At 38.1% G+C, this 144,179-nt stretch overlaps 2 protein-coding genes across 3 annotated transcripts; both read left to right on the top strand.

Moving 5' to 3' along the window:
• Positions 1–57,376: 57,376 nt before the first annotated feature.
• Positions 57,377–122,498, top strand: FAM135A (family with sequence similarity 135 member A). 2 transcript variants are annotated; one of them, XM_066547453.1, is made up of 21 exons: positions 57,377–57,479; positions 61,139–61,259; positions 81,091–81,170; positions 85,280–85,422; positions 85,538–85,608; positions 85,921–86,094; positions 88,344–88,470; positions 88,830–88,983; positions 91,780–91,857; positions 94,039–94,088; positions 95,822–95,977; positions 101,647–101,720; positions 102,012–102,166; positions 102,404–104,708; positions 106,711–106,871; positions 108,525–108,616; positions 110,683–110,780; positions 115,976–116,127; positions 117,039–117,149; positions 120,179–120,292; positions 121,044–122,498. In XM_066547453.1, exons 2-21 carry the CDS (start codon positions 61,183–61,185, stop codon positions 121,247–121,249), a joined length of 4,578 nt encoding a protein of 1,525 aa, XP_066403550.1. In that variant the 5' UTR covers positions 57,377–57,479; positions 61,139–61,182; the 3' UTR covers positions 121,250–122,498. The 2 variants fall into 2 exon arrangements, with proteins under 2 accessions (XP_066403550.1, XP_066403551.1); XM_066547454.1 differs by lacking the exon at positions 91,780–91,857 and having other exon boundaries at positions 57,378–57,479.
• Positions 122,499–125,946: 3,448 nt separating this feature from the next.
• SDHAF4 (succinate dehydrogenase complex assembly factor 4) lies at positions 125,947–135,976 on the top strand. Its single transcript, XM_066547452.1, has 3 exons — positions 125,947–126,052; positions 128,373–128,525; positions 132,242–135,976. Exons 1-3 carry the CDS (start codon positions 126,013–126,015, stop codon positions 132,349–132,351), a joined length of 303 nt encoding a protein of 100 aa, XP_066403549.1. The 5' UTR covers positions 125,947–126,012; the 3' UTR covers positions 132,352–135,976.
• The last annotated feature ends 8,203 nt before the right edge of the window (positions 135,977–144,179 follow it).

Raw genomic sequence — 144,179 nt, 5'->3', positions numbered from 1 at the left:
ATACACACCTATGTTAGATCCCTTTCTGACTGTAGTAGAAGTAAGAATATACCTTTTTTATACCTCCTGGTTCAGAGAAGCACCCAAAGAGTATCTCTAATTTCCTCATAATAGTGTCCACAAAACATGAAACCATGTCCTACATTAGGATGCACAACTCATCGTGCAAGATAAGACAAAGATATATAATTACAAACTGTTCTATTTGATAAATATAGGGTCCCCACCGTGCTACCTTTAAATACTCCTCTTTATTGGGACATAAGACAAGATCAGACACAGATCCAACAAGTTAATTATAGTGTTACTCCAATTGTATTATAGGAGGAATATATTTAATACACAGTATTATAGGAGGAATATATTTAAACAAATGTTTACTCTAAAGAAAGACCTAGGGGACATGAATCTATGCTTTCTTGGAGGTCTCTCTATGGAATAAGTCAAACTATAGAATGTCCAGGTTAGGAAAATATATTCAGAAATAAACTGGGATTCTTTTAAGAACAATTCACTTAATGAAAACAAGAAGGTGCCCGAGCCATTTAATTTCCATTAACTCTAATTAATCAGAATGGATTTTTCATCATTTCCTATCACATTTCAAAGTTAGGTTTTCCTTTTAAATGTATTTTAAAATCCTATCTATTTATCTCAGATGCCTAGAGCCTGCCAGCTCTCTGTATTCACTCCAGATCTACCATGGCTCTATGCATTGACATATCCCATACATTGGGTTTAGATTGTAACATCCTCCACTAAATTTCACAAAAATGATTTGCACAGACTTGCATGGCCCAGGGCCCTTATCATCTATGCATGACCATCTAAGCTAATTTTAACTTGCACAGTTTCTTGAGTACTCTGCAAACCCTTAGTTGCCATGGAAACCCCTGCACCTCCATGTGCACATATAAAACTTCCACAAAGAAATCCACATGGGGAAATAGTGCCTGTTTTTAGGTTAAATGCTAGTTAGAGGTTGTGAATATTACAGATCTCTAAATCACCAGTATCTATGCATTTCAGAAAATGATGAGGTTTCACCCATCACGTATTGGGTGAAATGGTGCTGCGTGAGTGTCCTGCAAATGAGAAAGAAAATCATGTTCTGCTATTGTCAGCATGGATAACAGAATAAAAGATTTGTAAAATTTCCCTTAAAAAATGACCACTTCTTGTAAAAGTCATCTTGTCCACCATTATCATGCTAAGGATAAGCATTAAACAGAATAATGTTGTTTTCACTTGGCTGTGTAAGAAGTGACTTTTCTGAGACAAACAGGTAGCTGGAATTTTGAAATGATGTCTTAATAATAAACGCTTCAATAAACATTTTCATACTCATCTGAACAAAAATCATCTGCTGAAATAAAAATGCAAATAGAACCACAAAAAAGCATTAGTAAGTGGCCATAAATATGTGTTGTTTCTGGTGGCTTTTTTAGCAAGGCCAGGCTAGAGATAAGCAGCAGAGACATACCAGTGAAAAAGGGGAGAGAGAAGGAATGTGAGCCAACAAATATAGGTAGTAGTCTTCCAGATGTAGATTATCATAGGGGGACCATTTTAATATGTGTGTATCCTTTCTGTATTGATTGTATCAAATGGTTAGGTCTGTGTTTTTCCTGCCTTCACTTTATATTGAAATATATTAAAACATATATTATGGAATATTATAAGCAGAAAAAATTACTTAACCAATGTAAAGGTCATAAATACTATCCCTTATGTTTCCACTTCACTGGTTATAGATAATGTTGTTTAAAGTGTTTTACCTTTTACCACCCCTCTGGACTTGGCCAATGTTGCAGTGCATTAAATCTAGATTAAAATTGATGCGTGTCTGATTCTGTCCCTGGTATTTTCTGACTGTTTCAGAGAGTTCATTTAACCCTTCTCTCTTTTATTTCTACATTTATGCATGGGAGGCCACATAACCTATTTCCATAGGCTACTTTTGGTATAAAGTAATTGTAAAACATTGCAAGCAGATAAAACAATGTGTACTATGTTTTATTGCAATGAATGGCTATGAATATTAGGCTAAATCAAAAAATGAATAAGTGTTTTTCTTTGTTTGTTTTTTTTTTGGTTTTTATCCCAGCTTACATTACTTTGTAATTACTTTGTATTGTATGAATCAGACTGGTTGTAAATCTTTTTCATGTAAAATAAATAAATATCTGTGGTGCAGAACTCACTGGAGTCCATTAAGAAATAACACAAGAGATAATCCTCTATCAATTTCAGAAGATTATCTCTTCCTGATAAGATACTTCTTTATTGATTTCCTGCTTACTGAACTCCCCAGGGTCTTTGCATAAGAGATGCTTACTTGCTTTTAACTAATGGCATTACAACATCACTTCCACCTTCTCTTTCAACAATAAAATGTAACAGAACAAATCATCTGCAAGGGAACATCTGCTGCAGAATATGGGACTGCTTTGTTCACCTTTATGTTAATGGACAGAGGTCATTAAAAATGGATAACTAAAGCCTTTAACACTTTTAATATACATCCCACCTGATTTGAAAATGAGCTCACTGTTCTGAAAGTATTTGGTATCCTGATATGGGATGTGTTTATACAGCTCTTTTTCAGTCCATAGGCTGACGATGACATCAAATGCAGTAAAAACAGAGCACACCTCAATATCATCATCTCTTTCTTATAATTAAAACCCTAATTCCATTCTTGACCCCAAACAGAGATGTAAGAAGAGCATTATGAGATGCTAAACATATTAAGTGTCCTTTTAGAAATAACACTTGATTAAAAGTCCTTATTCAGGTCAGTTGCTCTCTTAGCCATAATGCTACAAATTCAATCATCTAGCTGAAAATGCACTATGCATAATAAACATATAAGCTTTATAAAGTTCTTTTTAGAAAAGAAAAGTGACTAACATGCAGAAGCCTGAATCCTGACTTGACAAGGGTCACACTTGATTTCTTTGCTATTAACTTTCCAGTGAAGGAAGGTGACTCAGTAAGTCCTTTGATAAAAGCAGCAATGTATAGCACAGTCCCAAAAACTCCATCCAAAACCATGAAGAGATGTTCCAAGTAATAATAAACCATAACAGTATAATTATTTGACATGGAGATGTATTTCATTTTGGTTTTACAGGTGAAAAAACTTAGGGAAAATAGTGTATCAAAGATCAGACAGAAGCCCAGAGTCCTGAAGACTGCAGTTCAGAGAAATGAAATTTTGTATTTGCATCGTGCCCATGTAGGATGTGAAGTTGACTTGCTGAACAATGCTAAGAAGATGCAATTTACTACTTTTTTGAAACAAGGTGTTAGAACATTTGGCCTTTGTGCTGAAGAGACTGACTCCCTGAATAGTTTGAAAGACTTTTAAAGTGAAAAAACACCAAAGGATTTGTCAGATGATATCCTAGTAACTCATGGACATAAAACTCTTTTTAAGGGGTATGAACATTGGTTTTGTCCTTTCTTGTGTGTCTGTGCCTCAACCTGCATCTCGATTCATGATGCAAAAGAAAAATAACAGGTGAGGAAAAGTTCTTCTCCCATAAATTCTTGTTTGATACAAAAGGATTAAGTGTAAAAAGAAAGCACATGTAGTATTTCCTCTATGACAGCTATTTTGTTAACTTCCCTAGTCTTTTTCTTAATGATTTCATCGTTTTTTTCTCTGTGGGTCTTGGAATTTTGGGGGGGGATTCGGGGACTTTATTTGTTTGTTTGTGAGGTGTGCTGTTTTGTTTTGTTTTGTTGGAATCACTTTGTGGAGGAGGTAATGGAGGAAGGAAAATGTCAATGGAAATCATGTTATCATGCTGCATTAACTGTAACTGCTGTATTGGATAGTTTTTGCTGAACTGGGACCAAAGTGAATCCATTTGGAGGACTTAATCTTTATTTCCTTATCTTCTGACAAACAATTATACTGCTGCCAATGTCAATTTGAATGTTAGCCTATGTTTTTGCTCTTAATGTCTTTAGCTATAAGCTCAGCCACTTAGATTCAGGTATTTTTTCACTGTCTAGGGAGAAAATATTGAACCCTCAAACACCTGAGCGATTCTCTGATCCAGAAACAGTTATGTGCCAAATAGTATTTAATAACTGCTACCACAGAATCACAGAGCATCAGAGGGCATCTAAACCTCAGCATTTCAGCCTGCAGCTCTTGTGATGCTCATTCCAAGCAAAGGGGGGAAAGTTGGGCTGACTGCTCCAGGGCAGGCAGGGTGGGAAGAGGGTAAGGCTGCACGATCAGAGCATGTCAGAGGAGGCAAGCAGCTTCTCACACACCCCAAATGCAGCAACTTCCACACGACCCTTCACTCTACACTAGTAAACTTCCTCTTGCCACTTTAGCCCCAAGAGCCCTTGCATGTGCTTTGCACACCAGTAATTACAAGGTGTTTCGAGACTCTGCACCCAGTCTAGATTGTAGATGTTTTTCTCCACAGCCCTCTCTGTTAAGCCATTAATCACTATGACATTCTCACCCTCTCTCATTCCTCCATTGTCCTTTCCTTTTTATCCTTCTTCATGCAAAAATAAAACTGTTTCTTATTTTCACATTAAATCTTCTTTAGTTTGGATGTGTCCAGACACCTCCGTTCATACGTTGCAAATGGTTGTCTCATCTTCTCCCCATCATGCCTGTTTAAGACTTCAGGTCCCAGAAGCAGAAATTGCTCATGGGTGTCCAAAACCTAACTGGGAGGATCAGCACTACTCTAAAACTGCTGCTAGAAGGATATTTGTAGCAGTAACACTCAGAGAGTGTGATTGAGTAAATTTGTGGTGATTTGCAAACATAGTACTGAAAAAAACCCAAGGCAAGAGTGGCAAAGCTTAAAACTTATAACAAGTTGCTGAATGATACACTGAAACATCACAACATGCAAGGAAAAAATTATTGAGATGTTGAACAAACTTACAAGTAGAAATATGACAGATTTCAGTGCTGAGCTATTCAGTTAAAACACATACTGATCTTTCTCCTTAAAAGTTTTCATAATCTTGTAATAAAACCTACCTCAAGCAAAACAGCCTACAAAATGTTTGTGTCTGAGAAGTAAAAGCACTCCTGTTAAGTAGAGTAAGGCTGATAAAGGTCAGTTGTGGCTTCTCACAGTGAATAGATGCTGTGGACTGAGACGTGAGACAGCAGATTAGATGGATGAGGAAAACACTTTAGATGTTATTATATGTACAAGGTTTGCCAAAAGACCAGGCAGCTCCTTTGTAGCAACTCACAGTTCCTGTAGCCTGTGTACCTGTTAATGAGAAACAGTGAGGTGGAAAGAGTAATCTGTTGCTCTTACAGAAGTGATTTCAAACATTAACTGATGTTTCACTTACATCAAAAGCAAGTAAATGGCATACAGAAGAAAAGTGAATTATGTCCTCAGAAACTCCTGGGTTTAGGGTATCTTTAAACACAGGCATTTGTTCATGTGCTATTGTCTTGTACTACAAACTACATTTTCAGCAGCTGTGATGTGTCAATCCACATTTTAACTCTACATTTTTTTCTCTATCTCTTCTACCCAATCTTACTGCACAGCCTCACTGCCTTGTCCTCATGACTGCCAACTTCCTTCTGTCATGGATCTTGGCCTTCCTGCAGCCTCAATATTGGACTGACCTGAAAGTGTGGGAAGATCTGGATGTAGGCAGGAGCAGGCAGTCCTACCCAGCAGGCACACCAGCTCTGGGAGAGGAGGAATGTGCTACATGGCCATGGGCTTCTATTGCAAAAAAGGAAGTGCCCACAGACCAGAGAAATTCAACCACGTGTAAGTAAATACAGAGAGAAGCCTCCTTCACAACAGACACCAGGAATGACATTCAGTATCTTTGATTTTTACTGGTTCCATTTTAATTTATGCTGGCTGTTAACTATAAAGCTTTCCAGATACTTTATTCACATTTTCCTTAAACCACATCAGTTTAACTATCCTCAGCATTACTTCTTTGCTACCTTCCTCTCCTCTGGCCTATTTACTCTTTTTTTTTTCCTATATTTATCTCTCTGTCCATTAATTTTCTTTTTAAAAAGTCATCCTCAGGAACCGAAACACCCTTCCATTTACTTCATGGAAAAGGAATTGAAATTTTTGGAATAGCAGGGTATTTTCATAGAGTTCCTCTGCTTGTAGGATTTATCCTTTCCTCAAATGGTTTGTCTCTCTCTTGACTATTTTGTTTGTAAAAACTTAAGAAAATAGGAGTTTTTCCTAAGGCGTTTTGCATGATGATGGCATTTGGTGATAGAAGGCCATCCAGAGTGGCCCATAATGCACTGCAATATGCTCTTCCTGTTGTTGTTCTTCAACAATGCAACCCTTAGAATACAAAGATTATATTAGAGATAAATAAAGGCCCATCATGGGCACCACTCCAGTTAAAAGGTGATGAAGGTGAATAAGCTCATTGCTTACCAGAGTGGGATAGAAACTTTTAGGCACCTGATGATCATGGGATGTATTACTCATAAATACATGGTATGGGATAAGGTAATTGTTTAATGTGTGTTGATGGTGGATGCCTTTCATAATGTGTGCTCAAGAAATTTAGAGGATGCAAGTAGATGTTGAAAAGGGCAAAGAAAATGTGGATACTGACACTGAACACCTGTACACTTTGTGTTAATTGCTGAAGGTAGTATTTCCAACAGCTTTCATTAGCAGTGTTCCTCCAAGCTTCAGTGTTGCTTTCCTTCTAATTTCAGTTTCCATTCAGCTCAGAAAGAAAGAATTCTCCCTCAATAGCAACAAATTAAATGAAACAATAAGAGTGGATAAGATCTTTCCTTATTTGAACAGATGACCATCAAATGCTTTAGTGGAAGGGCATCTGATATAAGAATTCTGAATCTGTCCAATTCCTCCAGGGCTGAGCTCAGTGTTGCAAAACAGCCACTTTTTCTCTTCCATCTCCTGCACACTGCCTCACAGATAACACAGCAGCCACACTCCTGGTGGGTTTCAAATTGCTTATTGGGTACAGATTTATAAGACAAAAAGCCAGAAAAAAAGCACAGTTACCACAGGCTGCAGAATATACAGTACAGCTGTAGGTGGGCATTTTAAGGGAAACCATGGAGTAAAAGCCAGCTGCTGCAGGGTGCAGATGGCAAAGCCTAAGCCAGAGTCCAGGTTGCCTTTGTGGCAGCTGTCACACAATACTCTGCAGCTGCTTCCTACTCCAGCTTCTCAGATTACCACAGAATGCATAGCCCAGCTGATAAATATCTTTAGTATTATGGAGGAAAACTAAGTATTTGTTTAGAAGATAAGACATGCTTGCCAAGTTTGTATTCAGTAAATTATGAAGTCTGTTTTGTCATACTCTGGTTTTGTGGTTACAAAGTAAGTTTTAGTAGCTAAAGAAGAAGTGTTGCAAAACAGTGTCATTAAGCAATCCTGAATTCAGAGTGTACAAATACAGACCAATTCCTGTTTAGTTTTAGGTAAGTATATACAGTGAAAGAATACCATTAGCTGAAGTTTTCATGCTGTTGCAGATGTCATAAGTTCATGGGAAAAATGGGTCACTATTTCTAGTGTGTCAAGAAAACATGGCAAATAGGGGTTCAGACAGTGCTCACTTGTTTTATGGAATTATTTCATGCTCAGATCTGCTATGGAGCCAGAAATACTGGCCTGTACTAATTGCCTGTACTAATTGCTGGTAGAGCACACAGCCCCTGCACTCTGAGCTGGGATACTCTAACATATTGATGTTCCCTTTCAGTACAGGAGCAGCATGTTTTGCCTTTATCTCTTCTTTTGTGCCTGCAGCTTTTGGCAAGGTCATTTTAGGGGTAAGGGAGGTAGGAGGTGCACCTCAAGGTGCTAGTTTTTAGGTTGTTCACAACAGGGACTTTTATCCCAATGGAATTGGGAATTCCATTGCTCTCTTCTAGATCTCAGGAAAAATGAGGTTTTCCATGAGTATATAAAGAATGGGTGAGAGGAGGGAAGATGTGGTGAATAATGAGATGTCATTCTCACATGCAGGTGACCCATGAGGATCAGATGTGGGTGGAGTTCACGAGGCTGAAAATATCCCCAGGTTCCCCAGGACAGACAGAACCCTGACTTGTTCTTAGAGTTTCAGTTTGTCCCAGGCCTGGGACCATTCTATTTTCAGTGCTGTAACAGTCTGTAACAGTTGGATAAACAGTGCTGTAACAATTTGGATAAAATCCTGGTTTTACTGAAACCTGCTAACTCCTCCAATCCTCAGCAGGACTAGAGTTTTAGCCTTTATTGTTTTTTCTCCTAAATACATATACGTGTGCATACAAAAGAAAGAAATGAGAGATATTGTTGTTCTATGTCCATAAAGTCAGTGAACATATATAATGTTTTCTTCCCTTTATTCAAACCAAGAACTGAGGCCAAGTACTCTTTTTATATAAACTAAATACTGTGACTTTCAAAAAAAAAAAGGTGATATTTTTTCATCATAAATTGGTATTACATTTTTTAAAAATATATTGTACAATCAAAGTTCTTTATTCAGAGTTACTTACAGTTACTTCTTTCTGAATGTCAATATTTGTGTCCCAGCTGAGGAAGAGAACCATCACAGAAGCAAATAGAAAATATAATATGAACAGTACATTTGCTGTGCTAGCAATCTTTCAGAGTGAGTAGATGCATAAATGTCTTTGGAGAAGGACATCACCACTGTGTGTTGTACATATTCACTAATTATAAATGTCTATTTCAAGATTCCTAAGAATCCATCTGAGTTTCCCCCCCCCACACACTTTTTTCCTACCTCTCCCAGTGTTCTTTGTATTTTACCTGAATGGGAAGGTGAATACATTACCATTTTCACAGATGACAACAGTGAAATATATTTGCTATTCCTCATCTTTTTTCCATAGTCTGCTCCCTTAATTAACCAGATGAATTACACTTAGTTCAGAAATTCTAAAAAGCCCTGATGGTTAGCTTTATTTTTTAAAGTATAAAGCCAAGTCTGTTGTGAAAAATAAATTATGGATCTCTGAAAGTAATTTCTTCCCATTTTTAAATACATATTGAATCAATTTTAAACCCTTAAATATTAAATTATTCTTTAAAATTAAGAAATATGTTGTATTTTAATAGTCCTGATTCTAACTTCTGATTTTCTTCCATTTATTTTAAATCTTACAAAATACATAAATTTTTCAAAGTTCATTTACATAGTAAGGAAATAGTGTATCAATATTATAAAATCCATATACTGTATCCTTCTGAAGGCAATATGTCTTTGCAGTGCTCATTTCACTATGCACACACTTTAATGCCAGAAAATATTAATATGATAATAGCTGCAAGTATGCAATAAAATTTAGGCTGTAAAATATGACTATGTATTACTAAAAATTAACAAAAAGTCTTATACACGTATCCCTTGTAAGAAATTAAACAATATGATGTAATCCTGCAAGTTATTGGGAGATTGCATTTAATGCCTTTGCTGTCCCAAATAGAGCTGGATACCTGTTCAACCCAGTCTGCCTTTCAGGCATTTCTAGGGATACTTAAAATCTCTGCACATATAAAATGCTTTCTGGCTGGAAATGAAACCATTGCCACACTGAGTTTTCAAAACTACTGAAGTTTTAGGCATTCATGTGGCCTGCAGTACTTTGAGGAAAAGTCATACTAGTTGTGAACAGCTCAAGAGGTTTTTTGTGAACACTGAGATACACAAAATGTACATATCTGTAGTAATCAAAGCATGGAAGTACCAGGAAAATAGACTAGAGTCCATATGCTAATTCCTCTTTGTTTATATTGCATATAATTGTATTTAGGATTTTTTGTTAGTAGCACTGCACTCAACCTATAAAATCTTAAAATCAATGTGATGAGACACCACAGCTTTATCCTCTGTGGTAACCACACACACACAGACCAGACACACTCTGGGCCTCCTAATCTCTTCGTTTATTGGAGGCATAAAGGAGCTGACCTTTTAAATTCACAGTGAAAAAAGATCTTCAGAGTATGACAGAAATTCTGATTTTTATGTTTCTCTGAAAACCACCCGTCAAACCTTAGAATGTGACATATATTGCTGTTATAATATATTCTTTCTATATTCCCATAGTCATAGTTCTGCTATTTATTTTTTTTCCTTTAAGTACAATATTATTTTTTAAAAAAACATAACTGAGGGAGTTTTAGGTTCAAATCTCCTTTTTACTACTGTTTTTGCACAGTGTAATATTCATACATACAGGATCTGTCCTGAAGATTGCCAACCAGTTGACTCTTGCTGGATCCTCTTTTAACCTTCCAATTCAGTCACACTCTAAAGCTTTCTTTATTATACCAATATTTTACAAGCACAGCTCATGGCACTGATATTTTCCTCCTTTCCTTTAAGGTGGGATATCACATGATACTGTTGTTATACCATAGTGGTGATCCATTGGAGCTGTGCTCCCCTTACCTTTGGTAGAACATTTCTCCCTGTTTCTAGAACTGAGATTTGGCTGGCATTCCAGATCCTACATAATATCTTCCAGGAATGTTTAGGACATTATGTGACTGGTCAGGGAAAATTCATGCCAAGCACTGCCATGCATGCTAATTTCTGACAAACACAACCTTTTATCTGTCAGCTCATTGCAAGCCCTGGGAAGTCACTACAAAGAAGGAGCCCCTGTTGACTGGAGACTTGAACTTTGGAGCCTGTGAAAAGAGTGAAGGAACATATTGGTGTTCATACTGAGATGGATGTTCATGTAAATCACGAGACAAACAGGGAAAGACTGAAAAATGGCTGGTTTATTGGAAGAGACTTGGAGTCATTTCCTGCTATTACCAAACTTGTTCTCTGTGAAGCTGGTATTTATAATCTTGATGCTGGCACTCGTAGCAGGCTGTTAAGAGGTTTGAAAGATCTGTTGTCATGTTTGCTCATATTCCATAATATGTTTTGGTTTAATCCACAGGTTTAATCCATTTCTTCTCACTCAAAGAAAGGGTGGGATTACCTGCTTGAGCCAAAAAGGATGCTCAGCACAGAGATGTTAGAAAACAAATTATTATTATTGTGCCGATGATCCTGTTACTGCTGTAATGAAGCTGGAATTACAGTTTTTACCTAAGCCAAGAAGTTGAGATCATTTTCCATAAACTGAGATGAGAAAGTTCACAGCACACTTATGTTCCAAAAAAGAGATTTTTTTCCCCCAAGTTTGCTTGTTAAGTGTCTAATTTCTAAGTTTATCCATAAAAAGGAGAGATTGATTAATCTCAGTAATAAATTGTGAGACAGTGGGTCTGGGAGCTAGATTTCTTGAAATTGCTGACCAAATTATTACAGAAGTTGTAGTTGAAATTTTAAGCATGCCTTATGCAGAGGACAATTACCATTTTATTTGGCAGTGTATTGAAATAAAACTGCTACATAGAGAAACCTGTCTCTTCTCATTTAAACAATTATACACCTACCTTTTTATTTTTTTAGTAAACCTGATGGCAACAACTGCACACTGACAGTAAAACAAGGCTATCTTTCTGCATAAAGTGACTGGCTGCATTTTAATTAAGAAATTTAAAAAGTTCAGAGGAAAGTGGCAAAAGTAATTAGACTCAAGAAAAGACTTCCATGTGAATAAGAATTGAAAAGTTTGAGTTCTAATGGACACGAATAAGAAGAAACATGAAGTAGACTTTTAAGGATAGGATATTTGCCAACTGCAAGCTGTGGGGATTCTCCCACCTTCCCTACTCTTGAGGATCTTTGTTAGACCCCAGAAATTGGAAAAAATGTTCAGTCACTTGCCTAACTGCTGTGCCACTCCAAAATTTGCCTAAGTCTCTTTAACTAAAAATGCATAGACAGTCTGCACTTTGTACCTCACATATCTGGAAGCACCTTTTTATCCCTTCATAAACATTTTCCATGCTTTAAAAGTTCACCATTATAGTTAGGGAGAACCACTGAGACCCCTCAGAAGTGTTTGGCAGAGCCTGCAGTTTACATCTAACCTGCCTGAGAAGCGACCACAGCCTTGTATAACCTGCTCTCCCCTCCTTCTCCTTCGACTGCACTTGAAGGCGATGCCATTGAGAAAACAGGAGCAGAGAAAGGGAGAAGAGAGCCTCAGCTTACCCAATGTGGAAGGAGCCCAAGGACCCTTCTTCCTGACACATTGGCATGGGCACTCCTCCCTCTGCCAGGGAAAACCCCCCATTTTAGTCTCCAGTTGCTGCAGAGTTAGTGGCACACAGCCTGTAGATATATGGGTAAGCACATTGACCTTTCTTATAGGATTTCATGGCGGATATGGCAAGGGATGACTGATGATGGATGCGCCTGAGCTAAGGATTTCTGCACCACATGTTTCAAGTCTATTGCTCTCCTTAAGAGACAATATGGATATAACTATTTTATATTTTTTACTGTTAATATAATACTTGCATGTAGTCAGTTGTTATTTTCTGAACTTGTACAAGTCTTCTTTCACTTGGAATATATGAATGAGGTTTGAGGATATATATGCTGTATGAAAAACTGCAGCACTAACACTAGAACACTCTTTTAATGTACTATAAAAGTCAAAAACTAAGCTTTTTTACCCCAAGAGAAAAGACCTTTCTCCCCTGATCTTTTACTGTAGAAACACCTCAATGTGAATGTTCCACTTCAATCATCATATTGGTGCAAACAAAGTACAGAAACCTCTTTATATCAGCATTTTTCTTAGCTCTTTAAAATACTATGTTCTGTGCAAGACAGTGTTTAAGAAAATACAACACAGAAAAGCAGGTGTGGAATGATATGAGTATGAAGGAGGTGAGCACAACTCCTCATCCCTACACCGCCAGCATTTTTAATTCTTCCACGATGTCCACACTTCCTCTGTCTCCATCAGGCTACCAAGGAATACCAGGCCACACCACATCATGCACAAATGCATGCACACAAATAGGTGTGGCTGCATGGGTGTGCAGGAAGCAACCAGTATGAAGTAGGACAGCTGTGCTGATAGCAAGGGCAGGTTTGTGTGGGTAAAAGCAGACACATTTAGAAATCTATGACAACAGGAAACAATGGCTCAAGAAAGCCATAGGTAAGAACAGGCAGCTCATCTATTAAGTCATGATTCATTCATGTGACAAAGCCCCATATCAGAACTCAGAGTAATTACTGTTGAGTCATGCAGACAAGGAGACCAGCTTGGAGCTGGCACAGGCATTGCCAAGTGATACAGCAGCAATCACCTGGGTGGGGACAAGGGAGGTGCCGCTTCAAAATCCTGGGCAAGGCCAAAGGCCACACAGTGAGATCAAACTACCTGTGTTTATTATAAAATAAAACATTTTCAATTCTGTCTGGATATGAAGAAAACTAAAAAATATTACAAGCTACCTGATTTTTGCTGTGCAGCCTGATATATTAACTTCATTAGGAATAAGCTGTCCTGCCATGTCCCTCTCTGATACTTGCTTCCAGCTAAAGAAGGAACAGGTACCGTGGGAATAAGCAGAAGCAGAAGTGAGAGGGTGAGATAGTTTCATGTAAAGCTTGGCCTTTCTCTGGCTTTGGAGAGGCCCTGTCAATTCTGGGCATGATAATATTCATGCAAAAACCTATCTGCTCACATTTTCTTGCTTTCCTTTGCATGGTGACTTTGCAAAACTATGTGAAGATGATTTATGCATGACGTACAAGAGGGCTGGCGATGAGTCACAGTCAAAATGCACAAGTTCATTCAATGGAATGTTTCACACTACACCAGTTATTATTTGAATTCACTGCCCTGGTTGAAAATTGCTCCCCTGCTTTGCATAGCAAACAAATAAAATCCAGAGGTAACTAAGCTACCTAAGCTAGCTGGGAACACAGCCACGTGTCTTTGGGAGGCTTGTCCTGACACAGTGAGGGATGAAGTGAAGTGTGCTTTGGGGAGCTGCTGGCCCTCAGGAGAGTGCAGGATGTCAAAGTGTTCTGTCAGCACTGCCTGATGAATTGAGTATTTCCAGGCGTGCCCTGTGCAGCAGGGGCTCAAAGCTGATGCAGTCACAAGGCAGGGGAGCCTCATTCCCAGGCTGGAGGGGGCTGCCCTTCCTCCTTGGCCTGTTGCTGCTCCTGTGATGCTCCTGTGTGCCAGGATGGAGTCTGTCACTGTAGACCAGATTTTTGTGGATCTTCAGCATGTGTTCCTTTCTCCATCAGGAGTGAGACATTCCTGCTGGCTATTCAAACCAAAACTGACAGGCAGCCAGGTTCCTCCTATGTAGGTTTATTGTGAGGACTCCCCATTTTCCTCTTTAAAATGCATGGAATTCATAGAAATGCATACACCTTGACACAATCGTTTAAGTAAAAAAATGTAATACTCACCAAATATATAACATATTGGCAATAGAAAAGGTTTAGTAAGATTTTTGTCTTGTTAGTATCTAGGTGATTAAATACATTTTTGGGGTAATAGATTTCCATTATTATGTTGAAAGAAAAATTAAATTTTTCAGTCATTAGCTAAAATAATACTGGTATTGTTATTTTGCAAGTAACTCTGACTTGGAAATCTTTGCTTAGGGAGTACTGATTCGAGATTTTGAGAATCTGGAAATGAAAAAAATGCAAAATAAAACAATTCATTAAGAAGTTGTTATGATTAGCTTTCCTTACCCCTCTGCAGAAAGTTTATGCTACTGCTGGTGGCTTTGCAAATGAGTTTGTCTTGGAGGAGCCTAAAAAATCTTGATCCCACTTGGAGACAGGGAGTTAAAAGCTGTAAAGCTGAGGGTAGGACAGAAATCCATTTATTGGCTACTCTAGACTTCTAATCCCTTTTTTCCCTTAATAAATAGAAAAGTCTAATTTGAACATCTCAGAAATAATTGAAAATATGTGTAGAAGGACTGTGGAAAGATAGATCATCTTTGCTGTATTACAGACAATTGATGCAGTTTATTACCTGTATATTGTTTTTCATCTGTGCATATTATCTATGAAAGTGGTAGCTAAGAGAAGTTATGAGGATAAATTTTTCAATAAACCCTCTCCATTTAAACTGTATTCGAAAGAGTAACTTTTTATATTTTCAGTGTTTGAAATGTGTTTCAAATAAATCCAAATAACTCATGCAAATCTTTCATCTCACTAAATTAATGAAGAGTTTCTGACTTTTAAGTAGCTATTCAAGAATGCATTCTCTTGTTTTCATAATCTTTTTTCTGTTGGAAAAGTGGGTGTCATGTGAGTCATTTCTTTTTGAGTTGCATAAGCCAAAGACTTGCGTATGACAGCTGGCCAAATTTACTTCCCAATTAATATAAATAACACAAATAGCTCCTTTCCTTAGTTAAAAAAACCCACCTTGCTATACAGTACATATTATGCACTCAGATAATAAGGACACCAAAAAATTGCTACCTAGAGTGTGTCGAGATATACAGCATTTCACATGTAATCTAAAAAGAGATATACTATCTCAAACATTGAAATAAACAAGGTTTTCATCCAAGAAAGAGAAGACAAATTATACAAACAACCTTGGCAGAAAATTTAGAATGGTCAATGCTTGTTTTGAGATGAAAGCATTCAAAATGTTACCAGCAGGAAGAAAGTTTCCAGTGAGAAGAAACTTCAACAACCTTTTAAAAAATAGAAAATGAAAGAATCGTGGTCCTGAGAGCAGAAATGGGCCTGACTGTCCCTGCCCACCTCCCTGGATGTCCCTGCCCAGCACCCCATGTCACCCTCCGGAGCCCCCATTCCCTGCTCCAGTGATGCTGTGGCAGAGCTGGTCTCCAGCCCCCCAGCCCTGCCATGGGCCCCACATCCTGCCCTGGCCAAGCCCATCCCCACGGAGGTGCCTGGGGCTGGGGCTGCCTCAGCTCCCTGCTGCTCCTGGCTGGGCACTGGGGTGGCCCTGGCTGCCAGACCCTGCCCTGCCAGGCCCCTGGGGACTCCCTGCCACTCCATCCCCCAGGAACTTCCCCGGGTGCTGGGATAGGATGGAAGCATCACAAGGCTGCTTTCAGTCCTGCAAAAACATACACCTGCATTCCTCACCCAGATCTCTTTACAGTGCCTTTTTTTTTTTTAATCAAAAAAATTATGTTTAAAACACAACCACATTAGGAAGCCTGCCTTTCTGAGGTAAAGAGCACATACGTGCCAGTGCTGGAAAGGCAGAGATTTCCCATCCTTTCTCTCAATCAGAGAGCAGCTGTCAGATTTTTGAGCAGCATCTCAACAGCAGCTGTCAGATTTTGTGGACTATTTCCTGACTATTTCCAATATCAGGCACCTTCATAATCTGTGGTTATTAATGTATTTTTAACTTCCAACAGAAAACTTCCAGTAGGTATGCCAAATGAATCACAATGTTCAAAGCTTGCCTAGTGCTTCTAACACAGATTAGAAAGAACTACAAGAAAAAGCTGAAGCAAGTAAAAACTGCAAAACAGAACAACACCTGCTGCCCCAGAAGCAGCTTCAGGAGTGGAAGGAAGCCCTCCCACAGTTGCTCTCCATGCTCTGGGCAGTGCCACACAGCACATCTTCATCCCATAGGTTAACCTCTGACTCCAGCTCAACTTCTTGTCAGTGAGGTTCCCTTCTGCAAACCTCTTTTCCACCCAGTCAGTGTCCCAGTTGCAAGACTGTGCAGTATTTTCACATCCTGGGTGCAAGACACTGCATTTATTTTTGGTGAGCTTCATGAGGTTTCTCTTTATGAGAAACTTTCCTGCTCAAGACAACCCTATCCTCCAGCACACAGACTGTTCATCCCACTTAGGTGCTGTCTGCCAACTTGTTGAGGGTGTGTTCCACCCTATCATCCCAGTCATCAATAGATGTCAAAGAAGAACAATTTTGACCCCAGTATCAGTCCCTGGGAAACACCATTAATAACTAGACACCAACTTGACTACAAACACCATGAGCTCATTTCTGCACCCATGTTTCAGTCTACCTGTCTGGAAGAAAACTCCTCAGTTTGTCTGTTAAGATGCTACCAGAGAACATGGCAAAAATCTTGCTCAAGTCAAGGTCAATTAAATCTATTGCTCTCCAATTGTTCACAAGGCCAGCCATTTCATTACAGAAGATACTCATGCTAGCCAGGCAGGGTTTGCTGTTCATAAATCCATTATGGCCATTCACAGTCCCTTTCTGGGCCTTCATGCACTTGGAAATGGCTTCCAAGTTTATTTGCTCTGAAAACTTTCCCAGGAAATGACTTGAGGCCAAGTGTCCTGTAGCTGTCCTGTAGATAGAGCTTCCCTTGTGCACTTATGAAAGTGCCTTTTTCTTGTCACTGGGAAACTCCCCTAACCATCACTGTTTTCAAAGCTGATGGAACCTGGTTCTGCAACACAGCTGGCCAGTTCCCTCAGCATGAGATCTGCACCTGTGGATATCTTTACATCCAAAGTGCCTAAGTAGGCCATATTTAGATCCTCATGGCACTGTGCCTCTCCCTCATACTCAGTCAGTCAGCAGAGACCCAGAGATGTCTGGAGAAATACCTGCTTAGTAAAGACTGAGGTGAAAAAGGTTCTTATCTGTGATTTTCATGTTCTTTTTCAACCACCGCATTCAATAGTCAGTCTTGCTGACAAGGTACCTACAGAAAATGCTTTTTCACATTTCTCTCCAGGTTTAAATCCAGCTGAGCTTTGGCTTTTCCCTGCATGCCTGGGCAATGTCTCAGCACTCCTCCCATATAACCTGGCCCCACTACCACCTTATGTACACTTTAGCCTCAGTGATGTGCTCTGCTTTCAACCAAGCTGACTCCCAGTTATGCTGGCTAGATTCCTTGCTTAAACATATTCAGGAGTTTTGGACAAAAACAAACTATTAACTTATTATATACAAGCTTTTTGTTTAAAAAACATATGGCTATTAGCAACAGTTATTTGGAATAGCTTTGATGTACACAAGCCAAGAATATATCTTTTTTGTCTTCCAAATTCATCAACAAAAATAATTGTAAAAAAAATGAAAATACCTATCTAAAGTTTTTCTTCTTCCTAGATTTCTCATATTTATTTCTTACTACCAAGTATCTAAGACTATTTTCTACTTCCTTTGTATACAGATGTATAGATAAAGTAACATGCCATCAGCTTGTGTAAGTAAAACACAGTAAATCATCCAACAAGTAATACACCTCCACAATAGTCATCTTAACTATTTTATTGACCATTAGAAATTCAAATTGCTTAACTGTTTTATCTTTATTAGTCATCTACTTAATTTTATTTTTGTAAGTCTTTTATTATAATACATCCTGTATTCTAATACACCTAATGTGTTTTTATATACCTAATATGTTCTAATACACCATAGTACAGACACAAGAGTTGTGCTCATAAAAGCTATTGAGTCACTGATTGGTAGAATCATGCGCATTTTCATGCTTCATTACAACATCATAAGTCAAACACAAATGACATCTTCTCATTTACTGCTTTGATTGCCATGTAAAATTGAAAAATCACGAAGAAACTTACACCAAAAAAAAAAAAAAATTCCAAAACATTTTCCTACAAGGATTGGAAAAATCTGTAGAAACCAAATCAAATGAGTCATGAGATAGCACGTAATTATCTTTCAGCTTTTTTATTGTCTGTGTTTATGGCATGAAGGTTTTTCCTTCTATGAACTGTAAATCTCTTTAACCATGCATTCTGCCTTCCATCACCTCCTCACATCTCACAGACGGAGCAGGAGGAGGACGTGTCAATGTGAAAGCTACACAGGTAGCATTAAAGTAAGGAAAGCAATTGGGAGGATTAATTTTTCATAAGTGATGTGTGGTGACTCAGTGCTTCTGTTTGGAACTACTCCACCTTTGAGATGAGAGCATGACAGGGAAACTGTCTCTCCCATCCAAGTGCCCATGGCCAGACTTGCATTCTGCTTTTGGCCCTGCTGTGTCACACTGACCTTAACCCCAACAGCCCTAGAGATGTAAAGGAAGCATTTCAGCCTGACCACCCCACTCCCAGGACTGACAGCAATTTATGAATGTGTCAGATGTAATTTCTTTAAAAGATACATAGAATAAGTGGGTTGCAAAATGTTACAAAATGCAGATACTTTCACAATGTAAGCTTGTAGCTGAGAGTCAAGTCTGTACCTGAGCTAAAAGACAGACGGATGCAGCAGTCTGGATCCAGTTTCCTCAATCCCCTGTGCTTGCATCAAGGCAGGGTCACTGCCAGTCAGCCCAGAGATGCCTCACTGGGACTCCCATTGCAGGTCTTGAGGCTTTAAACGTAAACTGTTTAGTAAATTGGTAGGTCCAGTCTTTCACCCCTGGAAGTGCTTTGGTAAAGATCAAAGATGGATAAAACACAGAGGTAGAAATGGATTATAATCAGATGTGTTAATGGCTGAGTCTTTGAAATGAAAATCTCAAAAAAGAAAAAAGAAAATTTATACGTTTGTCAGCTGCAGAGGGTATCTGAGACTGACCAACAAGGACAAGATTTTTCCCATGTGCTCTTGAGAAATGTATGAAGCAATTATTTCTGGAGTGTTAGGTACATATTGTATTTATGATTATTGAGGCTACTGAAACTGTAAGGTATGTTCCCCCACATCTTTTTCTAATTTCTCATACTGATGCATCCCAGATCTCATCACTCACTACACACAGAGCTGGGGGACACGAGCCCAAGCTGTGGACTCTCCTGGAGGAGCCAAGGACATGGAGGCTCAGTGCTAGCACTATTTTACAGAAATCATGATCCTAAATAATGCCAAAGTGCACATATGCTTTAGGGATCACAGGGTGGACACATGTTATGAAACTCAGGACAAATATTCATGTATATATGGTCAAGCAGGAATCTGGATTCTCTGAAGATGTGTGAGGTAAAAGTAAGGTGGATTTCTAGTCTCCTTGTCTCCTTGCAGTATTAATACTCCACTTCTTCTTCCAGGTATTGAAGTGGGAACCCCATATCCATAACTTCCCAGGGTCAGATGAGCAGAGCTTATGCTGGTTGCTCTGGAGGTTGACAATGGGACATTAGCACCATGTGCATGTCACCTGGGCAGGAGGTGGTGCAGATGAGAAGCAGGTGCCAGGATGAAGCCCAGGTGCCTGGACCCTCAACCTTCACCAGCACACGTTGTGTATTTGGTTCTCTGCTGCTACTCTGAAGTGAGACAATCCTTGCTTCCTAAAACTCTCCTCTGTTTTTCACTTTGGATCCAGTGTGCTTCACATTGCTCAGAAAGCCAGACATTTCCAGGGAAGGCTGATCCTGCTGTGCCTGTGCAGGACCAAGAACATGCATGAACAGTAAAGCTGCTGATCCCAGGAAGTGCCAGAGTGATGATGTGCTCCATTAGCTCATCCAGCTGAAAGACTGAGGATGGTGTGAAGTATCTTGGCTGGGATGGTGCTGTGCCCTATGGCAGTAGAGCCAAGGGCCAAGTTTACCTTGCAGACTGACTTGCACACTGACTGAATGCCTCCAGAGACATAATCTTGATACTCATCAATTATTTATCAGGAAATAAATTTATATATGATTCCATAAAATTACAGTCTTCACTATACAAATTAATTATTAAACAAAACAAGAAAGGAAGAATAACCCTAAATCTCTGGCTATTGTGGTTAGGGTGCTGCATAGAGCACTTAAAAGTCTGCTGTAGTTTTGGCTCTGACCATTCACTAGCACTGTTGAGGTACAGAGGAGGTAGCAGCCAGTCTGAACCCAATGCTGAGTGTGACTAGCAGCGTTTTCTATGATTCAAACTGTTTAAACAAGTTATGGACCCAAAACCTGCTCAAAGTCAATTGAAAGGTTTTCTTTGCTAGGATTTTAATTCTCTTTGTTTGGAGAATAAAAATCAAGGTGTAGCTAATCCCCACCGATGCTTTTATTTGTCATAAAGTCTTTGGGCATGTCTGTTTTTACCAGAAGAATTCTTGGGACACCTACAGTTGTTAGTTTTTGTGGACTAAAGTAGGTTTCTCATTACCTAAAACTGTTTGGATCCATCTGCTAGTAGTCTTTTCATCCAAGTCTCAGTCCTGTATGCAGGTACAGAAGATGTTTACTAGAATCATGTCTTTATCTTACACCAAATGTTATTAAAAGTGGGACTATGAAGAGTTCTTCTGCAGCTCTGTGCTCTGATTTCTCAGACATCAATAGTTTTCTTGTCCAGACTATGTTTTTTTAATATTAGAAAAAATGTGGTTTTGTCATGTTCTTATCCTTGATTTTCTTGCATAATTTGGCTTCCAGAGAACAACTGGCAACTAGAAAGCAATGATTCTAGTATAAATATTTCTCATAAAATTATATTCTTTCTTCATTGTTTCTTTCCCTTTTACACCCTTCAGATTCATTATTTTCCCCTTTTCTTGAGTTTCCTTTAAATACATTTTCCTGAAAACATGGCAGTACTGCCAAGGGAATCTTTGCTTTTCTTGACATTGCATTGTACCTCTGATTTTAGCTATTCTCATAAAAAAGAGAGAATATTTGTGCTGAAGAGCAGAGACCAACAGAAACATGAATATCAGAACTGAGAATAGAAATATCACCAGAAATCAAATCTTCCTTTAAATGCCCTTGGTATGAGGAAAAACACACTGAATGAGGAGAAAAATTCCTATTGTCTAACCATGTATGCAGGCAGAGAAGGTTAAAATTAGATGGGCTGTTTGCTACTTGTCACATGCTGGTTTAGATTGCATCAGCAGCTCCATGCCTGCTCTACTATAAAAAGATTAGTCAAAGACAATGCAAGGAAAACATTGAAATTGTAACACACTGGAAAGGAAAAAGAAAAATAACTGTGTATCATTAACAGTCCAAATATTTACCCTCAAGCATTTTTTTTAAATCCTTTTATTGGTGTTTTGCCCACTTTAAAACAATTACAAAGTTACAGTATTTAATTATAGGCCAAAAGAAAAAAAGAAAATAAAGTATATTACAGTACAATATATTGTACTGTAATTGTATTGAATAATTACAATACAATGCTTCCATAGAAAGGATAAATAGTTAAACTTAGCATGTGTGGTAATCCATGTGATCATCCAAACCTATGTTTGAATCACTGATTCTAGTAAAACAGCAAGACAAACCACAGTGACACATAGCTACCTTAAACAGACACAGTAAATCTCTCACAGCACCTGTAGTTTATAACTCAGAGAATTGGGAGGAATTGGGGCAGAATCTTAACCTGAATTCTAACTGCTTGATAAGTTTGATTCAGTTAGAAAATAATTCCAAATATTAGGGAAAATATTTCGCATTCCCATTCTATATGTAAAAAATAAAGCAAACAAAAAAGTGTTTTGAGATCATAGCTTTATCTAATATTCTATCTTTACTGAATTAAAAAGTCTAGCATTATATTGTGAATCTTGCAATACGTGGATTTTATTAACGTTTGATTAACACATCAAAAAATGAAGAGTAACTTCTTTGGTTATTGGATGATATTTCAGAAATCAAGTCTTAAATTACCTGTGATAGTTACCTATAAGATTTTTTAAATTATTAATTTTCACTTCTGCAGGAAAAAATGGTGGGTCAAATGTTTTAATGAAAAGTTTTTGCCAAAAGAGAAGAATGGTTTTTTGATGTAAAAAACCCCTAGTAGTTAATTCAGAAATACAGAGTCACTTTGCATGAGCATTTTAAAATTATTTAATATCTTTCTAACTCTTAATTTTCAAAACCCTTCTTTCTTTAAGAATGTTTTCTGTATTTTTCTTTTCACAAGGATAAATCAGTTATTTAAAAACTTATATCTACATTTAATAATCAGTTACAAGTAAACTTTATTTATGCATTTAATTCTGGCTTTTTCTAGTAGGTGGAAATAGCCAAATATTTCCAGGTAAAGTTCACATTTAATCAAAATCTATAGTCAAGAGAAAGGTCCACTATGCTCAGTGTAGTGAAAATACAATTTCAAAATTGAATCAGCTCATATTTCAGTAAGTGAACAGATAAATAAATTAGTTTCATGTAAAAACAAAACAAAACTAATAAAGCAGGCTGGGAATTCATTATTGGCTGCACCAAATCCCCTTGTAAAGAGTTTTTTGTGAATAAAAGTTGTAGGTCTTGTCTGAACAGTTAGAGACTTTAAAGACAAGACAGAAAAGGAGTCACAGTGAGAAGAAGAAATTGTAAAAGGTCAGGTCAGTATTGTTTTGAATAAAAAGAGTTTTATGAATTTGCATAATTTGACAGAAGAGACATGGTTTTTTCCTACAATGTTCAGTGCAGGGAAATGGTAGAGGATATTACAGATTGCTCCCACTACCCTTTTTGTATGCTATGAAGCCAGATCCTTACTCATGGGGACTCTTTGGAGGCTCAGGAGGAAGGTGGGGTCTAAAGATGAGTCATATCTAACATAGACTTCAAAGTGAACTCCTTACATGCTGACTGGTTACTACTACTTTAATGGGCAATGAAAATAGCCTGAAAATATACTCTAAGTCATAAATACATACAGCATTTTTTTAAATTGAAAGTAATAAATTGTTAAAGGGATTAGAATAATAAACAGAGGAATAGTTACTCTGTTTACTGGGGTTCAGTGTACTCTTTCTAAAACATCCTGCCTTGAATAGCAAACAGTTTCAGAAGCTTCAAAAATATCTAAATAAGAAATGGGAAATCTCCAAGATTTAGAAAGGGAAAATGGTAAGAAATTACTTAAATAGTTATTGACCAACAAACTGATAACACAGTCTTCAACTGCCTGTATCGGGTTCCCTATTTACACTTCCATTACATAATCTAATCAACATATCTTAAAATATGTGCATGGTCAAGATTAGCAGATGGCCATCTTTCTCTGCTCAGAAATATCTCCAAAAGCTGGTCTCTGAATAGCAGTTGGCAGGAAAAATATGCAGATGGCTGAAGTAACTTTAATATACATCCATTTCTGATACTGAATTAAATTAAATAGATAATTACACATCATAATCACTGATGATTAATTACAAACAACAGACATAAAATATATATGTTTCATATGTTAGTTCTTCAAGTGGACTGCTGGGCATTGAATAAAAATATTAAAACCCAAAATAGATATGCTGGCCAAAACAAAGCCAAGGAAAAAATCCATAACTAGTCAATACAACAGATCTCTTGCACTGTAGCCTGAAGGTCAGTCGTCTGTGACTCTGATGGCATGTCAAGAAGAGTGATTTGCTTCAGCTGAAAAGAAGTCTGACCATAATTGAAATATAGTCAGTCTGCATTAAATTTAGATCCCTTTTTTTCCACAGAACACCAGGAGACAACCTGTATTGTGTACCCACAGGCATAATAAAGAACACAACAATTGAGCATGAATTAGAGAGCTGAAATAGCTTTAGGCTACCTATGGTTGGACTGCAAAGATATAGCAGTGGTTTCTTAAACCATTCAAAATAGTCATGGACATCATTAAATTACAAGTTCCATTCTGGACTGGTGTATCATCTATAGCACTGCAGAACAAATCGATGTCTATCCTTTACCTTGGCCTACTGGCCTCCACACCAGTGCTACTCAATGGCAACATCACACACGGCTTTTGGGTCCTCTGAATCCTCCTTCAGGCTGCTATTAGTGGTGCCAGAGTTTGTGTGTCCCTTTAATGTAATGGAATTCTTCCCCAAAATTGCTGAATCTACACATAGATCAAACACAGCATCATCATCAAGGTGATGCTTCAGCTAAAATATTTTCCTGTTTTGATGAGAGGCTCATACTGTATTATGTATTATGTATTACTGTATTATATACTACATCCTTACTGAAATACATGTTAAAAGAGAACAAGGGAAAAGATGGGGATAAAAAACAATGTCTTTCACTCAATTTTTATTAGAGGAAGTTTCAAAGAATTTGCCATGTTTCCTTTTTCAGTAAAGATGCCCCCCTTTCCTTTTAACAAGAAAACATAAATTATACTCAACAAAAAGGGATCTCATGTGTCTGCACCACCTTGGTTATTGTATCAGTTTGACTGTGGTGTAGTAATTACTGTAGCATCTGAGCACAGCACAGCACAGCATCAGCAATGACAGCTTTACCCTAGTGTGATGAACAGCACATCGATCACTTGCATGAACCTCAGCCCAAGTCCATTTCAAATGTTTACTCACATCTTCCTGGTCACCAGCCTCAATTATTAATTCTATTTTTGTCACTACAGAACTGATCTCCTGCAGGCACTGAATACTTTCCAACAAATAACCCTATCCTGGTCCCATAGGATTCCTGAGTCTGAGTTTGAGATTCTTTTTTCAGTTAAAACTCGGAAAAGGTAGAGGAGTGGATTAAGATAGTACACACGGGAGCTGCCAGAAGGAAAAGATAGCTATGTACAAAGAGCCATGGTACTTACCTGTCTACTGACAACATTTTTCCTATTGGAAAATCAAGTTTCAGTAATTGTAACACTATCAAACTGTTCTAAAGAGTCATCTAAAGATGAAGACTATGCCCTGGTTCAGGTTTAATCATGTTTTGGTTTTGTTTAATTGTAGTTTCTAGGCATACCTATTTTGAAATGACATTTTAAAAGTATTTGGAAAACAGTGAAATATCTCCACTTTGTCAACTTACCATGTTTCATAGCCTTTTTTTTTTTCTATTATTGCTTTCCATTCCCCATCAGTCCACTCACACTTAGAATAAAATTTCCTTGGGAAACTTCACTTGTGAAACATCAGGAAGATTGAATGTACCCAGCTACTCAAGAGAGTAAGATTAAACCACCTCCACTAAGCTGATGCAACCCCAGTTGAGAAGTTCATAATTTCAAAACCAGGTGTCTTACTGAACAATTTTACTCTAAAATGCTGGATTAATGAGTTTGATATATTATTTCAGTGACTAACTGGACCCATGGCTTATACCATCGGTATATATATTGCATAAGAGTAATTGTACATGAATGGCATATTTTTCTGATGTACTTTTGTAGTGTTCCAATTCAAGTGCCAGATGATAGAAAAATAAAACTAGGGGTATGGAGAGAAGAAACTGAAATGGGTATTTAAATGTCTTGGACTGTATTATCATTCTGACATTTTAAGACAATGTATAATTGTGAAATCTGAATTTCATGAATGTTACAAGAGTTTTGCAATTAATTTAATCTTTATAATAGGTGAAGGCAAGGCATGTTACCAAATATATTTAGTTGTCAGTGATTTATATTATGTGACTTCTCTACATAAAGGAGAGATATAAATTTTGTTTATGGACCTGAAACAAAACTTCCTGTATTTATCTTGAGAATAAAATACACTTGAGGCTATTTAGCATCTATCATTGTTTAAAATGGCTTATTATATTATGTCTTTTGTATTATACCTTTACATAATTTTGCCTCTGAAATTTATAATACACACAAATTTCCATTAAAAATTTTATTTAAAAGATAGGAAAATCTTTGTGATGTATAGCCAGTTTCACCAAAAAGTATTAATGATTTTCTGCAGAAACAAATAGCAGTGATCAAGTGTAATTTTAAAAAAAATTTAATTAATCATTAGGAGTTAACCTTAGTCATGCAGAATTTTAAAGCAAAAACTCTATTCAGGAAGTGCATTGATTTAATTACACTTTTTATACTCTTAGGCAAAATGTCAAAGGTATGCTCTGAATTGTATATTATATGATGTCTTGATTACTTGCTTGTTAATAATTGTATCACTCATCTGGAAATAATCTTCTGACATTTAGCTTTACTCTGTGTGCTTTTTAAAGTGAGATGTGATTTAGCTGAGGCAAGGAAAAGAACATGAAGTAGGAAGCATATGGAATTAATTATTTACTGTGTAAATCTACATTTACATTCGACTGTGCTAGACCACATAAACTGGGGGTTTTAAACTCCTACTAGCTATGGATGTGGATGATGCCCTTTTTGGATTCATCTGCCCTCTGCCTGCCCTCTGCACTTGCTCCCACAGCTGCTGATCCACCCATGAGATCTGCTCATATTTAGAAGTTCCAGCTCAGCACTGATGGTTTGGATAGCCAGGCTAACAGTTTTGTCACTGTCATATTTTCTGGAAAAATCCCCTAGCCCAGGAGTCTTCTCCTGGGAAGCTGAGAAGCCTCAGAGAAAAAGGAAACAATATTATCTCATTTGCTTCTCCTGTGTTTTGCTGCTTTGGAATGTTGGAGATTGTTCATCCAACATGTGAATTGTTTTTATTTATTGACCAAGCTGTGTCGGACTCTGGAGAGAGAGACACGAGTTTTTCTTTAGCATCTTTTAGCCTTCTGTCTGTATCTTTTCTCTACTCTTTAGTATAGTTTAGTATTTAATTATTATTTAATTAATTGTATTGAATCCTTATTTAATTAAATTATAATTTAATATAATATAGATCATAAAATAATAGATTAGCCTTCTAAGAACATGGAGTCAGATTCATCATTTCTTCCCAACGAAGGGGGACCCAGAAAATGCCACACAGTTTAGGTCACTGCATTGTCCGGACCAATAAAAAGATGTAGTGCTAATAATGTATAACTGAAGCTAAGACAAGCCACTGCAGATGAGAAGTCCTCATGGGAGCTACTGCTGCAGAGCAGGGCTCACACAGAGGCTTTGGAAAGGATACATACCCACAGCTAAACTTTCATGTAGTCTTCAGGATGTAGTGTGGGCAGGTCATAATCTGGCTAAATTGCACCTTTCAGTGATGATGTTCCCATCCAGACATAAAATGCTTTGGTCATACAAACCCTGACAATGTTGTGCAAGATCTAGGTGGGAGCTAGCTCTCAAGAGCAGAGCACAAATCCTAACATGCTCTGAGTTCTGCACTGATGGCTAACCATGCTGGATCTAAGTTAGTATCTACTTTGACCTGTCTAGGCTTGTTCAGCAAACAGGGAAACTGGCCTGCAGGCCTGCTGACAGTGCAAAGGAAATTTCAAAGATGGATTTGGTTGCAACACATACTTTGTTTGGGGTAATATCTTCAACATAATAACCAGTCTGGAGAAGACAAGGTTCTAGGAGATCATATAGAAGCCTTCTAGTATCTAAAGAGAGCATAAAAGAGGGCTAGAAAGGGACTTTGCACAAGGACATATAATGATAAGACAAGGTGGAATTACTTTAAATTGAAAGACAGTAGGTTTAAATTAGATATTAGGAGGGAATTCTTTACTGTGAGGGTGGTGAGGCACTGGAACAGGTTGCCCAGAGAAGTTGTAGATGACCCATCCCTGGAAGTGTTCAAAGCCAGGTTGAGTGGGGCTTTGAGCAGCCTGGTCCAGTGGAAGGTATCCCTGCCCATGGTAGGGGGCTTAGAAGTTGCTGATCTTTAAGGTCCTTTTCAACCCAAAAAATTCTATTCTTCTATAATAATGTAGTTTTATTCTGTACTACAGAGTGGACTTTCAGCAGTTATTATTGGGCATGGATAGACCATTTCCCAAAACAATTTCCTATCAGGTTACAAACACACTTCATTCTATTAATTTCACTGTTTAGTGGTTAAGATTAGCAAATAGTTTCTATTTCCAAGGCAATTAGGGGGGGAAAAGTGATTGTAACATCATATTTCCTGTCACTACTACTTGTTCCTGCATGGATGGATATGATAGAGGAGAAACATTACACTCATGTCCTTAAAAATATTATGTCTAATATATTATGTAGCAAATTATAAAAATTAATAAATTACCCCAAGTAAGTGAATTGAGTCTTCCAACTATTTAAGTCATACCTCACTTCCCACAAGATCTCAGTGGATCAGGGATTCAAGTTTCACTGTGGTGCATGCCATCCAAGTCCAAGCAGAGAGCTTGGAATTGCCCCTGCAGAGCTCCTCATTCAAGCATCGTGCCTCAAGATCTGAGAGGTGCAGAACTAATGAGCTGTTTTCCAGTCATATTTAGACACATCATAGTAGATCATTGCAATTTAAATATTTCCTATTGTTATACTGAACAGTATGTAAAGCAGACAACAGATGTGCTGATTCTCCTCCTCCAGCAAGCTGAATTAACATTCATTCCTCTCCTGTTGCAAGAGACTGGTGCTGCATTACCGCAGCCTACTCAGATAATTTAAATGCAGTCAGAGCCAAGATAAGATAAGAAAATGGGCAGAGTCATGTTTCCAGTTGCTCCTTTGCAAATCAGAAAGAAGAATCTCTCATTCAAAAGCGAAAACAATAGAAAAAAACCCCAAAGTAAAAAACAACAAAGCAATTAAAATGAAAAGGGAAAGCTAGAACAGGAACTGGCACATCCCAGAATTAGTGTGTCTGTCTGAGTTCAAATGTCAAGTTTGCTACTTGAATGGTGTCTCAAAGGTGCTGTATATCACCTAGTAATTTCTGTACTGCTTTCTCCTGCCACTTTCTACCAAGAGCACATGTCAGAAAATTAGGCCCAAGGTTTTATTTAGATAAGAACAGGACAATGTATATTAGACTGATGATAGACATAATTTAATATATTGTTCCATCTTTTCATCTATACTCAATGCACCAAAGTTATTGTTAAAGAACTTGAATTAAACTTATCCAACATAAATAAAATTTGTTGCCAGTACTGTGATGCTTGAGGATTTTAAAATATATTTTAGTTGCTGAAAATTTATGTGCTTTTTGAATGCATAAAATAAACTTTTCCTGTTAATGGACACTAACCTCCATAGCAGGAGTAATTAAAAATACGCTGTGATCATGATCCATGAGAAAACAAATACAACTAAAATAACCCATGAAAAGTGATAAATTAAGTGGATATATTAATTTCTGTATGTTTTATATAAGAGTTTAATGTAGGTCCTCCTGTATACCTTTAACATACCCTGTATTTGTAATAATACAAAACTTTCAGAAGATCTTTATCTGTATGAAAAGCAAACTATATTACTAGAAATGGTATCCTATAAAATATAGAGCCATAGATTCACAGAATCACTTTAGGTTGGAAGAACCTTAAATATTGTCTAGTTCCAACCCCTTGCCTTTTATGATCATCATAATCAAGTGGTTTGGGCTGAAAGGGACATTTACATTCATCTAGTTCCAACTGCCTGCTGGGGACAGGGACATCTTCCACTAGATCAGGTTGCTCAAAACTCCATCCTTCATCCTGGCCTTGAAGACTTCCAGGGTTGGAGCATCCACAGATGACTGCTGGTTCTTAAGCATGCTAAGAAAAATGTAATTTATAATGGAAAAACCTGTAATTCCCAACAGTTTGTATTTATTATTAGGAGTTGCCAAATGGGAAGTCCAGCAGAGGCAAGGCTGTCTCAGTCCCACATCCACAGGGGACTGCCAACAGTGGGACTGAGCATATACACCCACATGCTTCTAGGTGTGCATGCACATTTAAATGTGATAACATGGCATCAGAGGTGAAGAATTAAGTAACTGGTACTTGTGTGTGTATTTCACTGACTTGGGTTCACTATGTGAAATGCCAGGGTGCTCTAGCTGGCACTGATGCCATTTTCACTCTCATTTCTTCTGGTACCTTTTCTGATCCCTTTCTCCTGTCTTACCTGGTGGTTTCACTCATGAAGTCATGACAATCTCACCTTCTACTCGCAGTAGAGTAGGCTTTTTGTGGCTTTTGTGTTACAGATGTAAGCTGGAAGAAGTGACTTCTAAAGGTTCCACAGGGGAAAAGGGTTAATACAGCAATAGTTTATTTTGGTAAAGCCTCAGCATTTTTTTAAAGCTCAGTAATGGTAATTTGGAAAACATGTATTTAAGGAAGAAAACAAAGGGTTTCTGCTTTCCTTCCTCACCATTTCCATATACAACAGGCAGTAAAGAGGCTGAGGTATAGCATACATGAGAAATATTTTTCATAGGCATGGAAGAAACTGTAGCATTCAGTCCATTTCCAAGGAGCAGATATCAGAAAATGAATTGAACTGGTGACAGAGGCAGGAGAGAGGGAACACCTTACAGAAGAATTAAATCTCTGCTAATGATTGCAGGCCATATATATTTGGGTGTCTGTTCTCCTTTATTTTGTAAACCTTGTGTTCTTGGTCACCTCACTCCAAAGTGAAGAGGACCTTACACAGTAGGACACAGAGAGGGCCTCAGCTCTGAAGAGAAAGTAACTGATAATCTTCTCCCATTCCCTCCCCCTCCTTCCCTCCTTTCTCCCTTTCTTCCTCAGAAGACATTTTCATGCTGTGTCTGAGTGAGGTTCTGATAACTGGCCTCCCCCTCAGAACTTCAATGATAATGCATGCTAGAAGTTATTTAATACTAATTGCACATTATTTAAGGCATAGAGGTCTGATCCACTGCAGAAGCATCACATCATTAATGTAAGTGCAGTGATTGATAGCTGCACTCTGTATCTGCATTTGGCTGTAACAAGCAGTTCAGCTAAGAGAATGCCTGTTCTCTAACCCTTGGTATCATCCCTCACTGCTTTCTGGAATGCTCTCAGCCAATGTATAGTGAACATTAAAATATGAAACAGTCTAACACTTAGAAACATTCCCCAGCACAACTCAAGCTGATGTGGCAGGGAAGGCACATAGAAGGTCTGTATTCTTTCCTATTTCACTCCTTTCTTTCAGAAATACCACAGTGGAAATGGGATACAACCAGCAGTGGGGTCATGAAATTTCTGCCATGCTGAGAATTTTGGGGGGGGGTTTAACCATTGTGTCATCACTGCTCAGAACTGTGCTGCTTTTGCTCTGGAGCTTGGCAAAACAGAATGACATGAATGCGCCAGGAATTGAGTGTTGGCAATTCAACCGTTGGCCCAGCAGTCACAGATGTTTTCAAGGCAGCTCATGTTGTGCTGTTCACCAGCACAGTCAAAACTAGAAATATTCCCCAAACAGTTGTCTTTAATTTGGTTTAAATGGATGGGTTATGGACTGAATGCATATGCATCACCAGATATGAAACTAGCAAGCACAATAATATAGAAACCCTCAGGAAAACTTGGGGGCTACTGTTCTGTGTGAAGGGATTAATGGAATACAGGATGCCTTTAATATCCAGAGATCTGCTATTAGGTTCATGCCAATACTTTGTTCTCTGCAGCATCATAAATGATGTGTCATGCCAACCCTGCTTTTAGGCAACCCAAAGAACCATCTGCTGCCCTGATTGCAGACGCCTTGTCCTGACATGTGCCAGCAGGACAAGTGGCAGCATAATGGTGCTCAGAGTACCGTGCTGGAATGTGATCCTGGACAACTGACAACAAACTGGGTCTGTTTGCTTTCTTGTTTGGATACTGAGCATGATTTCCCCTTCACAATATCTTTGTGAACAAAGAAACAGCTTTGCAGCCACCAAATACTTAAAGCTGTCAAAGGTGCATTGTCTGTCTCAGCAAAGATGATAAGGAACACCTGCATTTTAATTCCCCATCTTATCAGTAACATGTTGAAACACATTCAATGATCTTAAAGTTCACTGGGGCACTTGCCTTGTATTTAAATACAGTATTTTTGCAGGCATCCAATGTGAGTGAAATAGCTGTCTGACTGTGGTGAAAAATGAAAATGTTGCATATAACTTTGTCACATCCTGATTTTACATTACTTTGACCTTATTCTTAGAAGAATATCGCTAGCATTGAAGGAATAAATCCTGTTGCACATGAACCTGATAGGGGGAAATAGGGTTTTGTAAAGTATAATGTAATTCCCTGCTTGCAGTACACAGCCATAACTGAGAAGTAATGACTTTTATCTAAAAAAGGAATCCATTGTGCTAGCTGAATCTCTGAGACAGTCAACTTCTGCATATAGTAAAATTCTGGATTGAATTGTTTTCCACAGAAAAGAAACCGGAAAGTTGATTATTAATTGTGTGTACATTATCTTTCAAAAATATATATGAATGTAAGGACAGGGTCCCAGCAGGAAGAGCAGTGTTTTAAATCCTTTTCAATAGGCTAAAAATTCATAAATACTGTGATGTTCAGACATAAGCATGGAGAAAAGGTCTTCCTGAAGGAAGGAAGCCATCCACATTTGCAAGCAAAACGTTCCCATCTCTTGTAATATATTGCATTCAACCACTGTCTGCTGCTAGGCTGAAAGGTTTTCCCATCACTACAAGTAGAATAATAGCAAGAACAAGGAATAAAGGCTGAGCAGAATTGGCCTGTAGCATGGGAAAAATATCCTTTGAGCACTGAAGTTAGGAATTGTTTGACAAAATCCACCCAGAAATTTCGCATTCTTTGTGCAAAAGAAATACAGACAAACCAATCATACCCCATGCTAATGATCACTTTCCTCTTCTCTCACAAATTCAGTTTCATTCTTCCTTGTCCAAAGTGAGGAAAAGGTAATTTGAACTAAGATTGACCCGATCAGCCAGTATGGGGGGTTGCATGAAGGGGACTGGCACGTGATGTACCTTTGCACACAGGCCAGTTTTGAACGTGTACCCATCATTGCATGAGGCTCGTTGCTCACAGCGCAGTACAGCCTGTGGCCTGAGCCCCATTGCCAAGGCTCTATGGGGTTCCCAAAGGCAGATCTATTGGCAGCAGTCCTGAGGGTGACACATTCATGTTGACTCAGAGCACATGCATTAGTCCCATCAATACTAGCTCACAGTTCTCTGCACCACACAGCAGCAAGTAGTACCACTGTACTTTTGATTCTGTCATACTTTGCATCCTCTTTACCCAGTTCTTGCACTCTTGTCTAGCTATCTCAACACCATGATAAGCTCCTCAGTGTGTAGACTGAATACTGGACAATTCAGTGTTGTACTTTGAAGAATTAAAAGGTTTTCTTTCTTGCTGTTGTCCAAAGTTGTATCTCAGGGTCATTTTGCAGCTCAGTAGTTGCATGGTATTAGTCCTGGCTCCCTACACCAGCGCATAGGATGGATGCACAACAACTGGTGTAAAACACCATTTTGATCTGACTTTAACAACAGTTAATTTGATTTAGCAGTGACAGGATAAGCTCCTTCAGTGTTTGGTTTGTGTACACAATGGTAAAGTATCTTTGCAGGCATTCAGGAAAAGCTCTGTTAAAGCAGACTATTCTCTGAGATGTTAACGGCAGCTTGCTTTGGATTTGTACCAGCTGTAAAGACAGACACCTGCTTCTGCCTCTGTTGCTCTGGATAGGGAGTGGGATGGGAAGAGCCAAGTTGTTGTCTGTCACCCTTGAGCCAAGAATGACACAAGAACAGATGAGAGGCCCAATTGCAAGAGGAGAAAAAGAAGCTTTATTACAAAGGATTTTTTGGTTTATATAGACCACTACGATACATTCTACTTGATTGGCTAGTTAATGAAAAACATCTTTCTCACATACAGTCCTTTAGAAAAACAGGAAAACAGTGGAAAAACACCACCTGCAGATTGTTTATACTAACAAATTATCACATTCCTACAACTCCCTAAAATTCTCACAAGCCACTGTGAGAAATGACTGTTGTTTCTCTCTCCCTGACCAGGCTGGCATTCACAATTGCCCATTTCATCTCCACCTGTTATAATGAAACTATAAAGATTAGCCTAGCCCCAATGTACAGGCAACCACAAACAGAAAACCAATTACTCTTGCTGTCTTGACCAGACAGTAGTAAAAGCCATTATCTTGACTGGAACTCTTTTGTTTACCTGAATAAATATACTGGTTTTTTTTCCATAGCAACACTTCAATAATCCAAAAGATCTGGCAGTTTAAAAAAACCTGAATTAATGGATAAGTTTCACTGGCTTTGTAACTGTCTCAGCTTCTGGATGTCCTGTTTTCCAGCCTATTTTATAAGTCTAAGTGCAGCAATGCAGCATTTCAAATCCCAGAAAATGTGAGACTTATAATAAAATAATAAGAAAAAAAAATTTTATAGCAGACATGGTAGATGTTGAGGACTTTTCTTTCATTTTATTAGTGAGCTGCAAAATTTATTTTGTGCCAGAACTGGCTGAAGTAATACAGTAGCATAAAATTGAACAATAACCTGAAAAACACTTTTTTTTTTTTTCTGTAAGTGGCAGTATTTGTATGACTCTTGGTTGTGAGTAGAATTTGTGATGTTTTCACTCATCCTTCTTTATAAAAAGAGTATTACATCTTTCTACTTTGGCGGATACCTGAACCAACTCATTTGTGAGGTAGCTGAAGAGAAAAACAAATAAATGTTCTTCTGTTGGAGATACAAAGTAGCCTGACCTAGACACATCGTCTCATTTTTCTCCAGGGCAATCAAAATCTAAAACACTTTCAGATTCAGTGGAGATGAGACGGCTTCGATGGTTAGTGAAATTTGAAAGCAGACTGACCGTAATAATGAAAGTATTTGCCCTCAGATGCAACTTTCTTTTCACCTTCGAATGGCATTTAATGCTATGCAAGGGCCAGAAACCTTCAGAATATTATTTCTCATATATTAACTTGGAAACCCACAGTATCTTATTGCAAAAACCCTTTATTTCCACTGACTCTGTTCAAATGCTTGCCTGATATTAGAAAAACAAGATGTCTCTTTGGACTTTGGTGTTCCAGAATGGCATTTGACCTGTGTATTTCCATTTTCATACTTTTCAATTTATTATGATCATTAGGGTCTTAAAATCTCAGCATTTCAGAAGTTCCTATCTAAGCAACTTTTTCTATTTCAAGACAGCATTTTTTAATCCAAAAGATATGTACAGCTGTGGTATATTTAAACAAAAGATCTGACACTACTGAAACTGTGCAATACCATTTAAGTTTAGCAAGGATCCATTTTTTTAACAGCTGAGGTTGTAAACTTAACAGAAGATTTGGAAAGATCAATTAAAAGACCATCAGGATATCTTAGTGATTTTCATATTCTAACTAAATATTAAATACAATAGTTCAAATAAAAAATAACACACAGTTGTTTGTATTACTACTAACCTCCTACTAATATATTCAAAACTAAAAATATCATAGATTTGAGATTATCTACACTACATACTTTTGTACTCCCATGCTTTAAAAACTTCATTGTTGACTGACACCAAAGATGTACACAAAGCTTTTAAAACATTTCTGCTAACAGATGTGCATTTTCATGAAATTGAGTAAATAAATGAGACTTATGCTTTAATTCACCTTCAAATCTCAACAAAGTCTTTTTTTTCTCTATTCTTCTTAGGTTTTGTTTGGTTTTTTGGGGTGATATTTTTGGGGTTTTTGTTGTTTTTTTTTAAATGTGATTGCAATCACAGCTGTGGGGATCTCTTGTGCCAGTCCTATAACAAACCAGTACAGGACTCACGCTCTTTAAGCTCTGGCCTCGGGGCATACATGACTGTTTATGTCCTTGACAAACTCAAAAGAGCAAAGGAGTGAGCAAAACAGGGTTGAATCCCAAAAGGTTTTTCTTGTCTTTCCTTCCATCTTGTCACACCACGCTTCTCTGTCTCTCTCTCTCTCCTCTTTTCAAGCTTATTATGAGAGCTGAGTGATCATTTGAACCATCAGTAACATGCTGTAGAATAAATCCATATGGATTTATTGTATTGCTGTGCTTCCCAGCTCTCAGAAGGATACACTCTCATTTTAAAAAGAATGGTAAATCTTATACTACATAATCAAACACAAGGTTGGGAAAGACACTTTACACAAAAGACAGTGATAAATGGCAACATAGAAAGTGGGGGGAAAGCGTCTAGTTGAATATTTTAACTGTTGCTTTTAGATTTGTTCTCAAAAATTTTCATTTGTATTTCAGAAGCAAAATCAAACAATACATTAATTAATCTTAGAAATTATATCCAAATTGTGCAAAAAAATTCAGAGGAAAGAAAGCATAGCTCCAGAGAAACTAGATAAAATAAACTGCCCCTGACCTCAGAAAAATGCAGCCAAATAACACAAGAGAGAAAATACTCCAAAAGATCGTGGAGTTGATATTGCATATAAAATTGTTTGCAGAAATATCATTTCATATTGCCAAAACACAAATTAAAAAAATTGTGGGGCATTTGACTTGAATATTCAGACTGACCCATCACTACATGCAGTGCTCTTGGTCCATCTGGCACCAGCCAGGTTATACTTCGAGTACTGTGTTTTCCTCCATATAAATTCTACAGAATATTAGAATTAATTCAGAAACCAGTTACCAAGGGAAGTTACCTTATGGGAAGAGCTGGTAAGCCTAAACTTGTGAAGCTCAACATGCTAAACAGAGATTTCTGGTGGAAACATCAGTGTATGGTGCTATTCAGGGAAGCAGGCTGCCCTGAGAAGTCATGAAACCACCATCCCTGGAAGTGTTCAAAAGATGTATAGATGTGGCACGTGGGGACATGTTTTAGTAGTGAACATGGCAGTCCTGGGTTTAACAGATGGACTCAATGATTTTAGAGGCTTTTTCTAACCTTGACAATTCTATGATTCTATGATCTAGGCTACTCAACACAGCATAAGAGAACTGTTTATGTTAAGTGCAACCTAGGATAAAGCAACATGTGATTTGAGTATAAGAAAATACTTAGCATTAAGGTCTGATCTGCTGGGCTATGGAATATCCTTCCAACAGCCAGGGCAGAAGGCCCCAAGGCAGAAATCCCTTGACACGAGACCAGACCACTGCTGGGTGTTAGCAGGAGCAAGCCCTGGGCATCACTGAGAGGAGGGTGCAATTTCAATGTGGGTGCAGCTGTGACCACAGACACAAGGTCCCAGCCCTCCCATGACAGGGCAAGGGAACAACTTGGAGAAAACAGTTTTCAGAGACTCCACAGAAGAGTCCACCCAATACCCAGCAAACAGGGCACTTTTGGTCTCATCACTGCCCAGGAGAATCGCTCAAACAGTATTGCTACTGCACTGGGGAAAGTGTAATTAGTTTCTATTGCTGCCTTCCCAGAAAGGGCGAGAATTGAAATTGTTAGATATTGACATGATTATTAAGTATTGCTGCATTGAGATATTTAGGTTTGACACATGGGAACTTGCTAAAGAGCAATGACAGTAAATGCAAATTTATTTCCAGTAACTTCTCTTGGCATTAGAGTTTTTAAACAAATCTTCAAGCAGATTACTTTCTTAAAACCTAGCCAAAGGTCTCAGAAATGTTTTTTTTACATCTTCTTCCCTAATTCTCCCTTCCTTCTGCCTTTCATTTGATGAACACTAATATCCGATGAAAGCACATATGCTGCGCCCTTGATGCATGCAGTTCTTTCTTATGTAAAGAAAAGCAAAACCAAATGCAGTTTTCTCTGCAGAATCTGTCTTTCTCAGCATTTCTAACTGACTATTGGTGTTTTGTTCCAACATCCTATGGACTATATTTCTTCCATATCCTTGTTTCTTCTTTTTTTTTTTTTTTAGAAGGGTAACTAACATGCTGTATTTTAAATCCTGTTTTTTTCTGCAAGCCTGCATTGCAGTCTTCTAGTGGGTTCTCTGCTTCCCTTTTTCCTTTTGAATGTGCTTCCACCTTTAGTTCATCACCTGTACAACTAGAACTTCACAACTGATCAATTGATCTCCTTGCATTAATCCTGTTCCCATCTTTACTTGCACATTTCCAACACCTAACCTGTGTCCATTCATTTAATCCTGCCTCCAGCCACTTTAGAGGTCCCTTATTTAAAGTCAGGGCATCTAAACCGAAACTCCTGTGGCCGTATCTGAAAACACTGACAACAGCAATGGTGAAGGTTTCCCTATATCACTGTTAGCATGCTGTGCGTCAAAAAAGCCAGTTCCTTATTTTTGCATCAACCTTCATGCAAGCTGAAGGTAACTATAGCACTGAGTTCCCAATCTTGAGCAGCCTTCAGAGAGCCTCTGCTGACAAGAGGAAGCTGACCTTTTAATTTCTATTGCTGTATTTTTATATCTGTCATTTATTCCCCATTTGTTAATTTTCCCCCAATTGCTTTGCAATTCCCAAACACCCAAAAAATTATCACTATTTGTCATATGAGGAAAAGTAGCTTTTAATCAATCTTCTGTGAATCCTATAAGTACTGCATTTGTTTACTAAGTAATAAAGTTTAAAAGCTACTTTAGATTGTTTTGACCACATTATTTAAAGCAAAAAAAATTGTAAATGAAATGCTTTCTATTTTAGTAACATACTAGCTTAATTATGATTTTGTAATTATATATTCTAATTAGAACTTTGCAATCCCTTGCAGTACACAGAAGCATCTTTTCATTCACTGTTTTCAACACAGTTATCAAAATAGTCTCAAAATGTAATTAGTTTCTATGTTTTCTTATGATTTAAGCCATTGCAGAGGAAGTTTCACACAAATCTGTTATCCAAAAATGAACGTGCTTAGTGCTGTGTATCCAATATCTGGATATTTATTTAGGGCACACAGCCAAATCTGGCAGTTGTCTAGAATTGTGTTTTTATTGAGCAATCAGTTGAACGTTCATTCAGCATTTTTCCATATTTTGACAGCTAACAAGCACAATCAACAGCTGCTTCTCTGACAGGAATCAGGCCTCCACTCATACTTACCCAGTTTTAAATCCTAGACACAGTAATACATGAACCATCCCTGTGATACAATGTTCACTCCAAATCTGGCAATCTTTATCGTTCTACTCTACATCCTCTGTTTTCTCCTCTGGCAATTTTTCTGAGATTCAAGCTTTCTCTTTTTCCACCTATATAAACTTCTCAGAAAAACTGCTTATTTACTCCACACTCTTCTTGAAGGACCTCCTGATACACACGTGTGCACAGTTACCAAGCTTCCTAGCCAGAATATCTATTGTGGCTTTTTTTTTACAGGAATCAGGATTGAGCCTCACAGATTATTCCCAGACTGGTGGTTCCACTTGGCTTCACTTGCCCTTTACCACATTATTCCCACAGTGTGCCTGTCTACACCACACACAGGAGCAGTGCAGGAAGACCCCCAGGTTATCACTGGAGAGGCTGCCTCTGAAACTGGAAGCTGTGCAGTTGATTTCATGTGGCTTTGCATCTGGGTTCCCAATCCTGCTTCTCAGTTCAGCTGCTGGTGGCTCCACAGCTTTGGTTTCTGAGTCTGCACGAATTTGATGCTAGCTAGAGGATACAGACCAGTATTAGTGCTGTATTGAACCTGACAGGCACATCCATAAATCGATAACTTATTTTTTAACAAAATCCTGGACTAGAAAAAATGCTCAGCCCAGCCATATAAACTAAGGATTTAAATTCATTTCACATGAAAAAGGCAGCTTCATCAGAACTCAAATTGCAGAAGTGGTTTCTAGAGTCTCCTACATCATACCTAAGCAATTAATTACTTCCAGGCTTCCCTATGTTAGTTATTAGTGAGAATAATCCATAAGTTCATGAGAGATATCTCTAATAAGCAATGCTCATCAGTGCATCCAGCCTTGACAGGATACCCTTTTTGTGGCAGTTCTTATGTACAGCACCCAAACTTTAAAAATCTGATGAAAACAAAGACAGCTTTGGACTGAGTGAGCTGCTGTTGAACAAGGTTGTCTTCATTCAGGGCTGTCAGATCATCCCTCTTTACAGGGACAAACAGGGAGGCAGCAGAAAGCACATGGGATATGTGTGGGATGTCGGTGGACCCCGTCCCCAGTACTCACTGCCACACACAAAAGAGGGACAAGGTTGGCAGCTGGGCTGATTGATGATACATCTTTACAAGTGGATTTTTGTGAGGGATGAAATTAGATTTCTCTAATGGCAGTTCTGCCATTTACAGGAACAAGCTGCCAGTTTTCTGCTCATATTGGTGGACAATACAGTTACCAAGAAATGCTTCCTCCATCTAACGGGAAAGAAGCCTGCAAGATATATTCTCCTAATAGCAGAAGTCCAGCCAAGGTTAAGGAGAGATAAAATAACAAAAAAACTACAAGCCAGACAAGAATTTATCTGTGCAGATATATAAAAGTCCATCCAAACTGCCAGGCCAGCTTCTGGACTATTCAATAATCAGAACATCTTCAATAAAATCTGGCTTTTGAGATCCACAGGCATTATCTGGTGCTGAGCATCTTTTAGTACAAAGCTGCTGAATTTCTGAGGCAGGTCTGAGGTGTGTTTAGGCCTGGTGAGACCTTGTGTCAGCCATGCACAACTACTCCAGTATTTTTTTGGTTGTTGGAACTGACTCTGTGGGACCACAAAGCAGTTACTAAAGCCTATCCCAAAATAACCAAGGACAAAACCAAAAAATGGCAGCCACTGATAGTTTCAAAACTGCCTTTTTAAAAAGCATTGAGACATTCACATGCTCCTGACAAAACAGATGCAAGTTTCATTTAAATCATTAATCTCCCATGAACTGAAATCTCTTCACAAAAATTAAATATCCAAATAGCCATGGGATCAGCCTGCAGTAAATTTCTGCCAGCAGTACAATCTCAATCACATTTAACAGAAACAAAAGGTGCTGAGAACTCACAAGGATGTCTCACAAAGCTGGTTTTGGTACTTCATGGCAATCAGCTTCTCATCCGTCATTTGTCCCATCCGTCATTTGTCCCAACCCAGCATCAATCTGGCTCCTTGCCTTCACAGTCAAATTTCTGTTTGCATGTCTGGATGCTAAATCAATTTGTGACAAAAATATTGAAAGAATTCTATGCAAACACTAACAGAAAATTTAACATTGCTGCCACCTGACTTGACTGAAAGACCCCTTTAATTAAAAGCAAATTGCCTGCATTCCAATTCATCTCTCTGCAAAACACCTACATGATGAGGCATTGAGAAAGAAGCACACACTGGGAGTCTGAAAAACTATTTTTTAATACAAGTTTTCTTTACATCCAAGATTTTTTTTTTTCAGATTAAGGCAGGCACATAGAAGGGGAAGAAGAATAGGATTTTTCTTCAGACAAACAATCATTCTGTTTGCAGTAGTTCTCTGAACAAACTAATTTTCAAGCTACATGTCGCACTTGTTAACGAGATAGTAGTACCCAGCATCCCTCCTCCTCAACGTTAAAGACTACCAGTTTTATTAGTGCCGTTTACAGCCGATTTACTGCTATTTTGGTATCACGTACTGATAAAAAGGCTTACTATAGAAACGAGAACTTTTTCTCAATAAAGGCTCATTACCTCCAGTCCTGCACCGGCTGGCAGGTGCCCCACAGCCCGGCCCGCCCCGCCGCTGCCCCCCACCACCCGAGGAGCCCTTTCCCCGGGGGCCGCTCTCTGCTCCGTGCCCAGGCCGGGACAGCGGGCACGGGGAAGGCAGCGCTGGCGGCAGAGGGCAGAGGGCAGGCCTCTCCCGCCACAGCGTGCGCCGCGAAGGGCTCTCTGGAGCGGGCCGCGGGGGGAAAGCAGCGAGGGCTGAGCCCTGCGCGGGTCGCGTCCCTCCCGCCCCGGGGCTCTCCCGGCCCTTGGGGGCCGCCCCAACCGGCCCCGCGGAGCCGCGGGAGGGGCCCGAGCCGCGGCCCGGCCCGGCCCGGCCCGGCGGCAGGGGGAGCACGAGCGCCAGCCGGGCGCATCGCGGGGACAGCGGGGGCTCCCGCCGCCAGCAGCGGCCGCCGCGGGAGCCGCACGGGAGACTCCTCGGAGCCGGAGCGAGGAGGCGCGGAAATCCCGGCGCGGGAGCCGAGGATGCGGCCGCTACCACCGGCCTCTGCTTAGCCGCCGGCGCAGCCCTCCCGGCGGCGGCTCCGGCACCCGCCGCCCCTCGGCGCCGGGCAGCAGGAAGCGGCGCTCGGCCGGCTCCCAGCGCCCCCCCTCCCTCCCCGCCCAGCGCAGAGCGGGCGCCGGCGGCACGGGCCGTCGCGGGAGCAGCAAGCGCTGGCGTCGGATGCCTGCGCTACGCCATCCCGGTGCTGCCGCGGCCTGGACTCCGCGGGAAGCACGGGCGATCGGCGGGCAGCGGCGGCCTCTCCTTTGTGTCCCAGGTCGGTGCCGGGGAGCGGCGAGGGGGTGCGGGGTGGTCGGGCAGAGCGGCGGGACCGTGTCCGTCCCCTCCCGGAGGGGTAGGGCAGGCGGGCACCCCTCCGTGGCCGGCCTGTCTCTGGGGCCGCGGGCATGACGGGCGGAGGACTTGTTTGTGTCGGTCTGACCCCCCGCTCCCCGGCAGGAAAACTCGGGGAGCCTTTCCGCAGCCCGACCGGGTGGGCGGCGAGGTGGGGCGGGGGCTCGGCCGCCTCCGCCGCGGGCTGGGGACTCTTTCCGAGCCCCCGGTCGGGGACGGCTCGCGGCCCTCGGGAGCAGCTCGTGGCCGGAGAAGTTTCTGCCCAGGCAGCGTTTCGCCGCCGCTGTTGATTGTTTATCGCTCCGAGACGGCGCCGAAAATAGGTCAGAAATAATGTCTCGCTCGTCCCCGCCGCGAAGTGTCCGAGGGCCGGCCGTGGTACTAGGAGCTGCTGGAGGCAATGGTGCTTTTCCCCTCCTTCCTTTCCTGAGACATACGGGACCCTCACAGGGTTTGAAACAGAGTCGAGGGGGCGAGGAGGGGGCGTTAATTTTTTTCTTATTTATTTATTTATTTTAAATGTTGGATTCTGCGTGCAGTGTGGAAAGTTGCTGGCCGAGCGTTAGGAATAACTCCCAGCTATTTCCTGGTGCGCGGAGGGCGGCACTGGCGGCTCCCGCCTCCCGGTGCGAGCGGGAACAGCCCGTGCCCCTCGGAGCGCCGGCGGAGCGGGGCAGGGCTGCCCTGCCTTCCGCAGATGCTCCTCAGCCCCGCTGCCGACCCTGGGATCTCGGCAGCGCCCAGTTAACCTCGGGGCGCGCTCGGCAGGATTTGCATGATCAGTAAGCGCTCTGGTGGAAATAGTGTTCGTTTCTTGTATTATTTCAAGCAAAAATTCGAACAGAACCAATTTGAAAGCTTTATTTGATAACTATGCATTGCAAATATACTGCTTGGAAGAGACGTTGCGTAGTGTAACAGATTTTTCAAAAATTGTAATTGGGGGATTTACAATCATGTTGATACTATACCCAAGGAGATATTTGTGCTGATGTGTTTAAACCCACTTCCCCTTTCTCCTGGTTACAGAGAATTTTGCTGACTGAAACATAAATAAGCTACTATTTGAGATCTTACGTTTTATCAAGTAGAGTGGACATAAATGCCTATTTTGTTTTACTGGGTTTTACTTTTTTTTTTTAAGTGGTTCTTTCAACTTGCTTAATGTCTTATAAATAGGCAAAGCCTGAGGTAAATTCCACATGCACCACCTTTTGGTTTGCTTGCCTGATAGCAAGTAGCAGATGCTGCAGAATCTGTATTACTCTGGAAGGGAAGGCATTACATTTTCATCCATTAAATAACTCCAACTTAGCAGTTTGACTGTGAAGATAAAATTGCTTGGCCCTTGCTGAGGGATAAATAGCACAACCCAAACCCAGTTCAATAAATCTCTGGTTTGCTGGAACATTACGGCTTTTTTACAATGAAAGAATTCTGGATTTGTGGAGGAACAAATTAGGTACTCCAGCATAGGTTCTGTTCAACAGTTCATTAGAACTGAATTGTTTTGTAGGAAGTGGACAATAATCTGGGCTCTGGCTGTATCTTTGCAAGTACTTTAAATGAGTGAAAGACAGAGTTGTGATCTTGTTCTGTTTCTTCCATATGACTGTACCAGTAGTGACAGTCTGAGTACCTGCATTTGGTATGTCAGAGCACAGCTATAAATCTTAGTCTGCATTTTCCTTGGGTGGACCAATTGTTTTCTTTTTCCCCCCTGTAAGTGGCATAAGTCAATTCTTAAGCTTTCCTTTGGCAATTGATAAAGTCAGACAATACAAATTTGAACTCATTCTTTGGAGTGGTTTAAATATCCCTTGTGTGAAATACAATCCTACACTACTGTTGAGAGTTGACTGATATGTGAAAATACTGGTTTTGGACTTAAATTAGCCCTTTATTAATAAAACTGATTTGTTACCTTCAATTCAAATTATGGTCAATTTGACTGGCCTGTATAAGGTTTGGCATGAATAGTAATCAGTAATAGTAAAGTGCACACAGCAACCAAATTCTGTCTTCAAAACTGTGATTTTGAAAATGTGCCAGACAAACCAACACAGTTGTTGATTCAATTTGATCCAGTGCGATAGAATTTACTTTTGTTTTGAGCTAAGCAAAACCTCAAAAATAACACATTGGGCTCTGTTCAGATTTCAGAAGAGCTAAGCCCTTGCATCTCTTCTGAAGCCCCAGTGATGATGTGATGCTGTTACCTGACACTGCAGTCTTGTGGTTTTAGCATTTCCCTTGGCAGCCCATGAGGTTCAAAGCTCAGTTCCAGGACTGTCTCTGGTGCTTTTTTCTCACAAATATAGAATTAATGAATTCAGTTCCTAAGCAGGGGGAGATGTGAAAACTGAGATCCGTTGCTCACTCTGACATTCCTTGTTGACTTTGCTAGTCAGTTATCTGCTGAGAAAGACACTGACAAGTTCTAGTGGACTTGGTTGTGGTTTTGAGATATGATAAGCACTCTTTGACAGGATGTTTCTATCAGTATCTCGTTCTCACCAGGTTACAGTCTGGCGTTTTGGTGCTCTCTTGCTGGAAGTGATTAGAAGGGGATATGAATGCCACAGCCATCTGTCTGCCTGGGGAGGTGCACAGGAAAGCAAATCCTGGCAGAGGAACGAGGCAGATTACTTTGAGTGGCAAGGTTTTGAACTACTGCAGGTAAAGGCATGGGAGCCCTTTATGAACTCTGACTCTTGCACTGTTTTTTCCTTGAAGAGAACCTGGTTGCCTACACCAGCCTAGGAGGCAGGTACCCAAATGTTTATTAATGTAATGCTGAGAGTACTGGTGCCTGTGATTCTCTCTTGGACCGGTTGCTGTCCCAAATAAATTTGAAAGTTAACTCAGTACCAAAGATGGACCTCAGTGTGAGAATCAACAATCAAGGGTTGTGAATTCTTGTTACTGTTGACCTTGTTTCAGTGTTTGAAGTTGTTATTGTGATAAAGACTGATGTTACTCATCCTTGCTTGGTAACTGTTTCATCTTGTACTTTGTGTTTTCTGTCTTGAAGTCTTTTTTGTTCTTTTTCATCTCCCAGTCCCTACACACTATAGGACAGTCTTGGCAGAATATACTCTCTTGCTAGCCAGGGTGGAAGAGTTGCAGTTTTATTGTGTGGGTTTTCCTCTTCCCCTTTTTCTCTGTTTGGAAAAATACAGTCTCACTAGTGCTTTGTTTTCATGACAGGAAAGATGAGTGGCACCTGGGTGTTGACCAGCCTTTGTCCCTGATGGATATTTGTTTTGACAGCCTGTTTTTGTATGTCAGTTACCTCTGACAGGCTGTTGCTCAGAGAACCCGTAGCCTAAATGAGTACTACTGTGTCAAGTACCAGCACATGAATTTATTTTGGTTAGCTAAGACCATAGCTCAGAGTTTCTTGAATTATTAATTATTTAATTTTGCATTCAGTATTCCTCCTAATGAACAAGCATGGAAGGTGTGATTTTTTTTATTTTTTTTATTTTTTTTTGTTAATGAAAAGTTTGTTTATTTTGCAATCTTCAAAACTTTTATAAGTTCCTATATCCTGGTGGTGCAGTTCAGTGATTACAATGGTAGTGCTGGGTTGCCATTTGGACTTGATGATCTTTAAAGATCTCTTCCAACTTTGATGATTGCATTCTATGGTTCTGTAAGTCACAATCCTGCTGCTTTAAAACAGGAACGAGAGATTGGTGAAATCCACTCAAAAGTCACATTTTTGGTCCCTTTGAGCTTGTTACAATTATACAATGCTTCTGAAAAAATGCTAGTTTTATGTTTTTCTGCCCCAGCTAGGCAAAGCAGTAAAGTATGTCCTTACATTCTGTTAATATTAATGTGCCATGTGTTTTCTCCTTGGCAAGAGAGGTGATTTTATGTTTGCTACACATCTGGTGATTTTGGCCTTCTCTAGCATTTTGCTAAGCACCTTTTGAACACATTAATTTGTTGGATACATGTCATTAAGTATTGTGTGTAGAAAAATAAGTTACTGTAGAAGTAGGAACATAATTAAATATTTATGCTTTTGTTTATAGCAAAAGCAGTTGGTATTTAGTAATGTGTTGCTGATATTTGTAAAAGTCTGTTGTACAAACCGTCTTCCTCGAAGAACAATGTGTGGAACTTTTGTGGTAACAAGAGTATGCAACAAAGAGTATACAAGAAAAAAATCTGAAAGGGAGGAAATAAGTTTGCCATAGTTTTGGGTCAGGAAGAAGTCAGGTGAGCAAATTGTGTTTACTTCTAGCAGGAAATTTGTGACAGCATTGTTCTTGGAAAGAACAGACAGAGAAATAGGAAACAGAATCAAATCTCACAGAGCTCAACTTACAAGTGGAACAGGAGTTGAAAATGCTAATGCAAATTGAAATTGCATCAATTCTGTTTTTTATTAGATCGTTTCAGTGCTTTTTTTATAATGGATTTTCTGTAGAGGTTTTGAAATTGGAACATTTTTGATGCGAAGAATTTTGAACTTTATATTGTGCAAGCAATTTTGTTGGAAACAAGATAAAAAGTTTCACCAGTATTTCTTACTAAAACTAAATAAAACATGCCTACATTTAAGAATTACAAGTCTTGTATCAGAAAGAAAGGAAAGCATACAGATTTTGCTGTATTTAGCTTTCTAGTGAAAAGTTATAAATTTGTTAGCTCTAAAACTATAGAATTATACATATATATTTGTACATATGTGTGCATATGGTTTGCTGAATCTCGCTTGTGAAATAAATCACAAACCTGTACACACCATACCCCCAAATTAAGAAGAAATCTATAGCATTCAGCAGTTAATTTTGCAGGAGGATTTACACTTGACCTCTGACATTTTGAAATAACAAACTGACTTGTTCTCCAGATGCAAGTCTGCTTACTATAATCACAACCTGTTCACGTGCTGTGACCTCATGAATTAATCCATGTTACTGACAATGCCATAGGTCACTCATTACCTGTTGCATAAAGGATGTTGAGAGATAATGCTTTCTTGTGCTTTCTAGCTATAAAATAAACTGAATTCCCCCTGATTTTTCTAAAGTTAATAAGAAAGGTTTCCCTTTCAGTTTTCATGTTAGAATGGCCTGCAGTACATTTTCTGTCTTCTTTCTATTGAAATTTACAAGGAAAATGTTGTTGTATTTGTGCTTCTGTAGAAGAAGCTGTACTTTCTCCCCAGGCTGCCAATTCTGTTATCACTTGATTATTTTTCTGCATAATGATTGTGTATTTCCATGTAAAAAATCAGTCTAAACAATGTAATTAATGCTCCTGAGTTTTAGTAGTTGCATATAAGCTTTTAAACTTAATTATACTTGCTTTTCTGTCTATTTATATGTGGCCCATCTAGCTTTCTATAAATGCATATATATGTTTTTAAAAGATTTTCTGGGTAAATTCTGAGGTTATAGCTATCAGATGATTCAAGAGCTGATGTTTTCTGGCACCTCTGACCTTCAGTCCCTGACTGCAGTGAAAAAAATCCAGATTGAAACATGCCAAGGTATTGAAGATATTTGAAGTACTGAAACAAGAAACCATAGATAGTAGAAGACATATTTTACTGCTTTACATGTAAAACAGCTTAGAGGAAAAAAATCTTTTAATGAGTGAGGTCAATATTAGATCTGAATGTGGAAGTCAGGACCTAGATCTCCACATTTGTGGCCATTCTTTCATGCTGGGCTTCTTTTTCTTATGAAGGCCCTTGTTGCTGGGGCAGAAGGTTACCTGTTATTAATTTTATTTTGCATGTCCTTAAGAGACAACCTGTGGAAGGTGCATTGTGTATCTGTGAAATTGGTTTGAGTGCTAGCTAATGCTACTAGTGTTTGAGCTGAATTTGAGTCTGTGACTCGAAGCTCTAACAGATGTTACCTGCCTTTTGATGGAAATGTGTAACAGCTGATGAAGTTTAGCTAGAATGATGAATTTTCATTGCCAGTCACTTTGCTCTTCTCAGGTAGGAGAGGAAGGAACAATAACCTTTTGAAAACCAACTAGCCGTGCTATCAGCAGGGTAGGGAAAGCCTCTGATGATTTTGTTCCTAGTTGTTGGGCCTTTTTTTCCCTGAATATTTGTGCTGTATTTAAGGGGTGGTACTTGTTCTAGTTGTAGCAAATTTGAAAGCAGCATGTGAGGGATTTAATGATTACAAAACGTTAGTACAAGAATTTCTAACTAAACATGACAAGTAAATTGTAGCAGAAAAGGAGTGAACAAAAATTGTTCCATACAAAACACTGTCAAAAATTGTTTAAGTAGCATTGGTGATGGTTCAAGCTAATTCAGAAAACAGTTTTCTGATTTGTTTTGATGTAACCCTGCAAGTCTACCCATTGAAGTTGCTAAAGGTGATAATTAGATGTGTTTTGTTTCCAATGTGCTATTTTGGAAACAGAGTCTTGCCATTTTAGGTTTGTGTCAGTGTTTTTAGCAACTTATAACACGTCAGCATTGTTCTGTTAGTGAAATGCCATGTGGGGAGCCGAGGTAAGAGCGCATGAAGTCTTCAAGCTACAACATAAACAAAAGCAGATCTTGAAACTGAATTTGTTAATGCTGCTCTACTTGCCTGTTTCATGGGGACTCTTTAGTAAGATATTCTGGCAGTGCAGTGGGGGAGGAGCAATGCCAGCGCTCTGAGGAAGGGTTGCAGCCTGTGGAGCTCAGATGGAGCAGGCTGTGCTGACTGGGGCAGCCCTGTCGCTCTCTTCCTCCATGACAGGGAGCAGAAGAGCCCTTCTTCAGCAAAAATGGTGCCTGTCTCCGGACACCAGATGTGTTGGCTGGTTTCTCTGCAGGCAGAGCATGTTTTTGGACCTTTTGGGACAAAACTGCTGGAAGCTGCTCAGCTTTCCATCCTTCTGTGCCTCCTTCTGGAAGGAGATGGCCGGGGGTGCCAAGGAGGGTTCCTAGGTGAGATGTTGCCTCCCTGGGAAACCAGGCCTGTGAGCAGAGAGCAGAACTTGTCCTGTGGGGCAGGGGGAGGTGAGACTGAGCTGCTGCTTGGGCTCTGGGGTTGTGTCCACCCATGGAAGAAGTGGGGCAGGGTTAGGGCGTTACTGTCCAGCTTTTGAGGTGAATCAAAGAAAGGAATGAAGGGTAAAAATACCATCTCAGGAATGGCTGTGAGAAGGGGCAGTTTCTTTCACCCTGCTACTGAGACCTCTTTGCTTTGCTGTGCCAAGGCTGTGGCTTATGGAGGCTGAGGGACAACTGGCCAGAGAAGCGCTGTGCTGTGCTGTGCTGTGCTGCTGCGCACTTCCCTTCCCCGTGCTCCATGGCACTGCTATTTGTGGAGCTGTGCTTTGAAACCGGATAAGGAAGTGATCTGATCAAGCCCTGCAAAAATAGATTATTCTAAAATGGTAACTAATTAATTTTAAAATGCTGTCCCACGAGCACTGTGTTGGCAGTGTTGAGGGGGCGATTGTATTGATGCTGTGAAGATGTGAATGAGCACCTGAGGCAGAAACTTCTGAAGCTGTTTCTAGTGTAGAAGACTCAGTGTAGTTTCCTGAACAAAGTTGGCGTAAATTCTTGCTATGCCCTCACTCACTTCTTCAGGGTTAGATGTTAATATAGGCATACTCTGAGATAGATCAGTGCAGCTGTTTGTGGAATCATGCTGTATTTAAATTAGTGAAATGTTGCTGTTTAAATTAAAAATGAAAAAAGCTAACCAACTGCCCCCCATAACCCCCAGTATCTTACAAAGTAACCTCCAAAATATCTGTAAAGGTTTGGTTTGGTGCTGTGGGGCTTTTTGCCTCCCACAACTGCTAGCACAATTGCAGAGATGGCTGTTTGTGGCGTGGGTGCAAGCAAGTCTGCAAGGGTAGCAAAGGATTTAACTGTAAAAGGATTTAAATTAAAGACTTTGCTACTGATATATAATGTGCTGTTTTCTCAGGGTGCTTACTGGCATCCAATCTTCTTATAGAGTGCATGTTAAGATCTGCTCAGTTTGTTCAAGCTACCATCTCAGCTGTCCACCAGTGCTGATCAGTGTTATCTTTACTTGACACTTGTTTCTTTAAAGATTTTTTTTGCCTGAGCTTTTCTCAATAAAAAAGCACACACAGTACTCTGCATATTGTGTTTAGTCCCTTCTCTTCTAAACAGTGAAAAAAGTAGAAAATGATTAAATTTTATTGCATTTTTTTTTCTTGGGAGTGGGAAGTGTGGGTTGGTTGGTTTTATTTGTTTGTGGGGTTTTTGTTTGATTTTTGTTGGTTTTGTTTGTTTGCTTGGGTGGTGTGTTTGTTTGTTTGTTTGTTTTCTGTTAGGTCAGATCTGTTTTGCTCCAGGCTTCAGTGGCAGAAAAAAAGAGTGTGGAACATTAAGGACAGAGCATTAAAATCTTGTGCTTGGCTGGTTTGGGTAATAACTAAGTGAATTTATTAGTTTAGATATGTTTCAGCTTGGTGCTCTTTGATTTGGAAGTGCACAATTCAAGCTGCTGGAGGTGCCACCTGAGGTTGCAGAGAAAAGTATTTCTTCCTCATCTGGTCAGTATGAAGATAAGTGAGCATCAAGAGAGCTTAAAGCCTTGGGCCAAATTGACATGTGGGTGTTTGTTTGCGACAATATGTTTTTGAAAAGCTTTAATGCACGTTCTGAAATACTTCTTATGACCTCATTAGGTCATGGCTTGCAGTGGCAGTCTGCTAAATTGTCCTTCAACTTTGCACATGTATCATTCTACCAGAACTAAATTGCACTTTGTACTAGAATAATATGGATTTGACTGTAAAATTAGTGCATGTTTTGTGTAGCAGAATGGTTACAGACAGAGTCTTAGAAGAGGGGTCAATTGAAGAGAGGGTCTGACACACTTCAGTGTCAGAAAATCATTAACAAAGGAAGAACAAAACAAGAATATATTACTTTTTTTCAGGTGAGTATTGAATAAAAACTATGGGTAGATGTTATAAGATGTTAAAAACATCTATAAGATGTTAAAAATAAGTGTTTTATGTTTCCAGTTTTTAGGGGCGTTTTTTTGCACTGAAGATCAAAGAGTTAAACTTTTAACCTAAATTTATGTGTTATAATGCTTACCTCAATTTGTTTGTTAAAACGGTAGGAAACTGGAAACCAAACCCCAGGGAAATCAGCAATGGTGTGGCCAGCAGGACCAGGGAAGTGATTGTCCCTCTGTACTCAGCACTGGTGAGGCTGCATCTGGAATCCCGTGCCCAGTTCTGGGCCCCTCACTACAAGGCAAACATTGAGATGCTGGAGCGAGTCCAGAGGAGGGCAGCAGCGCTGGTGAAGGGTCTGGAGCACAAGTCCTGTGGGGAGCTGGGGGTGTTTATCCTGGAGAAAAGGAGGCTCAGGGAAGACCTTATCACTCCCTACAACTACCTGGAGGGTGTAGCAAGATGGGCGTTGGTCTCTTTTCCCGAGTAATAAGTGATAGAATGAGAGAAAATGGCTTTAAATTGTGTCAGGGAAAGTTTAGATAGGAAAACTTCTTCACTGAAAAAGTTGTCAAACACTGTAAAGGAGTGCCTTAAGACAGTGGTGAGATCACCATCCCTAAATGTGTTTAAAGAAATGTGGAGTTGGCACTTGAGGACATGGTCTTGTGGTAGAGATAGCAGTGTTTGGTTAAAGGTTGAACTTGATGATTTTAGAAGTCTTCTCCAACTTTAATGATTTTGTGATTCTGTGAAAAAAGTGAAGTCAGGATTATGTTTTTAAAGATGTAGTAGATACCCCCAAATCAGCTGCCTTTATATTGGGTTATTAACATTAGGTGTTGAAAAATAAAATAGCTTTCGATACAGTACTCCTGTGTATTTCTGAAAGAAATTATATTTGTAAGAATGCCCTGTCAGAGTCACTGTTTTTCTTTGTTGGCTGATCCAGCCTTATCACCACCAATGCTATTACTGTAGGAACTACCAAGGAAGTGGTTTTGTGACCACTGATCCTGGATCAGATTTACTGTCAGATTATCCCCTAATGTAGCTTCGATCAGGCAGCCAAGCTATCACATTTCTTAAGTTAATAAGAGTATGCAATATATCATTTGTGCTAACTTAATGCCTACTGTGGGAGGAAATACAGTAACTATTTGGCATAAAGCCTTCCAATACAAAATCAACCTGTCAAATCTAAACTGTATTTACTGTCTTGTCAAAGAATGACCTCAGAGCAGGTATTGGAGCAATGACTCAACTCTGTAAATTGTGCTGTTTTATTTACAGAGGACAATAATACAAAATTATTACCTATTAAAATAATTTATTGATCGTATGGCGTTAGATGTATTTTTCATTTCTCTTTAAACCAAGGGTTTATTTTTTTGAAAACAAGTTTACTTGTGGTGGGAGAGAAGTTGCAGCTTTCTTTTGGAGACTTTTGATTCATAAAATATGGCAGAGTAATAACCTTAACAGTCATTGGAGACATTTTAATGCCAAATTCATCCATATGAAAGCTATTTTTTATTTAATGACATTGTTGGGACATGGAATTCAAAGAGAGAGAGCTTTCTTCCTTTGTGTAAGTAGGAAAATGAAGTGTGTTTTAAGTACACTTAGATAGACCCTTAAGGTATTGTGAAGAACCTATTCCACTGGACGGAATCAAATTATTTTAGTAAGCTTCCCTCTCCTACTTTATTAATTCTTATCTGATACATCCTTCATAAATTTAGTAGTTTATAAGATGGTGAATGTATTAGGCTAGGCAATTTGGGTTTTTTTAGAGCCAAAATACTACAGTCTGCAATTTATTGGGGTTTTTTCCCATTTACTGTAAAATCCTTATATGCTTTTTATGTAAAGTTCCAAAAGACTTTGGTTGATTGTTTAGTATAAGCACTTCATTTTGGTTTTTCCTTATAATGCTCCTCTGAATAGGTTAGGAAAAGATCGATTGTGAGTTCATTAATGGAAAATGATAAGCAAAGCAAGTATTTAATTTACAGACTTATTTCTACATTTGCAGAACTACATAACTACATTACTGCTGCTATAGTCAGAGGTATTTATTTTCATCGCTGTTGTTGAGGTAGCTCAGCTTTACTGCTGATTTTCATGGTCCACTCTCCATGGTTCTTGGCATGAGTATGTGGAAGTTCATTTTTCTCACTCAGCCAATGTGTGGGATCAAAGTGGTACAAGGTGGCTGGCATAATGTAGTAGCACATATCCTGAACTGCTACTGCTTATCATCAAAACGCTCCATTCTAGTTGTTTCTGACTCAAAAGCAGTCACATTTGTGCAAGTTATTTCATACCCCTTTAATAATTCTTAAAATGTGGGGTTTATTTTTATGGGAGGTCTTTGTAAAAGGCAAATAAAGCATTCAGTTTGGTTTGTTCATGTTCTGTTTCCATTTTTCTGTGCAAATTACTGTTGAAACCATTGCTCAATTCATTTTAATGAGAAAGAGGAGAAGGGATCTCAGAGATGATGCAGTTTTTGTTTAGCATAAATGGTTGGCTGAAGTTAGTGTCCATACTGGGAGGAAAAATACTGACATCTGTAAGCATGGGGTCTGTTTTGCAGAAGGGGTTTTTGTGGTGGAGGGAGAACACATCAATAAGAAAGAGAGCTTTTAACTGTGCTCCCACAGAACTTTTCTTGTTAAAGTTTTTAATGAGGAAGCTTAGAAATAACATGTCATTTGTCAAACAGACAAAGACCAATGCTAGGATAGAAAGGAATAAGCCTAATAAGTGTTCAAGATGAATTATTGTATCACATGTATGATCTATTAATAGGGGAGAAGAAAAGAAATAAATGCAACATCTTAATGACTTCTGTGCTCAGTGGGAATAATCAAGTTGTCAGCTCAAAGTAGTGACTATGTTGTTTTTATCAGTGTGCTGCATAAAGGATGAGATATTGGTGCTAAATTTAAAGCAAAAAGTATGAAAACTTGAATTTTAATGCCTGATTAATTTGGTTGTTTATCTAGCCCATTAAAATGTCATAGGTATCTTGCATTAGCTTTGTTAGAATCAAACCTTATGGTTGGCTGGGAAGTAGTCTAGTCTTAGAGAACTGGGTGTGAAGAAAATTGTAATAGTTGAGTTTTGCCCTGAGCCCATGAAAATTAGGTCGTTGTTTAACTATATGTGTAGTTATTTACTTCACATAGTTATGATAGCTGTGAAGCTTTAGAAAAAAGGTAATTAGGAAATCCTGATGTAAACCAGTCTGTTCTGATGTATTTTTCTAGTGGTGGTGACGCTGTCTTTTTAAAATTGGGATAGTGAATTGAATAAGGTATTCTCAATATTTCTGCATAAGGGTTTTTTTGTTTGTTTGCTTGTTTTACGACATGATTATGCAATCCAAAATTCAAGTACCATTTCTTTTCTACACCCTCACCTTTTGAATTATGGAGGAGCAGGGTTTATTTCTAGTGCTGAGAAGCTCTAGTCTCAACCAGAACACTGTGATATTGAGTGCTGCACAGCTCTGAAAGGATTTCAAAGGACAGGGGAATTATGCTTGCAGTAGTCCAGGCTCTCTCTGCAGGGAATGCAGAGAGAAAGGTGAAATGATCAAAATAACAGACTGGTTCTTTGCAGCACCATGCTGAACTAGTACATGCAATGAATTATGCTTTTTCAGCCTCACAGTAATTAAAATAAAAGGTTATTAGCTTGGAAGAGTTTTAGATGTATGGATAGATGGGACATATTTCTAATCACATGCAGAAAAATTTGGCACATCTTCTGTATAGTCTTGCCAAAGTCTATGAGAACCCAGAGAAATTTAAATGAAAAACAGTGTCCAGGTTTCCAGTCAGATTGTGCTAGTGTGCACACTCAGAAAGCAGGCATTAGGAATAGCCTTGTTGGTCAGGTCAAGAACTTTGTTTCCACCACATTAAGTTTCAGCTGAAGGCAGTGTCCAAGAAACAGCTAAAATTGGAATTGAAGGCAGTTCTCAGGTGGGGGGGACAAACCTGTGAGTCATCAGCACAGAGATAGATGGTGGCTGAGTTTGTGTTGGCAGGTGCTGGATCTCTGAGCATACAGGAGAAGAGGACTGGTAAAAAAGCTCAGGAATGGTGCTGTACAAGGCTTCTACAACAACTTTGAAGAAAAATACTACTTGAATGTTAAATGAACACCTAGAAACAGACTGGAGCAAAATGAATGCTTTGTTCTATTTTAATTAGTAGGTTCTTTAGTTTTACTTTTGATTTCCACTGAATATAAAATACTAAATCTAAGGCTAGAAAAAATTCAGTTCCTCAGAATTTTGCATTTTTTTCTCTCTCTCTTTTAAAAAAAAGTACTCAGTCCTCTTTAAAAGAGAACTGGTATGACACAGGTTGTAATGCATTGTTAAACAAATGTAATAAATGTTGGTGCCGTATTTATGTGGCATTATGGCTTCAGGATTTTACTAGACTATCATTGAAAATTTGTGGTATCAAAGATGTAATACCAACATGACATGCACAAGTGAAATCTGTTTTTAAAAAATCCAGATAATGTTTTTTTGTGTTCTGCTTTCTCTGTTTTCTTCCCTCTGAAGCTAATGCAAAACCCGTTTAGTTTCACAGCTTGCCTGCACAAGCTGTGATAGATTTTGTCTTTGTATTTCTCTGAAATATACATACAGAAAGATGCAAAGTTCCTTTAAGAGGCTAGAACAAAGTGTTCTCTTTTCTGTGTCTTTGAAATCTAAAGGTCATCAGATAAAAAAGAGATTTTGCAATTTTTTATTGTATTTTTTAAGTACCCTAATGGTTTCAGAGTGCAGAAGAGATGAACTGCTTCTTAATAAACAGTTTAAAGTAGTGGTTTATCAGGAGCTCCAGGGCGAGTTTCAGCATATTAGGTGGTGTTGACCTACCTGCAGTGTTTGCTCTAAGAAAGTGGGTTCATGGTCTTCTCCTTGTCCCCTGAATTTTGGCTCCTGTGGAGAAGGGACATGAAATTTGCCAGGAGAATCTCATCAGACCTGTTCTTGTAAGTTGTCTTCTCCCTGGTGGCTGTGTAAGGCTGCATGGGGGCTTGAGCTGTATTTGATGACTCAGGCCAGAATATCCTCCTACCTCTTTGGGGCTGTGTTGCTCCTGGAGAGCTGAGAGTTTCTCTGAAGACTGGGGAGGCTGTGGGTGGCTGGGGGTGTACCAGAGTCCTCTGGGAGCTTAGAATTCTGTGGTGAAGACAGGGATAGTTTGGCTGGACATAACAGTGTCAGCTTTGCCAGAGTATTGGCTTCATGAGAAGTTATATCTTTTACTTATTTTGTAAAAATACATATCAGACTGCTACACTTTAGGAGAGCTGAAAACTGCAGTGCAGGACCCAAGGTCAGACTGGAGAATGCTGGTAGGCAATTCTTGTGAGATTGTTGGAGAGGACATAATAAAGGTTCTTATTAGAATGCAGGAAAAGAGAACAAAGTACATAAGTACTGAAACATTCTAGAGATGTTGCTCTTAGTAAAACGTTTGTTGTTTGTTTGTTTGTTTTTCAGTTCAAGCAGTATGTTTTTGACAGCAGAGAACTGGAAGACTGGTTGATTGACATACTAAAATGGAGTATTTACCCGTGCAGGTAAGACATTCTTTGAACGTCTTTTTGCAGTTTCATTTCTTGTTTTTTTCATTTGCAAAAGTGTCGTTTTGCAGTTCCCAGTGCAAATAGCTAGATTAATGGCAGTGTTACACAATCATTTTTCTGGAAACAGAGCTGGTTTAGGAGGTTTCTGTATTTTCAGTTCACTCTCAGGTGCTCTGATGCAGCTGCTGTAAAGTATCACTAAAATGATCGATTAAGGAAAAAAACCCAGAAACAAGAAACAAAAGAAACATCCTTTTTTTCCTTCAGACAAACATTAAAAATATGTTATCCTGTGATCCACTTTGTATTGTGGCCTCAGGAAAGATTAGTTTGTATAACTAAAGAAAGTGGTGAGATGATGTGGGGACAGCATGGACCAGCCAGGATATATAGGAGATTTTCCAACTTAGAAAAGTAAGCCCTCAGAAGTATGAAGGAAAGGAAAGGTTTGGGCCTCAGTTTAGGATCAAGTGGCTTTAACTGACATTTTAACTATTGGAAATGTTAAGTCTCAGTGCTCTGAAGACTTTTGAATATAGAAATGCTGTTTGGATTGTAAAAGTTAAGTAGCTACTGAAAGTTTAGAACTCCCCTTTCTAATTTATGTATTAAGGTATTGTAATTTATTATCAGACCTTCTGGTATGGGTTTATATGCTGCATTAAGCTCCATTTCTCATGTAGAGAGCTCCTAGTGAAGGATTCTTTTGTTTCTCAATACAGTTTAATATCTTGGTTTCTAAATGCTAATGATGTGCTTTAAAATACATCAGTAAACCCATTAAATATTAAATTGAGTTGTGGACTTTTGTTGTAGATGAAGTTTGTGTTGTGCAGCTGTAAGTTTGACAGGAATCTATACAACATATACCTCTACAAGAGTTCAATTTTTTTGGTTGGCTTTTGTATGATTATTGTACAAGCTTAAGACATTGTCCAAGTTGAGTTTCTCCTTTAAAATACTTATTCACTGCATAACACTTTCTATTACATAGTTCACAGTACTATAACTGTTCTGTTCTAATTGTTTTCCTTTGCACTGGCATGAAAGACTTTGGCAGAAAAGTAGTGATGTGGTTTATGTCAGCCCAGGGCAGTAAATGTTCCCCTTCTTCCAGTTTAAGGTGCACGTGGAACACACTGAAGCTCAACAAAGCAAAAGCTATTCTCAGTGGTCAGCTGGGTACCTGCAGTACACAGCACTGCTTGCTGGATGTGCTGTTCTGTGAGCTGTGCCACAGTATTTCTTACTGGTTTTGCAGTTGGTACTGGAATAAGGCATAGACACTGTTTTTTCCAAATGCTGTTTGTAGTTGAGTAAGAGCCATGTTACTGGATTAAAATGCATGGTCTTGTGTCATGCAGGGCTGTGGTTGCTGGACCCTGTGCTTGGTTTGCAGGGAATAATTGCATTCCAGGCAGATTTTTAGTGAACTGGCTAGGAATGCTAAGTGAGCTCAATGGAGGAAGAAGGGAGGGAGTGGCCCCAGCTAGAGCCATACTATACCCAGTAGGAATACCACAAGTTCACTGGACAGTCCTTTTGGCAGTCATGCAAGATGTGGCTCTCTTAAGTTTTGGGTTTTTTTGTTGAATTAACTCATTCATAAAATGGACCTTTGAGCTTACTCAATTGGACTGGTTCTGGGTTTTCCTGATGGGGACTTGAGAGACTCTGATCAAGGCCCAACAGCAATCTCAGGAACAATCTTCCCTTAATGAAGGCAAACTGTTCAGGGAGTTAGCACCACTCATTGTGTCAGGACACCAGAGCCTTGTCATGTCTTCCTCTTGAGAATGTAGTTTCATCAAAATGCAAGTTGGGTGAGACTGCCCCATGACATCCTTAAAAAGATAAAGATCCTTTTGCTTTTCCTTGGGTGCTTTGAAGTGGCTTCCTTCTGAGTACTGGACAGTTTCATCCATAGTGCACAGAGTTTGTTGCCCAGCAGCCAGAGGTCACAGTGGATCTAGGATCTCTGGATCTCTGCTCTGTGGTAGGTCAGGTTTCATTTGCAGAATATACACTTGCATTTTGGTAGGTGATGCCCATGTGATAATGCAGTATTGCAGCCCCAGAGAATTACAGTGCAGAACATTTTGTATCTAGCTTTAGACCACAGAGGACATCCCTATACAGTACTACAGACAGAGCAGTGGAAGAGGGAATTGCTGCAAAGCCCTGAAGGCTGTCACTGTCAGTCCTAACACTACAAAACTGTAGCAAAACTTGTGGCATCCTTCAATTAGTCTCTTAAAGTCCTCTGATTGAAATTCAAATGATGACAAGATTTTTTTAGACAAGCTGGGTTAATAGCATCATCTAGATGCTGTAATTTTGATCTTGTGGCAAAGGCCCTTGATCCAAGTTCTTCATGTTGTCCTAATGCAGCAAAATTCCTCTTCCCCCGCCCCCCATTACACCAATAATGTACTGTTCCTGTGTTTTTGTAAAGTCCATTCAGATTCCCTGTATTGGTTGTTAAACCAGGGTCAGAATTAATGTCTTGTTTAGAGTTTAAAATCTACACTTGTGTTACAGGGCTTGAAGTCTCACCTCCTCTAGAGTGAGTACAGAAAGGGAGGTCTTATCTTGAGTCATATTCTAAGACAATTTAGTTGGTAGGCTAGAGGTTGTGCCTGTAAATGTGACTTTGCTTTCAGTTGACTAATACCTGCTGCAGTCAGGACTTTTTTTGCCACCTGCTCTGTTTCAGTCTCAGTACTGCCTGCTACTTCACAAACGCTCAAATGCATGTTGAAAATTTTAGAAACAAAAGAAGCTATAATCCATTCAAGCTCCAGACAATGTTTACAGCTTCTACATCAGAGCCAGAAAAATTGACTAATGTGTATGAAGTACAGCCTGCTCAAAGTTTTTTTTTGTTTGCTTAGTCCTCAAACCAGACAGTGCTTGCAGAAACTGGGAAGTTTGAAGACAAGTGTTAGTGGAAGGTGTAGTGTGTTTCATTAATCTAGTTTTGAAAGGAAACCAGCAGAACTTAGTAAAATCTGTAGGATTTAAATGTAGGTATCAGCAGGCAGTTGTAAAGTAGCAGGAACTTGCTAGTCTGTGACTGTGAAGATGACAGTGATAATTATCACTTTACTACTACAAAAAAAATATTGCTAAAAATAGGCATGTTGCCTTCCTTAGCTCCTGCCTTGCCCTGGAATCTCTCAGTCTAAAGCCTTAATGACCTGGTCAGATACTTTCTCTTTACTGTTTGGCTACAGTGTAATTCAGCCCTTGCTGTCCTCATGCCAGAGTTGAGGCTCTGCTGCCTGCATGGACGTTCTGCACCAACAAGGGCTGGAAGCAGCCCATGCTCTTTTTCTCCTTGTCAGAGAGTATTTTTCCCTCTCCAGCCAAGAACCCGAGCAGAGCTGCAGTCTGTAGGCACCAGTAAGTGCCAGGATTGTATTATGCTGACAGTGTGCTGCGATGCTTCTCTGGTAACACGTGATTCCTTCGCAAGAAAGGTAGAAGTTACTGTGAGCAGAATTTGGTACATCCTCTATTCTTGTTTACCTCAGAGCCTGCATATTTAAGGAAGCTGTGCAAAACTGTGCGTAAGCATTGTCCTTTTTAGGACCACATGTGCATTATCCCCAGCTTGTGTTCTAAATAGTTTGTTTTCTCTTTGTTTTCAGTAACTAAGGTGCTGACAAGTTTTGACTTTTTCATCCTCATAAACATGAGTGAAGTTCAGGCTATGGTAGAATTCTCCGTGGAGCTCCACAAATTCTTCAATGTGGATTTGTTTCAAAGAGGGTAGGTAGTATGTTCTTTTAAACTTTACTCCATTGGAAGGCTTGTTGGAAACACCTTAATGGGACTCTGTCATGCAGTGTTGCTTCATGTGTTACTGACTATTTTTATAGGGATTTGATTATTTTTATTCTGTATTGGAAAGTCACATAGTCTAAAAAGTCTAGGATTAAATTTTAAATATGAAAATAATTTTTCTTAAAACCTAATTTGCAATACAATATTTTTGTCTAATTGGAGATGAGGGTAAACCTGTAGATATGGAGAGTACATTATATTCTTACCCAGGCCTTTACCCTTGCATGTGTTAATTTCTGTAATCCCTTTTGTTTGAAATATTATAGGTGTTTCTCTTCAATATGTAAAAAATGGTCTTGCCCTAGTTAACTTACTTGTTTATCAATTTGGCAGTGGAGAATTTCTCTCTTCTCCCTGTGCTGTGCCTCCAGTTACACAGGACTCCAGGCTGCCTCTTTAGGCTCTCCTGACCTCCTCTTACTCCACCTTATCTCTGTAAAAGTCTTTTCCACATTCCTTTCCTTTGATATTATGTGATTGTCCTAGATTACTTTCTAAGGTCTTTGTTTCCCATGGCTATGCAGGAAGTAATCCTTTGTAGCTTATTTTGGAGCTATTAAAGATTATTGGTCCTTTAGTGTTGTGGTACATTAACCTTCTGTCATTCCTCAAGTAGACTACAGTAAAAATGCATGTTAGAGTTTAGGCTGTATTAGTGTTTGCAGAGATGGAACAGGGTGTATCAGTGTTGATTTATGATAGCTGCTTTTTCCAAAACATTGTAGAGTAACTTCCCTCAGAAATAGTGATAAGAAAATGTATTCTTGTTTTTAGCCTTGTTGTGGTTCAAGACTGGGGTGTGTGTGCGTGCATGGGAATATTGTTTTCAGTACAGCTGGGGGGTTGTTTTGACAGAAGTGATGACCCATTATGTTTGGTACTATGCAGTCAAAGCATATACAACAAACTGACCCCCTTTTAGGGAAAATTGTAATTTCACTCTTCATTGGAAGAGAAGGATTAAGGAAGGCTTAAGAGATCTGTGAAAACACTGAGAATATTCTAATTACTTCAACAAAAAAGCACAGTCTTTTGAACTGTAGCCTTTTTAAATCTTTGAAATCAGTGGGCAAGGAGAGGGTAGAACATGGGAGCACATTTACTCTAATGGAGAACCTGAAGAGAAGAAAGTGTTTTGGTTGTCTTAAGCTTACAAATCAAATGGTTCCTCAGAATGGTAGTTGAGAAGCAAAGCACAGCAATATAATTACCAACGGCGTATTCTTTACCTGGTGTATTTCTTTTTAGCTTACTGTTGCAGTAAGATAAAAAGCAGTAAATTCACAGGGCAAGTTCAGAGAGGTGGAATGCTGACATAAAGAGAAAAGTGATGTGAGGAGATAACTTCTCTGGTTTCAAGCTGAACCTTAAACTCTGGGCACATTCCTGTAGAAATTAATGTCAGGAAGAAGAGAGAACTTCCAGAATAATTTGACAGACCAAGAAATGTGACTATTGCAATTAATTCAATTTGGGTAGGCTCCAGTATTTTTCTAGGAAACTGTGTTTATTTGAGACCATATGTAATACTTCTGTTGCTGCAGGAGCTCTTGGATAATGGATTGAATGAGCAGAAAAGGAAATCTTTAGTTTTGTTGTTAGCCTCCTATTTTTTAGCTATCACCGTGTTTAGCATGGTTTGTCTTGCCAAAATCAAGTACAGAATTGATTGTATTGTGTGCATTTAAGCCTTCCCAGCGTGGCATGCTTGTCTCATGGAGTTAGAAACATCATGACCTTCTGAACTGTGTAGAACAAAATGTCAGCTATTGCAAGTAATCACATCAAGTTCCTTATTAGAATTTAGAATATTTTACTCCAAAAGTATTTGTTTGTGGAGCGACTCTAGATTCTCCCTCATTTGATTACTGGAGATGTCATCATTCCCAGCATAAATTTCCTTCTGATCAGCTTTAGTTGTTTTTCTTAACAGCTTTGTCTTGTGAATCACTTTATCAGTCTGAAAGTTCACCCTTATGTATTTTAGATGTCAGTCTTTTGTCCCTTTTATTAAATATGAGCTAACATGAGTTTGATCATTGGAATTTGTGGCATATTCCCCACCCTCCCTTCTTTTTCTGTAGAGTCCATGTACCCTAATATCCAGTCAAACCCATTTTACTGTCTTCCTGCTTCTATAACTATTTGAAGAAATATGTCAACTCTTGCATCCCAAGTGTCTCATATTTTCTCAGATTTGTATCTGTAGTGGCACTACAGTTGCCAGAAGCAGTCAGGACTGTGTTTACACTAACAATTAAATTTGGCATTTAAGGAACGAATTACTGAAAGCAGTGCTGATCTCCATACATCTGTATGGTTACTTCAGACTAGATTTTAACCTCATCTTCTGATGAGGACCAGATATTTTTTATCATGAGTGTAATTTGAAGTTGTTTGTATCAGTAGTTGGTTCAGGCTGTTTGTGCCCCTAGGGGCTGAAGTGCATTTTGTGACTGGTAGATCAGAGTAGTTCAACTTCCTTAGGAGACATCCAGGTTCTATGACTGGAAAGCTCTCAGTGAACTGAACCAGCATGCAGCAAACTGGGGTCATTGGGGAAGGTGCCCCAAAACCACTCTTTTGATCTAAACTGGTCTAAATAGTGCAGACTGAGCAAAAATTTCTCATAGTATTTTACTCAAGATCATATTTATATGAAGGGTTATAACTATCTTACCCTCCTAAGTGACCCTCTAAAGCAGACTGTTTTCTTTACTTCAAGATAACTTACTATTCCAAGAAGAGCTAACAGACAGTGCATTGTAATAAAATATTTGTCTTATGTATCCAATACAGCTATTTTGTTATGTTTTCTTATAACTGTGCCATTTGCTTTAGACCCAGCTTGTTACAGATGGCTCCACTGGTTTATTTTTATCTGTTATTACATTCATATAAGGCATCACACAATTTTTGTTTTGACCTAGTGAGATGTGATGATAGGAGTTTTGCTCTAACAGTGATTGATATGCGAGTATTGTGTGACAAAATGAATTAAAGAAATGTATTTGTTTGGGACCTGTGAGAATGTCTGAGATAATGAAGTTTCAGGCTGTTTTGTCATCTTAGCTCATAAAAGTTTACACCAGTAAGGTGGGGGCTCGATACTACTGATCTCCTATAAAACAAAGGAAGCCTAACATGACTTGATTACAGAAGTAGAGAATGAGTTGAGTTGAAAATTGGTTGGATGATTTGGCTCAAAGAGTTGTGATCAGTGGTGCTAAGTCCAACTTAAAGCTGTGGCACCTCCCATGGACTGATACTGCGTCAGTGGTCCCAGCAGTCTTTGCATAGAATCATAGAATGACTTGGGTTGGAAGGGGCATTAAAGGTCATCCAGTACCAACCCTCCTGCCATGGGGGAGGCACCTTCCATTAGAACAGTTAGAGCCCCATCCAACCTAGCCTTGAACACTTCCAGGGATGGGCTGATCACAGCTTCTCTGTGATCACTGCCTGTTGCAGTGCCTCACCACCCTCTGACTGAAAGAATTTCTAATACCTCATCTAACCCTAGCCTTCTTGAGCTTAAAGCAGTTCAATTTCAAAGACTTTGCTGTAAGAACAGGTTGCTTACCCCCTCATTTACATACATTTTGTATGTGTCAGCATACATATATATCCTGAACTGAGATATAAATGTGTCAGAATGTCTCATTCCAAACAACTGCTTACTGAAAGTGACTCAGTACTTTGTAAGGCTCAGTTGAAGTTCCCATGTTCCCCATGGGATGATGGGTCCTGATGTCTAACTTGGGACAGTCACACCTTTTCTGTGGGTAGGAAGAGTTTCCTGGTAACCCTCACTTGTGAGAATGTGAGGTTTTCATTTCCCTGGAGCTGTGTATTGATTTTTTACCTGTAAATGGCAAATCTAATGAGGTAAAAAGACTTAGCTAGTAGTTTGTAGTTTAGCATAGTGCACACATTGCTGCAAGATCTGCTTGGAAAACAGCTGTCATCTACATTTCCCCCATCTCTGTGCATTTTTATATCCCAGTGTTAAGTTCTTACTTTCTCACTAATCTTTTGTTACTTTGTCAGTAGTATGCATGCACACACAAGTGGCCAAAGCTGGCTTTAGAATACTTGTAATCGTTATGTCTCTATGTGTTTTGCCTTTTTTTTTTTTTTGGTACCATTTTAATTTGTAAGGTACAATACCTGCAGTTTGATTGTGGGTTTCAGAAAAAGAAGTTCCTAATGGTTTTTTTGGCTGTGTAATTTGTTGTTATATAAACTATGAGGAGAGGAAGTAAAATAAAGTAGTAACAGTAGCTCTTTATTTCATATTTACTGTTTAGTGTGTCTTAGTTTTCTTTTATTTGACTTTGTTTTGGGTTAAAAGATTCTTATAAAACCACATGAAGAACTTATATTAGTAATCTAAGGCTACCACACTTCTTAAAGTCTTTTTGCTTTTAACTGTTGGGTAACAGATGGAAATAATAATACTAAATACCTTCCAGAGGAGAGACTTTGGCAGATTCTAACCTAAAAGGTATTTTTGGAGATGTATCATATCTGAAAGGTTATTGGTAGGATTGCAGCATAAGTTGCTTGTGAACCTAAATCCTATTAAAAGTCAAAGGAATTTCAGCTTCAGAGACTACTGAAAATTTAGCCTTATGATATTCTTCTGTTCCATAGATTTATGTTTTTCCATGTGTAGATACTCACTGATGTGTCTAAGCAGTATTGACATTTTATGCTTTCATGCATGTGGTTGTGTAATGTAGCTTAAAAGAAAATAACACTGAATCAGAGTATGAAATTTAATAAATCTTATTATGATTACTCAGTAATGTCATGAGAAATAATGCAATATATAAAAGGTTGTATTGTTTTCTGGATCCAGTGAGTTGGCTACATTAATTTTAGAATTTTTAGCAAGAAATTAAAATTCAAAATATACACTTTCAGCAGGACCATATTTCTTCCTCCTGTTTATATCAGAAATGAAAAGGTCCTTAAATGAAGAAGTAGCCCTTGCTAATGGTTTGTGTTGCCAGCATATGATCGAATAACAAACTCTTGATGGACAAGGAACATTCAGGTTCACCTGTTTGGTTTTCTTTTTAATTCATACAGCTCAGACATACTTTTACTTTCAAACTACATTTCTGTATGACATATTTTTCTGGGAATAAGTGTTGTGAATTGCCTTCTGACAGGATAGCTTATCTTTTGAAGTATTGTACTGTGATCTTTACCTAATGTAATGCATTTTTACAGAGAGAGAAGAAAGCTGTCAAATTTGTCTAACAGTTGTAAGATGAGCTCTATTTTTCAGTTTATGGTTTTACAGCAATACAAATAGCAATTATACAGGTTTAAGATTTGGAAGGCTAGGCAGTAAACTCAATGGAATAATCTGTCTAGGAAAAATTATGCAAATATTTTTGGTCTTGAGTTTTTTGTTGTTGTTGTTTCGTTGTTTTGGTTTTTTAAGTGGATCAGTTTCTGATTCGAGTTTGTCAGTAGATGCCCACACACAGGTCCTGCTTGCTTTGAGGCAGGAAAGGGTAAGACTGGGAATGAGCAGTGGAGAAGTCTTATTTTAAATTGCCATTGCTGCAGAAGTTGAAACTTAGTATCATCAATTTTCCTATTAGCCCCTGTGATGCAGCATGTCTGAGACACTGATGACATGGTCTGGTCCCAAAGAGCAGTTACAATTTAAAAGACAGAATCTTGTCTCCTAAAATATGACATCTTATATTTGTTGAAAAGAGGGGTTAAAAATTAAGTAGAAAACTGAGCATTGTTTCCTTTGAGTTAGCTAAGAAATTAAGGTTTTTTGAAGCACACTGAGTGGAACTGAAGACCATGGGTAGGTTGTTCTGCTTGTCTTCTTCAGTTATCTGAAGACTTCAGTTATCTGTGACTTCAGCCACACAGGGAAGCTTGTCTGGGGGTCACCTACAGCCACTGTAAATTGGACTCCTACTTTTGAATCCTCCTCCCTGCTCTTCTCTGTGGTACATCCTAGAAGACTATACTCCAGCTTAAGAAGCTAAATGAGATACAGATGCTGCAGGTTTTAGCTGCATATTCTGACTCATAAAGATGGTTGTACAGATGCTTGTTTCTTCAGTCATTATACATAGAGGTATAGCTAAGGGTTGGTAGTTATAGTTGTCCTGAGGGTATGTTTATTTTCCTGTATCCCCCCATATTCCAAAAATATTACTTCAATGTTTTGTAATGTTCATGGGTACTCATTGCATCTTCTGGACTTCTCAAATATGGGGTGCAAATTTCAAATCACCTGAATTTTATTCAGATTTTAGCTCTTACATTAAAGTAGTACTTTTGGACGTTTTAAAAATAACAACTTTTGCAATTGAAAATATGATTTTGCAATGGAAAACATTTTCTCAACTCAGAATTAAAGCTGTCTAATGGCATCCCATCTCCTCCAGGCATTCAATTTGGCAAAATTCCATTTTTTAAGAACAAAAAGATGAAGAGCACAGATGCCTAGTTACGCCATCTTGCTGCCTTTGTGGACCTGACAGTGCTGTGGTAGGCACAGCTCTTTGGTGCAACAGTGATATGGCATAATTTGCTGTCCTTTGAGACTGCTTTTGGAGGGACTTTGGAATTCCTTCTTTCTGTATGCAACTGAAGAAATAGGGGTCTTGTGTATGTAACACCAGGTACCATTTCACACTGCCAAGTAACAATTGTACCTCAGCATGCCTTGCCATGAAGTCTGTCAGGAGAAACATGATCCATGAGTTTAGTTTAGTGAGGGGGTAAATGACAGTGTAAGACAGGAATGAGTATAAAAGGATTTTATCTGGAGAAGACCCATTCTTTTATTCTCTAGAACATATAGCACTCAGCTGTGTATAATATGAAGGTCGAATGGGCATAGGTGTTAGTTGAAGGCATCACAATAATGATTTCTTGAGTATGCACCTTCTTTTTCTAAATTGAGTTTTACTGAGTTCAGTATTATGGAGAGGCATGTGACAGCAGTAAGTTTTAATTTTGCATTGAATACATATTTAGTCACTAAAATTGCTACTTTTGAGATTCTTTCAAGTGTTAGCACTCTTATATGCAAAAGCTTGTAGCTTGTGCATAGTCTTACTGTTCAGACCTGACACTGAGATGGTAGCAAAACCCAGAAGAATCTGTAATTCATAGGTGTTTTGCCTTATTTATGTGTGCTTGGTTAATACACATAATAGTTACAGCAGAAATATGATTCTTTAAGTTAGTGTACCATCCACAGCTATCTAGGGAAGGGAGAGAGAAAGATGCTCATCTTGTGTTTCACAGTCTTGAATCCCTCACAATACAGCAGATGTTTCTGATATGGTGTCTTTTTGTGCCTCCTTTGCTGCTCATACAAGCTAATAATGTCTTGATGTATACCTGTATCTGTAATCACAAACAGCACTTTACTGGATCATCAGAAACTGCAGAGAGCATATAGCTTTTTGAAATAGGGAACCAGGCTCAGTCCCACCACCAAACACAGACTCAGTCAGTGACTCCAGTCAGGTGTTTGCTTCAAATCTCTTCCTCTTTTACTTCTTATGCCTCCTGTCAATTACTGTACTCCACATAAAGTAACTCATCAGATTTTTGAATATTTTTTTAACCTTATTTCACCCCACTCCACTTGTTTGCCCTTTCCCCAATTCTGACTCACATTGGCCATGGGGGAAGAAACTTAAAATATCTCCAAATACTTAGAGGCCCTCTAGACTGGACCATTGTGTTCATGCTTATGCATACATAATTTCCTTTGTTGATTTAAAAAGTTTTAAAATTGCTTTAAAAATTTATCTCATATTTTCTCAAAAAATATGATGAATACCTTAGATTAAGTGATCAAGACCTGCTGCTAATAATTTTCTGTATTTGTGTATTTTTACTGCAAGAAGTAGCGCATAAGTTATTGTAGGTGATCAGGCTGGGAAGAAAAAAGAAGTGTATTTTTCACTTGTGCATGTTTCTTTGATGTGGATGGTTGTGCCTGAGCTCCAAGGTTTTTTTGGTGGAGGGAGAGGGTAAGAGAGTATACCCAGCATGGCCCACTGTTGGTGTCATGAACCCAAATCTGGAGTGAAATAGCATTCTATGCATTTATATTGGGCCTGAGCATGGATCTGCCAAAAGGTGTGATATGCATGGTCTTCTCCTGCTTTGTTTGCTCCTGCAGTCAGGTCAGTCAGATGGGCTTGCTTTTGGCAGCAGTATAGTCAGAGAGTGGGTTAAGCAGGCAGGAACACAGGGTTAATGGTATAGATCTCACAGGTATGGAGATCTGTTGGATAGCATCTGCCTGAGTAGGGTGATCCTGCCTCTGGTGCTTCCTGTGTGCCTGCAGCTATGCTCTTTCACCTTATGGTTGCTCAGCTCAAAGTGGTAAACCAGCAGGAAAAAAACACCAAAACCAGAATCATTCTGGGTTATATTTTTTTTAATCTCTCTGGTCCACATCAACATCAGATATTCTGTCAGTGATGGTGCAGGAGTATAAAGTACACAGGAGGAATGGGATGCCTACTTCTGTCACCAGCTAGCTTTTGGGTTGGTTTAACTGTAATGCTGGACTACAACTAATCCTGAGAGAAATATGCATAAAAGTTCCAGGCTCTGTGTTAGGAAGACATATCTGGCACGGGAGAGGCCATTATGTCAGTATGATCTGCTCAATGACAGCAGCCCAGAGATCAGTATGTTTTGAAACAAAACCTCTGTTTGAACTTTTGCATTCATCTCAGTTGGCATCCCTGCCCCTAGGATACAGAGTTATGACAGACATCAGGTATGTCAATTCTAATTTCCCTAAGCCCTCATGTGGAGATACAGAGCTTGCCTGGCAATGCCAGTTTGCAGTTTCCACCTCCCTTGCTGCTGGCAGCTTTGTGCCACCGCAGTGCCCTGCCCTGTGGGTTGTGCTGGCTGAGCTGCTGGATCTGACCAGTGTCCAGAACTGCTCTGCAAGTTGTGCATTGGTGTAATTGAGAAAGGTGTCAAATGTATGGCAGGGGGAAGAGTTGAGTGCCTGGGAGGACAGGACAGAGGAAAAGGGGTAAACAGAATTCCTTAAACTTAGTTTCTTACAGAAGTCCTTATATTGAAAAAGCACAGTCTAAATTTCAAGACATTATTCTTGACATTCCCTTACTATAAGAAAGGATAGGGTTTCCCAGATGCCAGCTTGCTTGACTGGCACAGAGAAGGAATCAGATTATTGCAGAAGTCAGAGAGATCCAGCTCTGATACTTGGCAGAGAAAGGGCCCCTAGTCACGTCCAGAATGCCAAGTACCTTTTCTGTAGGTCAGTTCTGAAAGGGGGAAGGAGGAGATGATAGAACGGCATCCAGAGCAGCAGAAACCCTCAGCGTCCAACTCTGCAAGGAGAACTCGGGATCTTCTTCAGTGGATTTTGCAGATCTCATCTTACAGGGAGCAGTGGTGGGAGGTCAGCCCCATAAGGGGAACAAAATGAGTTAGATACCCAGATGGATGGAAAGTTTGAGGGCCCTCAGTATATGTAGAAAGTAAATCATATGATCACCTTGATGACCATCACTGCACTTCAGTCATATCACCATGGTTAGGGCTTCTTCTATGGAGTTTTTCTCTTTTCCTGATTACATTCTTCTCAGTTTTCATCTCATACTACTTTTGTATGCCTTCCTTTCAGCAATTTGTTTCCTACCTTTCCTGAATACCTTCCTACATAAAATTGATTTCAAAATATTTGGGATACCACTTGAGGTTTTCCTCAGTGCTTGTTACAATTTTCTCAAAACAGAAGCATTTGAAAAATGTAGACTTTAGAAAAACAAATTGGTTTTTTTGCTTGCTTATATAATTTTTTTAAACTTATTGAACAGGTTCAGCAGGTACTGTGTTTCTTCAGGTTATCCAGCTTATGGAACCTGGCAAGAGAAAAAGGGATTTGACTACTTAGTGTGTTTGTTCTCCTGTAATTTTTTTCATTTATATAAACTGGCATCAGAAATTTAATTCTTGTCAGTATACTGGATAGGGTAGGTCTTGGGAGATACTGTTGCTGTAGGAGGTAGCTCTCTCATGTCAAAAAGTCTGTTCAAGAACAGTAACTCTTCTTTTTTATGAAGGGGAAAGAAGTGGAGTTTTTGCTTTCAAATCTTGAATGTTCACTTTACTCTTTGACATTCATAAGCTTTTAGGATAATCGTAATTTAGAGAAACAGGTCTTAATTTATGCTGGTAGCTTTTCATTACTTGCTTGTGACATTGTTCTGGTAATATTCCCTGAGGTTATTTCTTAAGATTTATGATAATAATAAAGCAGTTCTGCTTTTCAGTGCTTTTGGAGTTGAAACTCTTGAAGTTGAGGAAAAAATAATTTACCAGAAGTGGCAGTACAATTTCATTTTATTTCTGAGCATGGAGCCCCACCACTAGCTCAGCCTTTCTTAAACCCCTGTCATGTCACTGAAGGGAACACTTTTTCCTCTGGCTGTGTGATCCTGCCTTCTGTTAATAGCCCCTACTGGATTCTTCTTTTCCCTATTCAGGTGGATGAGCGTGTTGGTTTCTTTTACCATAGACTTGATGCAACAGCAAAACTTATTTGAGGCAGGACAAAAATACGTAAAAGAGGTTTTGGTCTGCAAAATGCTTCTACCTGGGGCAGTACTGGCTTAAGGTGATTTAAATGAATCATGAAAATGTGCCTTGCTTGAAGGAAAAAAGACACTTCTGAATCTTAGAGATTACTTTTCCTTCTTTGTGTGCTAATAACATCTCAGAGCAGTATATTTGAAACTACAGTGTTGCAATGTAAAAAATTAAATGACAGGAGCTAATGTCACTTTCATGAATTACACAGCTACTACAGGGGAAAATATGAAGATAAGGGTAAGGGATGAAAGTGACCTGCCTTTCTTTGGTTTATCTTACATAAGATACGGTAGCTCACATGGGCTCTTTTGTCATGATTTTTTGTAACAGTTTTCTTTGTGGTACCTGATTTTCCCTCTGGTTAAATGTTTGCTATTTGCAATTAAAACAGAGATTGGCTTTCATGAAAATAAGGTGCAAAGTGAATTGTAAGGCTTGTATACTTGTTTACTGACAGATGAGAGGAACAGAATTGCACAGCTGCAAAACTTACAACGTTTGAAAGATTAGTGAAGGCCAGAAAATGAGTTGTCTTCTGGTCTCCCATCTGCTGTGTTTGCTAAACTTTGATTTTGAAATTAATATGTTATGATATGTCTTGGTAAAAACTGATGTCTGTTTGCAAGGGCTGAAGGTATAAAATTGTGACCCTGTATACTAGGAAAACCTAGCATCCCGTACTTTTCTCCCCAGAGAACTGAAAAGTTCCAAGCCACAGAGTGGTTAAACAATGGTGATATATGATTTGCAAGGCTAGTATGGTGAATCAAAAAATCAAATGAAAAATACTTTCAAGCTAAATAAATATAGTTTAAAAGTTCTTATTAGAGAATGAGAAATCGTTATTCTTGAAGATAAGCTTTATGGGACTGTTGTACTTTAAAGATTGGAAATTTAGTATGATTTCTTTTGTGAGGAAATTTAGTATGATTTCTTTCTTTTTCTCTTCAGTAAGAACAGGAAGTAAAAGAGGAACTAAAATTATAAACATAGACTAATGTAAGTTAACATATATTTGATTATATAAGAATCAACTGCATGTTTATGTGTCTCTTTAAAAAAGCAATAATTATTTGAGACTGTTCCCCTTTCAAGTTTTTTAATAGATGTTCATAAGCATTGCAGGAATTCTGCCTGAGTGTGTTTTGTGATAAGAACATGGTGAAAAGGCTTTTGTAATAATAACAAAATCTCCAGTTGCATTTACTTTCCTCTCTCCTGTTTTATGTATTTAATCCTGTTTCATGTATTTAATCCTGTTTCATAACAAGCTGCTGTGACTCAGTTGAGGTATTAGTCTATAATAACTCTCATCAGACTTTTGGTCTAGTTACTATTTTGTTTATATGTAAGACTGATTTTCAGAAATGTGTGCTCTAGGCATGTGAGGTACTTCAAAAAAGTAATTAACTTTCAAGGAAACTTACTTTCAAATGTATGAGAACCTCTTATCTATTTCCTGTAAGTTTGCCCATTGTGTTATTTATCTTAATAAAAGTCAGCTGGGAATTACATGGATTTTTCATTGAAGGGATTGCTAAAAGATTTTAAACATAGGGCATGAAAGTTTTCCTGTTACTCAAGTATCTGAATTAGAGTTTCTCAGATAAATCCCACAATTATAGCAGAATGTAAATCTCGTATTGGTCCCTACTAGAAGTACTTATTACAAAACTGATTGTAAGATATTAATCTTTCTGTGCATTCTATACTTGTATTAAATAATTCCCTGTCTAGATAAGCCCTGTACCTAGTTTGGTGTCCATTTGGTATTCTGTGGGCCCAAAATAGGTTTGGTGGGATTAAATTTTTATAGACAACTGTGCAGGTCTCCTGGTGAGGAACAAGTCTAACCAATTCTGGTTTTAATTTTGCACTTCAATAATTAACTTTTTATTGCCTGTGCTTTATTGTGTCTTTCTCTGTTCTCTTATTTCTGTTCCATTGCACCTTATTTTATTTCCGTTGTGATTTTCCTCTTTACCTGGGTTGCCTTTTTACAGAATACTTAGGAGGTTACAAAAAAAAAACCTGGCAAATTTGTGGTAATGTTTAAGATAGAGTATTTGTGTTCCACAATCATATGGAATGTTATAAATGTTACAGGTGTACTCAGATTGCCTGGAAAACTACGTGGCATTTGTCAGTATTGGCTTGTAACTGTGGAAAAAGCTAAATGTCTTAACTGCTTTTAAGATTTGTTTTATAAATCCATGGAAGAATTAGGGATGTAGGGTCTCTCCAGTAGCAAGGGGCTTATCTTGTAGAACAGAGGGGTGTTGAACAGAAATAAAACTAATACTCTTTCTCATTGTTGGATCCTCTCAGTATTGTGCTGACTCAGCCTCTCGCTGCAGTGGGAGTTTCTGTCAGTGCCCGTTTGCTACCGTGGGAATCTGTAGGTGTGATCTGTAGGACACAGCTGTGCCAGGGTCAGGCTGACACTGCCTCCATGAACTGCTGCCCCCGAGCTGCCTGCTCCTCTGGAGACTCGCTCTTCTCTCTGTTTTCCCTGCAGTTCCTCATTTCACTGCCACATTCCATAGTTGCAAAGCAGTGCTTCATCTCCAGCTCTGTTTCCTCATGCACCAAATGAGTCCTGCTTGCCTGAGCCACAGCTCACCTTGGAAAAAGGAGAAGTCTTACTGGCGGTCTGCAGTGGAGGGTGTGTTTTTGATAGGGCCCTGCACTCCGTAGATCCCAAGAGCTCTCCTGAGGTTTTGCGTATACAGAGTCACAGCTGTTCTTCCATTTGGTTAACTGATAAATTTAGAATCTGCCCTGCAGGTGACCCAATGTGCATGTGAGTTTTACAGTCCACGACATTCAGTGCTTGCTCTTGCTAATGTGACTGAGCACATTTAAGTGTGCAGTGCATGCAGTGGGATTTAGGGAAGAGGAAAGCTCAGACTCTGATGCACACGCTTCTGTCTTTCCTCTTCTGGCGAGAGGAACAGCAAAAACGTTTTACCTCAATGATGAAGTGTGTTATGAAGCTTTTTTAGAATGTACGCTTGCCTTGGAATGTTCTTTAGCCGACAAACTAAGTTGTTTTTCAAGTAAAATCTTGTGCAGCTATTGCCATAAATACTCATATGCGTTTTTAATGCATGAGATTATTTTTTATTTTAATAATGGTTGTACTTTATGACTGCATTTGCATGCATTACTCCCTGTAGTTCCATATAGGAGCATTAAAAAGTCAAATCACTATTACTTCATATGTTTCTATTTTTGTCAGTAGCAAGATAAATTCCAGTTATTGATAAACCTATTTCCTGCTCAGATTCTAAGTTACCATTTTCCACAAATGTGGTAAAAACTCCCTTACTCACGCCTATCTAAATGAAGTTCCCCCGTAGCGGGGAGAAAAAAAAAGAAACATATACATTTTCCTGTGTGGGAAAGCTTTTTATGGCACATGCCAGATTTTTGAATCTTCAAGATTTTAATACAACTTGATGAACAAAATTTAATCCTTTATACACAGCATGGACAATAGAGATGTCCTTTGCCTACAGGAGAGCAGTAATTCTAACTGTTTATTTCAGAACACCTTTTCCTACAAGGTCTGTAGTAAGGACACTAAGCTCCAGATATCCTTGAACCTTTTAATATCATGGTTATATATTTGCATGCAATGACATTGAGGACCAAATGACATAAACAGACACGAGTGCATATTTACTGAAGAATGCACATTTACTGAAGAATGACTGCATAGGCTGGGTTTGACAGAAATCACCTGGATATTTATAAACTGTGTACTTCAGCTTTGCTTATGCTGTCTCAGTAGACATCTCAAATGTTTAGACTATCTCCCCCATTGAAGCAAAAGCAAAGGTACCTTTTGGGGGATGTCAAACTGTTTCAGGATAAAGGTTTTAAGTAGTACAACTAGAGCAAGAGATCTGATATTTATTCATCCTAGACCTCATGTCTGTTGCCAAGATAAGTAAAGTAAATGCTGTAAGCATTTAGAGAAGGAGGGGTTGGCAGATTTTCAGAGGTGGTGGTGTAGGTCATCTTTTTCTTTTCCTAAGTGAATGACATTTGAAATTTCATAGGAAGTAAAAAATGCTGCCTTTCAGGGAAGCTGTTGAGAGGGATTCTGCCTGTGTAGACCTAAGAAGACCAGGAGCTGAAATACGCTCTGTTCACAGGTGTGTCTGCAACTTGTTCTGTGTACCAATTCCCAACTATATGTGCTTTTTACTGTGTTGCCTTTCAGTCATCAAGTTGGAAATTGCTGAACCCTGTTTTTCAGGTTTCCTTTAACTTCTGGGATCATAGACTGATTCAGGCTGAAAGGGATAGTAGCATATCATACAGTTCTGACTCTCTTCCTGCTGAAAGGAGGGTCAGAACTTGATACAAACCATGTTGCTTGGAGCACTGTCCCCTCATGTCTTGAAAGCTTCCATAGGGGGAGATTCCATTTCTTATCTGTTCCAATGCTAAAGTATTCTTAAGACTGTTTCAAGTTCCATTTACTCAGCCTCCCTCTGAAGCCTGTCCTTTAAATCACATCAACACCCATGAACATCAAGCTGTAGCAAGCCACTTGTTGTCTTGAAAAAATGGTTCTCAAGACTCATTCAAAATCTGTTCTTGGTGTAGTCAGACCTTCATCCAGCTGTGTTCCCTGCATTGCTTGTACTGCAGTGACTCTTTGAGTTAAGGCTCAACTTCCTTAGCTGCCATTGTAGCCCAGCCTTTTAAAGTGACAAACGCTAGCTGTATCATCTAACACACAGTATCTTGCTGAATTATCAGGTGCTGATTCTTAACATCATGGCATAACCTGTCAGGGTACTTTAACGGTTAATGCATATCAGGCTCTTGCTCATGATTAATTTTTTAGTGCATTTTCTGTCATACTGTACATTAAAGTTCTTGGTGGTATTTCTGTTGGTTTGTTCTCTGTTTAGTGAAATACAGGGTAATCTTGCTTGAGCTAATGGCACAAATGATAGTGTGAAGGATACTGCTGTTTTTTACAGGTCATTCTTACAGTATATCACCTTTCTGAATACCACTAATTCTTTTCTTCAAAGCAGAGTAGCTTTAAATTGTCTTTGTCAAAATACTTCTGACTTCTTTGTTATCTTAAAAAACCAATGATGATGTGGCAGTTTCAGTTAATAATCTGAAAATGGTGGTTTTTTTAATGTAATGCAGTCAAAACAGAGATTAAGGGAGAGATTGTAACTTTTTTTTTCAAATTATTCTTTAAAAATATTCACATAAAAAACACAGCTAGTCTATGCTTTAAGAACCCTAGCACTTTTCTGGAATCTTAATGCTGTCTGCAAAGCTTGACCTATTTTTTTTTTTCAAGTATTTCTGCTCTGGAAAACAGTTTTACATAGAGCTTTATATGAACCTGAAACCCTGTCTCTGTTACCAGTAGAGAATTTGTCTAGGTTGCTCTCAGAATCAGGCTGGTACTGAAAAAGTACCAGACTGGTGCAGGATCAGTTTGATAATTGCCCTGTCATGTTCCTGGGACTTAGAGATGCATGTTAGAGAAAATGTGCTGTACCAAGGTTGGGCATGTGAGTCTCACTGGCTTTGCTTCAGCACGGCCATGCTCTGAGATGTTAGCGCTGGGTTCTCCCTTCCAGTGGGTTTCAGGAAAGCAGTGTAGTATAGACACACTGATGGACCTGAGCTGTTGTGTCTGAAAAGTTCTAGTGGTAAGCCTGCAAGTGTGTGTTTGTCTGCCATGTTCCACCATTTGGAAGAAGCTGGACTGGGGTTTGAAAGCATTGGTAGCCAGCATCGATTTGGGCACGTGTGCTGCACCATGGGTTGTGTGATCTGTAGCATTGTTATCATCTGGAATTTTCCACTACTCAGGATACCTTCATTCTCTCATTACATTAGATAGTGGAGAGTTGATACATGAGACAGTGGAGAGCTGATTGTATTCAGATCTTATTTATGGCGTGTTTTAAGGATATTTGGGAGAATTGAATGTGATAGGTGAGTAACAAGTCCTTGATACCGAATTGCTATGTGTAGGCCCAAGCAAATACCATAGATCAGGTTTATGTGTCCGTTGTCCTGACGACAACTAAACAATGTTTGTAGTACAGCCAGGAAATAATTGAAAGTGACTTGGTTTTGTTTTGGTTTTTAATAGAAATGGAAGCATTGCAACGTAAATTGATTCATGGGTTGAACAAAAGATGGCAAGATGAGGAAGGCAGGGCTTGGGGGAAAAGAGTGATTAAACTTGATCCATTTTTTTTCATTACTTTTAAAATTTGCTGTCAAATGAGAAATGTATATCATAACTTTAAAAAAGTACTTCCTTATTTACAAATTGCAAATATAGTACCTTTGTGAATCAGGTATCCTGTTTCAGTATAATAGCTCTTCATTTGCAGGTAGATCCTTAATGTATACAGCATTTAAAGATGAATGACAGTGAATAATTCAGGTAAATACTGTGTAGGGGGCTGTCTCTCTTATTTAAGTAACTTAGTGCAGTTAAATAATTTTGTCATCTATCTAGGTATAAGATTTTGAATTAGTGTTTGCATATTTGCCCTTAGCTGAACTCCTACAAGATTTTATTAGTCAGTGTAACAGGTGAATGTTTTATGTTCTAAACTGCTTAAAGTATAAATCTGCTGAAAATCTAACCCATCTGTCTCAAACAAGCAAACAAGACACCTTCATCTCCCTATGGAACCAAATAAAAATATCAGGCAGGTAAAGGGTTTGCTGAAGAAAAAGGATAGAATGGTCTGCTCTTGATTAATTGCAAGCAAACAATAATAAGAAAGAAAGGATGTCCTAACAGCCTTTTGGTTTCACAAATTACATTTTAGGCATGAACAATTCTATTGATCGTTTTCTTTGAGGCACAAACTGTAAACAGTCACTTAATAGTATCTCTAGGGTGAATGAGCCTTATTGGATTAAGTAATGGGAATATCCCATTGCACCCTTTTTCTGTTCAATGCTCAGTTTTTATTTTCCTTTGCCTTTCATTTTACCTTGTTACAGTCCTTATTCAGTAATCTATCCACATTTGATAAAGTTGTTAATCCTGAGTTAAATTTATGCTCTGCAGAGCTGTCACATGCTTCTGAACATCAGCTGAGAATTATGCAGAATTTGGATTTTTAAAATTCTAATAGAATGACAGTTTGGTATGAATAGTTTGGTAGGCTAAAGCCAAGGTGAATTAAAATATGTGGCATATCTCTGAACTTACTGAGATGTGATGTTTTAATAGAAAGCTGCAACAAAATATTGCATGTAAACCATATAAATAATTTTACGTTCTTTTAATACAATGAAATAATTTCTTTTAATGAAATAACAAGCAGTATGCTTTACCATGACAAGCTGGTCATTAGGATCATGGGAATATGCAGCCAGTAGTGGTAAGGCATCAGTCTCTTGATGAATGTGTACTGTGGATCCAAAAGTGAAGCTGGGGCTGGTGGAAAGTATCTCCTTGCTGAGGCTATTGTACATTATCATGTATCATGTTTCTTCAGTATAGGTGAAATGAGTCACTAATTGAATGATGGAAGTCTCATCTGACCCAGAAAAAAAGGAGTACATCACTGTACTATGCTGCATCCTCCTGGGTCACTGTTGAGAGGGCAGTCTTCATCTTCTTCATTCTGTATACTCTTGGAGAAGATAACAGTGAAAGCTCAATGTTAATTCATATTTTTTTAACCCAATATAAAATGAATTAATTTACTATTTATTAATTACTTAGAGAGTGTATTTGTTTGACCTGTGGGTTTCAAAAAATGAAATGTAACTAGTAGCTTGCAATAGGTTAAGTTTTGCTCTAGTTTTTAAAAGTAGGAATCACTTCATATCTTTAACAATGTTACTGGTTCATTATAAAGCATTCTTTGATATATAAGTTTTGATGAGTCTAAAGTTGACTTTTAATTTTGTGAAAGAATTAAATTAAGGGGTTTTTCATTGGCTTATTGTTAGGCTAATACACAGTCAGATCAGTTGAAATGTTAGAAGTCAAAATCAGAAAACAACAAATACATTGGTTTGGGTTTAGATTTTTGGGTTTGGATTTTTTGATGAAAACCATGACTGTGATTTGGGTGTACACTGTGAATGAAATATGAGGGGTAAAAGTGTACTCCTAAGGACATTTAGGACCATGCTCCTACCAAAAAAGGAGGGGTTTTCTTCCCCTCTGTACCTGTGTTTGTGCTGCCTCTCTTTCACTGGTCCTAGTGTTTGTGGAGCTGTGTGGTAGGTCACATCAGCTCACTGAGGAGCTGAAGCTAATTGTTCAAACAAAAATAAATTATCTGAAATGGGATGGAATGGTTAGAAGGTGTCATCTAAGAGTATTTGTGGGTGCTTGTGTTATGTAGAGGCTTCCATAAAAATTGGTCTGGTGACAGTTAAGGATTTCTTAGATGAAAATCTAAGTTGGAAATGGTATGGAGCTGAATAAGATGAAAAATGGGTTAGAGATGGAGTAGAGACCCCAAAGACTTGTGTTGGGGTTTTTCTCAACTTTGGATTTGAAGCCTGCAGTTCCTGGCTTTGATAGCATAAAGGTACTGTCGTGTTTTGCTTAGTGTGACCTTTTATTTGCGCTTTTGCATAGCTGGTGGCCACAAACCATACAGGGAGTGTCTGGTAAGCAATGTGTTTTCATGGAGGGGGGAGTTCTACAAACTGCAGTTTCACCTCCTTCAGTGTCAGAACTGATTATAGCAGTCCTGTAGATGTGCTACATGGCAGATCCTTCTGAGATGACTGTAGTGTATGTGATAATCCTGATTTTTCATTCATACCAGTTTTCCAGTGTAGTTTACTGCAGGTCTTTACAAGTATTTGCCCCAACTCTGTGGGGTATGGAAAAGCTAGTGTTGGGACTTCTTGTTATTCATGTTTGACCACTACTTTGGTTAATAATGTTAAAAAATAAAATATAACAAGATAAGGGTCAAGTAAGACAGTATTAAGCTTTGTAGATTTCCTTGATCTGTTCCTCTTTCCCATTATCCACTCCTGCCTTTGTCAATGTATCTGTATATGGTAAATGAGATGTACTGTAGCACATCAGTTGCAAATCACTCTTTTGCTTTAGCTTTTACCAGATTCGTGCATCTATGAAAATTCCTCCAAGAATTCCACACATATTGGAAGCTAGTTTGTTACATGGAACTGGTAAGTGTAAAAACTTTTCAGTAAATTAGGTCATTATCTTGCCTTGCTAATTGAGGAATTACACTTTTTGTTGTATATTTTTATAACTAATACAGAAGTGGTTTTAATTTTGTTACTAACAATGCAAATACATTTTGTTCTTAACAACAGGACTTAAAAGTTGATTACAGAATTTATGTTACTGTTTTTATCTGCTGATTGTCTCTGCTGGTAGCAAAATACGGTGATTGCTTTATATGAGTGTCTTCTGTTTTTTTCCACTAATTGTCTCAGTCTTCTCCATGTTTCAGGCTAAGATGACCAAGGGCAGATCTAAGTAGATATCTGACAGCAATGGAGAATTTCAGATACAGACTCTTACACAGATTGATAAGCCCATTCTTTTTCTGAAAAGAACACTTGGAAAGGATGCTTTTCAAACTTACTCTGTTGTTCTCTAGTGGTACACTTGAAAATTGATTTAACCTCCTGAACAGATTTCCCTTATCTTTTTTCTTTTTTAAACCTATCATTCACTTTTGATTTCTATGTCCATGCAAACTAAATCCAGAGAAATCTCTTGGGGCTCACCTAATTCTGTGTACACCATCCCTCAGCATGGTGTAAAAATGTGAAAAGCAGAAAATTAATTAAGTTTTCAAATGTTACATGGAATTATGGGAATTTCAAGGAAGAAAAACCCAATATAGTCTGAGAAAATGTAACTGAATACAGTCTGATAGGATGTAACTGAAACTGAATTTTTGAGGCTATTTTGAAAGTAGCTCTGAGTACAGCAACAATGTAGATACTGGATTTTGGTCAAGCTTCCTAAATATTTCTTGGATTTGTGTGAGATAAATGAATAGTTCTGATGAGCCAAGATTACTCCACTTCAAAGGCAAACTTTAATGCAGTTTATAGAATTTGGGTCTGGTAAACATCCTTTAGTAAAAGACACTTTTTGAGAAGTGACACTGAATAATATGATTGATATTGCTAGAAAAAAAGTTTTTCCATTTCACAGTATATTTTTGAATATTAGGTTATTTTTTTTTTTTCAGAAAGCTGCAGTCTTGTTAGCAAATTGTGACATGTGTGTTAGCTCTTGTTTCCTGTTACTAGGCATAAAAAGGGGTATAAACATTAAGACTGCAGTTTGGTGTGAGTTTAGATCAGCAGTTCTGACAAAGAAATAAAAAAAGGGTGCTTGATTTCCCTGGCCACTCTGTCTTACCTTCATATGCTCTGTGTGCTGTTGACACAAATGTTTGATTTGGTCTGGAAACTCAGCTGGGGAACTCATTCAGTTGACAAGCAGCTGTTTTACAAGAAACCCAAACCCCTTCAAACCCTTTTTGGGGCCCTTTTTCGATCAGTTTCTCAGTTTTCAGGTAGTTACTGATAATGTTTGTGGCACAACAAAGCAGAAGGAAGGGTACAAGCTGGTCAGTGAAAGGGGGTTCGTTTGTCCTTCTTGTGGACATGGTAGTGCTAGGTCTTGCTGAGAAACTCTGCTTTCCATTTCCATTTAGCCACCTGCTTGATTTAGCAGAGCTGGATGCTGTAGGCTCACATGCAGCCCTCCTGCTCTAGGAAGGGGAATAGCTGATAGCAATTCCTGAGACTGCTGTTATGTGTAGAAAATAGCTGCTCTTGGTCTCAGCATAGAGTAGCACAGTGCTGATTCACTCCGTGAAAATGTTGCTTGCTGACCACAGAGGAGGCTGGTCAGGATCCCCACTCCTGGGAATGGTGTCCTGTATTGATCAGGTGCTTCTTTCTGTACTTTCCTCTCTTTTCAGTCTTTCTCATATTTGCCTATTCTAAATTCTATTCGCTTTGTCATGTCATGATTTTCCCACTCCTCTCCAAGTAATTTTGCCTTCTAGGCACAAGTCATCTGCAGTTTCCTTACTTTGGCTGTGTTTTCCCCTCTCCTACAGACCATTTGTTTAATCTCTCTCCTCCTTTTATTTTCCCAAGTCAAATACACAGTCTTAAGTTTTTCCTCTTTTTCAAGTTCATTTTTATCTCCTTTCACCCCTTGCCCAGCTCTGCAGTCCCTCATTAATTTAAATAAGTATTTTTTCCATTTCTATTTTTCACATCTTTTAGTAACTCATGAGAATTGCTTGGGACACAGCACGAGTGTCATTACAGATATGATAAAGCAATTCACCTGCTTTGGCTCCAGTCTTGTGAAGGTCTTTTATTATTCTTGTAATTTGAAGGAAGGTGTAGTTGTGCTGTAGAAAATGAAAAGAAAAACATATGTATTTTTAGCCTGTATGAGGTTGTTTCAGATTTGAGGATGTTATGAATTCCTCCTTCTCTCAAAAATTCATGACTGGTTGTCAGAGAAAAATAAAAGGGGGAGGAAAAACCAGTGAAGGCAGACTAGGAAGGAATGAGGTGTCTGGTTTTATGATGCAAGAGTAAATTATCTTCTAAAATGTAAATATATATATAAATAAAATAAATTTATATGCAAGAGTAATAAATATGTAAGAGTAAATATGTCATTTATATGCAAGAGTAAAAAAATCCCACTTTTTTTTTCTCCTCTATTGTGGAAACAGCCTTTTGTGTGGATAGAAGCTTAGGAATAGTCTTGGCCAGTCAGTGCATCTTTGATGTAAAAGACAGCAGTTTTGCCTTGATGACCCCACATTTGTGAGACCTTGCTCCCCATGTGGAAGTGGCTCAGCCTGTTCCTGACTCAGCTTTTGCTCTGCAGCTCCTCTCTCTCTTCTGGGGGTGCCGGTTTGTGTTCTGCTGAGGTCAGCAGAGCTCAGGGCTGTAACTCAGGGTTGGACACTGCAGAGGAAGTGGGACCTCAGCCATTTGTCTCCATTACTTCTTTTGTTTCAGACAGGAGTGGGAGATCCCTTTTGCTGATGCTGTGCAGTTATATCAGATTATGTGCCAAGTGAAACCATACCTGCTCTGCCCTTCAGCTGTAATAGATGACACAAATGGATGTAAGCTGAAAGTGGCATTATTCATAGGGGAATTACATAGTAATGATTCAGCCTTTGTAAGCACTTTGTCCAGGATACCTAAACTGATGATATATATGAAAACACTTCCGCAAAACCCAGTATTTGTGCATTTCTGAAGAGAAGTTGAATTAAGATGTTACTAAGAGTGGGAATGTTTGCCAAGGGCAGTAATATTCTATCAGAGGCCCCAAAGCTGTAGACTGAAAACTGCAGATTTTTTTTCCTCCTGTGGATTCCTTTGAAGTAATTTATTAAGAAGAATCAAAAGAATTTTAAAAATCTTTTGCACCTTCATTTACACGATTTCTAAGACATTTTGTCTTGGAAGATGTTGATGTTATTGAGCCATTTTTTAAGAGGAATTATAAGTGTCAGTATTTCTGTTACTTCTGTTCTTCCAAGTTCCAATTTCTTTTAGGTTTTTTCCAGAGGATTGTACCCATCATGATACTTCCTGTGTGATAATCCTTTGCTATTATGATAAATATTTCCTCAATTACTGTTTTAAATCACTCCCTTTCTCGTTTCTTCTGCAAATCCTTTAACTCTTTTTTTTCAGCAAAAGATTTATCACACTTTTCTGAGCTCTTTGTGATGAGTAGCCTTTGAAGTGTCATATTCCATGCACAGTGCCAGGTTCAGGTGATAAGCTCAGAATTAGTTTGGCCTGAGTAGGATGCAAAGATCTTGAAAGAAAGAACAAACAATCTCTGTTCTTGATTGATTCAGTGGAGTGGTATATGTCATTTAACCTCTTTGTCTCATCTGTAGGTAATTTTGTTTTCAGTGTGGTTAAAACCTGCAAATTAACATGAATGCTAGATGAAAGAAGATAGAATTCAAGATTTTTATTGCAATTTTTGATGCCTAGAATGTCTTTCGTTTGTAACAAAGCAAAAATTCTTCAGAACTTACATTAAAAGCAAATTATATTAAAAATACTGATAGGGTTTCTTTGAAACAAAATGTACCCCTTCAAACTTCATCAGTCACTGACTGAAAACCACTTACATTACTGATGATGTTACAGTTTTAATAGTAATCATGAAGCTGATGGAAATGATAGTTACACTTATTAGCTGCTCTGAGTTTTCCAGTTATATTAATACTTGTTTCTCTCTTCAGGTGCAACAGATCTTGCCTTTCCTGCTTCAGTCCATGACAATATAGTTTGCAGTAAAACATTTCAGATTCTTTACAAAAATGAGGAAGTTTCTGTGAATGATGTGATGATTTTCAAAATAAAAATGCTGTTAGATGAGAGGAAGGTAATCTGCTGTTCAAATTTACTATATTCAGATAATTTAGGCTTTGTTATATACAATTTGAATTAGTACAAATAAGGGACCTGAAAGATTTCATGCTTCTACAATTTCTTTGTAGATTGAGGAGTCGCTTAATGAAATGAATTTTCTGCTAACATTAGATTTACACTTCACGGATACAGACTACTCGTAAGTTTAAATATAGAAGATTTTGTTAAAGCAAGAATATATGTTAACTCCTTAATCTGTTTAAATTTGTATTATTTATAGGTGTAGTGTGTTCACATTAGACATAAATGATGGTAAAAAAGAAATCTAATGTTGAAATCTCTTAAGATTTCATAACTGGTTCATCTCATTCTAATTTTTTTTTCCTCTGGGGGAAATGCCATTGTGTTCCAAAGTATGGACTTAGGATAAATTGCTGTTTGAGTTAGTTATTAATAACTTGAACTTTAAATGTGATTGTTCTAATTGTATGTTCTGTTGATTTCTTTTTAGACCAGATGACCTGAGCACACTACAGCCAATTAGTAGCCGAACTTTAAAGTTGCACTTTAACCTACACCAGGGCCTTCATCATTACGTCAATGTTATGTTTGATTACTTCCACCTTTCTGTCATATCGGTTATCGTCCATGCTTCTTTGGTTGCTCTGCATCAGCCATTGATAAGGTAATCTCTCGCTAATAAAATGCAAATCAATTCTTGAATGTCCAATTGGAAATGTTATAAAACCAGAATACTTAATGAGAAGTTAAGTCAATGGACAGTATTGTTTTCTATGATGATTTTGGAATTCAGGGTCTAGACGGATGAAAAACTTTTTGTTTTTAAAATTATCTGAAAAAATTTTTGAGGGTTTTTTTAAATTAAAAATAAGAATGTGTAGTGTAGAAGAGAGAGAATGCCCAAGGCCAGAGAAGTGGAGGAATGTATAAATATCTGTATTTGTATGTGTATATTTCTATGTATAAATATATATGAATTTTTTTAATCAGGAAGATCTGCTGTACACTGTACACACTGACTGAAATAGCTGCTGTTTATACAAATAGGGTGCCTTCTGTTAACTATCTTCACAGTTTTCAGTTACTACTGCAATGACAGTGAGGTCTGCAAATGATACATTTAACATTTTATTCAGTAAAAGGAACTGGAGAATTAACTTCTCTCTTTAAGAAATATTTTGCTATTTTTTGCTGGAGCCTTTTAATTTCATCTACTGGTGTCAACCTTTGCAATCTCTGTTTACTTTGGATCTCTCTCTGTGTGAAAAGGGGCTGTACAGTCAGTTACACATATGAAGTATTCTTTGCACACCTTTTTTTTAGCATATCTATCTTTTCCTTCTTTCGTGGTCTCCAAATACTCTATGATACTGCCCTCAAGTTTCCTCATATTCAAGGCCAGTCTGTGCCATAAATGCCCAGACCTCTACCTTCAGGTATTCCCACTCCTTGTGCTTGTCTTCACATCATGGAAAGCACTTTCTCTGAGTATGTTAGACAGCTGTTCTGTGCTGTAGGGCTGTGCTGGTCTGGAGGATTCAGCTGGCTTTCATGGGGTTTTGGTCGTTTTTCCCCCTGCAAGTTGGTTTGAATTATTTTGGTGATGTGTTTTAGACATGGTTATATAGTAAATGAACTAACACATCTGAAGAGATGGCACAGCCTTATTTGGGAAAGAAGCAAGTACTGAGAAGGTGGGAATTGTTGAAGACATAATCTGATAAATGCACTTTTAAATTTACTTAAAGTAGCATCATGTATGTAAAATGTACATGATCACACTGTCCCACAAGTGAGATTCAGGCATTTAACCTATATTGATCATTTGTTGTTAGAAAATGAAAAACAGGTTTTGATACTAATTTTTATGCAGAAACATATTTGTCCCTACTTACCTTTTTTAAAAGTTGCAGTAAATCTGAAGGCTTTCCTATGCATTTTTCCTCAGTTTCTGGCTTTTCAAGTGATGATACAGTAATGCTATTTAATTTTAAACCTCAGCTGGATATAGCTTGTGTAAGGAGATACTGAAACAAAATAGCATCTTCTATGCTGCTTTTGTTATCTTCAGAGTATGGTGTTGCTGTGTCCACAAAATTAAGTATTCAAGTTGTCCTTTATGATGGGGAGAGGAAGAAGCTTTAAAATTTACAGTGTTTTATTTCAGCTGAGCTGCCCCATGTAGCAAATACTTGATGGTTGCTGTATCCATATCTGGCTCACTTTTCTGGAGCACTTCTTTCTGAAAAACCTGAGAATTGCAGCTATCACTCCTTTTTGTCCTTTGGGATTTCATGGGTGACAGTTTGGTCATGCTCACATTATTGGCACCTCTTCCTTTCCAAGGAGTGGTCACTTTTTGAGTGTTTTCTTCTTCTGAGTAGCATTCAGATTCACCTTCTGTTGGGAGCTGTTAACCAGTGTTAACACTTCCCTTGAAAGAGAAGATAATTCTTCTTGGGTACAGCCCTGGACTCCTGTATGATCTACGCTTTTCTTTAATCTGTAATTGCTTATTTCTGCCTGTTATCTAATAGTCCCCACTTTCTTCATTCATTCATTTTTCATTCATCTTTCCTACTTTTTATCACAAGGCTACTGTTTCAGGATGCTCTGTTCTTCCAGGAGTTCAGGATAGGATCTCCTCCTCAGCAGGCAGAGGTCAGGCATACTTTAGGAAAACAGCAATGTCAGTTTGTGTAACAGCTTTGAACTTCCTGCTGCTGCTTAACTTTAAGAGATTGAGTCCTCACATCAAAATCCACAGAAATTGAATCCTTTATACCTGTATAGCTCAAAATTTATCTTTCTGGCTTAAACTTTCAGGAATATTGTTTAAATTAATTGAAGTTTGCATTGGAAGTAATGAGGCACAGTATGTTCAGATTATCAGTTCATTTGTGCTTTTTGCAGTTTTCCTCGCCCAGTGAAGAATACATGGTTGAACAGGAATGCACCTGCACAAAACAGGGACTCTGTGATTCCTTCTCTTGAAAGTGTGGTCTTTGGCAATAACTACACAAAACAATTATCAGCAGACGTAAGATTAAATAGAAGTTTAAAATTTTATTTGTATTCTGTGGGGAGGTGTGAATTTTATCTTTTCTGCAGGAATATTATTTGATAAAGAATGAACTTTGTTCAAGTGGTTTTGGGGTGGCATGTGAAAAGGGAAATGAGAAGAATTGTTCCAAGAGACTATGTTACCTGCTTCAGGAATGTACATATGGGAAGCTTACAATGTTAAGTGTTTGGCCTCCTTTTTTAATGTCTCGCAATCCATTGAAAATCACAAAAATCAAGTTTGTGAAAAGAGGCAATTGCTTATCTTTTTAGTCATTCTGCTAACACTTCATTTATTATACAAAATTAATATGTGCCTTTTCTTTTTTGTTCTAGGGTTGCAGTTTTGTTGTTTCAGAGTCTTTCCTCAGCCATGCTTATAATTTCCACTATACACTTTGTGCCACTTTGCTGCTTGCTTTCAAAGGGTTACATAGATATTTCATTACAATAACCAAGGATCTCCCCTCTTCTCACCGAATTGAACTGGGTATGTTCAATTTCATAAAACTTACCACTTTCTTGTGAATGTTTATAAGACCTCTTCTAGATTAAACTGTCATTGATGGCATATCTCTTACATCTAAAATGTTTTTTGCTTAAACTGATCTGAAGTTTAATAACTGAAGAAAAACAAAGGAACAAGTACTATCTCATCTCTAATAAAATAAGGAGATAACAGCCTTAATCCATGGAAATATATATTTTTCTTCTTGGTTTTGATTTGCTCTTTTTTCAAATTACTGTGAGAAAGTTAGAGAAGCTCCTAATCCAAGTAGGACCTTGCACTTTTTTTGCTGTAAGGAAACATTGCATATTTGTACAAAAATCTAAATTCTGTAAGCTTTGAGGAGAATATTTCACTGAAAACTTACATGAAAAAGACCTACAGGAAAAAAACTGCTGCTGGCTTAGTTTGTAGCTTAACTTTTTAAGCAGACTTAGTTGCCATGAAGACTTCTAGCCCACCACATGTGATAAAAGTAACTGCAAATGTATTACATGCAATGTATGGAAATGTACACATACATTCCTTTTCTGTAGAATGAAGATATATTAGAGAGCCTAACCTTGATTTGTGAACTAGAAGAGCAGTGGAAGTAAGAAAGGAAAATACATTGGCATTGTAAACAACAATTTAGACTTTTTCCTCAACAACCATATACTTCTTTTACTCATGTTCTACTAAAGATAAAAAAGATCGTTTGACATTTATATGGATTGTAGACAATACTTACTTTTTTTTGTATTGTTTAATTTTATCAGTGCAAAACTAAGCACAGTGAAACAGTAAGGTTAGTGATTAAGATATGAATGATATTTTTAAAATTTTATGTGGTCAGTTAGTGATTCAAAGAAAGAATGTTTCACTTCTGTATTACAAAATACAAAACTATTTGTCGTGGAAAAGAATTTAGGAAGCATGTTACAAATCTGTCCATAGAAAAATACTAGAAACTGAGGTGTTTTCTTTATAGAAGCAAAAATACTGCTACAGTTACTGCTATGCTTTTCTGCCAGTTATCTTAGTTTTGATATGGAGGGAAACACCTTATTAAAGGAATGACTCAACTTTTAGTTTTCCTTGTAAGGTGAACATATACTTTTTCTCAAGCCATAGAATCAGAGGGTCACTTAGGTTGGAAAAGACTTCTAAAGATCATGAAGTCCAACAATTAAACCAGCAACATCATGTTCACCACTAAACCACATCTCCCAAGTGTCACATCCACATGCCTTTAGAATGCTTCCAGGGATGGTGACTCCACCACTTCCCTGAGCAGGCTGTTCCAATGCCTGACCACCCTTTCAGTGAAGAAATTGTTCCTAATATCCAATATAAGCCCCCTCTAGTACAACTTGAGACCATTTCCTCTTGTATCACTTGTTACCTGGGAGAAGAGGCTGACCCCCACCTGGCTGCACCTCCTTTCAGGCAGTTATAGAAGAGCCAGTAAGATCTCCCCTGAGCCTCCTCCTTTTCTCCAGGTTGAAGAACCCCAGCTCCCTTTGCTGCTCCTCACAGGACTTGTGCTCCAGACCCTTCACCAGCCTTATTGCCCTTCTCTGATTTGCTTTACCAACTCAATATATTGAGTTTGATGGCATTATTGTTGTTCTAAGGATAGGCTTAGACTAAATCTTGATACCTAAATCTTTCAGATATGATTTTCAGTTCCCCTAAAATATTCCTTCAAAATATATATGTAATAGAAAAAAAGCTGCCATTGAGTTGCATACTGGCAATGCAATATTGGGTTGTATCTTTCAACCACATTGAAGTCACCAAAACCACTCATAAGCTTCAGTGGAACTTGAATCAGACCTTTTCTCATCTATATGGATAATTTAGCTTATTTTTAGGAATGTAGTTTTGAACAGAAATGCTCACAATAAATATCTGAAGAGAAAATTACAACTTAGATTTAACATTCATTGTACATAGTTTACTGACAGTTTGTTTCCTGTGGATTTAATTTTTTATTTTTATTTTTTAAGTCTCTGCTAGAATTACTTGGTTTTTTTCATATTTATAGATATCTTTTTCATTTATTTTGGTTATTTTGTTTGTACATTGATTGGGACAATTGATATAATAAAAAAAACTAATAATGTAAGCTTTAATTATTACTCACATTTTGCTAATGAAAAATAGTACCTGCCATTAACACTAAGTTTTGGGTTTTTTTTTTTTTTGTTAACTGCTGATGGATTTTAGAAACATATGTTTCTACTAAGTTTCTGTAAAGAAATTGAGGCTCACTGGACTTCACGAAGTACACAATTGTAATTTGCACTTTTTTTTTTAATTTAAAGTAAATTAACTTTTTTATAGTGGGTATTTTATCTGTGAAGTTTAAATGGGCATTACAGAAGAGAATATCCAGTCCTGTTTAAACTTCAGAATCATCACTTTTTTATTTAAGATAAAATTATTCTCTCTTTAATTTTGTTTCTTCTGTTTGCTTTGCTATTTCTCTGTCATAAAATTTTAACACAAGGCACTGATTTTGCAGAAGCATGTGAAGACAGCTGTTAGACTCTATAACTGTCATTGAGCATTTAAATATTACTGGTTTCAGGAAATAAAAAACGCTGTCTTAATGTGTATCACAAGTGAAAATCTAGAAACTACACTAAAATGATTTGTTTTCATGTACTGATCTAACTGCACTAATTGCTAGGCTAGCAATAAGCTCTTTTACTAACTTTAAGGCAAATAATAAATCACAGGTGAAAAAAGGAGTGTAGTAACTAGTCATGTGTGTACAATCCCTGTAACTAGCCAAGGCCAGCATGCAGGTCCTTTATGAACGCCTTCTCAGAAGAAAATATCCACGAACCCAGAGAATCGCCTACCTAGGTATGTTTCCAAAGCAGGTGATATAATCCCTCAGATTTTTATTGATATTATCAAATATTATATTCTTATTAATGATATAAAATGTTACTCCTTTTGTAGAGAGAAACAATTTCAATATTCAGCCATAGCAAACATATGTTGAACTCTGAAGTCTGCAGAATTGAGCTACTAAATTTTAGGCTGATAAATAGATGATAAAATGAGACATCATTGCTGTTTTTTGGTATAGTGTTGTTCTACTTTACTAAACAAATATGAGTGAAAGTTCAGTCAGTCATCAACATTTAAAATATAGCTTAAAATTATAGCTTCATTTAATGCAACACAGACTCATGATTTTTAGTTATTTAAAGATAATTAATACCATTGTTTTCTGAGAAATCTTTCAGATTCCTTCTGAAATCTGGTATCCTTCTGGTATCTCAAGACTTAATTCTTTCAAACATTACCAAGGAATTATCAGTGTTTAGGGTGCATTTGTCCATATCTACATGGGCCAGTCCTCCCTCTGGAGCATCAGTGTAGGCTTGATGCTGGACAAAAGATTACAGAGCTCTTTAAGCACAAGGAATTTTCTGTTGGGAAAAGATAGAATAGCCGGTCACTACTTTAATCATCTATAAGTGTGTTTTGGTTTTAATATAAAAAGGAAACCAAACTGGTTTTTAGCAGAGCCAGCAAAATTGCATCAAATGTTTGCTGGGTTAACATTACTGCTATAGAATGTAAGTGCTTAAATTCCTTTTGTATTGTGTTAGCTCTATTCTGTCTTCTCTTTTTAATATAGCATTGGGGTATGAATATAGTTAGGGGTTTTCCATAATGATTTTAGATTTCAGGGTTTTAAATCTTGTTCCACAAGCCTGTTCTCAATTGAAGTGTGACAAACAAATAATCAGTATGGTTTCATAAGTAAACAATTTAATTTTTTCACTAATGGCAAGATTTGTGTGGCCATACCAAAACTAGTATTATAGCTTAAATTATTTTCACATGTTTTCAGAAAAATTATCATGAAGTGCTGTTTAGCAAAAGGTACATGTAGTTTCTTTAAACAAATTAAGTCAGCTTGTTTCTGAGAACATCATACATTTCTGCAATTTGGTTTTTTCCTCAGAACTCGTGTTGTGTGAGTAAATTTCTGTGGCATTAAGATCAAACCTAAGCATGATGAATGCTGTTAGTTCAAAATCAATATATACTTACCAAGTATAGGTGGCATAATTAGAGAGAAGTTGATATACACACTGTTGCTGTTCTATAAACCTTTGTTCATTATCCATACCCTGAAGTTACTGTTGGGGCTTTCAAGGCATATTTTGTTGCTGTGTGTTGTCAAGAAATATTCAGCATTTTTGTCCTTAATACTGTGTTTCAAAAATGAAATATAAATTCTTGTTACAGGCAATTTTAGGGTTTATTAATTGTTCCCTTATTACTCATACTTCAGATGCAGAAGGAAATTAAACATAATACCAAATTATTATTTTATTTATCAAATCCCCCAAAGTAAACAGGGCTGTTTAACAAGGAAAAATATCTTTGTGAAGGAATATATCTGTTCTCTTCATAAATGAGTGACTCAAAGTTCAGATCCAGTTTAAGCTGCCATACTGTGTTAGATTGATTTGCTCTGAACGTTGAGCTACTGAGAGATTGCTTAAAGAACAGTTTAATTTACTAAAGAAATTCCTCATATAACTAAAGATTTCTATTTATGTTCATGTATCTTGAAATTATATATCTTTAGAAAAATGATATGGGAATAAGGCTTCTCTAGAAAATCTGGTAGGAGAGGAATTGTATTACCTTGGTTTAAAATGATGACATTGCTGCTGAATAGCAGTGGATAATTTGAAAACTATATCATCTAAACTGCAGTATTTTCAAATTTAATTTTGAATAGAAAATTGTTGTCCTTGACAACGTGTCATGATAAGCAATCATGAAATTGCAAATTTTTTTTCTTAATTATGTTCTGTCCTCAATCTCAGAAATTGCTATGACGAATTTTAATGGAAGTTTATAGTTTACTTAATAACTGTGGCACTTAATATGGCTTCAAGTTTTATTTGATGAATTCTTTTTCATGTCTTAAAATTGTTTTGTGAGATAATTTGTTGTTTCACTCTGCAACTGAGAAAGTACATTACTCATGTGTATGTCCTCTCATCTTTCCAGAAAACATAGATGTAGAAATTCGTCTTACAGAATTGTGTGAAGAAGTCAAGGTACAGGGCTTTTTTTCATGTATTAAATAAGTGAAATAACTATAAAAGTAGAATGTGCTGATTTTATATGCTACTTGGGAATAAACTGTTTGCTTCAGGGATGACAGCATCTATGTTTTTCCCCAGCACTTATTTAAACTCTTCCTCCAAAGAGAAATTGCGCAATTGACGCCAAAACTGAACTGTTGATCTGGTGGCTTGGTGTGTCAGTGGTAGCTGTGTAACTATTTATATCACGAAACTGAAAGTTTAGAAAGGCGGATTACTTGTATGAAAATCCCACTTTGAATTTTCTGCAGTTAAAATTTGATTTTTTGGGATTTGATGTTATCAAATAACAATGATGCAAGATCAAACAGTAGTAAGTTTTACAAAAGGAGATTCAGCAAGTCATCCCCTCATGTAAAAGCACTTGTTCTGATGCTGTCTCCTTTTCCTGTTTTCCCTACATTCTTAAGGAAACACTGTCTGCTTTAAATGGCTTAGATTTGTCTCCCCATCTCTCTCCTTAGTCAGAACTAGCCCCAGCTGAATAACTGATTTCTTGGTCATGGTGAAGTCTGAAGGACAGGTTTTAAAACTTCTTGAAAGTTTATCCACCCTTTGCTGGCAAGTGGGCCCAGCTTGGAAGCTCACATTTAGTTACTGCAGTAGTAGTATAACTGTAAGAAAGTGTAATGTGGCCTTTTAAAGGATGTAATTTGTATAACTGGAGACAAATTCAGCCCTGCTAGCTCTCTAAGGGCAACCAATAATCTTACTTTATGTATTAAAATAGTTTTTATATTTACGTAGCTTCTCTGAATTTGTTATTTTCTCCCTTAGCTTGCTACACATTTTCTGTTTTCTTCATTCTGTTTTGTACGATTCATATCAAAAGTTTCTCTTATTTCTCTTCTTATTGGTTAAGTTGGTGTTTCTATATTCCCAATCCTTTTTTCTACTAGCTCTGTAATATTGCTAGAGTTGGTTCTTTGCTATCTTTTCATTTTAAACCCTTTTCCTCAGTGCCTTATGGGCCTACAAGGGGTTTCTGAAAAACTGTGTTATTTTCTAAAATGGCAGGGAACATAAGTCTAGCTATCTACAATTGCTGTGGAACTGTATCACAGGATTACCTTATGCTGTAAAAAAAGCAAAACTTGTTTCACACTGAATTTGTCCTGGTGTGATCTGGTTCTAGGAGGGCTATGCTATAACACTGCTTCCTGGCCGTGCATAAAATGTATGTAGATACATAGCATCTTATAAAGGTTATTGTGAGTAATAACTATTCTGAAATGGAGATATTGTTATTAAATTCTTATGATTTTATCAAAGTTGGACTAACATAGCAAGTGTCAATTTTTGGTTTCCTGATTCCTCTTCCTTTCAGGCACACAGGATTTTTATATGTTAGAAAATACAACAGTTGAACTCAGTTATCTTTGCCATAAGTGGAATTATTGCTTTAATTTTTGGACAGGAGTCCTAATTCTAAAAAAGCAATGGGATAATATTTAATACAACATAAAATAATCTATTACTGTTTTAACATAGATTTATCCATTGTCTTGGTTTGAGGAAACTCCAGGACATCCAGTTTTGATACTTAGTTTAAATGGTTCTCATTTGGAAGTTGCTTTTTAAATTAAAAATTCCCCCTAAGATAAAGTACACTTTTTTATTATTATTCCTGTGTGTACATTATGGTTTCATCAGTGAATCACATAAATATTTTTTCCTGACTTCAGAAAATGGAAAATCCTGATGAACTGGCAGAACTTATAAATATGAATCTTGCTCAGCTTTGCTCACTTCTGATGGCTCTCTGGGGGCAGTTTCTGGAGGTCATTACCTTACAAGAGGAGGTCACAGCTTTGCTAGCACAAGAGCATCACACATTAAGAGTAAGTATTGACCCAGAGACCTTCATATGCTTACTGGGACACATTGTTATGGCAATGTTTATCACAATGAGCCTCCAGATTACCATTTTTTCTATTTATATTTTGGAAAGCTGGTTAGAATTGTAAAGGGAGCTGTTCCATTTAATTTGTTACCTTGTATATAATGTATAATGTTGCTGGAATATAATGCATAAAACATATTATTTATGTTTATGAACCAAGTAATTCATTGTTCTTTTGAATAAGAAATGCAGTTCAGAAGACAGATTGCAGGATGTGGAATAACATATATTTGTGCAGACTGATGTACTTTTCTGTGGGAGCCATGTCTTGTGCCCACCCTACATTTTACTTCTCTGTATTTAGGCTGCCTGCTTACATCATAAACAAAGTATATTTCTTTCTGAATTAAGGATTTATGATGTTAATAAGTTTTGAAAAGTCTTTTACATGGGAATTTGTAAAAGAAGTGTATGTGAAATGATCTGGCACGTGAGTGTGTGTGTGTGTGTAACCCATCTGTAGTGCTGTTGGTCTGTCTGTGGGTGTGTTGCTCTGGGCTCTCTGTAAGCAGAACCACAGCAGTGCTCTTCCCACAGTGAAATATAACCATGTATGGACTAAAGCATTACTCCTCCTTGATAAATCACATTGTTTAGTGAGGAAATTGTGGTTGTGGAAATGGCCTGTTATGGAGAATAAATGCAATCTTTCAGAAAGAATGCAAAGGGTTTTATTAGTTTGATGTGCTAGCCATAAGAAAGGTGTCATTTTATTGTCTCTCTATGAATCTTACTTACCTTTCTGTGGGTTTTGTATAAATACTGGAATCCCTCAAGTTAAGGTACGAAACAAGAATACTGTTTCATTTAGCCTGCATTTGCATTCAGCTGCTGGTATGTTAGTGTTTGTAAAAATTTATATTTAATAAAACCAAAAGGAAGAAGTAATACATGAATTTTTACTGCTCCAGAAAAGACATTGCTAATTATTATGTATTTATCTTCTTAAATGTGGTTCTTTTAAAATCTGTGATGTTAGTTATCCTCCTTGGGTCATAAATGCCTTAATTATTGAGTTTTCCTGCAATTGTTTTAGGGAATATAAATCAAAGTATTTCACTATACTATAGGAATTGAGATATTGCACATATTAAAAGTATTTCAGTGATGCTTTCCAGTTTTACAAAAATTCAAATAGGAGTTCCCTTCCAATGAAAAAAAATTAGTATCATTTGATTACACATCTGCATGCCTTGCATCATTATGACTTGCTGTTATGCTCACTCCTTTTGTTACCTGTCACTGTACTTTGCAGATACTCTATAATCAGTCAAAGACTGGAGAGGAGATGGAAGGCATGGGTAATCCTAAAATTACATTTTTATTTAGTGCCTGAGAGCAGAAAGCAAGCAGGCTGACTCTGTAAGAATTGCATAATAGAGCATTGAGAGGGGATTTTTACCTGAGCCAACTTAGAACCAACAATGTGATATTGCTTCATTTTTAAATGGACACTTCTTTTCTGCACTCCAAGATTATATGAGTTTGTGTGAATACTTTGCAAATACATGTAATTAAAATATATATAAGAAACCATTGCTCCACTGGGCTTTCCATGTGCAGTAGAGCAGGAACTCATAATCCATAAATTCAGTAAGCCTTTAAATGAAAGAAATGCTAAATTTCAGCCTTTTCTAAGACTCTGTTCAGTTGTTGGTTTTGGACCTTGTTTTGCAGTGCTTAGTATAATAAATTATAACTTTTATTAATAATATCTTGAGAATTTATATTCAGAGGGATTGTATAAACATACCTCAGGAAATCTACATTGATGAGCATGTTCCACTGGAGCCATTATCTGCACATACCAAGTGATGCAGATTTTTTGGTTATTGGATTTAATTGACATTTAAAAGATGATCTACTAATTCTTCTATTTGGAGAATAATGTTGACATTTAGAGTCATGGAATTGTTAGGGTTGGAAAAAAAGACCTTTAAGGTCAAGTCAAACTATCAACCCAGCACCACCACATTCAGCACTAAACCAGATACCCGTGTGCCATATCCAGATGTATTTTGAACACTCCCACAGATGGTGGTTCCACCACTTCCCTGGGCAATCTGTTCCAACACTTAACAACTCCTTCTGTGAAAAAAAAATCCTAATATCCAACCTAGACCTCCCCAGCACAACTTAAGGCCATTTCTTCTTATCTTTTCACCTGGGACTTGGAAGAAGAGACCAATTCCCACCTGGCTACAACCTCCTTTCAGGTAGTTGTAGAGAGTAATGAAGTCTCCCCTGAGCCTCCATTTCTCCAGGCTAAAGGTGACCCACTAATTCTCCTCTTAAGGGACTTAACCTGTCCTTCCTGGAATAAGAAACCTTTTTATTTTGGAAATGGATACTTTGATGTGTTTGCTACTGGATGCTAAATTTCATTTTATCTTTTCTTCTTGCAATATTTCCAGACTATACCTTCCACAGGAAATTTCTCACTGGGTCTATTTATTAATGAACCCTTTTAGGGAGTGATTGCCTGAGTGGTTAAGATATTTGGGTTGAAATATCCCTAGAAAGACCTGCCCACCTATATTTGGTCAAATGACTTTCCCCGTCTTTGCACAGATGCTTATAAACCAGGTATAAACTGGTTTATAAACTCTTTCTGCTGAAGAGTTGTTCATGTATTGAAATCATTATTTTAATAATTTTACTTATGTTTACTCTAGTGTTTCACTATTTAACTATTTTCAAATACTTGGAAAAGCACTACATTAAAAAGTGAGGAATACTTTAAAATTGAACATCCATCTACTACATGGATCATACTGATCAACCTGATAAGGTTTACAAATGTATTTTATTGAAAAAAACTGCTCAGAATGTTATTTTATATTACAAAACATTTGAACACTAAACTAGTTTATCTCTATTCTGTAGTGACATCTTCTGGTAGGTCTGAATATAGTCTTCCAAAATTATTTTTTTCAGTTTGATTAGTCCTAAAATAGGGAGCTGTTAACTAAGACCTCTGACTGCTATTTGTAAATATGCAGACACACAATATGTATTCCACAGCAGTTTTTATACACAGTTCTTCTGTTTCCATTGGGAGGACCATAAAAACCATGCCTCTGGGAAGTCTAGAGATTAGGAGTAGCAGCTGCAATTTCCTCCTGCAAAGTCCTTATGGAGTCAGCTCCAGTCAGTGGTTCCTGCATCATTAGCAGAGCTGGCAGGCACTCTGGTTCTGCAGAGCCTGGTTAACAGTGTCCTAGCAAATGCCTCAGTCCTTCAGTAAGTTAAGCACCTATTGAACATAATAAACTACTGTTGATTGGGGTTCTTTTCTCTCATTAATAAGGACTTATGTGCTTTAGGAGCTTGCTTTCAACTAATTTTATACTGTTGCTATTCTATGTGGAGCTGTCTGGAGCTGGTATTGAGATTTTCTTCAGAAGCACTGGAATTACTTAACTACAAATGGGATTTATTGCAAATTAAAAACTGCCTTCATCTTCCATGGGAGAGAGTGTGTCGTATTCTAAAGATCTACTAGCCACAGAACTCCAGTTACTTTATGTGGTGAAGTGCTCACATGTAAACTCAAAACTACCTTGCTTGCTTCCTGGGAAACATCTGTGTGCCCTTTTCTTGATATATACCACAGACATCTACTAATTTGGCAATGTTCCTGTAACTATTACCTGGTTGATTAGGATCTTTAATTAATTTTTCAATTGCTTAATTTAAAGTGATTGTGTCCACTCTTCATGATCAATTGTTCTAAAATCTAGCTTTTAAGCAGTAAAGTTATCTGTTAAGTCTGTTGTATAACAGTCCCTCCTTCCTGGGGGAAGAGGTGGGGATTGTCTCTGAAAAAAATCATGTATTTGCAAGATAGATGTCTGTTTAGAAAAGCCGGGGGAAAATGCAGCAAATTACTTGGGAACATCAATTCTCCTTCCACATGTGTCTGTATAAACTCACAACAACAAATTCTGAAAGAAAGCAAATTGAGTTCTGGCAAGAGTGAAGTTGCATTTACAAGTAACTGTTGAATTGTCTGCTTTCTTTTTACTTCAAAGCATATTCCATGACTATTCAGAGATGATGTTATGACTAAGATTAATTTCAGGTAATACAGTACAATAAATTCTGGGAGGTTGGGACAGGACTTTCAGTTTCTATTGCAAGTTAGAGATTGGGGGTAAAAATGTTTGTGATTTGGGATTGGTTTTTTTCTTTAGCACCTTGGAAAAATTTTTCCTCAGTTCTTGTATTAAGAAAACAAAAAGGTGTAGAAGCTACAGAACTTAATCCAAGTGGTTCTCTCTAAAAGTATAGTGGGAAGTGTATCAGGAGGGAAAATAAACTCCCATGCAAGTGCTTATCTCTGAACAAAATTAATGTGGTCCTGAAAGTCTGATATTTGCCAGTTCATGGACAAGATTTTCAGAGAGCCATGTTTGTGCTCAGGGTGGGGGCAGATGCTGGGTGAAGCTGAGTGAGAGAGCTGAGGGAACTATGCTGGGTCTTCACACTTGTTGCCAGTTTCACACTGAAAACTCCCACAGTCTGTTCAGGAAGTACCATCATTTAAGGGGAAGACACAGAGTATACTGAAATAATAAAGGTGTAGGAGGTCAGGAAGTGCTTGATAAATTATTGATTTGGTAGACTAACATGTAATTCTCTAAGTGGGATAGAAATTTTGTTTAAATTGATACAACCAAATTAATGTTAACGAACAAGCTGTTGCCAACAACCATTGCACAGCACATTCTCTTTGGTTTGCTTTTTTTAGATGCAGGTAATTTGGCAGTTGCAAAAATAAAATGCATATTGATTGAATTAATATTTATGTAGAATATTGGAAATGTGAGAAATCTTGTACAAAACCTTTGGGGTTTCTAGATACTACATTTTCAGTACATTGATTATGTTTTCAATTGCAGCAAATTGCTGTATAATTCACATTCTCTATTTTAGCAGGTATTTGATGGTAAAATATTGATGGTTTAACACATTTGATGGTAAAAAAATATACTCCCATGTGTTAAAAAATATCACTTCAGTATTTTTTATTGACCTCAAACATACAATTAAGTCTTTAATACAGTGCTTATAATTGATATACATTCTGTTACTGTCTTCATAATTTCCAGCTGAAATCTTTGCAAACAAAAGATTCTTTTGCACAGTAGTTTACTGTGGGCTAGAGGATACTTACAGAAAGTTTCAAACACTCCTCTACATTTTGAGACGGCAGAATATCTAATGGGTTTCTGCTTCTGAAGGTAATACTCAGGCTCATTCAGAAGTGGGAATTGAAGAGCAATTTCCTTTCTTTGAATTGAAAATTCCAATAGTATTTTTGTGCATTATCATTTGAACCTGATTTGGATGATTGATTTATTGGAAATAAAACTTTCAGCAGGCAGTTGAGTCTAATAGAATTCCCAGTTATCCAGAGCACAAATTAAAATTGTTTCAGTCACTAATCTTGTCTGTGTCACCCATCCAGAATGAACAACTGAAAAAAAAAGTAACTGTTTGTATTTTACATACAAATGATACATTGATGCATAGGAATGCTGGTGGATTTTTAAAAATTATTTGTAAGGTAAAGTAAGCTCTACCTTCATTTGGATCTTGCAGGTGCGCAGATTTGCTGAAGCATTCTTTTGCTTTGAGCATCCTAGGCAAGCTGCTCTTGCCTTTCAAGAACTACAGTGAGTAGCCTTTGAAATTGCACAGTATATAGCATGTAGTACTGTTACTGTATAGTTTATGTTGTGTAGAAGTAGCATTGCAGAAATACATAAGAAATTAATGAGAAACTTTTGTTCTCAATATAGATTTAAAGTAGTGGTACTTATGTAAGAAGTTATTAAATAATCAAGCTATTAATAGTTAATTAGTAGAAAATCTTCTACTAAAATGAATTAAACTGTTGGTAAGTTCTGTTAATGTGAAAATAAATAGTTCTGTTTTTTTCATGGAGGACTGCTTCCTTTTTTCAGCGCTCAAAGTCATCTACAGGTGTGTGCAGCTATCAAAAACATTTCCTTCTGCAGTTCTCTTCCACCCCTCCCTATTGAATGCAGTGAACTAGATGGAGATATGAACTCCTTGCCTATTATCTTTGAAGATCGGTATTTAGATTCAATTACTGAAGGTAAATACAGCTCACAGTACAATTTCCTTTCAAGGAAATTAGCAAAATTATGTAAAACTCTAGTATTTTTTATAAATTTCTTGCTGGCTTTAAAGAACTACATTTATTTGATAGAATATGGGGTTTTAAGTTTTGAGGATGTGTAAAATTCTATAATTGCTAGTGTGTTATAGCATTACTTATCTGCATAATTTTATTGTAAACATACTTTCTCTTTTCCCCCTTTTTCTGTGAAAGATTTGGATGTACCCTGGTTGGTCGCTCAGAGTGTTCCAAGGGCAGAGTCCAATAAACTGGATAAATTAGAAGCTGAAGAAGGTTTTGTTGCTGGTTTTAGTAGCCCAGAACTAAAATTGAAACCTGCTGGTGCCTCCGTCTTTTGGCATTCAGAAGCTGAAAAGATGCTAACAAAAACCTTCAAAGGGAAAAATGAAGATACAAATAAATCCAAAGCTAAGGTTGCTAAGCTCATAAAAACAATGAAAGCTGAAAACACCAAAAAAGTCGTAAAACAGAACTCAAAGGACTCTGTGGTGTTAGTAGGATACAAATGTTTGATAAGTGCAGCACTGGAAAATGCCTGTAGAAGGTTAGATGGCGAGCCTTCGTACAGTGCTAACGAAGGGCTGGACCCTGGAGTAAGTGGAATTCCTTGTGATACAAAGGCCTGCATCAGGCAAATAACTCGAAGAGACCTTCCATTGATGCCATATGATGAAATGGCTGTCAAGACTGAAGGTGACCAACCAGGTCCAAGTAGTCCTGTGCACTGTGAAAATGAGGCTATTTTTGATAGACTGACCATCTCCCAGACAGGTTCTGGAACTGTTCAAGCAGATGGTGCTTTACAACACAGAGGTACACTTGAAGATTGTCATGGAGGTCAACCAGCTTCCTCAGGAGTCAGGACAACTGAGGTCAAAGCAAGTAATAAGAATCTTTATGAAGAGGAGAAAGGAGCGGCTCACACTGGATCGTGGGCTAAGTTTCCGCAAGATGAAGAGCAGAAAGAGAATTTGTTGACACCCAATATTCAGTCTTCAGGATCTGGAAACAAATTGAATTTGGGAGAGCAGGACCCCATGCTTGAAAAGGAAGAGGTGCATGAGAGAAACTGTCAGCATACCAGTGACATCTTGACAAAAATGAAAAGCAATCCACCTACTCTTTCAGCAAAAGAAAGTCAAATCTCTGCAAGTGGAGACATGACTAAATTACCAGATGTTAGTGTGACGTATGCCTCCTCTAGATTTTCAGATTCAGGTGTAGAAAGTGAACCAAGTTCTTTTGCAACTCACCCCAACCCTGATCATGTTTTTGAAAATGTTCATGGACAAAGTGCACATAATGGTGAGAGAGCATTTCCTCAGCCTTTACTAAAACCAGATTGTGCAATAAAAAATACAATCGAAAGCCATTGCACTGAGAGTACAAGTGCTGTAAGTGAAATACAGTCATCCCTAACATCCATAAATTCACTTCCTTCAGATGATGATGAGCTGTCACCTGATGAGAATTCAAAAATATCTGTTGTACCTGAATGCCAGCTAAGTGACAGCAAAACAGTATTGGATCTAGGAGCGATTGACTTGACAAAATGTGATGACAGTAAAACATCAAACACCAATTTGCAGCAACAGCTTGTTGTGTGTTCAGGGCACTTGGATAACAAAACTCCGTCTGTACATTCCTCACTCTCAGGAAAAAAAGATTTGTTACACTTGGTTGTTTCAGATGAGGACACGCCTACAGATGTGGAAAGTTACAGCCCACAAACAGGCCCTGGCACAACCTGCAAGGACCCTCAGGACCTTGAAAGGCCTCCTAGAGCTACAGAAGAAACAGTTAAGTTGTATTTGGAAACAACTTGTATGGGTGAGCCATCTGCTGTTTCAGGTTCTTCATCTGTAAATGCAGCAGTTAAAAAAACAAACAAAGGAAAACATAATGAGCCCTTACAACTAAAGGGCACAACTGAAGAACTGCCAGGAGCTAAAAGTGAAACTGGTACAGATAATCCTTCTCCAACTGGTAGTGCTGACATGGTAAAGCAAGGGCTTGTTGAAAACTATTTTGGCTCTCAAAGCAGCGCAGATATTTCAGATATTTGGCCTATGAACAAGAGTAATCCTGTTAGCCCTCAAAAGGAAGCATATGAAAAACAAATTGTTTGTTCTTCCCAAGAAGATGAGGAAGAAGAGGAGGATCAAGAAATGATTGAAAATGGGTATTATGAAGAAACCGATTATAGTATATTAGATGGAGCATGCAGTGCTGACCAGGATCATGGCTTAGCAGGAGAGAGAGTCCTGAGATCTGAAATGATTGACAGTGGACACCTGCAAGACATAATGACTGTGCCCCCTGTCTGTACTCCTGGCTGTTTGTCTTTCCCTTCTTCTCTAAGAGACTCTCCCTGCAATGTTACCTCTTCTTCAAAGAATAAATCTGATGCAATTACACAACAGCCAGGCAGCACATCCTACAGCTCAGCTTCAGCTGTTTCCTGGTATGAAAGCTCCCCAAAACCTCAAATGTTAGCGTAAGTGATTGTTTTAAAACAAGCTTTTTACTTTTAGAAATTATGTTAATATAATAGAGAAGGGGAAAAGAAGCATGGTTGGGCTTCTGGGTAGAATGCCCCAGAACTGTGGCTTGTGGATTCAGCATGCCCAAGTAACAGCTTGTTCTAGATGTTGAGATAAAAAGTGTCTTAGCACTACACTTCTATGAGTTATCTTGTAATTTCATGTGGTTTTAAAAACAAGCAAAACAGGATTTTTCTTTGTTATGTTTAAAAAATAATCATCCAGCTGAAGAATGATGTTGTAAAAATGTTATGCTATTGAGCATAAAAATGATGTTTTATGAAATAGGAATTGTTAAAATACTAGCTTGGCAAAATATGCTTTGACTTTAAAAACATAAGTTCAAAAAACATTGTGTAACTGGTTGTCCATCAGATTAGTTAAGTGAAGCAAATGTGTAATGCAAGCTATGGTAATGGCCTTATTTTTAAATCTTAACTTCAAATATCAAAAATGTAACACCTCAGAGACCATAGTGCTCTAAATTACACTGCAGTTTGGAGACCAGGAAAGCTAAATTTAGAGGAATGTCAGGGATCCCAGATTGTACCTCTTCTTGCTGTAAACATAGGAGTTTCCCTGATAAACTCCTGCTGCTAAATAAACATGTGAAGTAGCAGTTTATGTGTTGTATTGGAAGTAAAATGTTGCTATGAGAGAAAATTTAAAAGAGAGGTAGAAACAAATGCTGAGCAGGTGGAAGAGATAGAAGACCAGATAGTTTGTGAAAAGCAGCTTGAGAACAGAAAGGAGTAAGCAGTCAGGTGGAGGAAAATAGGTTAGAAGTGGCCAGAAAAGTAGCTTCTGAAATGCTGTATGGTGGTACTGGTGTGCAATGGGAAAGATGAAGAGCAGAGACTATTCAGGCTGTTCTGTAACAATAAAAGGGAGCTTGGAATAAAATCAAGGACTTGGCTGTAGGAAAAGCAGAGTCTCCTGGAATATGAGATAACTGTGAATCCAGAGGGTATGGTCTGCTCCATAAAGAACCACCCTTGGTGTGTTCAGAAAACATGCCTTGAGTACAAACTCAAGTAGCTTCTGTTGCAGAGTGATAAGAGCAGCTGTCAGCAGTGGTTTCTGTTCAGGCTGACTTCATTGAGGTCTCCTCCTGCCAGTTAGTGAGAAAGGAGCTAAAGATAAAGCAGGGAAAACAGAGAACAAAAGGTAGAATGGGAGGGAAACAGTGAACAGGCAGAAGAGGATGGGGTACAGCATGACACCGTGAGGGATCATGCAGAACAGATGGATTAAGGAAGCATAGGAAAGCATAAAGCTTTATGTGCTGCAGGGAAACTGATATGCAATTAGGAAGGCCATGCACAAAAACTAAGCAAAGTGGAAGAAAGAGAGGAAGAAACCCAAGGAGCTCCTAGTATGTGAGGATCTCAGCTATTAAAAACCTTATAGTGTATGCCTTCATGGAATAGGTAAAAGATCAGAAGTCTGGATCTGGGTGTTTTGGAAGCAAGTGTCAGTTTTTCAGCCTACCTCAGGAACCTCATGGTGAGACATTACAGCACTGACTCCAGCTCTCTTCTGACCTAAGAAATAGGCTTGGCAAGAATTATCAAAAGTCAGTGAAAATCTTAATCTTGACTTCAAATTGGTTATAATTTTTATAATTTTTTTATTGTGTGGAAACAAAGCTGTTGCTTGCTTAAGACCACAATGAACACATCATTAGTGGTTTCAGAAATACTTGAGAGTTTGCAAAGATGAGAAGAGAGTAGAACTTGAGATATGGTTTTTGTTACAGAGGAAAAGGGGCTGTAGGAATCTGCAGTAAAAATGTTCTGAGGAAATGGCTTATTTTGTGAAAATAGTAATTTGATAAATATATTTTCCTTTGTATTAATTACATAGAATACAAAGCAAAATGACAGTAGAAAACTGTATCTTGGAAGACCCCACATTTATCTATAGTAAATGTATAATAAGTATTTTTTGTTCCAGTTTCCTACAGGCTAAAGAAGAATTGAGGCAACTTAAACTTCCTGGATTTATGTATAGTGATGTTTTCAAACTGGCTTCTTCAATACCTTATTTCAGTATGGAAGATGATGAGTGTTCAGAAGAAGGAGTACATCTTATAGTTTGTGTCCATGGCCTAGATGGTATGCTGGGAAATGTGATATTGTACAAGAGAGCAGTTGAGATTACCAGTGAGATTTCGCTTTGGTCATTCAAATTCTGAACTGAACACCTGAAATAGGTTCAGTGGAGGGAAATGGGAATCTGACATTGCACTGCTACATTTGACAATGTGTTCCATAAAATCTTTTTAATTAAGAATTTTCTGTCTTTAATAAAACTTCCCTGCACATAAATCTGTTTAATGCTGTGGTTCGCATCAGGTGCATCTTTCAGTTTTTTGTCGTAAAGGAATTTGTCCATGTTGTGGTATTAGAATGGAGTTACTGACAAAACTGTTTTCTTTATAATTGCTGTCTTGTCAAGAAAAATGAAATATCTGTATCTTGTTAGGAAAAAGAAATAGTACATGTTAAAAACACAGTCAAGTGTTTATGAAGTTTTAAAAGGTTAAGTCACTGAATCACAGTGTAGTTGAGGGTGAAGGGGATCACTGAAAATTGTCTCATTCAACTTCCTTGCTCAGAGCAGAGTCTACAGCAGATTGCCCAGGATGCAACCCACCTAGGGTTTTGAATATTTCCAAGGATAAAGATTCTACTTTGGTAGAAGTGAGAAAAACATCTTTTTAATTGAAAGGGTTATAAAAGTTTAAGTAGCTTGAATATATTAATCTGCTTTTAGTTCAAAGCATAAATGTATATTAAGAAACAATAGCCCCTCTAGCTTTTGTGCATTTTTGAGACACTTCTTAAATTAACAATGTAAGGAAACACAAGAGGGCAGTAGAATAGAGTATTGGACTGCACCGACACTGCACAGGCACCTTCTTCATTTTTCAAATTCCTAAGTTAAAAAAATAAAATAACAGCATAGTTTTTCTTTCCTCATTTGGGCAGAAAGCAACCTTTGTTAAGTACTTTTAAAAACAGGACTCGAGGTATTCCCTCTTACTAGTGTAGATATTCTCATGCTATTGCATGTAGAAGCAGCACAAAAGTTAACTTGACCAAGAAGCCTGTTGTTAAAAAAACATGTGTTTGAAGCCTTAGGAAAGTCCACATGGTTAGAATTTTCTTATGAAATGGCGAGCTTATACAAGCTATTTCCTATAAATGACAGATGTAAATAAAAATCCTGAAGGCAAAAAAGGCTACCCTTTCTTCAAAAACATCCATGACTACTGATGTGGAAAAATCTTCAGGATGCTAGTTAAACTAGCATTTGTTGTTTTGGGTACCACAGTATCTAAAAGTACCTTTATCTGCTGATAGTTCACTCTGCCTTTTCATTTTATGAAATACTCCTTCAATGAATTCTTTAAGCTCACTTTGAGTTCTTTAAATTGCTTTATCAAAATTAATTATGTTTCCAAGAATGTAATGTTCACAGTGCTATGTATCAGTTGGAGGCTAAGACAGAATCAAACAAGACTTCCTACATCCTTGCTTTTTTAAAAGTGTTTGCATCAAATGTCATTTTCATATGCCATTTTGTCACTTAATTTGACATTGTAGTTTATCTTTCAAAGTCTTACTGAATTTTAATTAGGGCTCAGGCTATAATTAACTGTGTTTAAATATAAAGCTGTGCCAGAGATTGATTTCAGTATTCTGAGTGCTTTTATTGCAAGTTAACTTTGCAGAATCCAACTCTTGATTGTTTTTCTTTTGAAGGTAACAGCGCAGATCTAAGATTAGTGAAGACTTACATTGAGCTAGGGCTGCCTGGAGGAAGAATTGAATTTCTTATGTCTGAAAGGAATCAGGTATTTGCCAACTAAAAAAGAATTTTTGTAAAGCTATGAACAGTGTAAACCTTCAGAGATGTTTATTTAATTGCACTACTGTGATTACCACATTTTGTGTATTTTTATTGTATTCTCACAGAATCCATGATTTGATCTGTGCCTTGTGTCAAAGTAATTACAAAATCTTGTATGGTATTGAAGGTAAATATTTTAAGGGGTAACATTTGTGACTACCAATTTGTTGTGTGTACTGTGTCTCCTAAGTTCTCAGCATAAGCAGTTTGGATTGTGGATAAAATATGCTCAATACTAGTGGTAAAAATGGTAATAGTGAAAACTGGTGTGGCAAGAGGGGAGATGTGTTATTTCAGAGTATCTGAGAAATACAAAATTCCTGCTGCTTTTTTTTTTTTGTCAGCATTCTGCAAGATCTACATCATAACACTGAACAAATATCAAATTACCTCTTGTGTTAAACTTTTGTGAATTTTATTATTTTCTTATGAATTAAACTTGCCAAAGCACAAAAGACCAATTTTTACTTTTTGTCTGTGTGTACGTGTGTATTACATATTGTATTAGACATACTTCAGAGATGAACTAGAACAAAGTCTTGTCAGTGGCTCAAACAAAAGCTTCATTAAGTGCACTAGCATTTTGCTGGCAGTAGCTGCTGGGATGCTTTGTGAAACAGGCTGGACAGGCACCAAGCCAGGCTTTTTCTTCTCTAGCCCTATAGTTTGTGTCAGTCAGCAGCTGTGAGACTTTCTGATTTGTGGATTCCACTGAGACCAATGAGCCTAATAGTTGCTGACAGACTTTTTCTCCTTAATGTTGGCTGATTCTTTTTGAATCTTTTTACTTCTGTATCCATAGCATACAGTTGAGATTTATTCTGTGGTTTGTATACATTAGTAATTCACTTGCAAACAAGGAAATTGAAGTAATTTACCTTACAGTTAGTTTTGGAAGAAATATTTGATAATCATTCCTCATTCACTGCTTCAGTTTTTATAGAATTTTTTTTCACATATTTTATAAACAAGTACAATTTCTCTCTCAAGAGGCAACTGAAGAAACTTAGTCCATTTATTATTTCTTACAATTAGATGTGAAAAGTTTCTGTTCTTCCATGGTACCCTTCCTGGCCCACTTGAAACTTCTTGTCATTTAAATTGAATGATCAGAACTAGACAGGGAATTTAAGATGCTTTTTGCACTACAGACTGACAAAATGCTATATTGCTATTTTCTTTCCTTGCTTTCCTAACATGCTGATTATATGCAACACAGACATGTAGATTATTGTTTGCATATACAGTTAGGGGTGGTTTTCTCTGTGTAACATTTGTTTGCATTTCTTGCCATTTTATCACCCAGGCATGCAGTACTGTAAGATTCTTGTGAAATTCTGGTTGGTTCTAGATTTGACTACTCTGAATATTTAGTTTTGTCTACAAACTGATTTTTCATCTCCTTCTTTCCTTTCCCAGATCATGTACCAATATGTTGAACACTACAGATTTTAGCATAGATCCTTTGGAACTTGTGTTGAAAAGTGCTAGGCAGGCTTTGCCTATCTCTTGCAATTTCTTACTGCTGATCATTGGGGAGAATCAGCTATGAACTGAGGAAAAGGCCTTAAGGATTTTGTTTGTTTGTTTAATTTTGAATAACTGGTATTACTGTAGACCGCTGTTGCAGTAATTAATTCATCTTTATTTCATGGGCAGTGTGATATAATTCTGAATATGCAGCTTGATTCTGTTTCACTAGAGCTAATCTTAAGTGTAGAGAACAGCTTAGAAGTAAGGCTGGGTGTATAATGTTAAGATTTGTTTTGGTGTTTTAAAAGAAAGTAGTCTTACAGTAAAATGTGTATCACTTTATGCCGTGTTACAAGAAAATGACATGAAAAATTTATAATAACTAGCTGTAGTGTTTGTATTCAGAGTTAATATTGATGCTTTTATTTGTGTGCTGTTGATCAAAACACTGGGGAGTAAGAATTCAGACTGAATGCAGAATGTATATTGCTGCATTAGAAAATACAGTTATTATTTTTTATTTCTTTTATTTTACAGAATGATACCTTTGCTGATTTTGATTCCATGACAGATCGCCTTTTAGATGAAATTATACAGTATATACAAATTTATAATCTACCCCTTTCAAAAATCAGGTAATATCTGTTCTATACTATTTACAGAAATAAACTTAAAACGAGAGCCCTGGGTTGTTTTAAACTGTGATGCTCAGGAGCAGGCCAAAAGAGAGATGAGAAAAGGCAATTTGGGATGGGGGAGGAGTAGGGGAAAGGAGGACAATGGAGAGAGAGGGAATTGCCAGATGAAAGAAGACTGAACAATGTTGTGAGCTCATCTATTGCTGGTTTTAGGGCAGAGGTTAAGCATTACATTTAAGGAATTGCTGTCTTGTGCTTCTACAAATTCTGCATAATAGAGTTCTGCAGAAAAACAGATAGTATTTTGAGAAAGTCAAAGGAACCTGCAATAGCACTATGCCAGGATGAAGTTAGCTTCCTTCTGATTCTATAGTCCCTTCACCAAGTATGACATGGCAGACTGTCTTGTCACTCCTACAGGGCACTTTCATCTTACCTGTGACATTGACGGGCAGCTGCATGAAAATGTATTTCATTCTTTTTTATGTTTTCTGATTATTTCATCTGCTAAAAAACATGTTTTACGTCTTATTAGAAGGCTCACCACAGTCCATGCACTCCTGTTTTCTTTTACATTTACTTCCAAGGAATGCCCGTTGCATTTATTTTCTCAAGGTAGGGTGCACCATTTGGGCAGACTACCTTACTAACTCAGCAGTGTTGCTGGAATTAGCTCATCAATAGATGAAAGGACCTAGTTCAAGCCTGACTTTATCAATTTGTTTAGGCACCTTCAAATTATACATCCAGAAGTTTTTTTGACTTGCTAGTCACATGTGTTTCTGACAAGTTTGTGCATTCACATGTGTTTGGTAGGCCTTGTTCAGCTGGAGGAAACATCTAAAACATTTAAACATAATCTCACTATTTAAACAAATGTTTCTGTTTTGAGATAGGCAAGATCTGACATGCTTAATTTTGTCTAAACTGTTGATTTAAAAATTTTAAAAGCACTGTGTGATCATACTTTTGTTTCACAGGCTACATGGTGTAGCATAGCCCTTGTTAACACCCTTGGTATGGGAGAGAAGAGATCTGTAACCCACCAGCCTACACCAAGATCTTCTCTCCCATGCTGTTGTCTGAAGGCTGTAATGAGCAAACCCACCCAGTTATCTTCTCATGGTTTACACCTGAGAACTGAACTCTTGTTTGCTTTTGGTTTGCTTCTCTCATAAGACTTTGGATTTGTAAATGTTCTTCACTTTTATTTGTTACTTGTCATTTGAAAGAAAAAAATAAACCTAGGAATTCTTATTTTAGTTTCCTTTTTAAGGTGTGTACTTGTTTTGGACCCTACTGAAGCCAAAGTTTTCATTTCCCAACTTAAGCTTTTGTTATGAGAAAGTTTACATGAGAGAGCTGTTAGAAAGACATGTGCCTCTATGCAAGGCCTTGAAGGGCCGACCCAGAAAGCCTGGGAAAGTACTGCTGAGAAATCCTCTGCTCAGGAAGCCAATGCTTTCTGCCTCATTTTGGTTATGCCACTGCAAAAAACAGCCCTTGTAGTAGTTACCTGTGGTGTCCTGAATGATGCTAGTTTCTTTCCAAAAAATCTCCCCATCTCCTAAAGGAAGTGTTCTCTCTATGAGTGTTGCTCCATAACCAGTCAAAATACACAGCAGTCTCCAAATTTGTGATTTTTTATGGCAAAAAAAAGCCAACATCCTAAGATGGTCAGATTCTGTCTTGCTTAAGCAGTTGGACATCAGCATCCCAGGCTTCAGTATAAGGACAGTAATGTTCATGGTGGGAGATCCAGCTTCCTTGGCCTTGGGTCTGGATAGATTAATTTCATATTTCTATATGTCCAGTTGGCACATATGCTCTTTCGTTTGTTTCCCATTTACTCTTTTTTCCCTCCCATTCTCTGTTATCCCTAATGCTGACTTTTTCTCCTAAGTTACACAACTGTGCTCCTGCAGTGACAATTAATAGACCATTGGGGACCTCTGCCATATGATACCTGTACCCACAGTCATACACACCACACTTCATTCTGGTGATACACTGTTCAGGCCACAAAGAATAACTACTTGTTATTAATAGAAACTGTAGGGAAACTAATACAACTTTAGACCTGACTTGGTAGTTCACTGGCAGATGATTGTTGTCACAGCTTAAATAAATCAAAATCAGCTCAGGTCAAGATAGGTTCAGAGATGTTCTGAGATTCTGCCCTATATTTGGATAAATGCAGAGTCTCATGCTCTAGGTAATGGCGAAATTCTACTTACGGTGCTACATTCCTGTACTGAGAAAAGACACTCCCTGTACTACTGGAATAGTGTCAGCTTCAGTAAACATTTTTGGTACCTGCAGAGCTAATACCAACTATTGCAGCAATTCACTAACACGTTCCTTCATCTCTCAACAAAATCTCTGTGCTCACAACAAGCACGGAGCAAGCATGAGCTGGAAGCTTGATTCAAAACAAATGCAATTTGCTTTATAAAGGAACTGTTTAATAAAGAACCACAGGAGGCTTTAGGTTGAGGGGACATCTGGAGGTCGTTTGGACCAGTCATACTAATGCCACCATCAAAGTTAATGCAACTTTGAAGCGTGTCAAATTGCTCAGTCATACCCATTGCAGTTTTAAGTATCTATGAGGATGGAAGTCCTGAGGTAACCAGGCAGCTGGGGAATAAAGCACCTGCTCTTATAGGATAGTTTCAGAAACCATTTTGCACATGTCAGGTCTTGCGTAAATTTCCGATGACTTGTATTGGGCTTTGACCTCAGGTAGATTAATCAGTTTGTCATCCTCTTCCCTGAGTAACACTGGCTCATAAAAAAAAAGCAAAAGTTTTTAATGCTATGCATATATCAAAACATCTGTTTGTTGTTTCAGCACCTCATTGATTATGAATCTTAATTGTTTTTCTTCCTTCCATGAATTTTTATAGTTGGACGGGATTTTTTGTTTATTGGCACAGAATAATGTGGTTTTCCTGTGTCTGATATTCTAGTATGATCTGAATTGGTAGACTGTTATCATAAAGCATGTATAAGAACTGTAATTCTGTTAACTTCAGTGTGTTAATGATATATTTAGAAGATTGTAATATTGCCACCTAGTGTTCATTGCTTTTGCAGAGCATCCCATGAGTAAGTTGGATTACAGTCCTGTCTTACACTTTCAAGACCCTATTTGAAGGATTTTCCTTTTCCTTCCCTTTTTGATTTGAGCAATTTTTAAAACCTTTCTCTATTAAAAAACAAATTTAAGGCTTATTATGGGTTCACCTAAGCATCTGAATTGGATCACAATGTATTACTGTAGCCTTTATTATATTTCTAAGGCTTTTCAAATTAACTACAAGTCTTTAGTCTTTGAGGTACATTCACACAGCTGATTGTGAGCTCCCAGTTTTCCTCAAAATGGATCTTTCATGTTTCTGAAGTTTTGGTATGCCTGTACTATTAGGGATGATAGACTTGATAGATGGATTGCTGCATTTTCACAGAAAATGCCTTTTGTTATGGTATAGTATAAGAGTTTCTCATCCCCTTATGACTTTTAGTAAATACTGTCTGAACTATAGGAGAACTGTCAAGAGAGTATCTCTGCTAGTATTCAGATCTTCTTTAGAAAACAATCTCTTTTATTCAAAGCAGTTACATCACACAGATCATCTTCAGGATCAACTCAATTTCTGTGTGCATTTACTTGTTCTTAAAGAAATCTGTGTTTTTATTGTTCTTGTGTGGATTTTTATGATGTCCTCCAACAGAATAGTTTTAAATTTTAGTATTCAGGAGAGCAGCTCAGTGTTTTGTTTTGCAAATGCACTGCTGTTGTGCTGACACCACAGAGGATACATAATCTTTCATTTCAAAATTAGTTAGGCAAATATAGCAAGCTCAAGCAAAGGATTTCTCATACAAATAATATTGGAAATCTAGTAGTAAAAGCAACTGAGAAGAATATACATGCATGCTTAAGCTCTGTATTAATAATGTACAAAACCCCTTTTTCTGTTATAGAAATGCATAATTATTTCCAAGTTTAGGAGTTCTGGGTGGTTCTGCCATTCTATAACCAATTGTTTGAATTTTTTTATTTACCTTTAAAATGGTATTTTCCAATTTTTAAACAGTCAAGTAATCTTTTAGCACTGTCTTTTACACAGATGTTGCAGGAAATTTTGTTTTACCTACTTTTGTTAATGAATGTAGTGATACAGAGCAAACAGGAAGGATGATTGTAGAAGTATAATACTGTAGCATATATGTGATCCAGCAGTGATAGTTCTACTGTACATAATTTGGATGGTTTTCTGTTTTCACCATATCCTGGGGTTACATCTGTAATGCAGGAAGGTACTTTTTTCTTCTAACTTTGTGAGTCTGGTCTTCTTTAAGTCAGTGCCTAGTCTGGTGTGGGCCTGATCTCAGCAGGGATCTGTCAGCATAATAACTAGACTTGCTTAATTTTGTGGTGTCCATTTTAAAGAAATGCTTTATATAGGCTTGCGTATATGACAGTAAGCACCTCACGTGAAGAAATATTTATCCTTAGATACAAGAAGCTAAAGAGTTCCATCCATCTTTCCCTTAAATTGCTTAACCAGGGAAACACCTAAAGTGTGATTGTCCTGACAGAGACATATTCTTCAATTGCCTGCTCAAGCTGATAATCACTTCTTTTGGTCAGTCTGCTAAGCAGATCTGAGATGGTGCTTCTGTTTTTAAATAATCAGGTTCATTTAAGCCCTATTAGGACTACCTTTGGAATCTCTCTCCACTAGATTGTTTCAGGAATGCTCATACATTTATCATATTGAGTGCCATCACATGCCAAAGTAATGATGATTTCAGTCATGCATAGCTCATAAAATATTTTCTTAATAGGTGGTGCTAAGGGAAATGAACCCAGAAATAATCTTGGGTTTGGGTGGTAGATGCTGGTGGAAGGATAGTTTGGTTTTGTTAGCTTTTCAAAAATGCTGTATTAAATATTTCTGGAGGAGTTCAAAACATGTTTTTAATGAGTTTGTGCAGCTTGAGAGACATGGACAAGCTATGCCTCCTGAATGACATAAAATACAAGTTTGAATGGAAACTTTTCATTAATTTTTTTCCTATGCTCTTTTAGCATTTCATGGCACCAGTTTTCTTTTTCTCTGTGAAAAGAAAAAAAATCCTGTTATAAAATTCCATGTTATATTGCTTTTTCTCTTTAACAGCTTTATTGGACACTCACTGGGTAATTTAATAATCCGTTCAGTACTCACAAGACATCGATTTAAGTATTACCTCAACAAACTTCATACCTTCCTGTCTCTGTCTGGACCACATCTTGGTACCCTCTACAACAGCAGTGCTCTTGTTAATACAGGTGAAGTATTATTTTCAGTAGTATTAGTTTAGAGGAATCTTGTCTTTGAAATGAACTTGGCAATTTTATGTGGGGTGCACATTTCTGCATTACTGTGATTGTGAGAAACTGCATATTTCACTGTCATAAGCAGAGAGAATAAAATAAAAGTATCAATAAAAGGATGTGCAAGAGGAGATTGGCTTAAGTATTTTCCAGCATGTTTGGTTCAGATTTTCTGTTGCAGCATAAATAAACTCCAGTTTTAATCTGTTGAGCTCAATTTATAATAAATTGAACTTGAATATATTTAATCTGCCAAACAATTATATAAGATACATTAAAATAATTCTAAAATATTGTGTCTTTTCTTTCTCAAAAATGCCTTACAACCTGCAGTGTATTTCTGCAGATGTGCATGGTGAGGGAGGCAAGATTTCCTGAAAAGTCAGTTAGCCACCTATTATTATTATTGACTAATAAAGAGAAATAGTACCAAACAAAACTTTCTAGTATGGCATTCCTGTGAGAAGATTCTGCTTCCTTTCTCCAAGTTACATTTATTGACTTCAGTTTAGAAATTGGAGAAGTAATGCCTGTTGTTTTTTGAACATCAAAATATTCTAATATTATACAAATTATTGAAATAGAATGTGTATATTCTGGCTAACATTGCTGTATTTACACTTTCTGGAAGTTATCTTTTGTGGGTAGGCATGTACATTAGTTGAAATAAAGGCCTACATGCTTCATTGTGTAGATAAACAGGAAAGAAAATGAAAATTTAAACTGTTTCTGAGCTTGACAATGCTTACATGAAAAGTAAAATTAACATCTGAGAGACTGTTATGAACTTTACATACAATACTTGTGTTTAATTAGTTTTCGTATTTTATTGTGGATCTATACTCATGTTGTACCTAACAATGCAGGACTGTGGTTTATGCAGAAATGGAAGAAGTCTGGTTCTTTATTGCAACTGACATGTCGAGACCATTCAGATCCACGACAGACATTCTTATATAAACTTAGTAAAAAAGCAGGTAAGCTTTGTTAATGCTTCCTATCTCTTAAAGGCAACTGTGTATAAATGTAAATCTAAACCTAAAAAAAACCCCTTTATTTTCAAAAAGCTCCTGTTTCAGTTTTAATATTTAAGAGTTATTTAAGTCCTGTGTTCTTCAAGTAAAGTAAACAGTGAACCATTTCTGTTGCAGAGGTAGGATATTACTTTGAGACTTTCCTTCCTAACTAATGAGCAGAACTTGAGTGCAGCCACTATACCAATAGATAAATAGGGCATTTTTAAAATATTGATCTATGAGCCACTGGGTGACGAGTCCAGTACATTTTGATCATACACATTTAGGGTTATCCGTTCCTCTATATGCCTTTCTTATCTACACTATAAATCTTTTGTTACCTCATTAAGATGGTCAGGGAAAAACAAAACCTTATTTTCATAAAGGAAGGAGAAGTTGTACTTAGCATAATAGCTAAATCCCCAATTAGATTATTCATACTATATCATTCATACAGTTTTCTCTGGGTTGAATATCCTTATTTCAACTGTTGGCCAAGAATGCGTTTTGCCAGTGGGTAATGTGCCAGCAGGGGGGTAGTTTCTGACAGATGTACGTGAATGTGTGTCAGTCAAGCAGTTGTGGAGCCAGAGATGCTTGTGCTGTTTTGTGAAAAATCTAGGCACACTCCTAGATCAAAGTATTTCTAGGCTGTCACAGCTGGAATTTTGTCAAGAGCAATGAAGTACAAATATATGGGCAGGAAAAGACTGACATACAGCTCTTGAGGTGCTTGGAAGAAGCAGAAAATAATAAAGAAGGAGCAAAAAGAAAACTTGTAAGATAGGAATATTGATCAAAAATGATTTTAGAACAACTTGGGTTTTTTTTTTCCCTTCAGAATCACCACAAAGTGATTTCATTGATGATACAGTAATATTTAAAGCTGAATTGGTATTTAAAGGTGAACTCAATCTAGTCTTGCTGTCTTTTGAAAAGAAATGTTTGAATATAAATAGACATTATGTGAGAAGTTACACACTGGATGCTGACTGAGACTGTGGGACCCCTGCTAAGACATAATCAGATTAATTATTCAGTTGGCTTTAAAAAAATTCATATTCCATGGTTTTTGTGTGTATGTGTCTCAACACGGCTAGGGACACTGTCATTGGAGTACTATTGTCTGTTGCAGAAATGTGAAATATTTTCTGATGGCAGACCTTTATATGACAGGATTTTTGAAAGACCTGCATAGCATTGTCTCAAGAGTCATAATGTGCATTTCAGACTTTGTTTCCCATAAATGGTAGAAGGAATATAAAAGTCTTCAGGCTCAGTTTTTTCTTTCTTGCCAAAGAGTTGGAAAGAGCTGTATTTTGGGCCACAGACTCAGCTACACCATCTTGTTTCCTGGTCCTTCAGTGAGGTCAGTGTAAGGGAGAAGGAAAGGCTGAGGGAGACAGGAGAAAGAGATGTTAAAAATTAAAGATTTTAAATAAAGAGAAAAGAAAGTAAGTTTTATGCTTCCCTCATAGAGAAGGAAGAAAGTTTTCCTTTAAGGGGTGAGTTAATATACTGTATGTACAACATAGGTGTTGGTGCCTTTAATTGTTATCTGTACAAGGCCTGCTTCTGTCCTGCCATCTCTCTCTTCCCTCAGTGGGCATACAGGATTGGCTAATCTTGACTCTCAGATACAAGGTGAGAGGCATTTTGGGATTCCCCAACTTGCACAATTCCTCTTTTCAGAATCTCAATACAGGGAATTTGTGTGCTGGTCTCAACAGTGATTCTAAACATAAATCTTTCCAGAAGTCATTTAACCCCAGGGTACATGCAAGAGATTGACAACACTTTTGAGAAGTGTAGCCCTGAATTTGCAACTTCTGTTGATTTTTGTAATCATAGAGTTAAACAGGGGTCTAAAATGAAGAAACTGCTGCTGCTTAATGTGGTGTCTTCTTTGGACATTGGCTTTGCATCTGGGAAAATCCCTAAGGCAGCAAAACGTAAAACTTGCTGTGGATCCAGCAGGTGATGCTTTGAGGGTCAAGGTCTCAGCTACATAGTTGTATGGTAGCTTGTGACTCTAGATTTTAAATTTGCCAAAGAACATACATGTTAAACACATCCTGTTGCTTAACCCCAAGATGGATAAAGAATAGGTAAACAGTACAATTCACTTATCTTATGAAATACCCTATATACTTTCTTTGCTCCTGCTGAAGATTTTGATCAAACGCTTATTCATAATGAAAGATTAATGATACTTATGTCTAAAATATGATATTCAGAAGGGGCTGTTCTAAGGCAAACTGTTTTCCTAAAGTGCTCCATTGTGTTTGGTCTAAAGCAGATGGGCAGCGCCAGAAATCTGCTGTAGCTTTCTAGAGAAAATGTAACAATTCAATGTCTTTAAGGGCTCTAACTCTGTCATTACTGGGGGCTCCTACCTTTGCATTGTTCTACTATGAGCGTGCTTGTTCAGGAATTAGGAAGTCTGAATTTAGTTATAAAGGTTTAATTATACTTCAAGGTTGTTTTGGGTGGATTCTGCACCTGTGCTTGAGCTGGTTAAGCCTTACAGTGAGGCAGTGCCTTAGAGAGGCACCTGCACTAGGTGGGCTGTATCATGTGTGTGTTGGTCTAGGCACGAGCTCTAATGCAGCTGTTGTCTGAAACTTCAGTGAAGACAAGGCACCATCCATCTTTAGGTGTCTTTAAGCCATGCGGAGGCTTTACTCTGTTCTGTATAGCCAGAAACCAACCACTGTATTCCTAAGAAACAAGATGAAGCTTTGAACCATACTCAGTTTAATGGGAAACTCTAAAACTGAGCCATGGCCATGTCTATTAAATATGTACAGAGGAAAGGCTGGTACCAAACAGCTCATTATTTTGTAGCTCTACCGATCATAATTGATTTTTCTCCCTTTTTGTGCAAGATCCTGTAATAAATTAGTGCCAAATATCAATTGTAAAATGTTTAATTATTCAGTAACAATAGATCAGAGGATTTGGTGTAAGTGATAACTTTTTTCTTGTAGGTCTTCATTACTTCAAAAACATTGTGTTAGTAGGATCTCTGCAGGATCGTTATGTTCCTTATCACTCTGCTCGCATTGAGATGTGTAAAACAGCTTTAAAGGATAAACAATCAGGTAATAAATATCCACAAAATAAACAAACCACTCAGGTTAAAACCTCACACATATCAATCTCCTCCCATTTAATTTTGGCTGCTTAACTGAGGCACCTCTATTATGTGTTTAGAAACTTTGGGCTTACTTTGTAGTAGCAGTAGAGGGAGAAAATCCACATGGAGGCTGACTTGCTTTCTGTATCTGTCCTGTTCTGTTACATGCAGATGGAGATGAGACTGAACAGGTTTCTAGCTCACTGACTTCACTGATAGTTAGGTGAGATAGACACAGCCCTTGATGTACTATTTCATGAACAGGGAGGACAAATAATTTTGGTTCTTGAGGATATCAAATTGTAGCATCAAGCCCTGGGCTGTATTTAGCTGTGGCTTAATAATAGCACTGAAAAAAAGGTAATTTTTCCATAAACAGTTAGGGTCAGTTATTGTACTTACTGTTTAGATATCCTAGCACAATTGCATTCTAGTATTATATATTGACAAATAACTTTTATGTAATATAATAAATTAATACTGATAAGTACATTCTCACTATAAATGTACAAATACTAAAATGCATAGCTTCAAATTATTTTTCCAACATTTCTAGAGGAAATTAAATTTTCTTTATATTCTATCTTAACAGAACCACAGCCTAACACATTTCATTACTTCTCTTACTCTGAAATGTGTTCATTCTGAGTTCAAGGTCAAAGAATTGTATTAGTTTCTGGCAATTCACACAGTACAATTTTTCTTTTCCTCTACAGGACCAATTTATGCTGAAATGATCCAGAACCTGCTTCTGCCAGTTCTTCAAAACAAGGAATGTAATTTGGTTCGTTATAATGTAATTAATGCATTACCCAATACAGCAGATTCTCTCATAGGGAGAGCTGCACACATTGCTGTTCTTGATTCAGAAATATTTTTAGAAAAATTCTTTCTTGTTGCTGCCCTAAAATATTTTCAGTAGAGAAAAGCATTGTCAGAGACTTGGTTATTACCTCATTAAAAGATGAATTCAGATAATGTGTGGTGTTAAAGTATAGCTGCAGCTGTATTTTAAGAGATATTTATACTTTTTATATGGAAGATAATTTATATCATCCACACTTAGGGCTTTTTAACATCAACTTTACTTTCTAGGTAATGTGACTGTGCAATATTTTTTTATTTTGTTCTTTTTACTTTTCTATTACTTTTTCTTAATTTTGGGTACCTAATTATTTGGAGATTAAAGCACAGTGTGTACTTTTGTTTGGTTGGTTATTGGCTTTCAGACAACAGAAGTCGATGTTACTTGGCTACATTTTACAAGAGGCTTTAGATGCCAAAAATAAATTGGATTTTAAAATTCTAACAATGTCTTACGTGTTCACTTGTCGTATTTTAGCACTGTAGGAAGTTTAACTGGAAACACAAGGAGCTGCTAAAATACTGGATATTTGAAAATTCTTATATCTGCTACAGCTTAACAGTTTTCTACAAAATCATTACTGTCATTGTTAAATATGTTATGCCTGTGGGAATACATTTTCTGCTGATCTCAAAAACATGTTAGTTTACATACTCAAATTTTAAGACTGGAACTTTTGTTTTCAGAAGCAAATGGCAACTAAGGATATTTGAATGTTCAATGATAGCTGCCTTCAAATAATTGGGGTTTTGCAAACTGTATTAAGATGGTTCCTTACTCTGTCAGTTCTTCAGATGAACATGGACAATTTTACGTGGACTTCCTTGTATATACTTAAAATAAGTAAATGTTATAAATTTCTGCAATACTTTTATGAATTTAAACAATTTTTAAATATTGTTAAAATGTTTTATTGGCTATAAAGTATTGTAAATATAAATCAATACATCTTCAAATGAGACTATTGTAAACTTTACCTGTTTAGTGACACAGATAAAATGTTTTTGATATACAGGAATGTTAAAGATCTGACTTTCTACTGGTGCTGAATAGCATTGTTTGGTTTCTTCTTCCTTCCCTTTTCTCTGTTTCAAACAATAGTTCATTAAAGGTGGGGGAAAAGAGTTATATGTGCATTCACTAATTGTACACTAATTGTAATGAACATTTTTTGAAAGCTATAAATTTGTTGTATAATGCATGTTTATTTTTAGCATTGTGTTATTGCATCTGGTGTTAATAAAATGAACAAATTACTCTAATGAAAGCAATTAAAGAAACTGAAATGTTCTGCTAATTACCAAAATTCTGGGGAGGCTTTTTGTATATAATTAATAATTTTGTACTTTTGAAATTAATATAGCAATAATAGTTGAAGTGATTCTATATAGATGAAATTTCTTTAGCAATAGATGAAATTATTTTGCATTTGATATGGAATGTTGTATAATGGTCTTTGTAATATATAGGGAGGGTTCCCTATAACTTAGAAGATGCTGAAATGAGTATCTGAGCATCTACAGTTCAGCACTATACACTGCAGAGTATTTTATTAGTGTTGTGTTAGGCAAGTCCTTATGACACAAAGGTATCTTTAATACATTCTCACTATAAAAATGCCTATTTTTGTTTTTAATTTTGTATTATGATGTTGCTATTAAGATCTAAATGTTTAAATTATGTTCTTGTATCTCAACTGTCTTTTATTTAACATTATTATTGGATTTGGCTACTGGCTCAACTTTGATTAGCTGTTGAAGGGAGCTGAAGTTACAAAATATTCCTTGATTCACAATTAAGACTTTAAACTGTTCTTAGGAAACAAGTATTTAAATGGTTCTGTTACTATTGAAAAATGTCTGTCTTGCTTTCTGTCTCTGGAAATCAGAACATGTAAAGCATGCTTTTGTGATCGGGAAAGCAAAAGTATCATGACAGAAATAGCCACTTTTTTCTTTTTTTTTCTTTTTTTGGGGGGTGTGGGGTGGTAACATAACAGTAGGTCCTATCTATTTAAAGCAGTTTGAATTAGGTTTGTTCTTTGAGGAAAATGGAATGGTGTGATATTGGCATGTAAGTATCATCATCATGCGATATTTGCATGTAAGTATCACAAGAAACAGGGCATTCATTCTCTCTTCCTTAATTTTTATTGCCTACTCCATATGTGGTGTGGTGGCCCTCTCAGTGCTGTAGCTTTTGTGAGGGCTCTTTGACATCCCAGAGTCCCAAAGGAATGTGCCATCTGACCGTAGTGAGAGGCATGATGACCCCAACATGTCCTTGAAGCTTAGGAGGTTCACATTCACTCACAGCATGTATGGACACTTGCAGTTGCTCCCTGAACAACACATGCAGGTTGGGATATTTTGGACAACTGTGCATGTGTTGCCTGGCATTTCCCCCCTCCTCCTGCAGTGTTCTGCCTTCTCTTTCCTAGACCTAAATACAGACCTGTGTATACATAAGTCAGTGTCTTCTGATGCAGCAGAAGCTCCTAAGTGCTGCTACTCACCATCTCACCACTCTTCTGTTTGAATGAGGGCTTCATCTTCCTTCCTAGAGATAGTGACCTCTCCTTCATGCAGGTATCCTGCAGCTGCCTCAAAGAGAATTATGCTGCTTACAGACTGAGAGGTAAGAACTGAGGTCTTAACATTCCTTTAACTGTCAGTCTCTTGTTCCCTGAAGGCAAGAGGCTGGTACTGTTACTTCAGAAAGCTCTCAGTGATGTAATGAGGAGATCAGTGCATAAAATGACATAGGGTCTGAACCTCTGTTTCCATGTTCTGCATATAAATTAATTCCTTGGGTTGTGTTTGAATCCTTGATACAAACTCAACTTTCTGTTACTGTAAATCTAGGCATTGCTACTACTTTGGAAAAAGAGTTCATATTATACTGGACATCACCAGGATTTGCAGCAGAGCCAAGAGATTTGACATTGATGGAAAACTTACTCTGTAACCACGAAACAACCTTGATTCCAAGCTGGTTTTATTTGCTTAGCCCTGACCAGGTGTGGTGTTCAGATAACCAAGGTTCTTGACATGGTCTCAGAGGCAGAGGGGGCATTCAGGCAATATCAGTACACTTGCTGCCCAGGACAGTGCTGCTTGTGGTGCTTTCCAGGTAGTCTCCAAGACCAGTACATCTGGCTCATCTGACCTGACCTGCTGCAAGCTTTGTGCTAGCTGTAAGTCTTTTATTCCCCACTTTTTAGAACAGCAAAGCTAAATACAATATTGTTTCTGTCATCTTGCAAAGGAAGCTGCAGTGCAAGAGATAAATTATCAGTAAACAGAGGAAGGAAAACAAGAAAACAGTCCATTTAATCACAAAGTAGAAAATTCCTGTGGTGTACGCTGCGGTTGTTTTTACCAATGTAAGATTTATTGCCTCCTTAGCCAAAAGATCTAGAAATGAATAATTCAGTAGGTACAAGTGAATTTTTACAGCAATACAATAAAGATGAGAAATATGTTTTGATAACAGTTAATTTTGAGGTGGATAAACAATACCTCAATAGTCTTTCAGTGCTATTTCATTCTTATAATTTGAAATTCAACATGCTTGTACATATGATGTATGCATACATGTATGATTTCTCATGGCATGTGTTAAGCAGTTTAGGAGCACAGCTTACTTGGTGTCTGCAGACAGCTTGGTAAGTTTTTTTAAGGTTCATGTTTTTATTCTACTGAAGACATAAATAATAAGTTCTCTTGAACTTTGACAAGATCTGTTTAGGTTTTCTCCTTGCTGCTTTCAGGCAGAGCATTTTTTTCTGCATTTGTCCTTATTTTCCCTGATCTAGAGGCCCAGCATCTTGCTGTTAGAATAAAGGAAAGGTTTTCCATTATTTTCAGTCTCTAATGTCTAATTAACCATGTTATAAAAGGTTGATAGAGAAAATGTCACTCATAAGGCAGTCAGTTAAATTTAATTACTTTCAGTGTGTAGGCATTGCCAGATGTAGTTCCAATAAACTCCAGGAAGTGCTGCTGCTCTTTAATTTACCAAGATTTAATTTCTTAAAGCTTTCATATGTGAACAAAAAATGCTATTTTTGGTTCACATCTCCAAGTTATCATCTTCAGGTTAGTATCTGTAGACAGTAAATTCTGTTTTATATAAGAACACTGTCAGCTGGAGAAGTTTAAAAAGTGACAAAAAGCAAAAGTTGGCATATTCAAAACATTACCTGTACTTAATTACGTGCTTAATCATGGAGCACCACTCCATGAACTCAGGTGTTACTTATCCCAGGGTTAGGTTTATACTGAGCCTTAAAAGCAACTTCACTGCCTAAACTCGGAAACTGGAACGATGCTGTCTGAAAGCATGAACGCTGTCTGTACATCACTATGGTGTTAGCCAAAGTGTGTTATTTGAACAATGTACAATTTTTTATTATTAAAAAAAAAAACAAAAAACAAACAAAACAATAAAAAAAACCTAGCTGGACTACCCTACAGATTGAGGGGGAAACGGGTTCTTGCAGCGCTAAACTCTTCACTGCATTGAAGAAAGAAGACGTCTTTTCTCTCCACCCCTAGACAAACGTGGAGCAGAGTTACAGCGTATTTCTCGAGCATCTCCACGAGCCCGTAGCTGCCTTCACCGGGACCGCGGCTCCCCAGGCGCCGTTCGCCTCTGTTTGCCGGAGCCGGGGAGCAGCCGGGGGCACGGGGGAATGGCGAGGCCGCTGAGGCAGCGCTGCTCGGGGCCGCGTTCGCCGCCTGCCCCCGGCTGCAGCCGCCGCCGTCTTGGGCGCCTGCGCGGCAGCGCTGCCCGCCCCGCACGGCTCCGTCCCGGCCATGGCTCTGCGGCTGCTGCGCGGCGCGCCCGGGGCAGCGAGTAAGAGGCGGGCGGAGAGCGGGAGGGCCCGGGTTGTGCCGTGGCGGGGCTCCCCGGCTCCCCTGCCCTTCCTCCCGCAGGAACTGACGAGCGAGGGGACGGGGCGGGCGCCGCCCGGGGCTGCTGGCGCTGGGGGGGCTGGAGAGCGCCCAAGATGGCGGCGGGTGAGGAGTGCGGCACGCCCCGCTTCTCAACCTGCGGACTGGGGGACGGGGCTGTCGCAGCTCTCCCCGCACTTTCCGTGGCCCTGCAGTTTCCTTGCTCTTAACCCCTTCCCTGCCTTCCCCCTCGCCCTTTCGATATTAATATTCTCGCCTGTACTGTAAACCTGCTGCTATCGGGCAGCATGTTATTACGGAGGTTTTCTTGCCTTGTCGTTGCTTCGTACTTCTTATCAGCAGTAAAATGTTAAAAAGCAGTGTAAGGTTTGGGGAATAGCTGGAGGAAACGTGCTGTGGACCTGGAAGTTACTGCTCCGTTCCCTTCACCTGAGAAAATTCAGGTGGTTTGTTGATAGAGAAGTAAGGCAGACTGGGTAACAGAGCCTGCCCCACAGGCCTCAGCGTGGGCTCTTTGTTGGGTGCTTCCCTCTCGTCCAAAGCTGAGGTTCTGTGCTGCTATTGATACAATACACTAAAACAAACCAGTGTTAATGGAATTTTTGTTAGATGTTTGTGCTCCATTTGGCTGTCAGGTTCCTGGCAAGATGTGGCTAACGCTCTAATCCTCTGAGCATCCCGATGTGTGCCCAAATCCCACTGCATGGATGGCTTTGTTAGGATAAATCACATGCTATGGGCCACTTCAAAAGATGGAATATTGGAGCGCAGCAACTTGAAAGAATTGGAATTTTCAAGTTCAGTTATATAATTAACGAATGGTAGGGCATTGTGACACTGTGTAAAAGAGAAGGGAATCAAAGATCAGTTTGTACAATGTGGCTTACTAATATTGATAGTTCATCTCATCTTTTTCAGAGATGTTTGATGTTGAACTTTTGTCACCTCTCTGTCAAGAAGAGTGTATTTTGGTCTAGAATATCAAGTAAATCTATCAAGGAAAATGGGTTTAGCCTCTTCTCTAGTGACCGAGATAATAAATTTCAGACCAGTACCTTAATCTGATTTTTATTTTAATTTGGACTAGAATACCAGCTATAATTGAATTTTCTTGCTAGCTTTTCTTTCTAGCTTACTGAAGAATGACAAGAAGCTTGGCAGGAGTAGAAAGACCCAATGTTTGCAACAGATTGGATCCTTTACTGTTGATAATTTGTTACACCATGCTTTACTCCTTTGGGGCGTTTGCAGCAGTTGGCAGACATAATACAGTTTGTGTGGCTGTAGGGTTTGATATTAAAGATGTGGTATTTTAAAATGAATGAATATGCTGATTCTGGGAATACAAGTGAGTTGTTAGCTGCTGTATATTAAGGTGAGTCAAAATGACAGTGCTTGAGAAGGCTTCCCGATTCAATCTCCTTAGGAAAGTAGAATAATAGTTCTTTCAGGTACTTTGCACCCAGCTGGTACAGGGAGGATTTGTGTTTGAATCTTGCTTCTTAAGAAATGTCAGAACTGCTTTAGGCACCTGTCCACAGCCAAAATATTTTTAGTGGATAGTTTATGCTCACTGTGGACATTTACATTTGGCTTTTTAAACCAAACTGTTAGTGGGAGTTTAAGGAAAAAAAGTTAATGCTTTTAATGAAGGCATTTGCATGCAGTTACATAATTGAACTTAAACATGCTCAAAGTTTTTCCTGCTTTTGACTACCAGCTGAATTATTTTACCATCCTAAGGGAAACCCAGCTATCTTCTGCCGACATTCTGGAAAACCTGTTACTAAGGGAACGTTTTATTTTTTTAAACTTTCCTTTGGGAAAGCTTTTTCTGACTAAAAAGCTGCTGGAAATGAGCCAAGATATGGAAATCAGCAGGTTTCTTGGGGGAGGTTAGGATTTCTCCTGGAAAACAGACTGTACTGGTCTATGCTAGCATAATTACTGTTTAAGAGTCTAAAATACAAGAAAGTAACAGCAAAGATAAGTTCAAGCAGTTTAAAATACACTGTTAATGTGAACTGAGTTATACAACTAACACAATTTTGCCTACATCTGTTTCTAGGGCCAAAAATAATTATCTGTACTGATTTCTTAGGTGCTTATGGGTTGAATGTTAAATAATTTTTAGAGTTTGTTTTCCTGCCTTCCTCTCCCTCATCCCTGAAGTAGTTTTTTCTCAGAGGTGTTCTGGACAGTCACAGCATTGCTCAGTGTTAAACTCCTGCATTTATGCTGCATGTCCATTTGCTTGATAGAGTCATCACTTCTTTGGCACTCACGAAGCAGCTCCAGCTCTAAGCCAGAAGGAAGATCTCAACCTGCTAAGCAGCCACTAAAGAAACCAAAGTTACCAGTGGGGAGGTTTGATGAACCAGAAGAGTCCAGTATGGAGAAGGAACCCCTGGAAAGTAAGTAATGTTTTACAAAATTGGAAGCTGTGTTTTAAAGGCAAGACTGCAAGATGTTGTGCTGATGTCAGTTTAAGAAGGTGACAGACATTCAGCACTCTTTAGAATCATTTTCTAAGCTCACTGCTTACTGCTCTGAAAAACAAATCAGAAAGGCAGGGCAGCGGGCACGAGTTGCAGCAAATGGTGCACCAGGCGACAAGAACCTTCAGAGCAACCCTGGTCAAACACTGTAGCAAGTCACACAGAGAACCTGGGCTTCCTGTGCTCTGGAAGATAAGCAAATTTGCCTGGGTGTCCTGACTTAGTACCAGCCCTGCCTTTAGCAGGGGTACTTTCCATTAGAACAGCCTGCTCAAAGCCCAGTCCAGCCTGGCCTTGAACATTTCCAGGGATGGGGCATCCACAGCCCTTCTGAAGGACTTGTTGCAGTGCCTCACCATCCTCACAGTAAAGAATTTCTTCCTAATAGCTAATCTAAACCTACCCTCTTTTATTTTAAAGCCAATCTCCCTTGTCCTGTTACTACATCACCTTGTTAAAGGTCCCTCTCCAGCTTTTTTACAGGCCCTCTTCAGGTACTGGAAGGCTTCTAAAAGGTCTTGCCAGAGCCTTCTCTTCTGCAGGCTGAAGAACCCCAGTTCTCTCAGTCAGTCTTAATAGGAGAGATGCACCAGTCCTGTGTTTGTCTTAGTGGCCTTCTCTGGACTTGTTCCAAGAGGTCCACCCCTTTTTTGTGTTGGGAACTCCACAACTGAACACAGTACTCTGGGTGGGGTTTGGGATATTTTTTGGTTTTTTTTTAAACAAGTATTTATGATACAAACATTTTCAGAAAGGCAATGCAAAGAATAACTTTTAACTATTTGCAGCAAATGAACCACAAGTTTCTTCTTCCCAACATCTTCATGAATTAAGCATTAACGATTTGATGAAATATTTTCTTCTCATTCTTCTATATACAGAATATATTCTGCCTTACCATATAAACAGGAAGCCAAGTCTGAAAGCACTAACATCCTGAGGAAAAGAAATACAGACTGATATATAGTCTCCAAAAGGAAGGCAGCAGAGTGCCCACTGGAAGCAGAATTTCCTTCATCTGTAGACAGTACTTCATGAAATCCTTCAAACACATTAATGTGCCCTTCTGTACAGTGCTGGTAATTGCTTCAATTCTTGGGATGTAGCCTTGGATAAAGTAATTTTCCAGAACTGGATGTAATACTGTCTCATGAGAGTATTGCCACTCACCTCCATAAAATTAAAAGGTGGTGTAGCTGTCACATCTGTCAGGGGCTCTATATTCAACATCCAGGCAAGCCAGTGCCGTGCATAATTCAGTCCATGAGGATGTGCCCCTTCTTTAATTCCATAAGGCCACCAGAGTTGAATGATAGCAGCATAAAGACTAATTATTCCTTACATTCATTTAAGAAACTGATTGTCTTCTTCCACCTTAGAATCCTTAATTTCATTAACAAAATCCTCAGATACTCTTTTACAGAAGTCCCCTCTTTTCATACAGGCTAAAATGGCTCTGTGTAGTGCCATTTTAATTTGTGCAGCAGAGCTAAAAACTGGTCTCCAACTCCAGAGTGTATTACCCTGAGGCTGCACAGCTTTGCATCATGGTGCAAAGCTACTTCTGCTTCTCCTTTCACAAATTTCTCCGCAGTTTGTCGTTGTATTGTTGTATTATTCTCATATTATAAAATCATTTCCATGCAATTTCAGATTGTGGCTCACTTGAGAACTAGCTCACAGTTGGAGTTACTGTGTAAGCAGCTGTTAAATCCTTGTCTTTTTATTCCCAGGAAAATCAGTGCCATCACTGCTTGATTTAAAACATGCATAATCCTTATCTTTTGTTATTTGCTTAGGTATTCCAGGTTTGGAGCAAGACTCAAGATCTCTTTAGTTGCACCTGTATTTTTTGCATGTAACACTAGCAATAGTTTGCAAACTGCCTGTTGTATTATTCGGAAAAAACCTAAGAATTGAAGCTGGATTTAGAATTCCTACTGCTGTAGCTATCAGTGGAGAAATCTTTTGAGCATCAGAGTCCACTGCCAGCACGAGTAGTGCTTTGATATTGGGATGATGACTTGCACAAAATAATATCAGCTGCATTTGCACCCCTTGAACTGCCAGAGGTGCTCAGATACTGATGTTTCTTTTCCTGGTTGACATCAGTTATGAAACAGGTATCCCGTTATGTATCATCCTGTGTAGCCTGTAGCTGTATGAGTTTCCTCCATCGCTTTTCTTTTTGTCTGATGTCCAGAATTTCTGTTGTAGTCTTCCTGTTACATTTTCAGCCCTGCGCCTCATTACCTGTGTTGCCCACCCGAGCTGAGTTAGGGATGTGACTGAGGGATTCCCAAGTTAGGTGTGTATGTGGGAAGCTATGGAGAAACAGCGTGGCAAGGGGCATGTGGGGTACTGTGAGTTTCTGGGACCCCCACAGTCTAGTGCAGGATGAGACTCAGCCTAGGATGGTGCTGTGCCACAAGTACTTCGTGGCTTGATGGCCTGAGTTAACTATTCTCAGGAGATGGCCCTGAGTAAAGGTGCACTGAGTAGCGGAAGAATGTTGCCTGAGGTACAGAAGGCTCTGTGGTGTTTAAGAAAGTAGCGTGAGCTGGCAGTGTGCTTCTCTTTTGTAGCAGGGTAGGGGGTTGGATGAAATCTGGACATGATCTGTCAGTGTATCATTGCAGGCCAGAAAACCAAATCCTAGATTGCATCAAAAGCAGTGGGGCCAGCAAATCAAGAGGGGTGATTGTCCTCTGTTCTCATGAGACCCTACTTGGAATATTGCATCCAGCTGTGGAGTCCTCAGCACAAGAAAGGCATGGACCTGTTTGAATGGGTCCAGAGAAGGGTCCAGAGAAGGGTCCAGAGAAGGGTCCAGAGAAGGTGATCAAAGGGCTAGAGCACCTCTCCTGCCAGGACAGACTGACAGAGCTGGGGTTTCTCAGCCTGAAGAAGAGAAGGCTTTGGGAAGATCTAATTGTGGGCTTCTGATGTCTAAAGGGGGCTCAGTACCTTAAGGGGGTTTATAAAATGCAGGGAAGGAGTTTCCATACAAGCAGATAGTGACAGGACAAGGGGCGATGGTTCTAAACTGAAGGAAGGCAGGCTTGGAATAAATGTTAGGAAGAAACTCTACTCTGAGGGTGGTGAAGCGTTATAACAAGTGAAGCATTAAATGGCTCAACCATCCAACCTGGATGTTTTAAGTACAAAACTAACAGAATCTTGAACAAATTCAAGCTAAAATTAAAACAGAGTACTTAAAATTAGAGAGGTAAACAGCAAATGATGCCTGGGGTTTTAGATTTTGTGAACATCATAAGTACAGCATACCCAAATGATGCAAGTTCTGACTTGAGAAGCTGTGGTCCTTTAACGCCTCTGGACATTCGGTTGCTTCTTTATTTGCATATTAAATAATATATTATATCTGTATTTCTATATATATGTATATATATGTATATATAAATATATATGATGATATTTATTGCAGTCAAAAAAACTGAAATTCATTTTGTAGGGCTCTGGGAAATATTTAGTTCAAGGTTGCCTTTCAAAACAAAAAAGAATTGATTTTGTCTTTGAAAATGAAACTAAAAGGAAAACATCATAAATGATAGCATCTTTATATTTGTCAATATTATAGAAATTTTAATGGACTTTCCCTGTTATTTTAGAATTCCCTGATGGAATCAATCCTACTACAAAAGAGAGGGGTGGACCCAGAGGCCCTGAACCTACACGTTTTGGAGATTGGGAAAGAAAAGGACGTTGTATAGATTTCTAATATTGAAATGTCTGTATTGCTAATAAAATATTTCTAGTTGCTAAAACATATCATGTACAGAAAAAATCTCACCTGGATTTGTCATGGAGCTTATTGTTTCTGTCGTGCCACCACATTCTGTCATGTGATGAATTTTCTTAATAATGCAATGTAATTAAACACAATGCTGCAGCTCAGATTATGGAGCTGTTAGTGGCTCAATGTCTGCCTGATCTTTAATACTATTTACACTCTGCAACTATAAATGCAAGTATAGTGGTGTGAAATTGGTAGTCAGGAGCTTATTGAGATCTATAAGGGCTTGTATTTCTTCATGAATGTAAAGATTTATGTGGTGGTGTAAAAGTGTTGAAAGAACTTTGCATTTCATGAACCTGAACGCCATTCATCAAAGGTAGAACCAACTCTGAGATCAGTAGGTCACTGATTTCACACAGTGGTTCCCTGGTAAAAGCCCCTTTACTCAAGAACCTTCCCTCTGTCCCTGTTGCAGTGGGTTGGGTGTTTTTTCCTGTTTGTAGGGAAGGAGCAGTCTTGTCTCTGATTGAGGACTGTAAGTAGCACAATGGAAATGGAGACTTAAATTTTGGAGAGGGTCAGCTCTTGATTGCAAGTAGTGTAGAGGTGCTCTATTTGGAATCTAGAACACTGTCCTTTATCACCTGTCTTCTTCATGCTACTTACATTATCTTTTCTTCTCTAAGTGGAGGTGCCCTTTTGCACATGGGCTAACTTCTGCATTGGAAAAATACAGCATTATTGTCTGAAACCTTATGGTCAAAGGGGACAAATTCCATTCAGTGATCTAATATTGCAGGTCTTTAAATGAAGTTATCTGGCATCAAAGTAAATATCTTTCAGTCACACTGAGCTCGATTCTTGATTCAAGAATTTGCCTAGTTGTAAGTGCTGTAGTAGAGTAATAGTAGAGTGCAAATCTACCACTTGTGTGGGTACTTACTAATGAAAGTTGTCATTATTGAAATGTGAACATTTCTGTGCAAGTTCTTTTTGATAGCCTGAACAAATGTATCTTCTCTAGTCACAGAATCAGAGAAGGGTGTGGGCTTAGCCCAGCTTTGCCTTTGCATGGTTTAACTTAACTCAAGCATTAAAGTGTGAGGGTCTTGTCACAAATCTGAGCAGCCTCCCCTAAAGCTCACTTGACTGGCAGCCAGTGGGGGAGCTCCTTGTTGAAATCTGACAGTTTGTGTTTCCAGTGTGTGTGTTAGAGACATAGTCTTGCTCTAGCTGTGAGTTTGGATGTTTGTCTCACTGTGATGTTTCTCTACAAAAATACTGAACTGAACTATTTAGTTACAGGTTTATCAGCCAAGTACCTCACTGACAAGAAAAATGAGATTAATGAAAGCCTGTTTCTCATAAAAAGTTTAATTAGTGGTAATTAGATTTTGAACCTTTAAATTCTGCAACATGGCTTGGATATTGGAAAATTGGTTTGTAGTTGTATCTGATTCATTCTGGTTTCCCTCTGTATAGTGACAGATATTTTCAAAATCTGTTGACATTTTCAATTACCTTAAGATAGGCTGGGTCAGCTGTCTTTAATTTGTTAATTATTTCTAGTAATGTTTTGCCTTTTCAGTTGCTGGTGTGTTGGAAAATACTTTGTCACACAATACACCACCTTTTCAAATAGGAAGTAGAAATTTTAGTTGGAAGCTTCTGCCTTTTATGCATCATTATTTATAGGCTAACATCTTAATTCACAAAGAAGTGGTGAAACACTGCAGTTATTTTATTTTTTAATTCTAAATCTTCTCCGTGGATTGTTGCATTACTTCATTATCATCTCATACCAGGTTTTACCCTTTCCAGCAGACACTCCATGAATGTTTACCTAATTGCACTTCTTGGCATTCCTGATTTTCAAATCTAATTACTTTACTCACTGCTGACTGCAGGTGCATTCCTGCCTGGATGCACACTTACAGTTTTGATTTAGCATATGAAGAACTGGTCTCACCTTTCCACCATTTTCCTTACATTTCACTTACTTATCTTCAGTCTCCCTCAGTGTTGTGATTAAGGGCTGACCCAAGTGCTGTCCAGGCCCCTGCTTGTCTTCTTTCATGCAGGTGATGACTGCTGCTGTCAGAGCCACAGGCAGGCAGCCCTTCCTGTCAGAGCTCAGGCAGGTCCAAACACTCCATGCCAGTATCCATGACATACCTGGATTTTGAAGATAATTTTGAGAGTGCTAGCATCTGGAACAATAGGACAGAGTGTCTCATATAGGTAGGGATTTTGCTTTCCCTCAAAAAACAGCATCACAGAATAATTTAGGTTGAAATAGACCTGTAAGATCATCAAGTCCAACCGCTGCCAAGTCTGCCACTAAATCATGTTTTTGAGTGCCACATCTACACATCTTTTAAGTACCTCCAGGGATGGTGACTCAGTCGCTTCCCTGGGCAGTCTGTTTTAAGCTTGACAGCCCTTTTGTTGAAGAAATTTTTTTCCTAAAATAAAAAGGCTGTTTTTAACCCATGTTATAAATAGCTGAAAAGGAGTTGGTGCATGGGAAATAGAGGATACCCCTTCAGTCTTGAGCAACTTCAAGCTTTTTTTACCACCTCCCAGGCTGGTGCCAGTAACCAAATATTTGCTTAACTTGTTTATGGAATGTGTCAATAAGCCATAGGAAACTGAATATATAAGCAAAATAATATGTAAGAGTCAAAGAATGCCAAGGGGCCCTCTTACATTGTCTGGCAATCTGGCATTTACCAAAAAGAGGAGCCCTGGGCTCCAGTAACAGTTAAGCACAAAATCCTATGGTGCTGCAAAATCTCTTGTGGTACCTGTCAAAAGTGATCAGGGATTGAGTGCAATAAATGATACAATGATATTGTAGGGTATAAACAATCGTTTCTCTTTGTTTTCTTGCAGTGCCAGCAGTTAGGAAAGCAGCACTTCAGCACTTTTTCAGAGCTGTCTTCCTGCTCTTCCCAGATAATTACTATTAGCAATTCACTGGAATTTAGCATTAGGGTAAGAAAATAGCTTGGGGCATTAGCTATTAGATCAGCCATAGATATGGTTTTATCATAAATACTGATTGATTTTTTTTTTTAGCTCTTTATGTTAGTATAAACAGTGAAGAGCAGCAGGGGCTGTATCCTAACATCTTCTCTTAACTTTCTGTGAGACAAAGGAAAATTGTTCTGTGTGTGTAAGCAAATTCTTGCAGTACTGCAGGATGTTTGCTGCTCTGTTTCATTTTCTTTAATAAAAATCTGTATTTTGTGTCTCTGCAGTAGGTTTTCTCTTTTAAACCTGTTTCTGCTACTTGGCATAGATACATTTGGTACATTATTAAAATTATGAAGTCTTTATTGTTTGAAGGAATTGTACCATAATTACTTTATTTCAAAATACATGAAGTTTCAATTTACAGTTAAAGAAAATATTTGCTATATATTGCCTTGTTTAGAAAGTATGTATTTCAGTGTTGATTTTATTTAATTGAAACACAGGATACATAATAGAATCACACTAAAATTACCAGTGATGGTAGCATATGTTTGTAAAGCACCATAGAATGTTGTTATAAATCTTCACTACATTTTCAGTTGACTGCAATAAATGGTGACAAATTCCAGTGGTCTGTAGTGACAGATAAATTAAATGCCTCTTTATGACCCTTATTTTGGTATTCTTATTGAAAAAGCACCACACCATCTTGTTCTGAAATGTCAGGAAGAGGAGGAATACTGCATTCATTTCTAAGAGAAGCAGTTTTGGTAGTTCTGTGTTTTTGTAATTGTTCATGAGTATCAAGGTATAACACGAGATCAAATATATCAGAACACAAGGAAATGGTTTGAAATGTGTTTCCATGTGCTGATGGAGATCAGAACCATGCACATTAGTGGTCACTTCCTTGCTTTTGTAAAATGCAATATAAAATACCTGTGCTTAGCTGGTGGTCAGCGTTTCGTATCAGACCAGCTGAGATGTGCAGGCTACATTCTAATGTGGGTATGGCTGTGCTCCCTCTTCCAGCTCCAAAACTGCTGCTTGTTTAGGGGTTGTGACGTGTAACCTTCCAAAACACTTTTGTTGCAGAAAGGGTGTCCCAGTAGAAGTTGAATCTTAGTTACAAAATGGCAAACCCTGAGAAAACAGCTCTATTTAAAATGACTGCTCTGAGGGCAGTCAATGACACCCCTTGCAGATTGAGCATCTTTCTCCATGTTCCTGTGTTGATTGACATTATCTCCACTCAGCCAGGGGCATCTTTCTGACCATCTTTTCCCCCTGAGAGGAATTATTTGGACCTCTTTCCCAGCCACTTAATTTAAGTCTCTCCTTGACACCTTTTCAGAATAGGTTGGAGTTACTGACTTTTGAAGTGCGGGGGCAGTGCAGATATTGGCCTCCCATCCTTTGGAAACCAAGCTGCGGAATGATTTTGACCATATGCATTTTCTTCAGAAATACTCAGCATCTCTTGCATTTTTTTGCTGTGAGAATGGAATTTTTTTTCCCTCAAATAGCATCAGAAGTGCCAATTAAAGCTTGCAGCAGGAAAGTCTTTGACATGCATTCTCTAGGCATTAAATCTCCCAGTCAGCTACAGCCTTGTGCCTTTTAAAAAATCACATATCTTAATGTTGCCATTTTTAGGGTGAGAGTGTTCAAAGAAGCTTTTTAAGGTCTTTACTTAATACATTCATTTATATTAAAGCTGACACCCATAGCCTATCAAAACACAGCTGTAATTCTCAAATGTTAGCCCCTGACAAAAGTCAGGTGAGCTATGCAGTGGTGATCAGGTTAATTCTAGAAGCCAGATATTGAACTATAACTTACACTCTCCTAACTGATTGTTTTAAACTTCAGTGACTTATGTAGCCATCTGTGCTTCCTTCCTAGTTGTAGTTCAGGGAGATGCCTCTAAAAGGTAGTCTTGTCTCAGTATGGGGGGAGTTTGTCATTACAGGTGCTGAATGGGGGTGTTTTAAGGGCATCCTCCCTACTGACTTTAAAGGCTGCCTGAACAGCTGTCCTAAGCCAGATGTATTAGGTGTCAGTGCCCTGGTGGTGACAAGGGAAGCCAGGGTGTCCCTGAACATGAGTGTGAACTACTCATTTCCTCAGAGGGGGAGGGCTGCATGAGGCAACAGGACCTGCAGTGCTTTTGCTGCCTGCACCCTCAAACACTGGTGGCAGGAAAGGGGATGTCCAGGGCCAGCTCTTAGACACCTTGTAAAAGGGAGTTACATTGTCTTAAATGAGAGGGAAAAGGCTGAAGCTAGTTCTTTAAATTCCTTCTGCCTATCCACCTCCCAAGCAAAAGCCTACAGCATGATACAGCCAGAAGGGTAACACTCAATAAACTTACACTCAGGTGACATCAAGTGTCTCAAACCTACAAATCAGTGGGATGTTTTCCCTAATAAGGGTGAAGTGTGTCAGGCTAACAACTAAGCAATTTTATGCGACATGCTGCTGAGAGGGACTTAGCATCAAAATAAAACTGGCAGACTAGGAAAAAGTCATATATTTGCTCAGCAAACCTTTAGTCTGTGTGACTTCCTTGTGAGAGGCTAAAGAACAAAGGATGATGTGTTTCCAGCAACCATTTGAAAGCTGGGGAAAATTTCACCATGTCTTAAAAGACAGACAAGCAAGTGTTGCTTAGCTCAGGGAGTATCCTGCTTTTGGTTTACATTTTACCCCAGAGTTTTCACTTACAAGTTCTGCAGTGTGTATGTGTGATCTTGAGACAGATTTTTTTCCCAGATGATTTTCTTGAGACAAGTCTGCAGTAGCTGTTTGGTCTAGCAGACATATTGTTTCATTCTCCCGGCTTTTGTTTTCAGCCTGATAATGACAACTATAGCTCTCTTATTTTTAAATTGCATATTATTTCATTTCACTTTTACTTTTTGCCATCCTTGAAGTGTTTTTTTTTTTTGATAGCTTGTACCCTTTGTTTCTCTGTAGTAATAACAGGGCACATCATAACATTAATCACAAATTAGAGGATTCTCCTTCTTTTTCCTTTCTTTGAAGATCTTTTGCTAATATGGGGGATTTTTGTATGTGAAGATCTTAGCTACAGTAAGAAAAAAAATGGAATTTCTCCAGTGGCATTTGACTCTAGTTTCAAATTTAAGCTCATTATTCTGTCAAAATCTAGCTTTTGTAGGAAGTCAAAGGTGCAAAGAGGGTGAAGGATGTCTGTAAGATGTAGCATCAGTCTTCCAGAAAGCTTTATACTTTCAGGAGTTTAAACCCAAACTCATTTCAAGGTCTCCTCTGTGAAGTTCACTGAGCTGTCAGGTTACGTTATTCAGCTTTTTTCAGAGCACATGGCTGTGGTCCAGTCTGTCCAGTCAGGACATTCTGGTATGTCAGGACAGTCCCTAAACAAGCTTTTATGGTTTCAAGTCTTAGTTTGCACAGATATATACCATGCTACAGTAGTACACATCTGACTGGTAGGTACATTGTAAGCTCACTTGTGAATGACTGCAGGCATCACAACCATCTCTGAAATGGCAGAGAGATTTGAGTAAAAGGGCTCAGAGAGCCAACTGGTTACCTTCTGGTCCTATTGTCATCTCCATTTTGAAGAGAAAATTGGATTTATTCCTCCTAAAGAACAGAAATCTCAAAAAGCACCTGCTGCTGTTTCAGGAGATGTGCTGCATCCTCTCATCCCCTTGCTCAGGAAGACCTCTGATGGGAGAGCAACTGTCAGAGAGAGGCTGAATGACACTGAACAGGTGCAGGAGGCAGAAGATGTGCATTTGGGCAGCTGACCACCAGATGGTCCTTCCTATAAAACTGTAGAGAACTGTGGATAATACTGGGTGTATCACAGAGACCTGCTGGGCTCCACAAATCCTGTGTGAGGGGAAAAAACAGAATGCTCAATGCAGCATTTCTGCAGCTACTGTGGTTCTTCAAAGGAAGCCAGAAAGCAAAATAGCACAGGTATTCAAGGAAAGAAGTATTTTCACTTTGCCATATTATTGAAATAATGATGACTGGAGAATGAGGTGACCAGTAGTGTGCTGTGTTGTGGAGGGGAGGGGAGGAAAGGCAGGAGTAGGCTTCTCCACATAACCTGCACCAGGTCTGGGCTGAACCTGGATCTTGGTCTCTGTTTCTGGAATCTTTCCTTCCATCCTTGTATGTCAAGGTCACTGTAACATCTAACTGATCATTTATTATAGCCTTTTCCTTGTTGCAGCAAGTCCTGCAGTGCTGGTCTGGCTGGCATTCCTGCATTTCAGAAAACCCCAGCTGACCAAGGAAGCCCCTCAGCATGTCCATCAGCAGGTTCCTCCTTATGTACCTCCTTTAGCCCAAAATGTTTTGGACCCTTGAATTGGCAGCTTGTGGAGGTAGGCGAATACTTGTCCCTCACTAAGAAGAGTGTCCCTGACCTGCAGTGCTGCTGCATACCTTTCATGTCTGGTCATCAGCAGAAAATGGAAAACTTACTCATTTATTTTATACCATGATAGAAAATTCTGTTTAGCTCTTTTTTTGTGTTCTTCCATCACTGCTTTGACATGATTCCAAGATTTTTTTCCTGTCACAGAAGTATGTTTTTTCTTTCAGTTTATGGTAATAAAAAAATGGTTATGTCCTTTCAGATTGTGTTGAAACAGGACTGATGGCAGGGCGGGATTTATGATGGTGCTGGCATTGGTTTAGACCACAGTGACACTGGGAAACATGGTGTTGGTTTGTTATCTCTGGGCAAAGGAAAGAACAATTCCTTCTGGCCTTTAGGAGAAAACTAATTCATTATGAAGCTTGCTGCATCATCTTGTGATTGCTGGGAGAGAAATTTTAAGGTGGGGATCAGAAATTTGGCAAGAAATCCCTCTAACATTTTGAGCTGTCTTATCTGTAGGAAATTCTCATCCAGTCTAATTTGGGAATAGCAGTTCAAATTTCACTTTGTAGTCTGCAGAACCCTTTCTATCTGCACTACTTCAACAGCCAGACACATATTTATAAAACTTCAGGAGTGGATTGGATGTCACAATGTTCTGGACACACAACAAACATTTCCTTAAGCCTGTGTCTTGCCCATTTTTAGTTTTGTTTTTTAAAAGTTAGGCTGTCTCCAAGGAAGTTGCCTCCTCAGAAGCAGTTTTAGCATGAATATGCTGCTTTTCTAAACTCAAGGACAAGAGACCTGGATTTCCTGTAGATTCTGGGAAGGGTTCAGTGTGCTGGAGACTGACCACTGATTCCTTGGTAATTTGTTGGCATGCAGGGCTTTTCCCTAGTCCATGAGCAGTAGAACACACTGTAGTGCTTCCCTGGTGGCACACAGGAAGAGCAGGTCTGTGGGAAGGCAGTCAGCTGAGTTCCCTGTGGACAGTAAGGCATGGACAGTGTCACCCAGCATGTAGCTGTCACAGACCCCTCTCACAACCCTCTATGCTGTATCCAATCACAAATTCATCCTTTCCCATCACCTCACTCCAGTACTTTCAGCTCTTTGCCCTAATTTCCTTAGCTGCAGGCTGGGCAAACCACAGCAGCTGCAGAGTGTGTGGGTGACCCTGCTTTGCTGTTGCCCATGCAGATGCAGGATAACCCACAGGCCTGCTTAATAGCATCCCAGCTTTGTCCTCTCAGGGCACATGGGCTCTGCAGGCTGCCATTGTCCTGTCAGACACCATAGAGGCAGCAGGCTGGACTCTCAGCATTTCCTGCTGAGTGCTAATCATGGGGTTCTCCTCTCTGCTCAATAGATGTGTGTTGTTCCTCTCCATGGAAGGAAACTGCCTCCCACACAGGGCTGAAAATGAAAATTGTAACTGTTTCTAGAACATGAATATCTACATGCATTTGCATATCTTTATTCACACAGATATATATATGTACACACACACCCTTAATACAGAATCATTTGCCAATTTCATCCATATGTGGGAGGTTGGCACTTTATGAAACTGTTTCACAATGCATCAAAACTTCATAAATAACAATGATAATAAAGTGTTTTATGTAGTAAAAGCACAGCTAATGCAGCTCCAGTTTCTTCTGGAGTTTATAAATATTCTAAAGAATTTTGATAACTGAAAAAGTTACAGGCAGATAAGACTGGTTTAAAAGGTAAATACTAATGTCTCTTCTCCACTTCTGAAAAGTTGTTTAGCAAAAGCCTATTTTTGTGGCTAATAAAGAGGAATAATACACTGAACTGTAAAAGAACTGATTGTGTCTGCTAGAACTATGGCCAAAATCCAGCTAGGCCAGCATCCTTCATCTGACAAAGGTATCACCAAGTGCTTTGGTAGAAGTCCTCTCATAAAAGACTTCGTGGAAAATCAGTGGGACAATTTTTTATTTCAATTTACTGTTATCTCTTACCATGGTCTGACAGTTAAGCTTTTAAGTCTATGTAGTTTTTCAATACAATTCTTTTCAGACCCTGTGTTCTTGAGCAGTCCTACATCTTGTACACAAAATAAATTGTCTAGAGACAAGACTAGACAATAGGCATAAATTAACCTTGGAAATCATTTAAGGATCATTTGATCAGCTGCTCCTTTGAAACTCTTTCTAGTGGTTGTTTTAATGCTGTAATTAGTCAAGAGGACCTGTAGAGTTTCTAGGGAAAAGAGAGTCAATAAAAAATAAAAATAATTAATGAAAATCATTTAGAGAGGAGATTTAAGATAGTAGAGACCTGTACAGACCTGTACTTTTCTAGTGATTTTATTGTATGTGAGACTGAATCCAGTGTGAATAAAGATGTATTTTTTCCTCATTTCAGATATTCAGTTGAAGCCACAAGAAGGCATGTTGGGTATTTCTCATTTGTAATAACAACATCTTTATGGTCTTAGAGTAGTGGGAGAAGAAAACTTGAAATGCTGCCAGATGCAGTTATATTTCTCAGTGGAGAAATCTCTCTGAGTATATCAGTCTTTTGCTTAGTTCTGTTTTCAAAATTTAAACTCAGAAGTGAATCCTTGCCTTTGCCTATTCAATTTTATTACTCTTATTTTCACCTGAAATTCTAATATGATCAGTATCTCATTTCTGTGATCTGTATCCTGACTTCTAATTGTGTGTGCCAAAACAAGAGGATGGAGGACTGTGGCATTCTTGGTTTCTCCTCAGGTATGCACAATTTGCTGTTTCCCTGTCATTAAAAACCAATTCCTGGCCAACTATAGCTCATACTTCTTACTCTTCTTAACCAGTTCAGGTTTGTGCAGCTTCTTCTCACAGTGTTTGCTCTACTGCTTGTGTTGCTGTTCTGCAATGGCCACAGAACTGGCACAGAATACTTCCTTTGCATCATCAGTAAACTATGGGAAGAATTTGGAAAATACATGGAGCCTAGTACTAGGTAATCAATGTTCTCCCTGGTCAACAGTGCTTAGAGTTTGAGTCATATGAACTAAACCACATCAGTTGTGGCTGAAGTGTTTTTAAGAACTGGAAAAACAAGACTTCAATGAAGTTTGTGTATGTGAATCAATTTACTGTAGTTGGCTGATGGTGAGGAATGCCAGCTACTACACGGCGTAAGGAATTAGGCTCTGCAGAGGACAACAGTAATTTAAAAATTCTTTGGAAATATTCTTGTGCACATACCCCTTACTTCTTGAGTAAGAATCAGCTCAAATGATATATTTGCATATGTTACCACTAAGTGTACAGATATTAATACTCTTGGATGCTAATCTGAGATATTTTTAAAGGCAGAGAACTGTGGACACTGTAGGAAGCCTGAGAAAGCACCAGAGCAAAGACAAAGAGCTGAAGTCCCACTCTGCTCTCCAGGCTGCTGACACTCTTTGTGTGTATTCATTGTTACATCAACATGTCCCTCAAAGATGAAATAGATATAGGAGGATTTTAGAGAAATTATTCACCTAAACCCTCACAGTAAGAAGAAAGGATTATTTCCATTGCACATACAATACAATGCAGGCTGAAATAGCTGAAGAGAATCATTGATGAACACAAGCACCCTGGCATACCTAAGATCAAAAACAATTTGCTGAACTAGACACAACTAAAGATAAGTTGAGATAATGCTCTTCAGCCAGGTGAGGGTCAGTCTGTTTGTGAAAGGAATCTGCTTCTCAGACTCCCTGCCAGTCAACATCTGCAGGCTATTTCATACAGCATAGGGGCTTATGTCAGAAAAAGGTACATAACTGGGCTCCACTAAAGGCCACAGAGGGTGAGAGAAATACGGGAGGAGACCAAGAAGCTGCATCTCTTGGTTAGACTGAGGTGAACAACAAACATGTGCTGTCCTTGGGCAAGTGACCTCTTGAAAAAATCAGCTAACCCCCAGATTTTAACACATTAAACCATGTTTGTCACATTTGGGCTGCCTACAGCATGTGCACACTTTGTAAGATCCTACACACCTTGCCCAGAGCAAGTACATCTGTGTGTGACCAGAATAAAACTCAGAAGGAGCAATGTTGTCAGTGCTTGTGTGTCACCTTAGGCTCTTTGTGGCCACTTTCAAGTGGTTCTATTCTGTAATACTCAATAGCCTTTACCCTTCCAGGAGATTTTTTTTTTTGCTCAAGGTTTCATTGACATTAAAATCAGGTTATTTGAAGGAGGAGAAATCCCATTTCTTCTTCATTTAAATTTACTATCAAATTATTTGCTTTTGCAATAACAATATTTTTTTCATAGCATCTATGCTACAAGTATAATTTCAACAAATTTCATGTGTGGATGTGGTTTATCTCTGAAAATTTAAAGGAAAAGAGTAGGACTCCTCACAGCAATCATTCAATAATTACAAAGCTTCAAATTTTGCCAACCATGTAGATTTCATC

The sequence above is a fragment of the Molothrus aeneus genome, chromosome 3, assembly GCF_037042795.1.
Source record: "Molothrus aeneus isolate 106 chromosome 3, BPBGC_Maene_1.0, whole genome shotgun sequence".
In the NCBI taxonomy this organism is placed as follows: Eukaryota; Metazoa; Chordata; class Aves; order Passeriformes; family Icteridae; genus Molothrus; species Molothrus aeneus.
This window is presented reverse-complemented; position numbering and strand designations above follow the sequence as displayed.

Coding starts and splice junctions, on each gene's coding strand:
- SDHAF4 (XM_066547452.1), top strand. CDS start 126,013: ATGGCTCTGCGGCTGCTGCGCGGCGCGCCCGGGGCAGCGA. Junction 126,053..128,372: donor CGGCGCGCCCGGGGCAGCGA/GTAAGAGGCGGG, acceptor TTTGCTTGATAG/AGTCATCACTTCTTTGGCAC. Junction 128,526..132,241: donor GGAGAAGGAACCCCTGGAAA/GTAAGTAATGTT, acceptor CTGTTATTTTAG/AATTCCCTGATGGAATCAAT.
- FAM135A (XM_066547453.1), top strand. CDS start 61,183: ATGAGTGAAGTTCAGGCTATGGTAGAATTCTCCGTGGAGCTCCACAAA. Junction 85,609..85,920: donor TTCACGGATACAGACTACTC/GTAAGTTTAAAT, acceptor ATTTCTTTTTAG/ACCAGATGACCTGAGCACAC. Junction 94,089..95,821: donor AATTGTGTGAAGAAGTCAAG/GTACAGGGCTTT, acceptor TCCTGACTTCAG/AAAATGGAAAATCCTGATGA.